This window comes from Oncorhynchus clarkii, chromosome 13 (assembly GCF_045791955.1).
Source record: "Oncorhynchus clarkii lewisi isolate Uvic-CL-2024 chromosome 13, UVic_Ocla_1.0, whole genome shotgun sequence".
NCBI lineage: Eukaryota > Metazoa > Chordata > Actinopteri > Salmoniformes > Salmonidae > Oncorhynchus > Oncorhynchus clarkii.
Genome location: NC_092159.1, coordinates 26,997,745 through 27,135,224, shown reverse-complemented (window position 1 = coordinate 27,135,224; position 137,480 = coordinate 26,997,745). Strand labels below are relative to the sequence as shown.

The window sequence follows — 137,480 nt, the reverse complement described above, 5'->3', positions numbered from 1 at the left end:
TACAAAAACAGCTTTGTCTGTTTTCCATTGCTTTCTGGGGCAAATGGTCTGCCTGGTGGCGTAAGTTTGCGGGTGTAGACTAGACGACATGGCGGATTTGCCGCATTTTTGCTGTTGAGTGTTGAACAATGACGAGCCTTTGAGCCTCGACTATCCCTGTCCTCTTTCACACATGCACTAACAGTCTTAGCAGAAACGTGAGAGAGTTTAAAAGGCCTGTACACCGCCCTAACCTGCGTGGGAACAAGCCTGTCTTTCACCTAAATAAACAGAAGGAGACACTTGCAAATGCATTTATAGAGGAATTGCTCCAAATGGAAAAAAACAAGCAATCTTTTTCCTCCCGTTTGACTTGACCCTGACTTTGAGATATTTCATTTATATTCAACTTGATTTCTCCCTACTTATTATGCTGGGTTTGAAAAAACGGGAAAGGAGCATTTGTGTGTTTTAGGCACAAAAGGGTGTGGTATATTGCCAATATACCACGGCTGAGGGCTGTTCATATGAGCAACGCGGAGTGCCTGGATACAGCCATTGGCCATATACCAAAAACCCCCGAGGTGCCTTTATTACTATTATAAAAATGTTTTGTCATACCTGTGATATACGGTTTCATATACCACGGCTGTCAGCCAATCGGCATTCAGGGCTTGAACCACCAAGTTTATTGCAATTATACAAATTACACAAACTTTGTCATTGGGAGGAGAAGGATAGCCTACTTCTCATGTAAAACGGAGTCTGATAAGTAGTGAAAGTCTTCATGATCTAGTGATTATTTGAGGTATAATCAGAGGATGTGGGAGTTTAGTCGTCTTTTTGGGATTGCGGCCTCGCCTCCCCGGTTTTATTATTTTGGGATGCAAAAATTCAGAGATCATCGTTCCCAACTCTCAAGCTATGTCCCAAATGGCACCATATTCCTTATTTAGTGCACTCAAGTTTTTATTGCCTCGGTCTACTTAAGTAGTGCGCTTTATAGGGAACAAGGTACCGTTTTGGACACACTCCACCACTGTGGTCTCTCAGCTGACTCCTAGCCAACGAATAGCCAACCAATTCCTCTCTTCTTGGTTTCTCAGCAAAATATGCTTTTATTTCGCCAGTCTTACTTTAAGGGAGATGAGGTTTGTGGGTGGTTAGGTGTGTATGTGTGTCTTTGTTTATGCATAGCACTCTGTGCACTTTCCGCGAGGCCGGAAGAAAGCGGATGTTTCCAGATTTCAAAGCTAGTATTTTCAATCTATGTGGGGACTCCGCTCAGGTGTCTCTTTATGCTTGCTACATTAGGTTACACCGGGGGAGGCGAACTCAATATACTTTTGAATGAAATCAAAAAATCAAATCGAAACTGTGTATAAATGATGGACCTATATTCATACAGTTTTTTTTTTGTCTATGTCCAGCTTGCTAAAAATCACCAAAAAGAAAGCTAGACAGTCAGGTATAATAATAAGTAAATATGGATCGATTTCGACAAGGAAATATAACCCTTCGGACCTCACTGAAGAATGCGTCCCCCGGGGCAAAATTAGACACCCTGCATTTCCCAAGTTAAAGTAGGTTTTGTATCAGCCTGTTCAAAAGTTGACAACTATTTTCATTCCTCTCTGATTACTATGAAGGATCTTTCACGGACAAATGTGTTATATATATGTAAAATGTATTGACTGGGGTCAAAGTGCAATTGCTATAAGGGCCCTTGAATCAAATCAAATTTTATTTGTTGCATGCGCCGAATACAACAGATGTAGACCTTAACGTGAAATGCTTACTTACAAGTCCTTAACCAACAATACAGTTAAGGAAAATAAGAGTTTTTTTTATTTTTTATTAAATAAGAATTTATAAAAAATAAGAGCAAAAATAACAATAATGAGGCTATATACAGGGGGTACCACTGATTCAATGTGCAGGGCCACAGGTTAATTGAGGTAATATGTACATGTAGGTTGGGGTAAAGTGATTATGCATAGATAATAGATAAACAGCGTGTAGCAGCAGCGTAAAAAAGTTTAGGGGCGTCAATGCAAATAGTCCGCTTAGCTGTTCAGCAGTCTCATGGCTTGGTGGTAGAGCTGTTCAGAAGCCTTTTGGACCTAGATTTGGCGCTCCAGTACCGCTTGCCGTGCGGTAGCAGAGAGAACAGTCTATGACTATGGTGGCTGGAGTCTTTGACAATGTTTAGGGCCTTCCTCTGACACCGCCTGGTATAGATGTCCTGGATGGCCCCAAGCTGGGCCGTGCGCACTAGCCTCTGTAGCACCTTGCAGTCGGAGGCCAAGCAGTTGCTATAACAGGCAGTGATGCAACCATGCCCTCTATGGTTCAGCTGTAGAACTTTTTGAGGATCTGAGGACCCATGCCAAATCTTTTTAGTCTCCTGAGGGGGAATAGAGGTTGTCATTCCCTCTTCAATTTTGGACCATGATAGTTTGTTGGTGATGTGGACACCAAGGAACTTAACGGTCTCAACCTGCACAACTACAGCCCGTCGATGAGAATGGAGGCATCATGCTCGTCCCTCCTTTTCCCGTAGTCCACGATCATCTCATTTGATCACGTTGAGGGAGAGGTTGTTGTCCCGGCACCACACTTACAGGTCTCTGACCTCCTCCCTACAGGTTGTCTCATCATTGTCGGTGATCAGACCTACCACCGTTGTGTCGTCTGCAAACTTAATGATGGTGTTAGAGTCGTGCTTAGCCACGCAGTCATGGGTGAACAGCGAGTACAGGAGGGGACTAAAGCACATACCCCTGGGGGCCCCCGTGTTCAGGATCAGGGTGGCAGATGTGTTGTTGCCTACCCTTACCACCTGGGGGCGGCCCGTCAGGAAGTCCAGAATCCAATTTCAGAGTGAGGTGTTTAGTCCCAAGGTCCTTAGCTTAGTGATTGGCTTTGAGGGCACTATGGTGTTGAACGCTGAGGTTTAGTTAATGAACAGCATACGCACGTAGGTGTTCCTTTTGTCCATGTGGGAATGGGCAGTGTTGAGTGCAATAGAGATTGTGTAATCTGTAGATCTGTATGGGCGGTATGCAAATTTGGGTGGGTCTAAGGTTTATGGGATTGATGGTGTTGATGTGAGCCATGACCAGCCTTTCAAAGCCCTTCATAGCTACAGACGTGACTGCTATGGGTCTGTAGTAATTTAGGCAGGTTACCTTGGTATTCTTGAGCACAGGGACTATGGTGGTCTGCTTGAAACATGTTGGTATTACAGACTCGGCCAAGGAGAGGTTGAAAATGTCAGTGGAGACACTTGCCTGTTGGTCAGCACATGCTCGGAGTACAAGTCCTGGTAATCCGTCTGGCCCTGTAGCCTTGTGAATGTTGACCTGTTTAAAGGACTTACTCACATTGACTATGGCGAGCATGATCACACAGTCGTCCTGAACAGCTGGTGCTCTCATGCATGCTTCAGTGTTGCTTTCCTCGAAGCGCGCATAGAAGTAATTTAGCTTGTCTGGTTGTCATTGGGCAGCTCTCTGCTGGGCTTCCCTTTGTCCGTAGTAGTTTGCAAGCCCTGCCACATCCGACAAGCGTCGGAGCCAGTGTAGTAGGATTCAATCTTAGGCCTGTATTTACACTTTGCCTGTTTTATGGTTTGTCCGAGGACATAGCATGATTTCTTATAAGCATCCGGGTTAGAGTCCCGCTCCTTGAAAGTGGCAGCTCTACCTTTTAGCTCAGTGAGGATGTTGTCTGTAATCCATGGTTTCTGGTTGGGGCATGTACGGTCAATGTGGGGGACAACGTCATTAATGCACCTATTGATGAGCCGGCAACTGATGTGGTATACTCCTCCATGCCATCGGATGCATCCCGGAACCTATTCCAGTCTGTGCTAGCAAAACAGTCCTTTACCTTAGCATCTGCGTCATCTGACCACTTCCGTATTGAGCAAGTCACTGGTACTTCCTGCTTTGGTTTTAGACCCCATCATAGCACTGAGACTGCACTTGTGTAGGTGGTAAATTACCTTTTAATGGCATCAGACCGAGGCTCTGCATCTGTCCTCGTGCTCCTAGATCTTAGTGATGCTTTTGATACCATCGATCACCACATTCTTTTGGAGAGATTGGAAACCCAAATTGGTCTACACGGACAAGTTCTGGCCTGGTTTAGATATTTTCTGTCAGAAAGACATCGGTTTGTCTCTGTGGATGGTTTGTCCTCTGACAAATCAACTGTACATTTTGGTGTTCCTCAAGGTTCCGTTTTAGGACCACTATTGTTTTCACTATATATTTTACCTCTTGGTGATGTCAATCGAAAACATAATGTTAACTTTCACTGCTTTGTGGATGACACACAGCTGTACATTTCAATGAAACATGGTGAAGCCCCAAAATTGGCCTCGCTGGAAGCCTGTGTTTCAGACATAAGGAAGTGGATGGCTGTAAACGTAATACTTTTAAACTCGGACAAAACAGAGATGCTTGTTCTAGGTCCCAAGAAACAAAGAGATCTTCTGTTGAATCTGACAATTCATCTTGATGGTTGTACAGTCGTCTCAAATAAAACTGTAAAGGACTTTGCCGTTACTCTGGACACTGATCTCTCTTTTGGCGAACATATCAAGACTGTTTCAAGGACAGCTTTTTTCCATCTACGTAATATTGCAAAAATCAGAAACTTTCTGTCCAAAAATGACGCAGAAAGATTAATCCATGCTTTTGACACTTCTAGGTTAGACTACTGCAATGCTCTACTTTCCAGCTACCCAGATAAGGCACTAAATACATTTCAGTTAGTGCTAAACACATCTTGACTAGAACCCCAAAATGTGATCATATTATTCCAGTGCTAGCGTCTCTACACTGGCTTCCTGTTAAGGCAAGGACTGATTAAGGTTTTACTACTAACCTACAAAGCATTACATTGACTTGCTCCTACCTATCTTTCCGATTTGGTCCTGCCGTCCATACCTACACGTCCGCTACGGTCACAAGACGCAGGCCTCCTAACTGTCCCTAGAATTTCTAAGCAAACAGCTGGAGGCAGGAATGGTCTGCCTACCCATGTGAGAGACGCAGACTTGGTCTCAACCTTTAAGTCTTTATTGAAGACTCATCTCTTCAGTAGGTCCTATGATTGAGTGTAGTCTGGCCCAGGAATGTGAAGGTGAACGGAAAGGCACTGGAGCAACGAACCGCCCTTGCTGTTTCTGCCTGGCCGGTTCCCCTCTCTCCACTGGGATTCTCTGCCTCAAACCCTATTAATCAAATCAAATCAAATTCATTTATATAGCCCTTCTTACATCAGCTGATATCTCAAAGTGCTGTACAGAAACCCAGCCTAACTGGGGTGGCCAGTCCTCTTCTGGCTGTGCCGGGTGGAGATTATAACAGAACATGGCCAAGATGTTCAAATGTTCATAAATGACCAGCATGACACCCCCGGACAGGGCCAAACAGGAAGGACATAACCCCACCCACTTTGCCAAAGCACAGCCCCCACACCACTAGAGGGATATCTTCAACCACCAACTTACCATCCTGAGACAAGGCCGAGTATAGCCCACAAAGATCTCTGCCATGGCACAACCCATGGGGGGGCTAAGTCACTGGCTTACTGGTGCTCTTCCATGCCGTCCCTAGGAGGGGTGCATCACTTGAGTTGGTTGAGTCACAGACGTGATCTTCCTGTCTGGGTTGACGTCCCCCTTTGGGTTGTGCCGTGGCGAAGATCTGTCAGCATTTATAAAATTGTACCTAAACTTCCTGTTTCCACAGCTGTCTGATTTTTTTTTATATACGTTATGACTTTACTTGCATAAAAACTGTAGATGGAAATGTGGTTAGTGATGTGGTTAATTCCATTTTATTTGTATTTTTTATTAATCTTTTAACTGCAATAACTTATTGATTGTTACAAAAACCTAAAATAAAATAAAATTGATGAACTAAAAGCCTGGCTTACTTTTACAACCTTTGATTTGTATAAAAAGTTAGTTGTTGATTTGATAGAAATAATCAAGTCCTATAAAATTACATTTAAATCTCTTATCAGCAATAACCTTTTCATGGATTGGTCAGAAACATCAAAGTAAATTTCAAATTATTCAAATTCAAACCAGACCCTCAACAGAACTGCCGCACGTAATCACTGCCTTAAGTGCCCTTATAGCGATTGCACTTTCACTTTTTTTTTAAATGCCCGGCCCCTATCAGAAAACATTGGCTCGTGAAAGATCCTTTGTAGTAATCAGAGAGGAATGGAAATTGTTGTCAACATTTAAATAGGTTAACGGCAAATTTCAGTTGAATGTCTGGTCTGTTGAATGTCTGAAACAAAACCTACTTTACCTCGGTGGGTTACCCTCTGTGAGAAGCAAATGCTGTTGTGGCTATATTACCAACCTGGTCTCAGAGCATTTCGTATTATGCTGTATGTAAATCCGGGGCTCTCCATATAGTATGATATGTTTTGTATTGTATGTAATCATTTGTTGATGTCCATTGCCCATATAATATGTAACGAATTACAATCCGTAATATATGTTACGAAATTGCAAAACGTACAATATGTTACGAATTTGCAAAACGTATGATATATTACGAATTCTAGCTAGGTGGATAACGTTAGCTAACTGATTAAGGTTAGCTAGGCGAAGGGTTAGGGTTAAGTTTAGGAGTTAGGTTTAGGTTTAGGTTAGGGGAAGGGTTAGCTAAAAGGGTTAAGGTTGGGGATGGGTTAGCGAACATGTAAATTGCAAAAAAGTAATAGGTAGTTGAGAAGTTGCTAAAATGCTAAAGTTGTCCTTGATGAGATTCAAACTCACAAACTTTGAGTTATACGCCTAACCCTCAGCCCCGACCAACCACCCTACTTTCGTTTTGTCTTATGTAACCATACCTAACAAATCATAATAATTTAAGTGTCCCGGATTTGCTTTTACTACGTTAAGTCTATGAGACCAGGCTGACATTACATTACTTTAATCCGTCACAGAAACCTGAATCTGGTATACTCAATTACATGAGAAAATATGTTAAGATGCTCGTCATGACTGGCTTGACGATAAATTAGCTCCTTACATTTTGATCAGGACATCAAATTAAGTCACTTCTTAGCAATACTTTGACTGAGAAAAGAGTGGGCTTAAAGTTGTTGAAGGAAAATGCCTACTCAGAAAGATACACACACACACAACAACAACAACCACACCCCTCATAGAGCAGTCTGTGTTATGAAAACACAGTTGTGTGCATGTGCATGGATTCATGTGTGCAAGTATGTGTGCGCGCTTGTGCATGTACATACTGTATGACTCAGTCTGGGGCAGAGTGTGTGGGAACTGCAGGAGTTGGAGAGAGGAGAGACACATGATGACAACTCTCCCTCTGGCTGGAACTCACCCAGAAAGAGAGGGAAGTAGAAAGAGAGGAGAGAGAAAGAGAGGGAGGGAGTCATAAGTAACAGACAATGACCATCCTCGGTGCCAACGACTGCTTTCAAAGCTTCTGTCTTCCACTTAGCATTTTTTTCAACAATCAGATAAACAGCTGATTTCACAGGGTTTCACAAACAAGTTCCCCATATATTTTTGTAAGTGAACATCTCTATTTTTTGTTGGATGAATGAAGCTTGGATGTTGGTGTGTTATGTTATGGTTTTGTTATGGTTATATGTTACGTTATGATGGCTTGACTGAACTACATTTCGAAGTGTGGTATTACCGGACTGTATCTCATAGTGAGGTACAAATATTTCTGAAATTGATTACTGAAATGTAATTAAAGCTCGCTAAACAAATCAGTAGTAACGATTTAGTAACCATTTAAAACATGCAAAGGTATCCAAAACAAAGGGTATTTCAGCAAAACACCTCCTGAATATTGCCCCACAGTGTTGATGAATGGTAATACATATTGTAATTAAGATAAATAATTCTAAACTGGGTGGTTTGAGCCCTGAATGCTGATTGGCTGACAGCCGTGGTATATCAGACCGTATACCATGGGTATGACACGGGTATGACATTCATTTTAAATGTTCTAATTACGTTGGTAACCAGTTTATAATAGCAATAAGGTACCTCTGGGGTTTGTGATATATGGCCAATATACCATGACTAAGGGCTGTGTCCAGGCACTCTGCGTTGTGCATAAGAACAGCCCTTAGCCATGGTATATTGGCCATATACCACACACCCTCTTGTCTTATTGCTTAAATAAACCTCTATCATGTAGAAGTCTCAAGGTATTGCTCGCCTGAGGTAGAGTACCTTATGATAAGCTGTAAACCACACTATCTACCGAGAGGGTTCTCATCTATATTATTCATAGCCGTCTATTTACCACCACAGACCGATGCTGACATTAAGAGCGCACTCAACTAACTCTATAAAGCCAAAAAGCAAACAAGAAAATGCTAACCCAGAAGTGTCCTGGTAATCCATCTGGCACTGCTTTGTGAATGTTGACCTGTTTAAAGGTCTTAATCACATTGGCTAGAGAGAGTATCACACTGTCATCCAGAACAGCTGGTGCTCTTGTGCATGTTTAAGTGTTGCTTGCCTCAAAGCAAGCATAAAAGGCATTTAGCTCGTCTGGTAGACTTGCGTCACTGGGCAGCTCGCATCTGGGTTTCCCTTTGTAGCCCGTAATAGTTTTCAAGCCCTGCCACATCCGATGAGCATCAGAGCAGGTGTAGTAGGATTCAATCTTAATCCTGTAGTTGCCGGGGACTTTAACCTCTTATGGCTGCATCCCTTGTTCTCAATTTCCGCCTGAAGACATACCCTAATCTAACTGCCTATAGCTCAGCCCCAGAGGCAAGGATATGCATATTCTTGGTATCATTTGAATGGAAACATTCTGAAGTTTGTGGAAATGTTAATTGAATGTAGGAGAATATAACACAGTAGATCTGGTGGAAGAAAAGAGAAAGGAAGAGCATACGTTTTCTGTTTTTTATTGTTGTAGCATCATCTTTCACATGTACTGGAATAGCCACACAGTCAGATAGAATGCTGGTGTGGTGTGTAAAGTTTCAGAATGATAACTTCAGGAATGGGTGAGCTACATGACATTAAGCATGAAGTCACCCAGGTGTCCCACACAAGTTGCCCAAATGTACCCAAGTGACCGAATTGGTGAAATGACCTATAACTATATACAACAGTGCCGACAGAGATGGCCGCCTCGCTTCGCGTTCCTAGGAAACTATGCAGTGTTTTGTTTTTTTACGTGTTGTTTCTTACATTAGTACCCCAGGTCATCTTAGGTTTCATTACATACAGTTGAGAAGAACTACTGAATATAAGATCAGCGTCAACTCACCATCAGTACGACCAAGAATATGTTTTTCGCGACGCGGATCCTGTGTTCTGCCTTTCACCCAGGACAACAGAATGGATCCCATGCAGCGACCCAAAAAAACGACTCCGAAAAAGAGGGAAACGAGGCGGTCTTCTGGTCAGACTCCGGAGACGGGTACATCGTGCACCACTCCCTAGCATCCTTCTCGCCAATGTCCAGTCTCTTGACAACAAGGTTGATGAAATCCGAGCAAGGGTAGCATTCCAGAGGGACATCAGAGACTGTAACGTTCTTTGCTTCACGGAAACATGGCTCACTGGAGAGACGCTATCGGGGGCGGTGCAGCCAGCGGGTTTCTCCACGCATCGCGCTGACAGAAACAAACATCTTTCTGGTAAGAAGAGGGGCGGGGGCGTATGCCTTATGGCTAACGAGACATGGTGTGATGAAAGAAACATACAGGAACTCAAATCCTTCTGTTCACCTGATTTAGAATTCCTCACAATCAAATGTAGACCGCATTATCTACAAAGAGAATTCTCTTCGATTATAATCACAGCCGTATATATCCCCCCCGAAGCAGACACATCGATGGCTCTGAACAAACTTTATTTGACTCTTTGCAAACTGGAATCCATTTATCCGGAGGCTGCATTCATTGTTGCTGGGGATTTTAACAAGGCTAATCTGAAAACAAGACTCCCTAAATTTTATCAGCATATCGATTGCGCAACCAGGGGTGGAAAAACCTTGGATCATTGTTACTCTAACTTCCGCGACGCATATAAGGCCCTGCCCCGCCCTCCTTTCGGAAAAGCTGACCACGACTCCATTTTGTTGATCCCTGCCTACAGACAGAAACTAAAACAAGAGGCTCCCACGCTGAGGTCTGTCCAACGCTGGTCCGACCAAGCTGACTCCACACTCCAAGACTGCTTCCATCGCGTGGACTGGGACATGTTTCGTATTGCGTCAGATAACAATATTGACGAATACGCTGATTCGGTGTGCGAGTTCATTAGAACGTGCGTTGAAGATGTCGTTCCCATAGCAACGATTAAAACATTCCCTAACCAGAAACCGTGGATTGATGGCAGCATTCGCGTGAAACTGAAAGCGCGAACCACTGCTTTTAATCAGGGCAAGGTGACTGGTAACATGACCGAATACAAACAGTGCAGCTATTCCCTCCGCAAGGCTATCAAACAAGCTAAGCGTCAGTACAGAGACAAAGTAGAATCTCAATTCAACGGCTCAGACACAAGAGGCATGTGGCAGGGTCTACAGTCAATCACGGACTACAAGAAGAAATGTCCGGCTCCCAGGCAGACTAAATAACTTTTTTGCCCGCTTTGAGGACAATACAGTGCCACTGACACGGCCTGCAACGAAAACATGCAGACTCTCCTTCACTGCAGCCGAGGTGAGTAAGACATTTAAACGTGTTAACCCTTAAGGCTGCAGGCCCAGACGGCATCCCCAGCCGCGCCCTCAGAGCATGCGCAGACCAGCTGGCCGGTGTGTTTACGGACATATTCAATCAATCCCTATACCAGTCTGCTGTTCCCACATGCTTCAAGAGGGCCACCATTGTTCCTGTTCCCAAGAAAGCTAAGGTAACTGAGCTAAACGACTACCGCCCCGTAGCACTCACTTCCGTCATCATGAAGTGCTTTGAGAGACTAGTCAAGGACCATATCACCTCCACCCTACCCGACACCCTAGACCCACTCCAATTTGCTTACCGCCCAAATAGGTCCACAGACGATGCAATCTCAACCACACTGCACACTGCCCTAACCCATCTGGACAAGAGGAATACCTATGTGAGAATGCTGTTCATCGACTACAGCTCGGCATTCAACACCATAGTACCCTCCAAGCTCGTCATCAAGCTCGAGACCCTGGGTCTCGACCCCGCCCTGTGCAACTGGGTACTGGACTTCCTGACGGGCCGCCCCCAGGTGGTGAGGGTAGGCAACAACATCTCCACCCCGCTGATCCTCAACACTGGGGCCCCACAAGGGTGCGTTCTGAGCCCTCTCCTGTACTCCCTGTTCACCCACGACTGCGTGGCCACGCACGCCTCCAACTCAATCATCAAGTTTGCGGACGACACAACAGTGGTAGGCTTGATTACCAACAACGACGAGACGGCCTACAGGGAGGAGGTGAGGGCCCTCGGAGTGTGGTGTCAGGAAAATAACCTCACACTCAACGTCAACAAAACTAAGGAGATGATTGTGGATTTCAGGAAACAGCAGAGGGAACACCCCCCTATCCACATCGATGGAACAGTAGTGGAGAGGGTAGCAAGTTTTAAGTTCCTCGGCATACACATCACAGACAAACTGAATTGGTCCACTCACACAGACAGCATTGTGAAGAAGGCGCAGAAGCGCCTCTTCATCCTCAGGAGGCTGAAGAAATTTGGCTTGTCACCAAAAGCACTCACAAACTTCTACAGATGCACAATCGAGAGCATCCTGGCGGGCTGTATCACCGCCTGGTACGGCAACTGCTCCGCCCTCAACCGTAAGGCTCTCCAGAGGGTAGTGAGGTCTGCACAACGCATCACCGGGGGCAAACTACCTGCCCTCCAGGACACTGACATTTTCAACCTCTCTGTCTGTTTTATTTACAGGTTTCAAGCAGACCACCATAGTCCCTGTGCCCAAGGAAGCGAAGGTAACTTGCTTCCTTGATCCTGGACTTCCTGACGGGCTGTCCCCAGGTGGTAAGGCAACAACACGTTTGCCATGCTGATCCTCAACACTGGTGCCCCTCAGGGGTGTGTACTTAGTCCCCTCCTGTACTCCCTGTTCACCCATGACTGCCTGGCCAAGTACGACTCCAACACCATCATTAAGTTTGCTGACAACACAACAGTGGTAGTACATCTGATCAACGACAACGATGCCTACAGGGCAGAGGTCAGAGAACTGGCAGTGTGGTGCCAGGACAACAACCTCTCCCTCAATGTGAGCAAGACAAAGGAGCTGATCGTGGACTACAGGAAAAGGCTGGCCGAACAGGCCCTTATTAACATCAATGGGGCTGTAGTGGAGCGGGTCGAGAGTTTCAAGTTCCTTGGTGTCCACATCACCAACAACCAGTCATGGTCCAAACACACCAAGACAGACGTGAAGAGGGCATGACAAAACATTTTCCCCCTCAAGAGACTGAAAATATTTGGCATGGGTCCCCAGATCCTCAAAAAGTTCTACAACTGCACCCAAGAGAATCCTGACCAGTTCCATCACCGCCTGGTATGGCAACTGCTTGGCATCTGAACGTAAGGCGCTACAGAGTGTAGTGTGTACGACCCAGTACATCACTTGAGCCAAGCTTCCTGCAATCCAGGACCTATATAATTGAAACTCTGGGGGCGGTATTTCATTTTTGGATAAAAAACGTTCCTGTTTTAAACGGGATATTTTGTCACGACAAGATGCTCGACTATGCATATAATTGACAGCTTTGGATAGAAAACACTCTAACGTTTCCAAAACTGCAAAGATATTGTCTGTGAGTATAACAGAACTGATGTTACAGGCAAAACCCAGATGAAAATCCAATCAGGAAGTGCCCCATATTTTGAAAGCGCTGCATGCCAATGACTCCTTATATGGCTGTGAATGGGCTACGAATGTGCTTACGCTTTCTACGTATTCCCCAAGGTGTCTCCAGCATTGTGACGTATTTTTACGCATTTATGTTGAAGAATAGCCGTAAGGGACCACAATGAGCAAGTGGTCACATGATGGCTCCCGCAGAAAATCTTGCGTAAAGTACAGAGGTAGCCATTATTCCAATCGCTTCTAATGAGAAACCAAGGGTGGATATATATATATATTATCGAATAGATATGTGAAAAACACCTTGAGGATTGATGCTAGACAATGTTTGCCATGTTTCTGTCGATATTATGGAGCTAATTTGGAAAAAAGTTTGGCATTGTAGTGACCGCATTTTCCGGTCGATTTCTCAGCCAAACGTGAAGAACAAACGGAGCTATTTTGCCTACAAAAAATAATATTTTTGGAAAAAAGGAACATTTGCTGTCTAACTGGGAGTCTTGTGAGTGAAAACATCCAAAGTTCTTCAAAGGTAAATTATTTAATTTGATTGCTTTTCTTATTTTTGTGAAAATGTTGCCTGCTGCTAGCAGGGCATAATGCTATGCTAGGCTATGATAAACTTACACAAATGCTTGTCTAGCGTTGGCTGTAAAGCATATTTAGAAAATCTGAGATGACAGTGTGATTAACAAAAGGCTAAGCTGTGTCTCAATATATTTCATTTGTGATTTTCATAAATAGGAATATTTTCTAGGGATATTTATGTCCGCTGCGTTATGCTAATTAGTTTCAGGCGATGATTACACTCCCGGATCCGGGATGGGTAGTATCAAGAGGATAATAGGCGGTGTCAGAGGAAAGCCCATACAATTGTCAGTAGTCTCCAGTCACCCAAGTCATAGACTGTTTTCTTTACTACGACACGCTAAGCGGTACCGGAGCGCCAAGTCTAGGACCAAAAGGCTCTTTAACAGCTTCTACACCCAAGCCATAAGACTGCTGAACCATTAATCAAATGGCCACCGGAGTATTACATTGACAAAAGCCCCATTTGTTTTGTACACTGCTGTTACTCGCTGTTTATTTTTTTATTTTAAAAATGTATTTTACGTTTATTTAACCAGGTAGGCTGGGTTGAGAACAAGTTCTCATTTGCAACTGCGACCTGGCCAAGATAAAGCGTAGCAATTTGACACATACAACAACACAGAGTTAGTCAATAATACAGTAGAACAAAAGAAAACAAAAAGTCTATATACAGTGAGTGCAAATGAGGTAAGTTAAGGAAATAAATAGGCCATGGTGGCGAAGTAATTACAATATAGCAATTAAACACTGGAATGGTAGATCGGCAGAAGTTGAATGTGAAGGTAGAGATACTGGTGTGCAAAGGAGCAAAATAAATAAATAAATACCAGTATGGGGATGAGGTAGGTAGATAGATGGGCTGTTTACAGATGGGCTGTTTACAGATGGGCTATATACAGGTGCAGTGATGAGGGAGATGTGAGTCTCCAGCTTCAGAGTTTTTTTGCAATTCGTTCCAGTCATGGGCAGCAGAGAACTGGAAGGAAAGACGACCAAAGGAGGAATTGGCTTTGGGGGTGACCAGTGAGATATACCTGCTGGAGCGTGTGCTACGAGTGGGTGCTGCTATGGTGACCAGTGAGCTGAGATAAGGCGGGGCTTTACCTAGCAGAGACTTGTAGATAACCTGTAGCCAGTGGGTTTGGCGACGAATATGAAGCGAGGGCCAACCAACGAGAGTGTACAGGTCGCAATGGTGGGTAGTGTATGGGGCTTTGGTGACAAAACGGATGGCACTGTGATAGACTGCATCCAGTTTGTTGAGTAGAGTGTTGGAGGCTATTTTATAGATGACATCACCGAAGTCGAGGATCGGTAGGATGGTCAGTTTTACGAGGGTATGTTTGGCAGCATGAGTGAAGGATGCTTTGTTGTGATATAGGAAGCCAAATCTAGATTTAATTTTGGATTGGAGATGCTTAATGTGAGTCTGGAAGGAGAGTTTAGTCTAACCAGACACCCAGGTATTTGTAGTTGTCCACGTATTCTAAGTCTCTGTCAATCAGCCGTCCAGAGTAGTGATGCTGGAGTTGGAGGCCACGGAAGGAGAGTTGTATGGCATTGAAGCTCGTCTGGAGGTTAGTTAACACAGTGTCCAAGGAGGGGCCAGAAGTATACAGAATGGTATCGTCTGCGTAGAGGTGGATCAGAGAATCACCTGCAGCAAGAGCAACATCATTGATGTATACAGAAAAGAGAGTCGGCCCGAGAATTGAACCCTGTGGCACACCCATAGAGACTGTCAGAGGTCCGGACAACAGGCCCTCCGATTTGACACACTGAACTCTATCAGAGAAGTAGTTGGTGAACCAGGCGAGAAACCAAGGCTGTCGAGTCTGCCAATAAGAATGTTGTGATTGACAGAGTCGAAAGCCTTGGCCAGGTCGATGAATACAGCTGCACAGTAATGTCTCTTATCGATGGCGGTTAATGATGTCGTTTAGAACCTTGAGCGTGGCTGGGGTGCACCCATGACCAGCTCTGAAACCAGATTGCATACCGGAGAAGGTATGGTGGGATTCGAAATGGTCAGTAATCTGTTTGTAACTTGGCTTTTGAAGACCTTAGAAAGACAGGGTAGGATAGATATTCTGTAGCTGTTTGGGTCTAGAGGGGGATGACCGCGGCAGCTTTCCAATCTTTGGGAATCTCAGACGATGCGAAAGAGAGGTTGAACAGGCTAGTAATAGGGGTTGCAACAATTTCGGCAGATAATTGTAGGGGTCCAGATTTTGCAGCTCTTTTAGAACATCAGCTATCTGCATTTGGGTAAAGGGGAAATGGTGGGGTTTTTGGCGGGTTGCTGTGGAGGGTGCCAGGCAGTTGACCGAGGCAGGGGTAGCCATGTAGAAAGCATGGCCAGCCGTAGACAAATGCTTATTGAAATTCTCAATTATAGTAGATTTATCGGTGGTGACAGTGTTTCCTAGCCTCAGAGCAGTGGGCAGCTGGGAGGAGGTGCTCTTATTCTCCATGGACTTTACAGTGTCCCAGAACTTTTTTGAGTTAGTACTACAGGATGCAAATTTCTGTTTGAAAAAGTTTGCCTTAGCTTTTCTAACCGCCTGTGTATATTTGTTCCTAACTTCCCTGAAAAGTTGCATATCACGGGGTCTATTCGATGCTAATGCAGAACGCACGGTCAAGTGCAGACAGGTCTGGAGTGAACCAAGGACTATATCTATTCCTAGTTCTACATTTTTTGAGAGGGGCATGCTTATTTAAGATGGTGAGGAAGGCACTTTTAAAGAATAGCCAGGCATCATCTACTGACGGGATGAGGTCAATGTCATTCCCGGATACCCCGGCCAGGTCGATTAGAAAGGCCTGCTCGCAGAAGTGTTTCAGGGAGCGTTTGACAGTGATGAGGGGTGGTCGTTTGGTCACAGACCCATTACGGATGCAGGCAATGAGGCAGTGATCGCTGAGATCTTGATTGAAAACAGCAGAGGTGTATTTGGAGGGCGAATTAGTTAGGATGACATCTATGAGGGTGCCCGTGTTTACTGATTTGGGGTTGTACCTGGTAGGTTCATTGATAATTTGTGTGAGATTGAGGGCATCGAGCTTAGTTTGTAGGATGGCCGGGGTGTTTAGCATGTCCCAGTTTAGGTCACCTAGTAGCACGAGCTCAGAAGATAGATGGGGGGCAATCAATTCACATATGGCATTGAGGGCACAGCTGGGGGCAGAGGGAAGTCTATAGCAAGCGGCAACAGTGACTTGTTTCTGTAAAGGTGAATTTTTAGAAGTAGAAGCTCAAATTGTTTGGGTACAGACTTAGATAGGAATACAGAACTCTGCAGGCTATCTTTGCAGTAGATTGCATCACCACCCCATTTGGCAATTCTATCTTGGCGGAAAACGTTATAGTTAGCAATGGAGATTTCAGGGTTTTTGATGGTTTTCCTAAGCCAGGATTCAGACACGGCTAAGACATCTGGGTTGGCAGAGTGTGCTAAAGCAGTGAGTAAAACAAACTTAGGGAGTAGGCTTCTAATGTAAACATGCATGAAACCAAGGCTTTTACATTTACAGAAGTCAACAAATGAGAGCACATGGGGGGTGGGAGTGGAGCTAGGCACTGCAGGACCTGGATTAACCTCCACATCACCAGAAGAACAGAGGAGAAGTAGGATAAGGGTACGGCTAAAGACTATATGAACTGCTCCCGGGTGGCGCAGTGGTTAAGGGCGCTGTACTCCAGCGCCAGCTGTGCCATCAGAGTCCCTGGGTTCACGCCCAGGCTCTGTCGTAACCGGCCGCAACCGGGAGGTCCGTGGGGCGACGCACAATTGGCCTAGCGTCGTCCGGGTTAGGGAGGGCTTGGTCGGTAGGGATGTCCTTGTATCATCGCGCACCAGCGACTCCTGTGGCGGGCCGGGCGCAGTGCGCGCTAGCCAAGCTTGCCGGGTGCACGGTGTAGCCTCCGACACATTGGTGCGGCTGGCTTCCGGGTTGGATGCACGCTGTGTTAAGAAGCAGTGCGGCTGGTTGGGTTGCGATGAGACAACAATTGGATACCACGAAATTGGGGAGAAAAAGGGGTAAAAATAAAAAATAAAAATAAAAAAAAGACTATACGAACTGGCCGTCTAGCACGTTCAGAACAGAGAGTAAAAGGGCACGATAGCATAGATTCAAGGCATAGTGTACAGACAAAGGTAAGGTAGGATGTGAGTACATTGGAGGTAAACCTAGACATTGAGTAATGAAGAGAGAGATATAGTCTCTAGAGATGTTTAAACCAGGTGATGTCATCGCATATGTAGGAGGTGGAACAACATGGTTGGTTAAGGCATATTGGAGCAGGGCTAGAGGCTCTACAGTGAAATAAGACAGTAATCACTAACCAGGACAAGTAATGGACAAGGCATATTGATATTAGAGAGAGGCATGCGTAGCCAGGTGAACATATGGGTCATATGACATATGAGTGGTTGGGCTGGCTGGGGACACGGCGATTCAGACAGTTAGCAGGCTAACAAGCTAACAGTTAGTAGGCCGGGGCTAAACAAGCTAGCAGCTAGTAGACCGGGGCAAGCTAGCAGTTAGCAGGCCGGGTTAGCAAGCAAGCAGTTAGCATGGGCTAGCAGTTATAGATCGCGCAGGTAAGCTAGCAGTTAGCAGGCCGGGGCCGGCAGCTAGCAGTTAATAGACCGGGGCAAGCTAGCAGTTGGCAGGCCGGGTTAGCAAGCAAGCAGTTAGCAGGGGCTGGCAGTTAGCAGACCGGGCAGGCAAGCTAGCAGTTAGCAGACCGTGTTAGCAAGCAAGCAGATTGCAGGGGCTAGAAAGTTAGCCTTTGGGGGACGTCGCGATGGGGGTAAGTCTGTTTTTGCCTCTTCGTGCGGTGACGTCGAAGAGCAGTTAGCTAGTTGTGAAGATCCAGATGAAAATGTTCAGTTTGCGGCAGGGAATCCGGGGATAAAAATAACAGGTCCGTTATCCTCTGGTTAGAGTCACGTTGTTCGAACTGACGAGAACTTTCCGAGCTGAAGGTTAGCTGATGACCGCTGGCAATGGTTTGCTGACTGATAACTGGTAGTTAGCTGGCTAGCTTCAGCATTTCACAGTAAGATCTACACTTGTTGTATTCAGTGCATGTGACAAATAAAGTTGGATTTAATTTGATTAGATTATATTGGCCATATACCACATCCCCTCGGGTCTTATTGCTTAAATAAACATATTTTCATGTAGTGAATTAGACCATTTTAATATGATTCAGTTGTATGATTCAGATTATAAAACCTGTTCTAAAAGTTACATTTTCTGCTGGATGTGAAATCAAAGGACATTTAGAAAAAAACTATAAAATAATATGTCTTCACCATAGAAAGTATTACAGCTAAATCAACAGAAAGAAGGGGAAAATACATCAGGCAGTCATGGCTCATAAGGTCTCTTTCAAGTGAAAATGGGATCTTTGGTTACGGAGATGAGAATCTACACATGACATCAAAGCTACAGACTTCCGAGAAAATCGAAAATATTTGTTTTTAAAGTATTATACAGCTAGGGGGGGGCCAGTGACAATAAGGTCTATGCTCAGATTTACAGAGTTTAGTCCTGGAGTTTCAAAGGAGAATCTCCACTGCTTTTTAGACCAGTATTTGTGTTTATCTGTGTCCAGGAAACCAGCAGATATTGCTATGAGCAAGATGCAAGACTTTGCTCCCACACGGTTACACACAGTATCTGCACATGTGCACGGGTTTCTTTACACTTTTACAATGTGGTGGCCACACGGGCAGTGGTGGAAAAAGTACTCAAGATAACTTAATAGAAAATGACTGAAGTAAAATATAAGTAAATAAAATAGTAAAATACAGATACCCTCAAAAAAACAACTTAAAGATGCACTCCCGAACTTTTGTATAATTTCAGCCAGTAGTTTTGAAAGTGGTGTTCACGAGCCAAAACTGGTCCCCGTTTTCTGTGTACTATGTCATCCAATTGTGTACTACATAATCCATTTCGTGATATGTTACGAATTTTGCAATTTGTATAATATCATATGAATTTTCCAATACGTATGACATATCATATGAATTTTGCAATTAGTGTGATATGTTACAAATCCAATGTGTGAGAATTTGTTGTGCTTAAGATCCTGGAGTGTATCTTTAAGTAGTACTTTAAAGTATTTTTACTTAAGTTATTTAGACCACAGGATAAAAACAGCAGAGAAGTTGAGCTTCGCGCTTTAACGCTCCTAGTTGTTGTGGAAATTGACCAACTATACTGTTTACCTTCTGCATCTACGTCATATACTCTACCTTTAAATGTGCTTGACACTTAAATAGTCAGGAACTAACTATCTAAATGACTTAAATGTCTTATTTGTGATTCCTATAGCTTTCTATAGCTGTGTGAGGCCTGTTGTTGTTTGTCATTAATGTATTTGTGGAGTGCAATATCAGCAACACGTGGGATAATAACCCATTATTAGTGTCTCTGGCAACTACATACCTGCCATAGGTGGATAAGTTAAGTATTGTCTTTGGTCATTGATTGAGTGTTTTTCTCTTAGATGTTAAGTCCCTTATTTGGGAGACTTTGAGAGTTTCTGGACCGGTTCCGACTGACATTTTGGCGCTCTGTGAATGTTGTAGGGTGCAGTGCCTTATAGTGCCAAAGAAGCCCCATGCCTCTGCTCTACACTCTCACTCTCTCAGCGGAAATGACTTGAAGTGTCAGGTTTCAGACAAAGATTTGCATAGGGTGTGACGTGTCAAAGGAACTATTTCCCATGCCTGTGAAACTCACAGCTGTCCTGGGTACTATGGGAGAGTCCATCAGATGCATGCAGCAATAGTAGTTTAATCTCGCTGTGATATTCTCCGCCGGATTTAGAGCTCTCAACATGAAAAAATACAAAATAATTTTATAGAATTGGAACAACAGTCCTGCAAAAAAATTGATTGCAGAGTGCATCAAATATGATTTAGACCTTGTTCATGGAAAAGTGTTTATTTCTGTATTTCAAAGTTGCAAATTGCTAAAAATTGTCCAAAGTGTTCCTATAATCTAGTTTAAGTGGTTATTTCTGCATTTCAATGTTGCAACTTCCTGAAAATTGTCCACAGTGTTCATATCATCTCAAATATGCAGAACAATTTTGTTTTTCATCCAGAGTGCATCAAACATGATTTAGAGCTTGTTCATGGAAAAGTGTTTATTTCTGTATTTCAAAGTTGCAAATTGCTAAAAATTGTCCAAAGTGTTCCTATAATCTAGTTTAAGTGGTTATTTCTGCATTTCAACGTTGCAACTTGCTGAAAATTGTCCACAGTGTTCCAATCATCTTGTTTAAACAGTACTACAAAAAAAAAATGCTTAGCGAGTGCTTCAAACGTGATTTAGACTTTGTTGATGGAAAAGTGTTTAGATCTGTATTTCAACTCTGCAACTTACTAAAAATTGTCCACAGTGTTCCTATCATCTAGTTTAAAACAGTACTTCAGAATGTTTTACTTACAGAGTGCATCAAACATGATTTAGACCATGTTTATTGAAAAGTATTTATTTTTGCATTTCACAGTAGGAAATTGCTGAAAATTGTCCACAGTGTTCTTATCAACTTGTTTAAACAGTCCTGCAAAAATATTGCTTATACAGAGTGCATCAAACATGATTTAGATATTTTTTATGGAAAACTATTTATTTCTGTATTTCAAGGTTGCAACTTGCTGAAAAAATGTCCACAGTGTTCCTATCATCTAGTTTAAACAGTACTGCAAAAATGTTTACTTACAGAGTGCATTAAACATGATTTAGACCTTGTTGGGTGTTGCATCATGTTATGGGTATGCTTGTCTTTGGCAAGGACTATGGAGTTTTTTTTAGGATACAAATAAACGGAAGAGAGCTAAGCACAGGCAAGTTGCTTACGAGAGTAGTTACAGTTTTGACTTAAATCGTCTTGAAAATACAGTTGAACTTTACACACACTTAGGTTGGAGTCATTAAAACTCGTTTTTCAACCACTCCACAAATGTCTTGTTAACAAATTATAGTTTTGGCAAGTCAGTTAGGACATCTACTTTGTAATTGTTCCAACAATTGTTTACAGACAGATTATTTCACTTATAACTCACTGTATCACAATTCCAGTGGGTCAGAAGTTTACACTAAGTTGACTGTGCCTTTAAACAGCTTGGAAAAGTCCAGAAAATTATGTCATGGCTTTAGTAGCTTCTGATAAGCTAATTTACATCATTTGAGTCAATTGGGGCGTATCTGTGGATGTATTTCAAGGCCTACCTTCAAACTCAGTGCTTTGCTTGACATCATGGGGAAATCTTAAGAAATCAGCCAAGACCTCAGACAAAAAATTGTAGTCTGGTCTGGTTCATCCTTGGGAGCAATTTCCAAACGCCTGAAGGTACCACGTTGTACAAACAATAGTACTCAAATATAAACACCATCATACCGCTCAGGAGGGAGACACGTTCTGTCTCCTAGAGATGAACATACTTTGGTGCAAAAAGTGCAAATCAATCCCAGAACAGCAGCAAAGGACCTTGTGAAGATGCCGGAGGAAACAGGTACAAAAGTATCTATATCCACAGTAAAACGAGTCCTATATCGACATAATCTGAAAGGCCGCTCAGCAAGGAAGAAGCCACTGCTCCAAAACAGCCATAAAAAAGCCTGAGTACGGTTTTCAACTGCACATGGGGACAAAGATTGTACTTTTTGGAGAAATATCTTCTGGTCTGATGAAACAAAAATAGAACTGTTTGGCCATAATGACCATTGTTATGTTTGGAGGAAAAAGGGGGATGCTTGCAAGCCGAAGAACACCATCCCAAACGTGAAGCACGTGGGTGGTAGCATCATGTTGTGGGGGTGCTTTGCTGCAGGAGGGACTGGTGCACTTCACAAAATAGACTGCAATCATGAGGGAGGAAAATTGTGGATATATTGAAGCAACATCTCAAGACATCAGTCAGGAAGTTAAAGCTTGGTCACAAATGGATCTTCCAAATGGACAATGACCCAAAGCATACTTCCAAAGTTGTGGTAAAATGGCTTAAGGACAACAAAGTCAAGGTATTGGAGTGGCCATCACAAGCCCCAACCTCATCCTATTGAAAATTTGGGGCAGAACTGAAAAAGCATGTGCGAGCAAGGAGGCCTACAAACCAGCTCAGTCAGGAGGAATGGGCCAAAATTCACCCAACTTATTGTGGGAAGCTACCCAAAACGTTTGACCCAAGTTAAACAATTTAAAGGCAATGCTACCAAATACTAATTGAGTGTACTTCTGATGAAATAAATAAAGCTGAAATAAATCACTCTACTATTATTCTGACATTTCACATTCTTAAAATAAAGTGATCCTAATTTTTACTCTGATTAAATGTCAGGAATTATGAAAAACTGAGTTAAAATGTATTTGGTTAAGGCGTATGTAAACTTCCGACTTCAACTGTACATGGCAAGACTTGAAATTGACTGTCTAGTAATGATCAACAACCAACTTGACAGAGTTTGACATTTTAAAAAGTAATAATTGGGAACTATTGTACAATCCAGGTGTGCAAAGTTCTTAGAGACTTACCCAGAAATACTCACAGCTTTAGTCTCTGCCAAAGGTGATTCTAACGTGTATTGAATCAGCGAGCTGAATACTTGCGCAACAACTATATTTCAGTTATTTAATTTGCATTAACATTTAAAAGCATTTTTGAATACTTATCTAATCAAGATATAATAGTATTTTATTTTCCATAATAAAAATAAAATGTTAGATTAACAGAGTACTTTGTGTAGACTTTGACAAAAAAATGACAATTACATCCACTTGATTCCCACTTTGTAAGACAACAAAATGTGGAAAAGGTCAAAGGGTACGAAGACTTTCTGAAGGCACTGTATGACAGAAGACAAGCTGCTTGTAGCTAATTAGACAAGTTGACGAACAAATAGCCTATCAAAATGTTGGAAATTATAAGAAACAAAGGCCTAGTGACGGTAAAAAAAAATATGCTGCACCCCGTCAAAACATTTTTCCAGCATCTCTACAGTGCATTTTCTGTGTTTGTGGGTTAGGGTGCGGTGTGGGCCTCAGATTTTCACATATAATAGGGCAGTTGCAGATGGGTTATTAGGAATTTTGGGCTGTTGTGGGTTAACAAAAATATGACCAGCACATCACAATAAGGTGCTCTGTACTGAAGTTATAGACTAGGGCATTTGAACTTTGAATGTGTATTTACAGTTACATTGATTGCACAGAGCAGACAGAGTAGACTTAAAGTACTCATTAGATTACAGCAAGGTTCAACATTTTCACGCAGACAAGCTCCACTTTTCCAAAACCATAGATAGCACACAAACTATGTTTAATAGCATTTTAATGACATCGCACATTATTATATATAAAAAAAGAGAGAGAGAGAGAGCGAAAGAGAGAGTGAGAGAGAGAGATCTACAGGTGCAGTTTCATACATCAGAAATCCGGGTCAATATTCCATATATGCCCAAAGACCCAGGCATTGCAAAGCATTTCATTCCTATTACATAATTTCTGATTGTGCAGTAAGATGTTTTTTTTCTCAATACAATAGATACAGTGACAAAGAAATGCACACTATGTATCAAATACAGTGCCTTGCGAAATTATTCGGCCCCCTTGAACTTTGCGACCTTTTGCCACATTTCAGGCTTCAAACATAAAGATATAAAACTGTATTTTTTTGTGAAGAATCAACAACAAGTGGGACACAATCATGAAGTGGAACGACATTTATTGGATATTTCAAACTTTTTTAACAAATCAAAAACTGAAAAATTGGGCGTGCAAAATTATTCAGCCCCTTTACTTTCAGTGCAGCAAACTCTCTCCAGAAGTTCAGTGAGGATCTCTGAATGATCCAATGTTGACCTAAATGACTAATGATGATAAATACAATCCACCTGTGTGTAATCAAGTCTCCGTATAAATGCACCTGCACTGTCATAGTCTCAGAGGTCCGTTAAAAGCGCAGAGAGCATCATGAAGAACAAGGAACACACCAGGCAGGTCCGAGATACTGTTGTGAAGAAGTTTAAAGCCGGATTTGGATACAAAAATATTTCCCAAGCTTTAAACATCCCAAGGAGCACTGTGCAAGCGATAATATTGAAATGGAAGGAGTATCAGACCACTGCAAATCTACCAAGACCTGGCCGTCCCTCTAAACTTTCAGCTCATACAAGGAGAAGACTGATCAGAGATGCAGCCAAGAGGCCCATGATCACTCTGGATGAACTGCAGAGATCTACAGCTGAGGTAGGAGACTCTGTCCATAGGAAAACAATCAGTCGTATATTGCACAAATCTGGCCTTTATGGAAGAGTGGCAAGAAGAAAGCCATTTCTTAAAGATATCCATAAAAAGTGTTGTTTAAAGTTTGCCACAAGCCACCTGAGAGACACACCAAACATGTGGAAGAAGGTGCTCTGGTCAGATGAAACCAAAATTGAACTTTTTGGCAACAATGCAAAACGTTATGTTTGGCGTAAAAGCAACACAGCTCATCACCCTGAACACACCATCCCCACTGTCAAACATGGTGGTGGCAGCATCATGGTTTGGGCCTGCTTTTCTTCAGCAGGGACAGGGAAGATGGTTAAAATTGATGGGAAGATGGATGGAGCCAAATACAGGACCATTCTGGAAGAAAACCTGATGGAGTCTGCAAAAGACCTGAGACTGGGACGAAGATTTGTCTTCCAACAAGACAATGATCCAAAACATAAAGCAAAATCTACAATGGAATGGTTCAAAAATAAACATATCCAGGTGTTAGAATGGCCAAGTCAAAGTCCAGACCTGAATCCAATCGAGAATCTGTGGAAAGAACTGAAAACTGCTGTTCACAAATGCTCTCCATCCAACCTCACTGAGCTCGAGCTGTTTTGCAAGGAGGAATGGGAAAGAATTTCAGTCTCTCGATGTGCAAAACTGAGAGACATACCCCAAGCGACTTACAGCTGTAATCGCAGCAAAAGGTGGCGCTACAAAGTATTAACTAAAGGGGGCTGAATAATTTTGCACGCCCAATTTTTCAGTTTTTGATTTGTTAAAAAAGTTTGAAATATCCAATAAATGTCGTTCCACTTCATGATTGTGTCCCACTTGTTGTTGATTCTTCACAAAAAAATACAGTTTTATATCTTTATGTTTGAAGCCTGAAATGTGGCAAAAGGTCGCAAAGTTCAAGGGGGCCGAATACTTTCGCAAGGCACTGTAACAGGATAACATAGCAAAAATTATAATGTGCAGTGCTAGAGCCAACAAGCAAGCAACCTTTTTTTGCAGTAAATGCTGAATTTCCACATTTCCATTTAACATCATTGCTTTAAAGTGTTTGTTATACATACTGATTTTATAATCTGTAGCCAACTATTATTATTTGGAAACATATATTATGATGCAACTCAAGAGGGACAAAAGTAAACAAAGTAAAAAAATTACTGGTCCATGATATATATAAAACATTACTCCATGAGGGAATAATTTAAAGGTAATCATCTTGTTTCAATTAAAGGTGTATTATTAGGCTTATCTTGACCAAAAAAGAAATGCGCTTATTCATAATGCTGGTTAGCTATGCCCTTGTGGAGCCTGATATTTTCTCGAGGTTGTTTGTTTTCAAGTAAGAATCATAGTAAATTATGTTGAAAAGTTTCATTAAATTCTTTATTCAATGTGTGTATGTCCAGTCACAAAAATGAATTATTTTGAAGTAATGTCGTCTCCCTTTTCAACAGAGAAAAAATGTAGACCTGCGTCTTGAAGACACCCTCACAAAATTGAGGAAATGTTTAAATACTCAAGACCCATTTTAACAAAACACAATGACAAAAAGCACAAAAACACACAAAACACATTTTTTACAAGTAAATAATGAAGGTAAAAAAAATTAAATGGTCCTCATGATATTACCAAATCTATTTCATGATGGAACCTGCCAGATACACCTTGACACTAACAAAGTTCAAATGTTTCATTTACATTTGTATTTCAAGTCTCATCAACAGTTTTACCCAATTCCAGGAACATTAAACACAGCATGTGGTGTAGTTGAGCAGGAATATCATTGTGGCTGGACAGACAAAAATTAAAAAGAAGTAAAGAAAAAACAAAGCTGCACTAATAAAAAAGAGAATGTCTTCATTGCTGAGAAACTTTATAGTTTTTTCTTGCCAAAGAGGCTGAATCGCTTCTCCTTGTCCTTTTCCTTGTCTTTCTCCCGCTTGCCCGGGCTGGATTCGGTGGTGAGGGTGACAGTGGCGGGCAGGGTCTGGGCTCGGCTCGACGCCGGAGTGCTCTGGTTGCTGGGCGTAATCGATACCTTGTCAGGTGTCCCCGCGTTCAGAATGGCCTGGATCCATGTGCTCATCTCCTCCTGTAAGGGGTCATTGAAAGGTCAGTTTCCTAAGCACTTTTTTAGCTAATGTTGTGCTTTCTCTGTCTCAAAAAGAGAATGGCAATTGTAAAGATATATGTTTATAAGTGAATGAAATTTGCCAAAGAAGTACTTTGGCAAAGAAGTACTGAGTCTGGGTCGTCATGACATATAAAGTGCCACATTAGCTAGGGAATTTTGGGGAAACTCACCCTAGAAGAATAGGTGCATGCAAGGTAGTGGAGGCCAGTTTAACAACTAGCCCAATAATTAGGTTGGGTAGTCAAGAACAGGGCCTCTGTACAAAAGTTGTTGTTCATTTGTTTTACAGTATACCCACTGTTTTGTTTTGGCCTACCGAAACAATATTTAGCACGATTACACAAAATGTTAAACAAAGGAAGCCGACTTACCTCTTCTTTGGCTTGGAAGAGATACTCATTTCCATCAGCAACTCTGAGAAAAAAAATACGTTTTTTGGGGGGGGTAACTTAATAAACATATATACACTGCTCAAAAAAAATAAAGGGAACAATGAAATAACACATCCTAGATCTGAATGAATGAAATATTCTTAATAAATACTTTTTTCTTTACATAGTTGAATGTGCTGACAACAAAATCACACAAAAATTATCAATGGAAATCAAATTTATCAACCCATGGAGGTCTGGATTTGGAGTCACACTCAAAATTAAAGTGGAAAACCACACTACAGGCTGATCCAACTTTGATGTAATGTCCTTACAACAAGTCAAAATGAGGCTCGGTAGTGTGTGTGGCCTCCACGTGCCTGTTTGACCTCCCTACAACGCCTGGGCATGCGCCAACTCCTGGACAGTCTGTGGTGCAACGTGGCGTTGGTGGATGGAGCGAGACATGATGTCCCAGATGTGCTCAATTGGATTCAGGTCTGAGGAACGGGCGGTCCAGAGCATCAATGCCTTCCTCTTGCAGGAAGTGCTGACACACTCCAGCCACATGAGGTCTAGCATTGTCTTGCATTAGGAGGAACCCAGGGCCAACCGCACCAGCATATGGTCTCACAAGGGGTCTGAGGCTCATATCGGTACCTAATGGCAGTCAGGCTACCTCTGGCGAGCACATGGAGGGCTGTAAGGCCCCCCAAAGAAATGCCACCCCACACCATGACTGACCCACTGCCAAACCGGTCATGCTGGAGGATGTTGCAGGCAGCAGAACGTTCTCCACGGCATCTCCAGACTCTGTCACGTCTGTCACATGTGCTCAGTGTGAACCTGCTTTTATCTGTAAAGAGCACAGGGCGCCAGTGGCGAATTTGCCAATCTTGGTGTTCTCTGGCAAACGCCAAACGTCCTGCACGGTGTTGGGCTGTAAGCACAACCCCCGCCTGTGGAAGTCGGGCCCTCATAACACCCTCATGGAGTCTGTTTCTGACCGTTTGAGCAGACACATGCACATTTGTGGCCTGCTGGAGGTCATTTTGCAGGGCTCTGGCAGTGCTCCTCCTGCTCCTCCTTGCACAAAGGTGGAGGTAGTGGTCTTGCTGCTGGGTTGTTGCCCTCCTACGGCCTCCTCCACGTCTCCTGATGTACTGGCCTGTCTCCTGGTAGCGCCTCCATGCTCTGGACACTACGCTGACAGACACAGCAAACCTTCTTGCCACAGCTCGCATTGATGTGCCATCCTGGATGAGCTGCACTACCTGAGTTACTTGTGTGGGTTGTAGACTCCGTCTCATGCTACCACTAGAGTGAAAGCACCGCCAGCATTCAAGTGACCAAAACATCAGCCAGGAAGCATAGGAACTGAGAAGTGGTCTGTGGTCACCACCTGCAGAACCACTCCTTTATTGGGGGTGTCTTGCCAATTGCCTATAATTTCCACCTGTTGTCTATTCCATTTGCACAACAGCATGTGCAATTTATTGTCAATCAGTGTTGCTTCCTAAGTGGACAGTTTGATTTCACAGAAGTGTGATTGACTTGGAGTTACATTGTGTTGTTTAAGTGTTCCCTTTTTTTTTTGAGCAGTGTATTTCAGATTCAAAAGAGATTCGGATAGCAACATTTGCAAAAAAAAAACATTCTGAAATGGCAGTCATTAAACTGAACTGGTTCTAACAAAATGAATTAGAACATTAAGAAATCTGATTTAGACCGAAGCAGATAGCGTAAAGAAGTGCAACTGAGAGGATCCACTTCTGGGGTGATTCCATGAGAAGAAACATGAACACCACTCAATATTTTTACCTGAGTTTGAAGACATGCTTCTTTTTTTTGTAGTCCATGGCCACATCACACACAGCCCCCATTAGACTGATCGGAATCGCATTATGGTAGGGGATGCCTTGACCAGCACCCTTGTTGTCTTTGTAGAAGCCCATTTCCTGATTGTTGATAACGCAGTACACGTTATGCCATGATCTGAAAAAAAGAGCTTTGTGAGCCTGGGAAAAAAGTCATTGTGAGCCTGGGATGTATTGTACAACACAAGTTACCTTCCTTAAAATAATCTATTTACATAAAAAATAAACTGTATAATTAAATGACTTCTTCCAAACAATGCTATTTGGATTCTCTCTTTTGATCCAGTTCACCATACCTGCTTGAGGCCTTCTTGTTGTGTCCCTCCCATTCATGCTTGCGATGCAGGAAGCCCTCCAGCTGAGCCACAGGCGAATCGTGGTTCTGGGTCGGCAACGTGGAGGACAGGCTGCCCTTGACCCGCCGGTCGGCTGTGGGTGAGGGAATGGGGCTCGGGTCCTTTGAGTTCTGTTCCGCCACTCCATTCATGATCTCAACTCTATCCAAGCCGTTCTGTGTGTGAGAGAGAGAGAGAGAGAGCCCAATCATTTCCCCAATCATGCCTTAAAACTAGAGTATGCAACGCTAATAGCGCTTTTGGTTTCTGAATTGTATTTGGACAAAGAATGTTGTGATTGAGTAGGCCTCTTGTTGCCTCGGGCTGTGATTGAGCCCTAGACCTGTTGGAGTGTTGGAACACTGAACGCTGAGCCAGGAGCTTCTGTCTACATCCAAGGAGCCTGTGCGCATGGACTACTCGTCGGCTGTGAACGGAGAAGCGTAATAAGCCATGTAAGTCATTAGAGCAGCCTCGAATGATGCCGACTTCTAAACTATAATTTCACCTTCCAGAAATGAGCCCTATATGACATATTGGTCCATATTAATAGCAAAAGGCATTATCACCTGATGTAGTCCACCTGATCATTGGTGTAAAGTACTTAAGTAAAAATACTTTATAGTACTAAACTCTGCAAAAAAGAAATGTCCTCTCACTGTCAACTGCGTTTATTTTCAGCAAACTTAACATGTGTAAATATTTGTATGACCATAACAAGATTCAACAACTGAGACAAACTGAACAAGTTCCACAGACATGTGACTAACAGAAATGGAATAATGTGTCCCTGAACAAAGGTGGGGGGGGGGTCAAAATCAAAAGTAACAGTCAGTATCTGGTGTGGCCACCAGCTGCATTAAGTACTGCAGTGCATCTCCTCCTCGTGGACTGCACCAGATTTGCTGTGAGATGTTACCCCACTCTTCCACCAAGGCACCTGCAAGTTCTCTGACATTTCTGGGGGGAAAGGCCCTAGCCCTCACTCTCCGATCCAACACGTCCCAGATGTGCTCAATGGGATTGAGATCCGGGCTCTTCGCTGGCCATTGCAGAACACTGACATTCCTGTCTTGTAAGAAATCACGCACAGAATGAGCAGTACGGCTGGTGGCATTGTCATGCAGGAGGGTCATGTTAGGATGAGCCTGCAGCGGAAGGGTAGTCTCTGACCACACTCATTGGGTTGCCGGCCAGCCTGTCCTCTCACAGCCCTTTGTCTCTTGTTTCTAGGCCCACCCCTCTGTCCCGTCTTATTGATGGCCAACCGGCGTACACGGGGAGGTGCTTCCCGAAGGTTCGACAGCGGGGCAGGGGATTCCAGTCCTTGGTTGACTGGGAGGGTTATGGCCTGGAGGAGAGGTGCTGGTCCCCGCTAGGGGCATCCTGGCCTCATAGCTGAGTTCCAACGCTGGCACCCCAGTCAACCAGGTATGCACCCAGGTAGGACGCCAGGTAGCGCCCCTGGAGGGGGTGGGGTACTGTTACACCTTGGTCTGTTTCACATGTCTCTGTTCTTGTCTCCACCCCCCCTCCAGGTGTCGCCCATCTTCCCCATGATCCCCAGTGTACTTATACCTGTTGTTTTTGTATGTTGCCAGTTTGTTTTGTTTGTCAAGCCTACCAGTGTTTTTCCTCTTGCTCCTGTCTTTTTCTAGTTCCTGTTTGCTAGTTTCCCCGGTTTTGACCATTCTGCCTGCCCTGACCCTGACTGCCATTCTGTACCTTGTCACACCACCCTGGATTATTGACCTCTGCCTGCCCTGACCTCGAGACTGCCTGCCCGTTCTGTACTTTATGGACTCTGATCTGGATTACTGACCTCTGCCTGCCCTTGACCTGTCGTTTTGCTTGCCCCATGTACTAGTAATAAACATTTGTTACTTTGACACTGTCTGCATCTGGGTCTTCTCCTGAAATGTAATAAAATGCCTGGGTTACATGCATGGAAGTGTATTTGAGTTTTAAAATACATACCAAGTCTATTTCCTAATACATTCCAATAATCAACGACTTGTCTTAAAAATAACATTTAAAATTATAAATATTTACTTTGGAATGTCTTTAAAAGTAATTAAATTACCCTAAATAGTATTTGAACCCTGGTCTGTACTGGTATCACCATACCAATGATGTCTATTTGTATTTATTATGGATCCCCATTATCTCTTCCTGGGGTCCAGCAAAATGAAGGCAGTTATACAATTTTAAAAACATTACAATACATTCACAGATTTCACAACACACCGTCTGCCCTCAGGCCCCTACTCCACCACTACCACATATCTACAATACAAAATTGATGTGTACGTGTGTGTATAGTGTGTATGTTATCATGTGTATGCATGCGTCTCTGTACATGTTTGTGTTGCTTCACAGTTCCATAAGGTGTATTTTTATCTGTTTCTTTAAATCAAATTTTACTGCTTGCATCAGTTACTTGATGTGGAATAGAGTTCCATGTAGTCATGGCTCTATTTAGTACTGTGCACCTCCCATAGTCTGTTCTGGACTTGGGGACTGTGAAGAGACCTCTTGTGGCATGCCTTGTGGGGTATGCATAGGTGTCCGAGCTGTGCGCCAGTAGTTCAAAAACAGACAGCTCGGTGCATTCAACATGTCACCTCTTATAAATACAAGTAATGATGAAGTCAATCCCTCCTCCGCTTTGAGCCAGGAGAGATTGACAAGCAATCTCTGCTGCCCTGTTTTGAGCTAATTGCTAAGTCCCGGTTTATGGCACCTGACCACACGACTTAACAGTAGTCCAGGTGCGACAAAACTAGGGCCAGTAGGATCTGCCTTGTTGACAGTGCTGTTAAGAAGGTTGAGCAGCAGCGCTTTACTATGGACAGACTTCTCCCCATCTTAGCTACTGTTGTATCAATATGTTTTGACAATGACAGTTTACAATCCAAGGTTACTCCAAGCAGTTTAGTCAACTCAACTTGCTAAATTTCCACATCATTTATTACAAGATTTGGTTGAGGTTTAGGGTTTAGTGAATGATTTGTCCCAAATACAATTCTTTTAGTTTTAGAAATATGTGACAGGCATGCACAAGCAGGAATTGCTGCTTCATTGTTCTACATATGCTTGGGTCTTAGTTTGTTGTTAGTAGTGATTGAAAAAGTACTGGAATGACAGGGTAGCGCAGGACAAAATGCAGATTAACCTACATAAGAGGTGGCCTTGACACCAGTGGGGTCATGCACCAACATTAATTATTATTATAATTTGAAGAGGCATTTCATTTAATTTAATTTATATTTCATACATAAAATATTTCAATATATTAATATTCATTCTTCAGCTTTAATGCAATTATGTTTTCTGGGAAACGCCTCAGATGCAAACAATGCACCTTAGGTGAGATTTAACAATGTAATGCTCTGAGAAGTAAGGCCCTAGTCAGTCTATTGACCCTAAAAGCTGGCATATTTTTGGTGGTAAACTTTGGAGCAGTGACTTACCTGTGGAGAATCCTGGTCTGAAGCCAGTCCGTTCTGCAGTCCGTTCTCTACTCCACTGTGGAGAATATAAAGTAGAAAGGGATAATCAGGAAGCGAGTCAATGAAGATGAGTAAGTGTCCATGAGCTACCTAACAACTTGCCTGTGGCGATTTTCATCGCTAACTTAATTTACTTGAAAGAGTCACAATTGTTTGATGAGTGCACATGTTGGTTCTTTGCCCTAGCACTACAAAGATTATTCAAATAATCTAATCTTAATGATGAGTTGATTATTTCAATCAACTGTGTGGTGCTAGGGCAAAAACCTAAACGTTAACCCCCTGGGGTCCCCATGACAGAGTTTGGGAAACACTGAAATACGTAAAAGGAAGCACTTTGTTATTCTACGATTGGAATAAGTGTGGGAGTGGAATGAGTCTGGGTCTTTGAGATAAGTAACATACTACATTAGCTATGATGGCTTTGGGAAACAGACCCTTGTTTCTTTACCAACACCGCTACTAGGGCGGTGGCAGTTACAACATTTTGTCAGCCAGTGATTGTCAAGGAAATAACTGGTCTCACGGTAATTGACCATTCATCTCCTGGGTTTCACACATAGCCTACAAGCTAACAATGCAGACCTTCAGAACATCTACATTTTAAAAAGTCTAATAAATCCATGTAATATAGCCTACACCTTCACAATAAATCCATTATTTATTGTAGACAGGTCTAAAGAAGCTTGATACGAAGAAAGTGTAGTCTATTTCAGAAGAACATAATAACATACTCTGATATGTCCTTATGTTAGGTCCTGATCTGGCTATGCCAAATGGCTGTGGGCTACACTAGTTCATTTAACAGACAAGATTTGTTTAGAATTCTGTGACATTATTGTATTTTATTTTATAGTATGAAGAACACAATTGAACAAAGCTGAATAAAATCTAAATATCATTTCCAAAACGATTTGAGGGAGTGCGCACATTTGGCTATTCTGTATTGAGCGATTAGCAAAGAAATAGGTACTCCTATATGCTTCATTTAGAGTTATTAATGTAACTTTAGTTGTTCTAGAAACGTTGGGCTATATGTTTTGATGTTTAATACATTGTAAGGCTGCATGATGCGACTCCAATGATGATTTGAAAACAGTAGCATGAGCTCTGCTTAGTTTTTTTGCACAGGCTGTAAACACTTCATTAGTCTTTCATTCACAATTTGACAAGCACCTGATAATGCCTCGATTTCACTGTGGCATCCCATTTGTGGCCGTAATGCACTCTAAAAAAATCCATGCCTTTTGGGGCCAGTGGCCAGAGTGCTGTGTTGTGCCCTTCTCCCTGAGTGCTGCATTGTGCCCTTCTCCCTGAGTGCTGCGTTGCGCCCATCTCCCTGAGTGCCACCCATCTCCCTGAGTGCTGTGTTGTGCCCATCTCCCGGAGTGCTGCGCGCTCCTAAACACCTATCACTCACATGGCTCTCCATCACATGATCAGGTCTTTCTCACAGGCTACAAGTGAAGACAGACACATCGGGGACGCATCCTAATCCAATTCTGAGGTGCATAATTGAAGATATTGGAAGAACTGTCCACATTTACTTTTCATTAGCCAACAAGATGAGTAGGCCTAACGAGCAGCAAAAGCACTAGCCTTTGTCAATCTACTATCCGCATAGTACAAAAGTCGACATATTCTATTCTGTGCGAGAAATAAATATTCCAAACATAGTCTGGGACAGTTGTGGGATGCAATAGATTGCAAATTAATACAACCACTAGCATCAAAACATTATTTTACGCAATTTGGCAAACGCAACAGATCAGAACATTTAGCTTAAAATGTTAATAAACTATTAGGTGATTTCTTCACATTATAAGCACAGCAATGTACACATGGCAGTAGGCTATAAGCGCGAATGTTCCATTAGCGGGAAAACACCATTATAAAAAAAACATTATTAAAAAGGTGCATTTTTTAGGTGAAATGATCTACCCCAAACTTGAAACTCACGTGCTGTTTATGCATGCCAGTTAGGCTCTTAACGCCTTGTAAAGCGGATTAACGTGTTTAATTTTAAGAAGTTATTTGGCCACTTTAATTGTGATACTAACCTTATCAAAACATATAGGCATATGGGCTAGGCTACATAAGGTGTGTGACTACGATTAGAAAAAAAATGCAGTTTCTTATGCTGGGCATGATTCACAAGTGATAATATATCATTCACAAGTGACAGGCTAATATTGTCACCCATCAGACTATTCTTAATTGAATCTTATCTTTACATATACAGTTGAAGTCAGAAGTTTACATACACTTAGGTTGGAGTCATTTAAACTTGTTTTTCAATCACTCCACAAATTTCGTGTTAAGTATAGTTTTGGAAAGTCGGTTAGGACATCTACTTTGCGCAGGACACAAGTAATTTTTCCAACAATTGTTTACAGACAGATTATTTCACTTATAATTCACTGTATCACAGAAGTTTACATACACTAAGTTGACTGTGCCTTTAAACAACTCGGAAAATTCCAGAAAATTATGTCATGGCTTTAGAAGCTTCCGTTAGGCTAATTGACATCATTTGAGTCAATTGTCAATTCAAATCTTGGGCCGACTCTCTTCTCTGTATACATCAATGATGTCGCTCTTGCTGCTGGTGATTCTCTGATCCACCTCTACGCAGCTGACACCATTCTGTATACCTCTGGCCCTTCTTTGGACACTGTGCTAACTAACCTCCAGACGAGCTTCAACACCATACAACACTCCTTCCGTGGCCTCCAACTGCTCTTAAATGCTAGTAAAACTAAATGCATGCTCTTCAACCGATCGCTGCCAGCACCTGCCCGCCCATCCAGCATCACTACTCTGGACGGTTCTGACCTAGAATATGTGGACAACAACAAATACCTAAGTGTCTGATTAGACTGTAAACTCTCTTTCCAGAGCCACATTAAGCATCTCCAATCCAAAATGAAATCTAGAATCGGCTTCCTATTTCGAAACAAAGGATCCTTCACTCATGCTGCCAAACATACCCTCGTAAAACTGACTATGCTACCGATCCTCGACTTCGGCGATGTCATTTTTAAAATAGCCTCCAACACTCTACTCAACAAATTGGATGCAGTCTATCACAGTGCCATCCGTTTTGTCACCAAAGCCCCATATACTACCCACCACTGCGACCTGTGTGCTCTCGTTGGCTGGTCCTCACTTCATACTCGTCGCCAAACCCACTGGCTCCAGGTCATCTACAAGTCTTTGCTAGGTAAAGCTCCGCCTTATCTCAATTCACTGGTCACCATAGCAGCACCCACCCGCAGCACATGCTCCAGCAGGTATATTTCACTGGTCACCCCCAAAGCCAATTCGTCCTTTGGCCGCCTTTCCTTTCAGTTCTGCTGCCAATGACTGGAACGAATTGCAAAAATCGCTGAAGCTGGAGACTCATATCTCCCTCACTAACTTCAAGCACCAGCTGTCAGAGCAGCTCACAGATCATTTCACCTGTACATAGCCCATCTGTAAATAGCCCATCCAACTACCTCATCCCCATACTGTATTTATTTATTTAGCTCCTTTGCACCCCAGTATCTCTACTTGCACATTCATCTTCTGCACATCTACCACTCCAGTGTTTTAATTGCTATATTGTAATTACCTCGCCACTATAGCCTATTTTATTATCTTACCTCATTTGCACACACTTCTTAATTGTCCCTACTGTATTATTGACTGTATGTTTGTTTATTCCATGTGCAACTCTGTGTTGTTGTATATGTCGAACTGCTTTGCTTTATCTTGGCCATGTCGCAGTTGTAAATAAGAACTTTTTCTCAACTAGCCTACCTGGTTAAATAAAGGTGAAATAAAAATATAACAAATTGGAGGTGTACCTGTGGATGTATTTCCAGGCATACCTTCAAACTCAGTGCCTCTTTGCTTTACATCACGTGAAAATCAAAATAAATCAGCCAAGACCTCAGATAAAAAAATTGTAGACCTCTACAAGTCTGGTTCATCCTTAGGAGCAATTTCCAAATGCCTGAAGGTACCACGTTCATCTGTACAAACAATAGTATGCAAGTATAAACACCATGGGACCATGCAGCCGTCATACCGCTCAGGAGGAGACGCGTTCTGCCTCCTAGAGATGAACGTACTTGGGTGCGAAATGTACAAATCAACAGCAAAGGACCTTGTGAAGATGCTGGAGGAAACAGGTACAAAAGTAGCTATATCCACAGTAAAACAAGTCCTATATCGACATATCCAAAACCACCATAAAAACGCCAGAGTATGGTTTGCAACTGCACATGGGGACAAAGATTGTACTTTTTGGAGAAATGTCCTCTGGTCTGATGAAACAAAAATAGAACTGTTTGATCATAATGACCATTGTTATGTTTGAAGGGAAACGAGGGAGGCTTGCAATCCGAAGAACACCATCCTAACCGTGAAGCACGGGGGTGGCAGCATCATGTTGTGGGGGTGCTTTGCTGCAGGAGGAACTGGTGCACTTCACAAAATAGATGGCATCATGACGGAGGAAAATTATGTGGATATATTGAAGCAACAATCAGTCAGGAAATTAAAGCTTGGTCGCAAATGTGTCTTCCAAATGGACAATGACCCCAAGCATACTTCCAAAGTTGTGGCAAAATAGGGCTGTCCCGCTACCGGGACACCTGTCGACAACTTCCGGTGAAATTGGAGGGCGCGCAATTCAATTAAATAATCATAAGAATTATGGATATTAAACATTTAGGTACATACCAGTGTCTTATATCGGTTAAAAGCTTAAGTTCTTGTAATCTAACTGTACTGTCAGATTTACAATAGGCTTTACAGCGAAAGCATGCCATGTGATTGTTTGAGGATGGCGCCCCACATCAACATATTGTTCCACTGGCACAGGCTTCATAAAATCACAAATAGCGATTAAATATTAAATCTTCCTCTGATTTGCAATCCAAATGGTCCCAGCTATAAAATGTAGTGTCGTTTTGTTAGATAAAATCCTTCTTTATATCCCAAAAAGTCTGTTTAGTTGGCGCCATCGATTTGAGTAATCCACTCGTTCAACAAGCAGAGAAAGGAATCCAAAAATCTACCGCTAAACTTTGTTAAAACAAGTCAAAATACATTCTCAGGTACCCTAAAATGTAATCAAACTATAATATTTCATACGGAAAGAACTATGTTCAATAGGAAAACGATATTAGCAGATGCGCGTCCTCTTCGTCGCACACGCACAGACTGATTTCCAACTCTGAGTCCCAGTACTAAAACTCGTACTTCTTCCTTGTTTGGGAAGAAACAAGCCTGAAACCTTGAACAAAGACTGTTGACATCTAGTGGAAGCCATAGTAATTGCAATCTGGGAGCTGAATTTGGATATGCCCATATTCTTTCCATTGTAAGAGCATGAGCTCTAAAAAAATAAATAATAATAATCTGGTTGGTTTTTCTTTGGATTTTCTCCTCCCATACTTATTGTGCTATAGTCTCATACATTATTATAACATTTCTACAAAATTCAAAGTGTTTTATATCCACTGGTACCAATTATACGCATATCCTGGATTCTGGGCCTGAGTAACAGGCAGTTTACTTTGTGCAAGTCAGTCAGACAGGAAGTGGAGAAAAATAGACCCTAGCCTGAAATAGTGTTAAGGACAACAAAATCAGGGTATTGGAGTGGCCATCACAAAGCCCTGACCTCAATCCTTTCGAGAATTTGTGGGCAGAACTGAAAAAGCGTGTGAGAGCAAATTAGGCCTACAAACCTCAGTAACACCAGCTCTGTCAGGGGGAATGGGCCAAAATTCACCCAACTTATTGTGGGAAGCTTGTGGAAGGCTACCCAAAGTGTTTGACCCAAATTAAACAATTTAAAGGCAATGCTACCAAATACTAATTGAGTGTATGTAAACTTCTAACCCACAGGGAATGTGATAAAATAACTAAAAGCTGAATTCTCTCTTCTATTATTCTGACATTTCACATTCTTAAAATAAAGTGGTGATCCTAACTGACCTAAGACAGGGAATTTCTACTAGGATTAAATGTCAGTAATTGTGAAAAACTGAGTTTAAATGTATTTGGCTAAGGTGTATGTAAACTTCCGACTTCAACTGTACTAAATAATATATGTGTGATTTTTATTAAATATAGAAATTACCATTATCATGCACCTGTCTCAAAACAGGTAGCGGGAAAAAATACAAGTCATCTATGCACTTAAATAACGAATGGAGGACGGGAAAAAATACAAGTTATCTATGCACTTAAATAACGAATGGAGGACGCTTTTCCCTTTGTTCATTTTCATGCCAGCCAGGTAAGCTATACTCCTGTTGTAAAGATAAACAATAAACAAGATAAGCAACAGCCCTAACCGCTACACTTACCTCTGCCGTGGTGAGTCCTGCGCCGGTAAAGGCTCCGGCGAAGGGGGTTTTCGCATTCTCTCTTCCTCTTGCTGTCTTCTCACTTCCAATAACTCCAACTGGAAGAACAAGACACAACGGAACCTCAGTCTCATTTTACCACCTTTATCTGAGTAAATTTGGCAATGCCACCTTCAAAGAGTGATGGGTCACACTTCAATTTTAAAGTTTGTTATTTACCTGGGACTTAAAGACGTGAAAAATGGTAGCTAATTTAATTACCTAATGATTACATTGTAGTTTCTTTGGGATTCATTGGAACATGCAAAACATTGTACCAATTATTACCAATTATGTTGAATTCTTTGAACTTACATTTTCATGAAATATTGGGTAAATACTGTAATGACATGCAGTTAACACTAGGTGTCAATGTTAGTATGTGAACTTAAATAACTGACTAGCACAAGATAGCTCACTAAACAATGTTTTATGAACATTACAAATACCCACTTGAATAGAACTGAAAAAGTAACTGTCTATGAGTAAGACTAATGTCTAAGAATAATTTTATCATAAACATTCATGACACGTCACAGAAAAATTGCAAACTGTCAAAACACTCACCGTAGTCAACCTCTCCAGTGCTGAGAAGCGCTCCTCCCAAGTAGCGGCCGACTTCTCAAAAGCCTCGTGCCTCTTGATCAGTTTCTCCACTTCGTCCACGCTCTGCCCCAACTCCGGGCCAAACAGGTATGGTTCCTGTCCCAGCAGCCACGCCTCTGCCACCCCTGCATCCCTCCCAAACTGGTGAACTTCCAAAACTAGACCATGCAGAGCAAAGAGAAGAAAGTCAACAGGGAAAACATCTGCTTCATCTGACCACTTTTTTATAGACCTAGTCACTGGTGCTTTCTGCTTTAATTTTTGCTTGTAAGCAGGAATCAGGAGGACAGCATTATGGGCGAGGGAGGGCGAGGGAGAGCTTTGTAAACGTGTGTGGAGTAAAGGTGGTCTAGAATTTTTTTTCCCTCTGGTTGCACATTTAACATGCTGATAGAAATGAGGTAAAACTGATTTAAGTTTCCCCGCATTAAATTCCCCGGCCACTAGGTATTTTATACATAGATTCCATGCAATGATGTGTATAAACCCTGGATTGGTTTTGCTACGTAATGGCCAATGTGAGGCTTTGAAGCCAATTCTAGGACAAAATTACATGTATTTAAGTATGTCTTTGTTATGGGGACAGTAACATTAGTACTCTACCCCAAAAATGTTTTTAAGTCATATTTATATATATATATATATATATATATTTATTTCTTTCATGTTCAGTTCAGATAATATATTTTTTTAAGTAAGCATAAGGTGTCTGTAATAGAATAGACTTCCAAAATATTTTTTTAAATGGAGGGAGGAAGAGTACCAAAATGGCTGCTCGGTGGCTTCAAAACAGTGCCCTGTCAGTCATCTAGGGTTAATACATGTAATTAATTGCATGTCATAATACATTGACAAATTACGTTGAAACAACGTTCATTGAATCAGCTTGGTGCCCAATAGGGCGGGATATGCCCAACTAGTGACAAGATTCCATCCAATAGCATGTGGGAAAGTATGAACAAAAATCCTTACTCAGTCTTAACCACTCCCGTCGGTCCTCCCACTTGTCAATCATGTCTTTCCTCTTGTCCATCAGCTGTAGTAATTTATCTTTGATCTAAACAGAGGACAGAGCAGCAAATTATTATATTTTAACATTGGGTATCATCACATACAAACAATGCAATACACTAAAACCTGAAGAGGCTACGATGCAGTATGGTCATTCCACAAAATGAGTGCCTTTGATATTTTAAGAAATGGTGCCCTTTAATAAATCCGATTTTTATATCAATAAAGACATGCTAAAGTGCGAAGATTCAAAAACTTTGACGTCCCTCATTGCACCCTCTGTGACTTCCAGGAACCCACTTCACCCCAACATTTCTCTAGGTTTTCACCATCATTGTAAATCCCCAGTTATTTGTTTTATTCACAAAGCCATTTCTGAAGATGATTATTTATTTAATATGATTAGTGATTCCTTTTAAAGGTAAAAAAACAACAACCTGTCTCTCATTTGAAGGTCAACCCTGTTATGTGAACTGAACTCTCGTTTTAATATGGCGAAACTATTCCTTAAAAAAAATACAAATCAAAAGAAACATTGAACATCTGAACAGTCAAATCATACTGTAAAAAGCAGGTGAGATGGATCTACTCTTTTTGGGCATTTTCTGGTGTTTTGTGGTGGGAATCTGAGTGGGTCGACCATAACATGTCAACCATGTTAAATATTTTTTATGAAACTTGCATTCAATTGCACATAACAAGCTTCAATTTCCCCCGTCACAAGGGATTTATGGCTGATTTAAGACGAAATAGTCAACCCTGTTCTGGTCAACACTGTTACTTTATTTGGCAGTTAATATACACTGTTGTAGTTTTTTTCATTTAACCTGTTGAGATGTATAAATATGTTTTTTATTAAGTTGAACATGTACTCTTTATGACAGAATGTTAAAATTAGGTGAAATCAAAAGTTTATTTTCACCAAGTTACACATCTCAAAAGGCACCAAAGTGGTGAAACGACCCAGTAACATAGGGCTGTCAAATTAATTTACCCAAATGGACCATTTCATTGAGAAAGAGCAGTGGTCCTCAAATGGCTCATGGGCTGCCCTGCAGTAGCATAGCATTGGTTTGGCAATGGAACGTACCTCCTCTGATGCATAGTGCTTTCTGGCTAGCAGAGACTTGCCCAACTCAATGCAGGCGGTGAAGCTGTCATTGCGGGCATCGATCTCAGCCTTGATACCCTGGTGGTTGTTCATCAACAACTCCACAGAGGACACGTCCCTGTGCAGAGAAAGAAAAATATGCATGCACGCAGACAGGTGCGCGCACACACACACACACACACACACACACACACACACACACACACACACACACACACACACACACACACACACACAGGCGCACACACACACACACAGGCGCACACACACACACACAGGCACGCACACACACACAGGCACGCACACAGGCGCACACACACACACACACACACACACACACACACACACCAGGATATCAGTATACAAACCTAAGATTGGAATAGGAATTTCAGTTTACCTCCTGAATTGATTGAATTGAAATGGAACTGACCCCCACCTAGCTAAGTACAATAATAATTTACCTTGGATTCTCCTGGGCTTCGATGAGACGGATGACGGCCTCCATCCACAGCATGAGATCGCGCACCATGCTGAAGAAGTTAAATTTGTCACCCGTGTCCAGGAGGTGGCCTCTGCGGACATCGCAGGACTCCAGCAGGGTATTCCAGGCCTCCAGCACCTCGCTCTCCCTCCGCTGGATGTCGTCTGCCTTGTCGCCGGCGTAGGCTGACTGGAGGCGGACGGCATCCTCCTGCAGCTGCCTCACCTGAAGGTCCAAGCACAAGTCGCTTCAATGCATTTTATTCTACAATTACACTACCTTTTGCTGCCTGGTATTTACATGAAATGACAGGCTATATGTAATTAACAGGTTAATAATTACTAGTGATGTGCACCGATATGGAAAATCTATATTGATATTGGTAAAAAAATTCAATAACCGATACCATAGCGGTTTTATGAACAACATTGTGTGATTGTTTAATTTTCTGTTCATTTCCATGGCTTTGTGAAGCTCAGACAACTGCTTTCTTATTGCCTTTTGGGATTGCCATCTGGGGGCCAGTTTGAATACAATGGGAAGCCAGTTGGTGACCCATCAGCAGGCAGTTAAGTACAGCGCATTCTGAAAGTATTCAGACTAGAGGTCGACCGATTATGATTTTTCAACGCTGATACCGATACCGATTATTGGAGGACCAAAAAAGCCGATACCGATTAATTGTCCGATTAAATTTTTTAAAATTTGTAATAATGACAATTACAACAATACTGAATGAACACTTATTTTAACTTAATATAATACATCAATAAAATCTATTTATCCTCAAGTAAATAATGAAACATGTTCAATTTGGTTTAAATAATGCAAAAACAAAGTGTTGGAGAAGAAAGTAAAAGTGCAATATGTGCTATGTAAGAAAGCTAACATTTCAGTTCCTTGCTCAGAACATGAGAACATATGAAAGCTGGTGGTTCCTTTTATTAACATGAGTCTTCAATATTCCCAGGTAAGAAGTTTTAGGTTGTAGTTATTGTAGGAACTATAGAACTATTTCCCTTTATACCATTTGTATTTCATTAACCTTTGACTATTGGATGTTCTTATAGGCACTTTAGTATTGCCAGTGTAACAGTATAGCTTCCATCCCTCTCCTCGCTCCTCCCTGGGCTGGTATATATAAATATATACCAGCAACACAACGACAACAGCCACCATCGAAGCAGCGTTACCCATGCAGAGCAAGGGAAACAACCACCCCAAGGCTCAGAGCGAGTGACGTTTGAAACGCTATTAGCGTGTGCTAACTAGCTAGCCATTTCACTTCGGTTACACAAGCCTCATCTCGGGAGTTGATAGGCTTGAAGTCATAAACAGCGCAATGCTTGACGCACAACGAAGAGCTGCTGACAAAACGCACGAAAGTGCTGTTTGAATGAATGTTTACGCGCCTGCTTCTGCCTACCAATGCTCAGTCAGATACTTAGATACTTGTATGCTCAGTCAGATTATATGCAATATCTAGTATCTAGTAATATCATCAACCATGTGTAGTTAACTAGTGATTATTGTTTTTTATAAGATAAGTTTAATGCTAGCTAGCAACTTACCTTGGCCTTACTGCATTCGCGTAACAGGCAGTCTCCTTGTGGAGTGCAACGAGAGAGAGGCAGGTCGTTATTGCGACCTAGTTACTAGTTAACTGTAGGGTTGCAAGATTGGATCCCCCGAGCTGACAATGTGAAAATATGTCATTCTGCCACTGAACGAAGCAGTTAACCCACTGACTAACTGACTTGCCTAGTTAAAAAAAGGTATAAAAAAATATAGATCTATTTTTTATTTTAAAAATCTGCAAATCGGCGGCGCCCAAAAATACCGATTTTCGATTGTAATGAAAACTTGAAATCGGCCCTAATTTATCGGCCATTCCGATTAATCGGTCGACCTCTAATTCAGACCCCTTGACTTTTTCCAAATTTCGTTACAGCCTTATTCTAAAATGGATTCAATACATTTACCTCATCAATCTACACACAATACCTGATAATGACAAAGCAGAAACACTTTATTTACATAAGTATTCAGACCCTTTAATATGAGACTCAAAATTTCCATTGATCATCCTTGAAATGTTTCTATAACTTGATTGGAATCGACCTGTGGTAAATTCAATTGATGGGACATGATTTGGAAAGGCACACAACTGTCTTTATAAGGTCCCACAGTTGACAGTGCATGTCAGAGCAAAAACCAAGCCATGAGATCCCCAAAAAATTCTTAGAGCTCCAAGACAGGATTGTGTCGAGGCACAGATCTGGGGAAGGGTACCAAAAAATGTCTGTAGCATTGAACACAGTGGCCTCCATCATTCTTAAATGGAAGAAGTTTATAACCACCAAGACTCTTCCTAGAGCTGGCCGCCCGGCCAAACTGAGCAATCGGGGGAGAAGAGCCTTGGTCAGGGAGGTGACCAAGAACTCGATGGTCACTCTGACAGAGCACCAGAGTTCCTCTATGGAGATGGGAGAGCTTCCAGAAGGACAACCATCTCTGCAGCACTCCACCAATCACCAATCATCAGCCTTTATGGTAGAGTGGCCAGACGGAAGTCACTCCTCAGTAAAAGGAACATGACAGCCCGTTTGGAGTTTGCCAAAAGGCACCTAAAAACTCCCAGACCATGAGAAACAATATTCTCTGATCTGATGAAAATAAGATTGAACTCTTTTGCCTGAATGCCAAGTGTCACGTCTGGAGGAAACCTGGCACCATCCCTACAGTGAAGCATGGTATTCAGTGGCAGGGACTGGGAGACTAGTCAGGATCAAGGGAACGCTGAACGGAGCAAAGTACAGAGAGATCCTTGATGAAAACCTGTTCCAGAGAGTTCAGGACCTCAGACTGGGCGAAGGTTCACCTTCCAACAGGACAATAACCCTAAGCACACAACTAAGACAACGCAGGAGTGGCTTCGGGACAAGTCTCTGAATGTCCTTTGAGTGGTCCAGCCAGAGCCCGGACTTGAACCCGATCGAACATCTCTGGAGAGACCTGAAAATAGCTGTGCAGTAATGCTCCCCATCCAACCTGACAGCTGGAGAGGATTTGTAGAGAAGAATTGGAGAAACCCCCTAAATACAGGTGTGCCTAGCCTGCAGCGTCATACCCAAGAAGACTCGAGGCTGTAATCGCTGACAAAGATGCTTCAACAAAGGACTGAGTCAAGGGTCTGAATACTTATATAAATGTCATATTTCTATTTTCTAAAAAACTGTTTTTGCTTTGTCATTATGGGGCATTGTGTGTAGATTGATGAGGGGAAAAAACGATTTAATCCATTTTAGAATAAGGCTGAAACGTAACAAATGTGGAAAAAGTCAAGGGGGCTGAATACTTTCCGAATGCACTCTATGCTAAGTTGAGAGCCTGTGAGAGGGTTTTGTGTCTGCAAGAACAGTCATGTTTCCTCTTTTGCATAATAGTGTAGGTTATCAATATCAATATTACATTGAATGATCGATATTGGTGCCCACCACTAATAATAACATGAGAGTTCATTTTCCGCAGTGCAGTGATCTGGTGAAGTGAGCAACAGGGAGATATTAGCTATATCTACCTGTGTTCCTAGGGCCTGGATGTCGTGCTCGAAGGTGGTGTGCATCCGCTGCAGTGTCTCCACCGTGTTCTGGTCACGTCCCACCTCCTCGGGAAGCTTCTTGTGTTTGTCCATGATGCGGCCCAGGATCTCCTTGGCGTCGTGGTAGAACTTGTGTAGCTCGTAAGAGGCGGCCAGTATCTGCGTGCGCGTGTCGATGAGCTCCAGCAGGTCAGCCCAGGCCTCGTTGAGGCCGTCCTTCCACTCAGCCACCGTGGCGGCATCTGCGTGGCCCGCATTAATCAGCTCGTCGGACAGGCGGTTGACGGCATCCACACGCTCCTGGCCGATGTTGCCTGTGTCACGGGAAAACTCCCGGAAGCGCTCCTGGAGCATCTGTGGATGGATAGATGGATGAGAGGAGAAGAATGAGGACCTTTAACACAAATATACATTGTACTGCCCTGTCTTACCTACTAAAAGATAATGGCGGTATCAAATGGGCAGTACTGAAATCAGTCTATGGCCATGTTACAGACTGTTTGCAAAGCACAAAGCACACAACACCTGGATAAGTGTCAACCATATCAATATGATACCCAACTGCAATGCAGCATTCAATTATTGGTACTTTAATACAATCATACATTGTGCAATGTGCTGCTTTGCAGATGGTCTGGAATACAGACTGTGTTTTCCTCCCTGACAGCACCAGGAGTGAAAGGGTAGGGTTTGAAGTCAGGTGACGTAGCTTACAGTGACATGCTCGTAGTCTTGTCCCAGCTCGTGAGATCCGGCCACCACCTCCCGCTCGGCAATCCACTGCTCCAAGTCGTCAACCTCGCGGTTGAGCTGGAACAGGCGGAACCTCTCATCCAGTTTGCCCCGCCTCTCCTCAGACAGGTCCTTCATGCCGGCATAGAGCTTGTCCACCTGAGACTGACGCATGCCTATCCTCTCACTGCCCACACAAACAGAAATCAAGACTTCAATGATCAGTGGATGGGTTTAACAAGAGTAATCTTTTTTTGTTTTTGCAAAAAAACATATTCTTGTTCCAGCCCAATACTAACACCCCTGATCAAACTAATAAAAGGGTCATGGTCTGCAATCAAGGCTTTCGTTAGTGAAATCAGGTCTGTTAGGGTTCAGATGAAACAAAAATATGCATACACACCACACTCTGGTCTACTGAATGCTCCACTCATAGAAATACTTTTTCTAGATCGGACATTCATATTCAAGTCAACGTTCCTTGACGGGTGGCAATAATAAGTGACATTCTACTTCAATGGCTTCACTCTGGGCTCTCTCACTGACCTCTCTGTATGTCCTGCAGCTGTCAGGCCTCTGCTGGTCTTGGAGAGCTGATGGACTGTCTCAGCGTAGTCCTCCACCGATTGTTCCACAATCTGGTGCTTCTTTAGCATGGCTACAGAACTCTGCTCATCCTAAGAGGGAAATACACTTGTTTTTAGCGCTTTGGGAATTCTTAGTAGCAACATTATCAATACACACACACACACACACACACACACACACACACACACACACACACACACAATATTCCTCACAATAGGGCACACCCATGGCAAAAATATTATTTGTACAGCACCAAAACACTGTCAATAACACCCTAGTACCTTGGCTTTCTCCTCAGACATCATGTACAACTCCTGCTCGCTCATCCAGGCCTCTGCCTCGGCGGCATCAAAGTAGTACTTCTGGGCGTTGTGGGACTGCTCCAGTCGGGTGTGACGCTTCTCTGTCTCCTCAATCATCAGACCCCACAGCTGTTGCAGGTCAGCCAGGTGCTGGCGGATGGCCTCCACGGCAAGGCTGTCCTCTATCAGCAGGCTCTCGCTCCGCTCGAAAATGTCGTCGAAGCGGGGCTGGTGTCCCTGGATCTCCTTCTGCAAGGTCTGAGAAGGGGATACAATAGTTTTATTGCACATTTCCATGGAAATTCATTTTGTAATGTCAGCAATACATTCAAATACTAGATACACAAAACCAAGAGCACAATACAGTAGATACACTTCAAGTAAGTAAGTAAGCTATGCCTGAACGGCTCAAAGGGCAGGAGCCCTATTTCTGTACGGTACACCCCCTGGAGAAGACACCAATCTATCTACCCTATATCTCAATTAAAACTCAATAAGACAGTGATAGTCTTTGCTATGTATGATATCATTCAATATATTTGTTTAAATATCTTGGTAGGAATAGGATAACAGATCTAGGCAGGCACTATCCAGCCACCTTATCACCAAAACGATCAGCCTCATTGCGTTTAAAAGTTTTGTTGATGCGAGTGGCTGTATTAGGTGGGGATCTATCGCATCCCACAACTCTCCCAGAGTATGTTTGGAATATTTCTTTATTGCACAGAAGGACAAGTTGACCAATAGAATAGGTCAACTTTTGTACTATGGGGGACAGTAGATTGACATAGGATAGTGCTTTTGCTATTCGTTAAGCCTACTCATCTTGTTGGCTGACAAAAAGCAGGCTAAATGTGGACATATTCAATATGCGCCTCGGAATTCACAGTTGTGTCACCGATGTGTCTGTCTTCATTCACTTGTAGCCTACTTCTTGCCTGAGAAAGACCCAATCACGTGATGGGCATTGGCTACATCTGAGAGACACATGTGAGTGAGAGGTGCTACAGAGCACGGATGCTAAACGTGTTTATGCTAATTACCAGGCAATTACCAGTGAGAACAGCAGTTATTTGCTTGACAATCACTGACTGACAAAATTTCATGAACAACACAGCCCTAAACACTGACAATTATAATTTTGCTTATAAATAAGTGCATAAACGTATTCACAACAATAGAATGGTGCTTATTTTGGTCCTAAGTGTGACTTCCTTGTAAAGTGACAGTCACGATCGTCGTAATAACATTCAGACCAAAGCGCAGCGTGATATGGGTTCCACATATTTATTGAAGTGAAACGCGCAAAACAATAAAGAACAATGTGGGGTCAATAAATGTGGGGTCAATGAAGTGCTCACAGGCAACTACACATAAAAAAGATCCCACCAAAACAGAGTGGGGAAATGGCTACCTAAATATTATCCCCAATCAGAGACAACAATAAACAGCTGCCTCTGATTGCGAACCATACCAGGCCAAAATAGAAATGAACAACCTAGATTACCCACCCTAGTGACACCCCAACCTAAACAAAATAGAGAATTAAAAAAAAGCTATGGTCAGGGCGTGACAGACATGTTCAGTACATGAGAAAAATACACATACCTGATTTTTCTTGATAAGCAGTTGAACGGTCTGCAGGTTGTGACCATGCTCTGTGGAGGTTGCAATTGGCATCCTCTCTTCGACCCAAAGCTAAAATGGACAAGCCAAATAGATTATTAAGTTCATTGAATGAAAATACCAGAACAAATAAAGCCTCAGTAGAACATGTGCATGCATGCGCACACACAAGCGTTTGTTTTACTATCCTTGTGGAGACCAAACAATTGATTCCCATTCAAAATCCTATTTTCCCTAACCTAACCTTAACCTAAAATAAATGCCTTAAACTAGATGCCCTACATACTGGTCTTGACGAGAACAAAGACAAATGTTGAGGGAGATTCCCTTCTGTACCGTTCAACCAATCCAGTAAATGTGGAGGAGTTAAGATGGAGTGTCGCTTTGTTAACGTCCCAAAGTTGCGTCACAGGCTCTCTTTACATTTCCCCTGAAAATCAAAAGGTCTCCACTTGTCTGAATTTTCCTTGTTTTACTAAATCGGGAAACCAAAAACACACAAACAAACAAACAAACACACACAGTACACCCCCAGGAGGCAGCTCAATCAACTATCAACTCACTATCTCATCCTCCACGTCGCGGTTGAACTGGTGGATCTCACGGGAGGCCACCAGGAAGTTCTTTCTCTTCCTCAGCGGGTCGAGCAGCTCTTTGAACTTGTGCTCCACCATCTGTCTCTGGCAATCCACCTCCTCTGTGACATTCCCTTCCTGGCTGAGGACCAGTGCCTGGCTCTGCAGCTCCACCACCTCCCTCTGACGGACCTCCACCTGATTCTCCAATATCTAGGGGCCACCAGGGAGAGGGAGGAGAACATTTTGAACACTATGTTTCCCCTAGATGATGTTCCTGGCGGGGCCCAGGCCACTAAGTCAACATCCATGGTTTCTTATCCAAGATTTTCAGATCAGACCAATTGATGCCATACATTTTTTTATTGCTAAAAACCAATTAAAGCCAACTTATTTAAATTATTATTAGTATTAATATCTTGCATTATTATTGTATTAATGCCAACATGATTTATCAATTTTATTACAACGACGCATGCTCCACCATGTACAGTACCTGCTGCTTTTTGAGCAGGATATTGACGCTGGTCAGGTCTTTGCCATAGTCATCAGATTGAATCTGTCCCTCCAGGCCACCCAGCCACTTGTCCAAGTCAGCACAGCTCTGTGTGAACAGCTCGGTCTTGTTGGCGTCAAACAGGCACTGGGCTTTGGTCTGGGTGGTAGACTCCAACACTTCCCACATCTTCTGGAGGGCTGAGAGCTTCTCCTTGACCACCGACTCTGTCTCAGGCTTCTCTAACACCAGCTGCATCCCATCCTGGAGAGGAAAGACTTACAATCACCTTTATTTCCCAAGTACTTTTTACAAGTACCAGGAATTTGACCTAGGGATGTGGTGCTGCCATGCCTTACAGTAACAAAATATACAGTATAAAATAGAAAAAGGTCAAGTTTATGGATAATCTTTGCGTTTCTGCAGTTGTTGAAACACATTTTATGGTCGTGAAACACATTTAGTGCGGTGGGCAGGTACAGTCAGTTAGTTATGGTGGGGTAACCCCATGAGTTTTGGAGTGGGTATAATATGGCAGTTAGTGAGTATAGGGTAGTCATAATCAGCTGGGGAGCTATAGTGGGTACATACACTCAATAGACAGTTTATTAGGTACACCCGTCTAGTACCGGGTTGGACCCCCCTTTGCCTCCTGAACAGCCTGAATTCTTCAGGGCATTCAATAAGGTGTCGGAAACATTCCACAGGGATGTTGGTCCATGCTGACATCACGCAGTTGCTGCAGATTGGACGGCGGTACATTCATGCTGCGAACAGCCCGTTCCGTCTCATCCCAAAGGTACTCTATTGGGTTGGGGTCTGGGGACTGCGCAGGCCACTTAAGCGAACTGAACTCGCTGTCATATTCCAAGCGATGTTCTTCCACTCCTCAATTGTACAGTGTTGGTCATCTCGTGCCCACTGGAGCCACTTCGTCTTGTTTTTAGCTGATAGGAGTGGAACCCGGTGTGGTCGTCTGCTGCAATAGCCCATCCGTGACAAGGATCAACGAGTTCCGAGATGCCGTTCTGCACACCACTGTTGTACTGCGCCGTTATTTGTCTGTTTGTGCCCCAACTGTTAGCTTGCACGATTCTGGCCATTCTCCTTTGACCTCTCTCATTAACAAGCTATTTTCGCTATACAAGTTATCCATTTTCGTGAATGGGGTGGTGTACCTAATAAGAAGTGAGTTGAATATTTTACATAAAGTAATGCTAAATGAAATTGTGACAGTAAGTGTGGGGTTCTTGATGTGGCATCTAGGGTTCTTCAGAATTCTTAAAGGTTCTTGAAACGTAATGAAGCCTGCAGAAAATTGGCCTGTGTTTATTTTTCAGTGTAACATTTTTAGTGTTGACACTGTAAAGAGTTAAATTAACACTCAGTGGTGTAAAATAACCCCACTGTTGGTGTTAATAACCAGAGTTGAAAAAACCCACAGTTATCATTTTCATATTTCCCAGCATGCTCTACTGCAGGTCGATTTTTTAAATTGTTTGTTTCAATATCATTTTTTTTGCATGTACATGGATTAATTAATCGTATGCTACTCCGAAATAAATAACATACATTTTCTAAACTATTCAAATCTGTTACTTGGACTTATTGTACCCGTTACTGAAATTTTTGTTCAATTCTAGATGTTTAAGATTGACTTCCAGGGTTGGGAAGACTTTCTGAATGCAGGTTGCAGGTGAATAAAAATTCTAAATGTTGGATATCCCCACTCCAATAGGAGTTACACATCACTTTGCAAGCCAGCATAATGTGGCTTGCAGGTCTGATGTGGCCTGTAAACTATGAGTTTCAGGCCGCTGTATAAGGCTAAAACTAGGCCCTCAAAAGAAGGACTTATGAAATATGTATTTTATTCTTAAAATAATGTCATTGTAATGACAGCATACACTTAAGACTACTTAAAAGTCTAGATAACTGATCACGCTAATGTCATGTAATTGGAGGCACTTGCTATTAACTTGTGTTCATTCATCTAATACCCAATGCAAAATCATCAAGACAGAGTGAATCTTATTTTGGTTTTGCTAACCTTCTCAATTTTGTCCAGCCACTCCTTGTTGGACTGCAGCTCGGCCATGAAGGCCTGATGCTTGAGCCATTTGCTGTGGAGGTTCCTGGCCTCGTCGTACGACATGTCCTGGGCCGTGAGCATCTTCTCATTGATCCACAGGGACAGCTGCGCGCGCGCGCACACACACACACACACACACACACACACACACACACACACACACACACACACACACACACACACACACACACACACACACACACACACACACACACACACACACACACACACACACACACACACACACACACACACACACACACACACACACACACACACACACACACAGAGGTAGGTAGGTCATTGTATTTGACTGCCTTAGACTGTGAAAGCAGTCTGTCACTATATTTACATGCACTGTTTTATATTTAATACATAGCGTGGCAATGTATGCATTCATAGTATCGGGACTTATACCAATGTTAGACTGTATGAACGATTTCTCACGTCCAGATTAAGCATATTCCTGGAATAATAAGCACTTTCAATGGAGAATCTCTATTGAAAGTGCTTTTTAGTTCAGGAGTAGGCTTAATCTGGGACCGGGAAAGACATGTTGGGCAGCAGACCTCCTGGGAATCCTGTAGGAACTTCTGAAGGTCCCGGTTATCCTTCAGCCTCATCAGTAGCTCCAGAGCAGCCTTGCGGTTCTTCTTATGTCTGTGCAAATGTTGGGTAAACAGATTTGATCAAGGATAATAGATCCCATGTTTATTGTGACTACCACAAACAAGCTCCCAGTTGTGTGTACCATATCACAGGTTGCCATATCACAGGTTCACCCCTAAGTAAAAATGTCCAAATTGGGCCCAAAGTGTCAATATTTTGTGTGGCCACCATCATTTTCCAGCACTGCCTTAACCCTCTTGGGCATGGAGTTCACCTTCACTTAGGGGTGTACTCACTTTTGTTGCCAGCGGTTTAGACATTAATGGCTGTGTTATTTTGAGGGGACAGCAAATTTACACTGTTATACAAGCTGTACACTCACTACTTTACATTGTAGCAACGTGTCATTTCTTCAGTGTTGTCACATGAAAAGGTATACTCAAATATTTACAAAAATGTGAGGGGTGTACTCACTTTTGTGATATACTGTATACAGTTGAAGTCGTAAGTTTACATACACCTTAGTCAAATACATTTAAACTCAGTTTTTCACAATTCCTGACATTTAATCCTAGTAAAAATTCCCGGTTTTAGTTCAGTTAGGATCACCACTTTATTTTAAGAATATGAAATGTCAGAATAATAGTAGAGAGTGATTTACTTAAGGTTTTATTTATTTCATCACATTCCCAGTGGGTCATAAGTTTACTGTGGAAGGACCACCAGAGGGCAGGCTGGGCTCACGGATAGTAGCCCAACAAGGCATGGGAGACAAGGTAACCAGAGGCAATTCAGCACAGCTGACGGTACTAATGACATACTCTCCTTCCTCTATAAGAGAGAGAATGGAACCAGCAGAGAGGGAAGGGGAAAACTATCTCTGGAAGATGGCCACCGAGAGAGAGGAGCTATCAGGAAGAACCACTAAGACGGTGACAATCCCGTGACTTTTGTTGTAGTTTAAAGATAATCCTATTGTGTTCCTGGTTCATCTGGAGAAGAAGATGTATGTTTTTCCTTGGAAGATTTTCATTGATTATGTTGGAGTGTTTGTGTTGACCAAATGCCCTCAATAGAGAACTGAGTTCAATCAAGAAAACCTACTCCTGACTCGTTTATTCCACCTTCCCGCTTTAGAGTGACGCCCAATTACTTGGTCCGCTCACATTACATACACCATATTAATATTTGGTAGCATTGCCTTTAAATTGTTTAACTTGGGTAAAACATTCTGGGTAGCCTTCCACAAGCTTCCCACAATAAGTTAGGTGAATTTTAGCCCATTCCTCCTGACAGAGATGGTTTAACTGAGTCAGGTTTGTAGGCCTCCTTGCTCGCACACGCTTTTTCAGTTCCGCCCACACATTTTCTATAGGATTGAGGTCAGGGCTTTGTGATGGACACTCCAATACATTGCCTTTGATGTCCTTAAGCCATTTTGCCACAACTTTGGAAGTATGCTTGGGGTCATTGTCTATTTGGAAGACCCATTTGCGATGAAGCTTTAACTTCCTGTCTGATGTCTTGAGATGCTGCTTCAATATATCAAGATAATGTTCCTTCCTATTTTGTGAAGTGCACCAGTCCCTCCTGCAGCAAAGCACCCACACAACCTATCCCTCAACGTAACCAAGACTAAGGAGATGATTGTGGACTACAGGGAAAGGAGGACCGAGCATGCCCCCATTCTCATCGACAGGGCTGTAGAGGAGCAGGTTGAGAGCTTCAAGTTCCTTGGTGTCCACATCAACAACAAACTAGAAAGGTCCAAACACACCAAGACAGTCGTGAAGAGGGCACGACAAAGCCTATTCCCCCTCAGGAAACTAAAAAGATTTGGCATGGGTCCTGAGATCCTCAAAAGGTTCTACAGCTGCAACATCAAGAGCATCACTGGTTGCATCACTGCCCGGTATGACAATTGCTCGGCCTCTGACCTCAAGGAACTACAGAGGGTAGTGCGTACGGCCCAGTACATCACTGGGGCTAAACTGCCTGCCATCCAGGACCTCTACACCAGGCAGTGTCAGAGGAAGGCCCTAAAAATTGTCAAAGACCCCAGCCACCCCAGTCATAGACTGTTCTCTCTACTACCACATGGCAAGCGGTACCGGAGTGCCAAGTCTAGGTCCTAAATGCTTCTCAACAGTTTTTACCCCCAAGCCATAAGACTCCTGAACAGGTAATCAAAAGGCTACCCGGACTATTTGCATTGTGTGTGTGTCCAAACCCTCTCTTTATGCTGCTGCTACACTCTGTTTATCATATATGCATAGTCACTTTAACCATATCTACATGTACATACTACCTCAATCAGCCTGACTAACCGGTGTCTGCATGTAGCCTCGCTACTTTTATAGCCTCGCTACTGTATATAGCCTGTCTTTTAACTGTTGTTTTATTTATTTACCTACCCATTGTTCACCTAATACCTTTTTTGCACTATTGGTTAGAGCCTGTAAGTAAGCATTTCACTGTAAGGTCTACTACACCTGTTGTATTCGGCGCACATGACAAATAAACTTTGATTTGATGCTGCCACCCACGTGCTTCACGGTTGGGATGGTGTTCTTCGGCTTGCAAGCATCCCCCTTTTTCCTCCAAACATAACGATGGTCATTATGGCCAAATAGTTCTATTTTTGTTTCTTCAGACCAGAGAATATTTCTCCAAAATGTACGATCTTTGTCCCCATGTGCAGTTGCAAACCATAGTCTGTTTTTTTTATGCGGTTTTGGAGCAGTGGCTTCTTCCTTGCTGAGCGGCCTTTCAGGTTATGTCGATATAGGACTCGTTTTACTGTGGATATAGATACTTTTGTACCTGTTTCCTCTAGCATCTTCACAAGGTTCTTTGCTGTTGTTCTGGGATTGATTTGCACTTTTCGCACCACAGTACACTCATCTCTAGGAGACAGAACGCGTCTCCTTTCTGAGCGGTATGATGGCTGTGTGGTCCCATGGTGTTTGTACTTGTGTACTATTGTTTGTACAGATGAACGTGGTACCTTCAGGCATTTGGAAATTGCTCCCAAGGATGAACCAGACTTGTGGAGGTATACAATTCTTTGTCTAAGGTCTCTGATTTCTTTGATGATGTCAAGCAAAGAGACACTGAGTTTGAAGGTAGGGCTTGAAATACATCCACAGGTACCACTCAAATTATGCCAATTAGCCTATCAGAAGCTTCTGAAGCCATGACATCATTTTTTTTTTAAATTTCCAAGCTGTTTAAAGCCACAGTCAACTTAGTGTATGTAAACTTCTGACCCACTGGAATTATGATACAGTGAATTATAAGTGAAATAATCTGTCTGTAAACAGTTGTTGGAAAAATTACTAGTGTCATGCACAAAGTAGATGTCCTAACCAACTTTCCAAAACTATAGTTTGTTAACACGAAATTTGTGGAGTGGTTGAGATGATTGTAGTCCACAATCATCTCCTTAGTCTTGGATAGGTTGTGTGGGTGCTTTGCTGCAGGAGGGACTGGTGCACTTCACAAAATAGATGGCTTCATGAGGAAGGAACATTATCTTGATATATTGAAGCAGCATCTCAAGACATCAGACAGGAAGTTAAAGCTTTGTCGTAAATATTTTTTTTACATCACGATACACAATACCAAGTAAATGCAAAGATCAATATCAAGCGTTGTACTGGCATTTGTGGTAGCTGTAAACCTAATAACTGGGTGGTCATATATCTAACCATTGGTTGTATTCTGGGTAGTCTTTTTCGCAGTAAAGCTGTGCAGGTAGCCTACTGGTTAAGCGTTTTGAGCCAGTAACTGAAAGGTTGCTGGTTTGAATCCCCAAGGTGGAAAAATCTGCTGCTCTGCCCTTGAGCAAGACAATTAACCCAGGCGCTGATGATGTCGATTAAGGCAGCCCCCCGCACCTCTCTGATTCAGAGTGGTTGGGTTAAATACGGAAAACACATTTTAGATGAATGCATTCAGTTGTGCAACTGACTAGGTATCCCATTTCCAGAAGATTGCTTTATCATATTAATGTGGTTCTCCTGGGGCATTAAATACTCCAACAGGTGTGAGATCTAATCTGCGCAGCAGAGTAACCGCAAAAATGACGACCTGTCCACCAGCGTCATTTGTAACTATATAGCAGAAGAGGCTTCTAACCTGTCGTCAATAGACGCTGCTCTCTCCTGGATGCGGTCGGCGTTGATGTTGCCATCACTCGCCAGCCGCCTGCCAGCCTCCACCACACTGTTGATCTTCTCTTCGTTGGCGTCCATTGTGGTCATGAAGTCCTCCTGCTTCTTGATGGCTCCTTCGGCCCCCTCAAGCGTTGTGGCCATCTCTGTATGGGCCAGCATGTATTCCTAAGGATAGGGTTATAAAAAGAGAGAGTCAGTCACAGGGTTTTCTAACAATCCCCACTGAGACTGGATATCCAGGTCGGGGTCAATTCCATTTCAAATCAGTTAGGGAGTACACTGAAATTCTTGAATTGACTGAACTGAAACAGAATATAGAACCCAACCCCGCTGGAATTCAATCTAAAGTACATTGGACACTTTCTGAAATGTACTTTTTGGATTTGCAAAGCAGCATGTCCTAGGTAGAGGGAGTGGATTATAGTTGGGCACAAAAAAATGACACATTGTTACCACATCCCTGCCTAGTAAAATGAGGTAATAACAGCTAAAAGAGGACTTTAAAATAAACTGTTACCAAAAATCAAATTTTGAATGAGTGTAATCAGTGAAATGAAAAAATAGTGAAACGGAACCATTCACTTTGGATTCCTAGGCTAATATTTTTCCACTCTTGGAATAGAATTGAAACTCAATTGAATCGAACAATCAAGTACCCTGGTTTAAGGGGTATTGACCAATCAACGTACCTGGTTGTTGAGGAAGGCCTCGGCCTGCGTGGTGTCCCTGAGAAACAGTTGGTAGGCGTGGGACTGGGACAGCAGGTTCTGCCGGTTTTCCCACATCTTGTGCAGCTCATTCCAGCCCGTGTCCAGGGCCTGTAACCGCTGCCTCAGGAACATGTACTGGGCATCGGTCTGGCCCTGGGTCACCATCACGCCCATGTCGCGCATCTTCTGGTAGTCCTCCTCGTAGTTGCGGATCTCGTTCTTGATGCCCTCGTGCTGCGCTAGCAGCTTCTCTGCCTCGGCCAGCGTGTTGGGCGTCTCCTCAGAGGCGACGGCTGTCTGTGTGCGCGACAGCCACGACTGGAAGTCATCCAGCTCGCGCAGGAACTGCTGCAGCTTGCTGGCCTCTCCAAGGGACTCCTCGCGATTACGCAGTGTGGCCTTCATCTCCTCCCACACGGCAGTGATCTCGGCCAGGCGGCCCTTGATGGCCTTGGCCTGGTCCGGGTGCTCGCCGGGCAGCCGCTCTGCCTCGCCGCGCAGGTCGCCCAGCTTGTCCTCGATGGCAGCCAGGTCACGCTCCATGCCAGTGAGTTTACGCTGCAGCGCCATGACACCTGTCAGGTCGTTGCCCAGCTCCTGGGTGGACTCGATGACCTTCGTCTTCTCGCGGATCCATGACTTAGTTTCGTTGCAGTCCAGGTGGTAGTTCTGCACACCCAGCGCCGAGATTAGAGACTCCTTCTTCTGGTCTGCCAGATCCCGGAACTGGCTCCATCTGAGGAACAAATTAATAAATAGAAATATGGTAATTTAGCAGACACTTTGATCCAGTTGACGGACAGTGGCACATATTTCAATATTTGTGGCCCGTACAGGAATCAAACCAACCATAACCCTGTTGTTGCCAGACCAAGGCTCAAATTGACTGAACTGGCCAATTAATTTGATGATAACCAATAATAAATGTCCAGCTCAATTCAAAGGATAAAGTCATATCCAACACACAATAACACCATTTTGAGTCAATAGGTATTATTAATTCACCATGAGAAAAGTAAAGGTCAGGCATAGTTAAAATCACATAACTGCTTAACTACATTATAATAACCTAATCATCTTTTGGTTTCTTCATTTGGCATCAGGTACAGTGCCTTGTAAAAGTGTTTTCCTATTTTGTAGCATTACAACCTGTAATTGAAATGTATAAAAATACAATTTGGATTTAATGCAATGGACAAAATAGTCCAAATTGGTGAAGTGAAATGAAAAAAATGACTTGTTTCAAAAAATTCAAAAAAAAAAAGAAAACATATGTATTCACACCCTTTGCTATGAAGCCCCTAAATAAGATCTGGTGCAACCAATTACCTTCAGAAGTCACATAATTAGATAAAGTCCACCTGTGTGCAATCTAAGTGTCACATGATCTGTCACATGATCTCAATGTACATGCACACCTGTTCTGAAAGGCCACAGAGTCTGCAACACCACTAAGAAAGGGGCACCACCAAGCAAGTGGCACCATGAAGACCAAGGAGCTCTCCGATCGTTGGAAGCACACTCGGACCAACGTGCAGCGTGATCTGGGTTCCACATCTTTTATTAGAAATAAGTGAACCACACAACAAAACAATAAAGACTAAACGAAACGTGACGACAATGGAGTGCTAACATGCAACTACACAAACAATATCCCACAAAATACAGGTGGAAAAAAGCTACCTAAGTATGATCCCCAATTAGAGACAACAATTACCAGCTGCCTCTATTTGGGAATCATACAAAATCACCAACATAGAAAAACAAAACTAGAACCCCACATAGAAATAATAAACTAGACTAACCCCCCTGACCTACTCTACCATAGAAAATAAGGTCTCTCTTCGGTCAGGGCGTGACAGGGACAAAGTTGTGGGTAAGTACAGATCAGGGTTGGGTTGTAAAAAAATATCTGAAACTTTGAACATCCCATGGAGCACCATTAAATCTATTATTACAAAATTTAAAGAATATGGCACCACAACAAACCTGCCAAGAGCGTGCCGCCCACCAAAACTCACAGACCAGGCAAGGAGGGCATTAATCAGAGAGGCAACAGAGACCAAAGATAACCCAGAAAGAACTGCAAAGCTCTACAGCGGAGATTGGAGTATCTGTCCATAGGACCGTACATTCCACAGAGCTGGGCTTTACGGAAGAGTAGCCAGAAAAAAAGTCATTGCTTAAAGAAAAAAAAAAATAGGCAAACACATGTCTTTTGGTGTTTGCCATAAGGCATGTGGGAGACTCCCTAAATATATGGAAGAAGGAACTCTGGCAGATGAGACTAAAATGTAGGTTTTTGGCCATCAAGGAAAACTCAACACCTCTCATCCCGAGAACACCATCCCCATGGTGGTGGCAGCATCATGCTGTGGGGATGTTTTTCATCAGCAGGGACTGGGAAACTGGTCAGAATTGAAGGAATGATGGATGGCTCTAAATACAGGGAAATTCTTGAGGGAAACATGTTTTAGTCTTTCAGAGATTTGAGACTGGGACGGAAGTTCACCTTACAGAAGGACAATGGCCCTAAGCATACTGCTAAAGCAACACTCGAGTGGTTTAAGGGGAAAAATGGAAATGTCAAAGCCCAGACCTCAATCCAATTGAGAATCTGTGGTATGACTTAAAATTGCTGTACATCAGCGGAACCCATCCAATTTGAATGTGCCGAAGCAGTTTTTCTTTGAAGGATGGGCAAAAATGCCAGTATATAATATTCCATTTTATAGCACTGATTCTCTACTTTTATCCAATGTATTAAAAAAAACTATTTCAAGTTTTGCTACATAAGACCGATTTGAGCCATTCAGTCACAAATATGCACCCAAGCCAAATTGAAATGTTATCAGAAAGATGTTGGGTTGTTTTCATAGATTTATATTTCCTTACAACCGGTCAAACTGACGTCATTTGAACATTTTGCACAGAAAATCTTTTACGTTATTTTATAGTTATTGTATTTTCTCCCCGGTCCCTAAACGTCTTTGCATCGTGATAGAAGCAGAGATCACTCAGAAAAGTTTTCACAACTACATTGAAGCATTCATTCCATTGATTTATGACATTCTGGTGAGCAAGGGTTTATTTAGTCTTCTAGGGCAACATATAATGTCAGAAGAGAAGCTGCATGTATCTAATTCTAGACAAGTTGACAAACAAATAGCCTACCAAAATGTTTGAAATTATAAGTAGAAACATATCTAAATGTTCTATATTAGTGGGTTAGGGTCAGGTGTGGGACTCAGAGTTTCACTTTATCACATATAGTCGGGCAACTGCGGAAGGGTTATTAGCAATTGCGGCAGGGTGAGGGTGAACAAACAGCTGATCCGCGTTCCACTGAGGGACATATCAGCTACAGATGTAGGATCTTAATTTGAGCCAGTTTGCTACAGCAAGAAAAATTCCTACAGCAACAGGAAATGTGGATTATAATTACTGGACATTTTTTGTAGGGGTTGATACATTTTTAATTAGGGCAAATCAAGCCTGAACATTTTAAGTGGAAGTTAAACTTTAGAAGCCTTGATTTTTGATGAGCCCAATGGGCCGGCACGATGAGCCAAGGAATTCCCACCAGCCAAGTCCCCTAACCCGGACGACGTTGGGCCAATTGGTGCCAGCCCATTGGGCTCCTGTTCACGGCCGGCTGTGAAACAGCCTGGGATCGAACCTGAGGCTGTAGTGGCGCAGTGCCTTAGACCGCTGCACCACTCGGGAGGCCCCCTTGAAGCTATGTTAAACCTCAAATACACTACAAGTTTGCATTTCCTGCAACAACAGGATGATCAAATTAAGCTACGGCATCTGTATGACAGGAGATAGTGTGACGTCTGTCTGTGAATGGCTCAACTTGCCTGTTGTTGAGCTTATCTTGCTGGGCTTTGATGTTCTTCTCACTGGGGTGTCCATTGTGCATCAGCTGCCTGGCGATCTGGTTCACAACAGCGACGCGTGATGCCTGGTTGTTCATCTCAGGCTCCAGGCTCTCGAACCTGGGAAAGAGAGAGCATGCCATGTCCAATCAGTTCCACTTCAAAACAAACCATTTTCTCTTCAAAACTAATGTTAAGATAGCATACGGACATTGATGTCTGGGCCACATTCAGGCAAATGTTGTGGAAAGCTGCAGATAGAACTGTCATGAATAGAGCTGACATGATTCCTTATACTACCTACAGCACCCAATGTCACAGGAAGGCAAAAAAGATCATCAAGGACAACAACCAACCGAGCCACTGCCTGTTCACCTCACTACCATCCAGAAGGCGAGGTCAGTACAGTTGCATCAAAACTGGAACAAAGAAACTGAAAAACAGCTTCTATCGCAAGGCCATCAGACTGTTAAATAGCCATCACTAGCACAGAGAGGCTGCTGCCTACATACACAGACTTGAAATCATTGGCCACTTTAATAAATGGAACACGAGTCACTTTTAATAATGTCACTTTGATAATGTTTACATATCTTGCATTACTCATCTCATACCTATATACTGTATTCTATACTATCTACTGTATCTTAGTCTATGCTGCTCTGGCATTGCTCGTCCATATTTTTATATATTCTTAATTCCATTCCTTTACTTAGATGTATGTGTATTAGGTATTTGTTGTGACATTTTTAGATATTATTTGTTAGATATTGCTGCACTGTCGGAAGTAGAAGCACAAGCATTTCGCTATACCTGCAATAACATCTGCTAAACACGTGTATGTGACCAATAAAATTGGATTTGATTAGATACATATCAGAGGCATGTTTGTTCCACATAACCATATTTTTATCTGAACGTTCCACAACGTTTTACCCTGATGAATCCACCTCAGACGTATTCCCCTGTTTGGGGATTCATCTAATTATCTGCCTTGTTCTGTCTGTTTCAAATATCTATTTCTTAATTTTCTATTTAAAGGTGAACTTCAGTTTCTAGAAAGGAACCTAAGAAATAGGGCACCTAACGCCCAGTAGGAGGAGCTGTTGCATTATAACTCATTTATCATTTGTATATTTATAGTTTTTCCTCAATCACGTGAAACAGTGTTTTGGAACTGTGGTCAAACGTACCTACAGCAGAACATCAGTGATCAAATGCTCAAATACAGTTACAGATCTTCTGATCATTTCCTTTTCTTTCTACTTGGATTGCATCTCTTAAGACACCCTTTTGCTAAACCTGAAATACAACTGCCATCAATGAACGCAAAATTCCGTGAAGTGTTTTGTTCACATAAGAGAATTTTGCAAATCTGCCCATCGTTTCCAGAAATCAGTAAATACTAGTGCACAAAATTGTAAAATGGCTCTATCAGTGTAAATTCACGTAAAATATAGCAGAGGTTGGGGAACCCAGGGCACGTGCCCTGTATACCCATTTGGTAATCCAGCACTGATTGTATACTTCCATTACAGAGTGACCCTTTGGTGTAAATTGAAGCCTATCCATTCGTATCAGCAGTTCCTCCACTGTATTCCCCTGTCCTTTTTTTCTCTTTGGGATTGTTTTTCTGCTTGGTGATGGAAAGTCTACAAACCTATCAGTAGAACAGACTATGTATAGAATACATGGAATTGGACTATGATGATGCAGATGAATGAATCCTGCATACAATGAAATTTTTTGTTGAAATATACATAAAAGTAGAGTAATTTTCCATAACTTTGCACCTTTTGATAGTTTGTATTCCAATTTTGATCGTCATGATTTAGTGACTGCACATTTTTTTTAAACAGACTAACTTTCTTTCGTGTCCGCTTCACTCAAGAGGCATCGATGGTTGTGAAAATCTTTTTTCAGGCAGTCTTTCGACTACTGTATTTGCAGTTTTGATGAATCCAAATGATTTTATGAGAAGTAAACTACATTTTAAAGGTTTAAATGCATTTTGGGCACGATTCCGACATAGGAAATGACATCTTTCCTAAGCACTTCTCAGTAGTTGATATTCAGACTTGCCTTGTAAAGGTGTGTAACAGGCTTTGCAGGCGCGGTTCCCTTGTTTGCACTTAATACATTGAAATCAACCTCTGAAAACCCTCCCACTTTCTCGTGGAATTTTCATTTAATAGGGTTTTCAGTACATTTATCTTAAGCAATCCCTTTAAATATGGCATACCTTTGATTTTTAATTTGGTTGACAGACTCAATAGAATACATTGAATGTACAAAACATTAGGAATGCCTTCCTAATATTGAGTTGCACCCCTTTTGTCCTCAGAACAGCCTCAATTCGTCCAGGCATGGAATCTACAAGGTGTTGAAAGCGTTCCATGTTGACTCCAATGCTTCCTAGAGTTGTGTCAAGTTGGATGGATGTCCTATGGGTGGTGGACCATTCTTGATACACCTGGGAAACTGTTGAGTGTGAAACACCTAGCAGCGTTGAAGTTCATGACACACTCAAACCGGTGCTCCCGTCACCTACTACCATACCCCGTTCAAAGGCACTTCACTCTTTTGTCTTGCCCATTCACCCTCTGAATGGCACACATACACAATCCATGTCTCAATTGTCTCAAGGCTTAAAAATCATTCTTTAAACTGTCTCCTTCCCTTCATCTACATTGACTGAAGTGGATTCAACAAGGGATCAAAGCCTTCACCTGGTCAGTCGATGTCATGGAAAGAGTTTTGGAAATCGCGAAAAGGGGTTCAGAATATTAGGGATCAATGAAGGGATCTCCATTTCTGCACCAATTGATAGATTAAAAACTACTCTGATTTTGTAGATTGTTTAGGGTTAGAATATTTTAAAAAACGGTGTTGAGTCATTCTGAAAATTGCCACATTCAGTTATTTAACCCATGGTAATGATGGAAGATTAGTGAACATAGAATTGTAATATGGAGAATAGTGTACAATAATAGGCTCTTCCCTCGTCTATTGCCTGCACTAACCGTGGAACTGTGTGATGACACAGCCAAGTATTGCGCCATGTGTCGAATTCAAACTGTTACGGCTTGGTCTGTGTTCTGCTCCATAATGATTTCATTAGCCTGTCTTTTTTTATATTATCAACGGTTACTAATGATCTTCAGCAACAACCACAAGGCAGAGACTGCGTTTACAGAGGAAGCAAAGCAAATTAATGTAAACGAAACAATGTCATTAAATGGAATGATAATCTAAGCTCAAGGGAACTAAGAGTAAATTGGCAGTTGTTATGAGGCCTACTGACATTTGATACTGTTAGTGGCTAATATTTAACATGATAGAAATATGAAACAGAGAAAGTCAGGGTATGCCTACAATTAAGACATTCGAAAGTGCCCGTCACTGTAAGTTAAAATGCTGTACAATTTAAATTCTGTGTAATGGCACAGCATTTCATAAACTTTACTGTGGGAAAGTTGATATGTTGATATACATCAGTTTGCATCCATATGACTGGTTTTTATTGTATTTCACCTTTATTTAACCAGGTAGGCTAGTTGTGAACAAGTTCTCATTTACAACTGCGACCTGGCCAAGATAAAGCAAAGCAGTTCGACACATACAATCAATAATACAGTAGAAAAAGTCTATATACAGTGTATGCAAATGAGGTAGGATAAGGGAGGTAAGGCAAACAATAGGCCATGGTGGCGAAGTAATTACAATATAGCAATTAAACATGGAATGGTAGATGTGCAGAAGATGAATGAGCAAGTAGAGATACCGGGGTGCAAAGGAGCAAAATAAATAAATAAATAAAGACAGTATGGGGATGAGGTAGTTGGATGGGCTATTTACAGATGTGCTATGTACAGGTGCAGTGATCTGTGAGCTGCCCTGACAGCTGGTGCTTAAAGCTAGTGAGGGAGATATGAGTCTCCAGCTTCAGTGATTTTTGCAGTTCGTTCCAGACATTGGCAGCAGAGAACTGGAAGGAAAGGCAGCCAAAGGAAGAATTGGCTTTGGGGGTGACTAGTGAGATGCTACGGGTGGGTGCTGCTATGGCGACCAGGGCGCAGAGATAAGGCGGGGCTTTACCTAGCAACGACTTGTAGATGACCTGGAGCCAGTGGGTTTGGCGACGAGTATGAAGTGAGGACCAGCTAACGAGAGCGTACAGGTTGCAGTGGTGGGTAGTATATGGGGCTTTGGTGACAAAACGGATGGCACTGTGATAGTCTGCATCCAATTTGTTGAGTAGAGTGTTGGAGGCTATTTTGTAAATTACATCGAAGTTGAGGATTGGTAGGATGGTCAGTTTTACGAGGGTATGTTTGGCAGCATGAGTGAAGGATGCTTTGTTGCGAAATAGGAAGCCGATTCTAGATTTCATTTTGGATTGGAGATGTTTAATGTGGGTCTGAAAGGAGAGTTAACAGTCTAACCAGACACCCAGGTATTTGTAGTTGTCCACATATTCTAGGTCAGAACCGTCCAGAGTAGTGATGCTAGTCGGGGGGGAAGGTACGGTTAGCAATCGATTGAAGAGCATGCACTTAGTTTTACTAGCATTTAAGAGCAGTTGGAGGCCACGGAAGGAGAGTTGTATGGCATTGAAGCTCGTCTGGAGGTTAATTAACACAGTGTCCAAAGAAGGGCCAGAGGTATACAGAATGGTGTCATCTCAGTAGAGGTGGATCAGAGAATCACCCGCAGCAAGGGCGACATCATTGATGTATACAGAGAAGAGAGTCGGCCCAAGAATTGAACCCTGTGGCACCCCCATAGAGACTGGCAGAGGTCCGGACAACAGGCCCTCCGATTTGACACACTGAACTCTATCAGATAAGTAGTTGGTGAACCAGGCGATGCAATCTTTTGAGAAACCGAGGCTGTTGAGTCTGCCGATAAGAATGTGGTGATTGACAGAGTGGAAAGCCTTGGGCAGGTCGATGAATACAGCTGCACAGTAATGTCTCTTATCGATGGTGGTTATGATATCCTTTAGGACCTTGAGTGTGGCTGAGGTGCACCCATGACCAGCTCTGAAACCAGATTGCATAGCGGAGAAGGTACGGTGGGGATTCGAAATGGTCAGTAATCTGTTTGTTAACTTGGCTTTCGAAGACCTTAGAAAGGCAGGGTAGGATAGATATATGTCTGTAGCAGTTTGGGTCTAGAGTGTCTCCCCCAGCATTCCAATCTTTGGGAATCTCAGACGATACGAAAGAGAGGTTGAAGTGTTATTTATATTTACAATTACCTTCTTCAAATGGATGACTCATTTACTTAGCTGTTATCAATAGCTCTTATCAAGTTGTAAATTACATTGCATGGAGAATGGTGTTATTTTTATAGGAAAAAAATTCAGTAGATGCTTTTTCCACTTGGAACAAATAGGTTCGCTAGACCTTATTAGGAAATGAAGTCAAGGTCAGAATATGACACATGTGTAGACTCACCTCTGCCACACTAACTTATCCAAAATAAATAGCAGATGAATAGCATGCTATTCTCATTCTTAAGTTCAAGGTCAGAATACACATTTAGAGAAAAGTGCATTAAAAAAGGAATTACGTTCCATGTTCACACACTTAACTTGGGTCGGGAATCGGACCTTTAATGTTTTGCAAATGGCCAGAGTTACGTTTCTTCTGTTACAGTGTTTTGAAAATCGACAACATTGTTCCCAAAAAATTGCTTGCATGTGTGTTATTTCACGTCTTCAAATAGTAAAAATAAAGAAAAATGACATTTGACTGGAACTGTATGTCAAGTATTTGAGTGGCACACTAAGATAAATCAGGCCTAAAAGGTGGAGGCGCTAGGGGTCAACTATGACTTCAGCATGCATTTATATATGTATGGATTCTCTCACCTGTGCTGTATGACCTCTAGGTCTTCCAGCTTCTCTGGGATCTCCATACTGTTGAGCCACTGCTCCTTCTCATCGATCCACATCTCGCAGGCGTCCGCCTCGCTGAACATCTTGTAGAGGGCCAGGGCGTCCTGCAGTGCCTGCTTTCTAAACCGGGTCAGCTCGGCCACCTCCTTGTAACGCTCCTCTATGCCTGCCAAACGGCCCTTGACCTGTTCCGACTGGACCTGCGCCTCAGGCAAGGCGCCCGCCTGCTCATGGAGCGCATCTATCACCGGCCGATAGCTGGCCACCTCGGCGGCGGCGTCCTTGTGTTTGCGCACCAGGGCCTGTGTGGAGAACTCGTCATGGCCCACCTCGCCACTGGACACGATGCGTAGGGCATCCAGGGTCCAGGCGTCGGCGTCATCTGCATCCACCTGGAACTGGTGCTGGGCATACGCTTCCTCCAGATGGGCCTTCCTCACGGCCGCCAGCTCCTCCAACGCTGCCCACTGCGCCCGCAGGTTGGTGATGCGTTCACGGATCTTGGCAGCGCCGAAGTGGCCGCCGTCGGCCATGGCCTGGCCCTCAGTAATGGTGTGCTGCAGGTGACCTGCACGGCCACTCATCTCGTCCTCCAGGGTGCGGTGCTGGCTTAGCAGGCGCACAGTGCCCGTCAGGTCCTTGCCGCTCTCGTCCGACGACAGGATCTGCTCCTTCTCATGGATCCAGCCCTCCTCCTCGGCCATCTCCCAGAAGAACTTCCAGAGGCGGTGAGACTCCTCCAGGCGGGCCCGTCGCTCGGCAGCCAGCTGGGTCAGTTCCTGATAGCAGAACTCCATGTGTGCCACGCGGTCGCGTATTACCTGAGGGTCACAGGGCTTGTAAGCTGTAGAGGAGACAGAACAGAGGCCTAGTTAGCATCTTGCAGGACCCACAGATTTACATTGTACTGTATATGTTATGACCATTCCGTTGCCTATTCCTTTAATGTTTATTTTTCCATTTGCTTGTATAGATCTTGCAAAATGTATGCTATACAACTGAACCGAAAAATTGTGTGTTGACATATATTATCATCATCAGTTAATAATACAAACAATATGATTCACAATTAGAATAATAGCAGTCGGAATGTTTAGGTCATTCTCACCATCGCCATCGATGGCAAACTTCTGAGCATTGTTGTTGACAGCTTTGACTCGGTCGGCCTGGATGCCGATGTCAGCCTCCACCAGGGCATGTTTCTGCAAGAGATCCTCCACTCCGAGCAGATGCTTCCCATAGTCCTGGGACAGTAGCATCATCTGTGTGGTAGAGACAAAGGCATGACATACAGGCATGTGTGTTAGCAACATACAGGCACCTTCAATTACACTGGCCTTAGTTCGTCAGTTGCCAATATGAATCGTTTACTTTTTGTGCACTTTGAAACGCAATATGGAGTATTTATTTCAAGGTGAGGAGAGGAAACTTTTTGAAACTTTTATAAATTAGATGAAATGTAAAAATCAATCCAAATCAACCACTACTGTAAGGTTTTGTATTTTTTTTCTTAGTCAACCTTGTGTTCTGTTTCGTTGTTTTCTTGAACGTAGCCCTGTCTTTCATTTTTGTTAATGATTTCACCTGGTCTCATCAGCTCCTTATTTAGATCAGTTCATTCTGTTTGTGCCTTTGTGAGGTATTGTTCGTTTTGACTCTACTAAGCCTTTTCCTAGCTCGTTTGTGAGAACCAGTTATAGCCTTCAGTCCTAGTTTTGATTCACCTGCCTGTTTGCCTACCTGTGTATGACCATTGCCTACCTGTGTATGACCATTGCCTGCCTGTGTATGACCATTGCCTGCCTGTGTATGACCATTGCCTGCCTGTGTATGACCATTGCCTGCCTGTGTATGACCATTGCCTGCCTGTGACCACGTTTACTGCTTTCTGTGAAGGTGAAATAAACACCTGTCGCGCTCTGCGTGTGAATCTACACCTTTTTCTCCCTGAGTATTCATTACAACTGCCATCAACTCCCTTGTGACTCCTGTAAACCTAAGAGGATTCGATAGGTGGAAGCGATATGCGAGAATTCCACCCAGCCAATCAGAAAGGCAAGATGATGCAGTGCTTACAGTGCCAACCCAATCCTCTTGTATCTACAGGAGTGCCTAGGACGAGGTTCAGGTGTGCAGATTTGGAATTATTCAGCATTGGACTGACATACGCCAATTAGTTTCACCATTGATACTGGTTAAAATGATTATTTAGAAGAGGGATGGGACATTAGGGTAATATTATTTGACACCCCCTACCCGAAATTTCACGCAAGATTAATACATTGTTTGACTTGAAATGACCCGTTTCCAATACATTGTTCACGTGTTAGTGAATTTTTATTTATTTAACCTTTATTTAACTAGGCAAGTCAGTTAAGAACAAAATCTTATTTACAATGACGGCCTACGAAAATACCTCCTGCGGGGGCGGGGTCTAGGATTAAAAATAAAAAAATTACAAATATAGGACAAAACACACATCACGACAAGAGACAACATGACAACAACATAGCAGCACATAGCATAACACATAGCAGCACAGCAGCAACATTTTATACCTTTATTTAACTAGGCAAGTCAGTTAAGAACAAATTCTTATTTTCAATGACAGCCTAGGAACTGCCTGTTCAGGGGCTGAACGACAGATTTGTACCTTGTCAGCTCGGGGGTTTGAACTTGCAACCTTCCGGTTGACTAGTCCAACGCTCTAACCACTAGGCTACCCTGCCGCCCATGACAACAACATGGTAGCAGCACAAAACATAGTTTCAAACATTATTGGGCACAGACAATAGCAGAAAGGGCAAGAAGGTAGAGACAACAATACATCACGCAAACAAGCCACAACTATCAGTAGTGTCCATGATTTAGTCTTTGAATGAAGAGGTTGAAGAGTAAGAGTGAAAGCAGGGTAGATGAGGTAGAATGCATTTTGAACAATTCAATTTGTGTTACAATAAAAAATTAAATGTGCAATTATACATTTGGTCTTTCCAACACAGTTTTAACAGATACATTTTCAGAAGCGTCCTCTCTCCCTCTCTTACCTTCATCTCGTCCATCCAGTCCATGATGTAAAGCATCTCCTGGAAGACCCTCTGCAGACCCAAGTTCATCTCCAGGCGCTGGCGCCTCGACTTCAGAAGCTCCAGCAGGTACTCCCACAGCCGGATCACATTGTCCTTGCGTGCTGCGATTCGTTTGATGTCGTGGTATTTCTCTGCCTCCAGCTCCTTAGCGACGGACACCACGGCCTGCACACGCTCCTCGTAAGCTGTAATATCAGTCTCGATGGCCTCATGCTTCTTGGTGGCCGCGTCCACCGCTGGAAGGTCAAAGCCAAAGTTGTCCTGCGAGATAGAAGTGATGGGAATGGATAGATAGATTAAAGATTATTACATTAAAATACAATAAAATACAGTATATCCTAACAGTATTATATTGTATGGTTGGCAACATACTGGCATACAAGGAATAAATACTCTCTATTTCTGCAAAGTTATCGTCTTTACAATTTGACAATGACATATAAAATACTATGCTTCCTTTAAAGGGGAAATCCGCAGTTGCTTTTTTTGGATTTATACATTGATGTACCCATTGATTCTTGAGGAATATAACTTAGAAATGCCTCATGAGGGGCCTCTCGAGTGGTGCAGTGGTCTGCGTCACTACAGATCTGGGTTCGATACCGGGCTGTGTCGCAGCCGGCCGCGACTGGGAGACTCATGAGGTGTCGCACAATTGGCCCACTCCTGTGGCGGCCCAGGCGCATGCACAATGTTTCCTCCGACACATTGGTGCAGCTGGCTTCCGGGTTAAGCAAGCATTGTGTCAAGAAGCAGTGCGGCTTGGCGGGGACTTGTTTCGGGGAGGACACACATCTCTCAACCTTCACCTCTTCCGAGTCCGTACGGGAGACAAGAGTGTAACTACCAATTGGATATCACAAAAAGGGGGAGAGAAAAAAACTATAAACAAAACAATTTTATGCCTCGTGACATTATTTCAACTGTCACACCCCATCTGAACCCCAAATATAAGCTTGTTTTGCTCCAATGTTTGTAAACATTGTAAATGTAAACAAACACTGTATAGCCTCACTAGGGGGCAGTATTTTCATTTTGGGAAAAATAACGTTCCCAAAGTAAATGGGATATTTTGTCAGGACAAGATGCTAGAATATGCATATAATTGACAGCTTAGGATAGAAAACACTAAAGTTTCCAAAACTGTAAAAATATTGTCTGTGAGTATAACAGAACTGATATTGCAGGCGAAAGCCTGAGAAAAATCCAATCCGGAAGTGACTCATGTTTTGAATGCTCTGCGTTCCGATGCGTCTCTATTGAGCAGTGAATGGGCTATCAACCAGATTACTTTTTCTACTATTCCCCAAGGTGTCTACAGCATTGTGACGTAGTTTCATGCCTTTATGTTGAAGATTAAGCGTAAGCGGCTACATTGCGCAAGTGGTCACCTGATGGCTCTCAGAGTGATTCTTGCGTAAAATAGGAGGTAGCCATTTTTCCTCTCGCCCCTACTGAAAAACCAATTGTCCCGGTGGATATATTATCGAATAGATATTTGAAAAACACCTTGAGGATTGAATATAAACAACGTTTGCGATGTTTCTGTCAATATTATGGAGCTAATTTGGAATCTTTTTCGGCGTTGTCATGACCGCAATTTCCGGTCGATTTCTCAGCCAAATGTGAAGAACAAATGGAGCTATTTCGCCTACAAAAATAATATTTTTGGAAAAAAGGAACATTTGCTATCTAACTGGGAGTCTCGTGAGTGAAAACATCCGAAGCTCATCAAAGCTAAACGATTTAATTTGATTGCTTTTCTGATTTTGGTGACCAATTTACCTGCTGCTAGCTGGACATAATGCTATGCTATCGATAAACTTACACAAATGCTTGTCTTGCTTTGGCTGTAAAGCATATTTCAAAAATCTGAGATGACAGGGTGATTAACAAAAGGCTAAGCTGTGTTTCAATATATTTCACTTGTGATTTTCATGAATAGGAATATTTTCTAGTAATATTTATGTCCGTTGCGTTATGCTAATTAGTGTCAGATGATGACTACGATCCCGTTCACGGGATGAGAGTTACAAGTAGTTAAGGATCCACCCCTTTTTAAAAATGTTCCCCTAAAATGACATACCCAAATCTAACTGCCTGTAGCTCAGTCCCTAAAGCAAGGATATGCATATTCTTGGTACCATTTGAAAGGAAACACACAAGTTTGTGGAAATGTGAAAGGAATGTAGGAGAATTTAACACAATAGATCTGGTTAAAGATAAAAACCAACCGTTCTTTTGTTCTTTTTTTGTACCATCATCTTTGAAATGTAAGAGAAAGGCCATAATGTATTATTCCAGCCCAGGTGCAATTTCGATGTTGACCAGTAGATGGCAGCAGTGTATTTGCAAAGTTTTAGACTGATCCAATGAACCATTGCATTTCTGTTCAAAATTTTGTATCAAGACTGCCCAAATGTGCCTAATTTATTTATTAATAACGTTTCATGTTCAGAATTGTGCACTCTCCTCAAATAATAGCATGGTATTATTTTACTGTAATAGCTACTGTAAATTGGACAGTGGAGTTAGATTAACAAGAATGTAAGCTTTCTGCCAATATCAGATATGTCTATGTCCTGAGAAATGTTCTTGTTACTTACAACCTCATGCTAATCGCATTAGCCTACGTTAGCTCAAGCGTCCCGTGGAAGGGACACCACCAATCCCGAAGAAGATTTATTAACGATCATTTGTGATAACATGGATGGTCAAGCCTCGCATCCAATAGCTCTGTCTATGAATTTGAGAGTGGTAAAATTTTCCCGGCCCATCCCTCAGGTTATTGCCAAAACAGAGGCGGGGTGTCCGCTTTGTTATTGTTTCAACTGCAGATTGGCCCTGATTTCAGTTTGACAAAAGTAGGAAAGCAAATGAGATGTACCGTTTACATCTGCAGCACTTAATCTTAATGTGCACAGAGATGCTGCCATACCAGTGTATTACACTGAATCTGTGTGTCCACCAAGTGGTGCAAAACTGTGAGAAAACAATGGCTGAGACATTTGTATTGACAATGATGTGGTAAAGTACTGTATTTTGTGTAAATAGGAGGTAGTGTGTCACAATAGTTTTTTATAATTATTCTTTGTACGAGTGTGTGTGTGTCTATGGCTGTGCGACAAGCCATTGGATTTCACTTAGCCAGTTGTCCCTCATGGCTACTTTGGGTGTTTGTGTGAGTATGTGCAAACATATGCATGCGTTTTCTTCTATTTGTGCGCACGCGTTTGTTTTTACCTGTGAGACGAGGCGCTGGTTCTCACTCAACCAGGTCTCCCTCATGGCAGCCTTGCGGTCAAAGCGGCGAGCCAGCTGCTCCAGTTTCTCCTGTCGAATCAGCTCTGTCCTCAGAGACAGCTCCCGCTCATGCTCCGCCTTCTCCAGTCTCTCCCAGGTCTACCATAGACAAAAGTCAAACACGCAATATTAACTCCGGTATGTCATATGGACAAGACAGACCAACATGAACATCGGACGTTATTTTTCTGTTCATTTCTAGACTATTCCACATGTTGAATTGCCACCATTTCCCACCAGTCTGTCTTGTACCTTACACATACACACTATGCCAATGGTGGATTAAACTCTTTCATAATCTCACAGTTTTATGTCCGGATGCAAAATGTATGAGTTGGCTGAATAACTCCCATTGTAATAATTATACCATAGTAAAACGCCTACTTACTAATAATAATACTACCACACACCAAAGAAAGACTACCAAACACTCTGACACAGACAAACAGGAGAGAGAGATAATGAAACATCAAGTCTTTCACTAAGACAAAACATTGGTCAAGGCTTAGGGTAACTTTGACCCTAGACCCTGATCTTGAGTCAGTTTAGCATTTTCTCCACTAATGGTAAAAGTTAGGATTGGGGGAAGGGAAACTGATCCTTAATCTGTACCTAGGGAAACGTCACCCTAAAGCGTTCGTCAGAGACTACAGGCATCACCTTGTTAATGTCAGAGATGAGTTTGCCCTCCCTGGGCATGTAGACTTTCTGATTGTTAGCCCTCATCTTGCTCTGGATGGTAAACAGAAGCACCTCCAGGTTGCCCTTCTCAGTAAACCTGATCGATAAAAAGGTAAGTGGTTTTGGGGGAGTGATATTTTGACAGCGCATAAAAGGGCTAATGTCTAAACACATCATATTACTTCCAAGTTTGCAGGGTCGCACTTATTTCAAAGCGTTTTTGGAATGCAACTTATTTCTGCATCGTTACATACTAAACATGCATACCTTATCGCTTCAATTCATGGACATAGCAGAACTAAAATTTTGAAGGAAATTCCACTACAAGCAGGAGAGAGCCGTGCACCCAGAATGTTGTGCCATTCATTAACATTAGGACTTGACATTTTTTGCTTTAGGTAGTGACATGAGTTTTTCATAAAAACATTGGTTCAGAAGTTTGGAACAAAGAATTTGTGATGTTCTGGGAATGTCACAGAAACAGTAACCAAAAAAGGGGTCAAGGAATGGCAAGGTAACTGGACAATGTTATACATTGAGTAAATATTGTAGACATTTACAAATATTCTTAAGATGGTCTTAAAGCTGAAGATTGCCCATCTTGTCGGATCTCCATAAGTGCATAGGGGTTGCATTGGGGTATAGGGGATCATTTGGGATTGGGTGCTGGCGGGGGTTACTCACTTAGGGGGTTTCTCAACCGTGCGATATGTGTTGAAGGCTTGAAGCTGCTGCTGCACCCCGTTTAAAGAGTTGGCAAACTTGCGATTGTTGAGGATGATGATGGTCTGCTCGATCCACTCCAGCAGGTCTGAGGCCAGAGACTCGTACTTCTCAATCATCTTCTCTGTCTCAATGGCATTGTCCAGTACCTAGCGGAACAAAGAGTATTTGTTTTCTTTCTTTTAGTTTGGCCTTGCTGAAGTGCCAGATTGACAGTTTTTATACTATTTGAATCCAAATCTGAAAAGCTCTTACTCTTCCCCGAACTACTGAGGCAACTTGTTGACAACAACCCAACAAACAAACATGAAATTTGAGACAATAAATTGAGAATAAACGCCGAGTCACCTTCCCAATACGTTTCCCCTCGACTTTCAGGGCCTTCATTTTGGAGAAGTAGTGGTAGTATGTCACCACGTATGTGATGACAGACTTCTCATCGGGGTGGTCCACACTGATATCTGTGAAGCAAAAATGACATTTCTGATTGGTTAATACAATTTGTAGGTTATAGTGACAATGATTTGGAACATGGCAAAAGTATTAAAAGAAGATCTCCTTTTGTATTTCATTATTTTGTATGACAGGGCAGTGGGAAGGTAAAGCAGGTGGAAAGTGGCAGACATGGCTCAAATCCCCATCGCCAGGGGGGTATATGTAGTCTGGAGTATGCAGCACTATCACTGGACCAGAATCTGTCCCCTGGAGTATTTTAAACATTCCAGTTAAGTTTTTTCCTATTTTATTACGTTTATTTGGATAACAAAAACATAAGTAACAGTACAGTCGTAGCCAAATGTTTTGCGAACGACACAAATATTAATTTCCACAAAATTTGCTGCCTCAGTGTCTTTAGATATTTTTGTCAGATGTTACTATGGAATACTGAAGTATAATTACAAGCATTTCATAAGTGGCAAAGGCTTTGATTAACAATTACATTTAGTTGATGCAAAAAGTCAATATTTGGTCTTTTTCAAGACCTCTGCAATCCACCCTGGCATGCTGTCAATTAACTTCTGGGCCACATCCTGACCGATGGCAGCAGATTCTTGCATAATCAATGCTTGGAGTTTGTCAGAATTTGTGGGGTTTTGTTTGTCCACCCGCCTCTTGAGGATTGACCACAAGTTCTCAATGGGATTAAGATCTGGGGAGTTTCCTGGCCATGGACCCTTATCAATTTTGCCTTATGGCAAGGTACTCCATCATACTGGAAAAGGCATTGTTCGTCACCAAACTGTTCCTGGATGTTTGGGAGAAGTTGCTCTCAGAGGATGTGTTGGTACTAATATTTATTCATGTCTGTGTTCTTAGGCAAAATTGTGAGTGAGCCCACTCCCTTGGCTGAGAAGCAACCCCACAAATGAATGGTCTCAAGATGCTTTACTGTTGGCATGACACAGGACTGATGGTAGCGCTCACCTTGTCTTCTTCGGACAAGCCTTTTTCCGGATGCCCCAAACAATCGGAAATGGGATTCATCAGAGAAAATTACTTTACCCCAGTCCTCAGCAGTCCAATCCCTGTACCTTTTGCAGAATATCAGTCTGTCCATGATGTTTTTCCTGGAGAGAAGTGGCTTCTTTGCTGCTCTTCTTGACACCAGGCCATCCTCCAAAAGTCTTCGCCTCACTGTGCGTGCAGATGCACTCACACCTGCCTGCAGCCATACCTGGGCAAGCTCTGTACTGGTGGTGCCCCGACCCCTCAACTGAATCAACATTAGGAGACGTCCTGGCGCTTGCTGGACTTTCTTGGGCGCCCTGAAGCCTTCTTCACAACAATTGAACCGCTCTCCTTGAAGTTCTTGATGATCCGATAAGTGGTTGATTTAGGTGCAATCTTACTGGCAGCAATATCCTTGCATGTGAAGCCCTTTTTGTGCAAAGCAATGATGATGGCACGTGTTTCCTTGAAGATAACCATGGTTGACAGAGGAAGAACAATGATTCCAAGCACCACCCTCCTTTTGAAGCTTCCAGTCTGTTATTCGAACTCAATCAGCATGACAGAGTGATCTCCAGCCTTGTCCTCGTCAACACTCACACCTGTGTTAACGAGAGAATCACTGACATGTTGTCAGCTGGTCCTTTTGTGGCATGGCTGAAATGCAGTGGAAATGTTTTTGGGGGGATTCAGTTCATTTGCATGGCAAAGAGGGACTTTGCAATTCATCTGATCAGTCTTCATAACATTCTGGAGTATATGCAAATTGCCATCATACAAACTGAGGCAGCAGACTTTGTGAAAATTCATATTTGTGTCATTCTCAAAACTTTTGACCACGACTGTACACTGAGAAATTATGCGTTGCACCAGATTTAGCTATTTTCTATATGCACTCCTCTACTACATAGAAGAGCATAGTTCAGAACTCACCCTCTGGGTCCAGGAGCTTGGTAAGCCCCAGATGCTGCTCAGCCAAATTGAAGGCATTCTGCAGGTTGTGGTTGGCATTAGACTTTTTCAGCTTGTCAAAGTCAATCAGGTCTGGCCTTTACACGAGACAAAGCATCATACAACAGCACCAGTCACACAGTATACCACCAAATAATCACAAGGTAAATACCCAGATGTAATTTACCTGTTGAAATGTTAGTTATGTTCCAATATCTCAAAGATTCAACACAATTATACCAACTGACGTACAGTAATGCATCAATAAATCCCAAAGACACCAAAAAGTAGTTATTTGAACATTACTCTATTGTAAATAAGAAAATAAATCATCAGAAATGAGGGGGGCTGGAGGTGGGATAAAAAATATATATATATATATATTTGGTCATTACAGACTGTGACATAAATCACAAAGGATAATTGGTCTGAATTACATGAGAAAAATTATCTGAAATATGTTAGTAGCGTTGTAAAATGTGACCCACAAGGACATGAAGGATAGTTGATCCAAACAGACTCTTGTTACCTGTGCTTATGGATGAGGGCATTGAATGCCATGCCGTCTCGCCAACTGGTGCTGAAGTTGTGAATGTTCACGTTTGGATAGCTATAAAGAACAAAACAGAGAACAACAGATATGACTATGTGTTCAATGTTCAAATTCATTCCCTAAGCAATTTCTATATAATTCAAGATGTGGATCTTCTTCTGGAATTTCTTTACTGACTTGTTCTGAAAGTAAATGAAAAAGTCACAATGGTGTTGCTGTCTAAATAAATGTATATCTTAAGGAGCATTGTTTAAGTCAAGTGGTGGAACTGAGAGCGGTAATGTAGATGACCCAAGTCGAAGTATTTCAAATCTCGAAGAAACGTGTCTGAAAGCAAGGTGACAGTCAATCACTCACCCAGCAGTCTTCATCTGGCACCAGAGGAGCAGGGCATCCTTGGCTGATCTCTTCTCCTTGTTGTCTCCATCAGTCTCAACGCTAATGTCCTGGATCTGTCACACAGACAATGATACAACAGCACCTGTGAACAGTCTCAAATCAAAAAATTTATTTGGCACATGCGCTGACTATAAGAGCTGTAGACTTTACTGTAAAATGCCTATTTACGAGCCCTTTTCCAACAATGCAGTTAAAAAGGTAAGAAAATGTGATTAAAAAAAGTAAATAATAGTAATACATTAAAATAACAATTACACGGCTATATACAAGGAGTACTGGCACCGAGTCAATGTGCTGGGGATACAAGGTAGTTGAGGGGATTGAGTTAATATGTAAATGTGGGTAGGGGTAAAAGTGACGAGGCGATCAGGGTAGATAATAAACAGAGCAGTGGTAGCGTGTGGGAAGAGTGGGAAACAGTGTGAATGTGTGTGAGTGTATGTAGTGTGTGTATGTGTATGTTGAGAGTGTCAGTGTAGTATGTGTGAGTGTGTGTGTGGGTAGAGTCCAGTGAATGTGCAAGAGAGTCAGTGCAAGAGAGTCAGTGCAACAAACAAAAAAAGGGAGTCAATGCAAATAGTCCGGGTAGCCATTTCAGCAGTCTGATGGCTTGGGGATAGAAGCTGTTCAGGAGCCTTTTTGGTCCCAGACTTGGCACTCCGGTAGCACTTTCCGGAGAGAACAGTCTATGACTTGGATGACTGGAGTCTTTGACTTCCTCTGACACTGCCTGGTATATTGGTCCTGGGCTTTACGCACTACCCGCTGTAGCGCCTTGCGGTCTGATGCCAAGCAGTTGCCATGCCAAGTGGTGTGCTCTCATACATTGCCTACATATCTTATTCGTGGCATAACATAATCTTTATGTAAATAATTGACTGTGTAATATGCGTGCTGAGGACAAGTTAGTATTAGATCACTGTTATAAAGGATGAGGCCTTACAGTAAATAAGCTTTCGACACTCTGTTGGAATGAAATCAGCATACTGGCCAACTCTCCTCATGGAGAGCAACTGGGTTTGTTGCTCACATACCAATAATAACATACCTGATTCAGATAATCGAGACCCTGCTGTACACAGGGGGTCTCCAGGATAATAATAGAACACTGGCTAAGTGAGAGTTCAGACAAATTGATGCATAAAAAACACAGCAATTCAATGGTTTTCAACAGGAGCAGTGCTTTGGGGGAGGCCCTCGGGTTTAGTTGCGCTGTCCGTTATATATGTTGCAAAGACTTATCCATCACCCAATTGAAAACCTAGAACAGCATTTCTAGCAAATAATTTCTCCCCACCAGACATACGTTTCATGCGTTTTGGATTGAAGACTCTCTTACCTGGAACCTGAGAATGATGGTCCAGATGAGGCCCAGGGTGAGGCGGTGGTTGCCGTCAACGATGTCATGCGAGCCCATGTTTTCCAGGTGGACCCTCTGCTCCTTGAGGAACTGCAGGGCCTTGTCCACATTCTCCAGGCAGTGGATACGCATCCGTCCCCTGGTGGGCTTAGGCTGGGGAGACAGGACAGGACACCTGAACACGTCAGCTACAAGAGATTTATACGTTATTATTTACATTTTTAGTCATTTATCAGACACTCTTATCCAGAGCAACTTACAATCAGTTGAGAGTGGCTGTAGGTTAAAAAAATAAGTTGGTGACACTTTATTTCTTGTTATAAGCATGTACAGTATGAGCCCTTACACTGTCTAACTATAAGGCTTCCCCAAAAAATTATAGGATTATACATGCCCATGGCATCATAATGCATTATACTTGTTGGCCTAAAGTTAAAGGGATAGTTCACCCATATTACAGAAAATTACACATTGCTTTCCAGTCTATGGACAAGGTATGACAGCCAGCCATGCTTTGGTTTAGTTTTCCTGTCACCGTTTTAGCATTTGTGGCATAAATTCCATACAAGTCATGGTACCGATATTAGCATTTTTCGCACATCAAGTCCAAATCATCCAAAAGTATCTGAAATTGATTGTGAGGATAATATCAGTCCCATGACTTGAATGGGATTTGTGCCACAAATTCTAACACGTTAGCATGTGGAAACAGTGCCAGTGAAACTAAACCAAAGCATGGACTGCTGTCATACACTTTTTTTACATTTTACAGATGCTCTTATCCAGAGCGACTTCATACTTTTAAATATTTTTTTTCATACTGGTCCCTCATAGGAATCTAACCCACCACCCTGGTGCTGCAAGCAGCATGCTCTATCAACCAGCTCTACCAACATAGTTACACAGAACTTGTCCATACCTTTTCTATAGACTGCTTACAGGGTAAGGAAACCAATATGTCATTTAGTAATTTGGGTGAACTATCCTTTTAAGTTTGAAATGATATTGCCATGCCATTAGAAAGCGTGTTCATACTGACATGTAGTTCTGTTTTTGTTTGTACATTACATGACCAAACGTATGTGGACACTTGCTCGTCGAACATCTCATTCCAAAATCATTGGCATTAATATGGAGTTGGTCCCCACTTTGCTGCTATAACAGCCTCCACTCTTTTGGGAAGGCTTTCCACTAGATGTTGGAACATTGCTCCGGGGACTTGCTTCCATTCAGCCACAAGAGTATTAGTGAGGTCGGGGCACTGATGTTGGGCGATTAGGCCTGGCTCATTGAAGTCATGACTCTGTGCAGACCAGTCAAGTTCTTCCACACTGATCTCAACAAACCATTTCTGTATGGATCTCGCTTTGTGCACGGGTGCATTGTCATGCTGAAACATGAAAGGGCCTTCCCCAAACTGTTGCCACAAAGTTGGAAGCACAGAATCATAGAGAATGTCATTGTATGCTGTAGCGTTAAGATTTCCCTTCAGTGGAACTAAGGGGCCTTGCCTGAACCATGAAAAACAGCCCCTGACCACTCCTCCACAAAACTTTACATTTGGCACTATGCATTGGAGCAGATAGCGTTCTCCTGGCATCCACCAAATCCAGATTAGTCCGTCGGGCTGCCAGATGGTGAAGAGTGATTCATCACTCCAGAGAACGCATTTCCACTGCTCCAGAGTCCAATGTCGGTGAGCTTTACACCACTTCAACCGATGCTTGGCATTGCGCATGGTGATCTTAGGCTTGTGTGCGGCTGCTCGGCCATGGAAACCCATTTCTATAAGCTTCCGACAAACAGTTAGTGTGCTGACATTGCTTTCAGAGGCAGTTTGGTACTCGTTAGTGAGTTTTGCAATGGAAAACATACGATTTTTACACCCTATGCACTCGCCAGTCCCATTCTATGAGCTTGTGTAGCCTATCACTTCTCGGCTGAGCCGTTGTTGCTCCTAGACATTTCCACTTCACAATAACAGCACTTACAGTTGACCGGGGCAGCTGTAGCAGGGCAGAAATTTGATAAACTGACTTGTTGGAAAGGTGGCATCCTATGACGGTGCCACGTTGAAAGTCACTGAGCTCTTCAGTAAGGCCATTTTACTACCAATGTTGTCTATGGAGACAACATATTTATATTTTATACACCTGTCAGCAACGGGTGTGGCTGAAATAGCCAAATCGTCTCATTTGAAGGGGTGTACACTATAGAGTATATCCAAAAGTATCACACTTTTACAATTGCCTGGTAGTCTACATGAAATCAAAAGTGCAATCATGGTTGCAAATTCAACCTGACCAACAAAAAAAAGTCCTAAAAGTGCAAACTTAAAGCTATTTTCAAGCTCACCTCAAATACATTCAAGTTTAAGTATATGACATGGGTTTTATATACACAACATGCCACTTCTTCACCCTCCTAAAAGCAGAGGATGCAGCTGACCATTTTAATCTGATGAAAGTGAATGAGTAACCAGGCAATAAAGCAGCCCTCTGCCCTCTGATGTGCGTGGAGACTTTACTCTGAGGTGTGGTTTTGGAGGAGCAGAAGAGGGGGGGGGGGGGGGGGGGGAACTAGGCCTTTGTGCAGGCAGGGGGAAGTCAACCCTATTCAATCAAAACCGCTATCTGGGTATGACATTTAAATTGGAAGCAGGCACGTTTGGATTGAAGTACTCAGCAAAACGGACTCAATAGTGTAAAACAAAAACATAACTGCTTATTTCATTTAAAATACAGCACTGTACATGCCTAGTTTTTCCACTGTGTTGAAAGAAGAAAATGTATCCCCGAAAACGGATGATGGTTTGGATTGAAGAATTTAAAAAATGTACTTACTGTATCTTAACACCATTTGATTGACACCCAAGTGAGAGTGAATAACAATACAATGAACAATACACTGCTGACCTCTAAGGCATGTGTGTGTGTGTGTGTCTCTGTGTGTGTGTCTCTGTGTGTGTGTGTACATGTTCGCCTGAGTGTGCTGTGTGGTGGCGCAGCTCTTTGAGATGCAGATGTATACTCTGTAGGAGCCAGGAGTGCAGCGCCAGCTGAGTAACAATGACATAAGCACTTTTCTACCAGACCATGAGATCATGTGGCGGCAGGGTAGCCTAGTGGTTAGAGCGTTGGACTAGTAACCGAAAGGTTGCAAGTTCGAATCCCTGAGCTGACAAGGTACAAATCTGTCGTTCTGCCCCTGAACAGGTTCCTAGACCGTCATCGAAAATAAGAATTTGTTCTTAACTGACTTGCCTAGTGAAATATTTTTTTTAATAAAATGTAAAGGAAGCCTCATTCCTACAGTCTCTACAGGCTCACTTTCCTTAATCATTGCTGAAAGATGACGTACAAAATGTGGGGAGACCATGGCTTGCATTTTATATGCAAATCATGTACGTACACACACAGCCGGGTATTCTACATTTTAGCAGACGTTCTTATCCAGAGCAACTAGGGATAAGTGTCGTGCTCAAGGGCACATGAACAGATTGTTCACCGAGTTGGCTCAGGGATTCGAACCAGTGACCTTTCATTTACAGGTCCAATGCTCTTAACCGCTGGTAAGCACATTCTGTATGTATAGATTCTTGAATTATGTCATAAAAAAAAGTGCTAGGTAGTGACAAAAAATATTCAGGGCTGATGAGAGGTGACGTACTGGTAAAAACATAGGTGGGTAAACTCCGATAGCTGTAAATAAAGTAGTAGTCCCTATATTTTTAATACATTTTCCCGCAGTAAGTGGGTAAATGCTCGCACAAAATAAAAAAAGGTCTGTAAATGACATTTAGGTGTATTTATCCTCCACTACACCACTACTTCTCAGTGCTTATTAATACATGACTTGAGTACGATCTATTTACTGGTTTCCATGATACCTGAAGAGACACATAATAGGGTCAGAAGAACACTGGTATGGGGCCTATGCAAGTCGAATCATCCTCCTATGTGTTGCACAATATCCTGGTAACCTAATCTGTTACCAGACCTGGGTTCAAATAGTATTTACAATATTTCAAATACCTGGAGTTTTTTTACTTGAGCCTGCCTGCAGTGCCAGATGGGCAGGGTTTGCAGTTTTGGGACTATCCCATTGTTAACATTGCGCCAGGAAAGGTCAGTCAAGCGCAGCTTAAGTATTTGAACAATTCCAAATACTATTTGGTCCCATGCCTCTACCTGGCAAATAGCTGTTACCTGCTGTGCCTAAACTCAAATCGAGTTACACATTGACCAGGAAAGTGACAAATTAAACCCGACACAAGGCATGCCCAGAGGAAGTAATCCATGTCTTGTAGTCCTTTATCACAATAGGAAATGCAAAAATAGGAGTTGGGGATTACAATAGCCAAGTACCGTAATACAATACAAAAGGGAAAGCCCTTTGAGTTTTGAGCATCAACTGCTGTTCGTAATTGCACACATGTATTACCCCAAAAGCCACATGGCATAAAGCCCACAAAGTCAACTCTGGACCTCAAAGCCAGTTTCACTGTCACACCCTGATCTGTTTTACATGTCCTTGTTATCGTCTCCACCTCCTCCAGGTGTCGCTTGTTATCCCCAGTGTATTTATCCCCGTGTTTCCTGTCTCTCGGTGCCAGTTTGTCTTGTATGTTCCAAGTCAACCAGCCTTTCTCCCGTACTCCTGCCTTTGCTATTCTCATTTTTCTCATCCTCCCTGTTTTGACCCTTGCCTGTTCTGGACTCTGTACCCGCCTGCCTGACCATTATGCCTGCCTTGACCTTGAGCCTGTCTGCCACTCTGTACCTCCTGGACTCTGGTTTTGACCTTTTGCCTGTCCACGACCATTCTCTTGCCTACTCCCTTTTTGGATTATTAAATATCGTAAACTCCAACCATCCGCATCTGGGTCTCGTGTCATGATATCCACTACATTTTTTTCATTGTTCAGGGCCTGGGACTGATTTAGACCAGGGACTGATTTAGACCAGGGACACAAGGTGTGTACAATAAATTCAGGTAGAACAGAAAACCAGCAGGCTCCGGACCTCATAGGGTAAGAGTTGCGTGCCCCTGCAATAGAGTATCCTTGGTAGATTACATTATGGGTTGTGCCTTGTTGGGTATTTTCTAATAGAGTGAGATATCTTATCGGGCGCCTTGTACACGATAACAAGTCTGGACAGCGGACTCTTTAATGATATATGGCTCTGACCGTGTGGAAATCTTTTCCCGACATCAGCAACAACAAACAATCCCAGACAGCCCACCTGCTTCAATATCTGCACTTTATTAATATGCACTGAATCTTCAAAACAGACTGACCAGGTGAATTCAGATGAAAGCTATGATCCCTTATTGATGTCACTTGTTAAATCCAACTTAATTCAGTGTAGGTGAAGGGGAGGAGACGGGTAAAATAAAGATTTTTAAGTACTGAGACATGAATTGCGTATGTGAGCCATTCAGACGTTGAATGGGAAAGACAAAATATTTAAGTGCCTTTGAACGGTCTATGGTAGTAGGTGCATCAGTTTGAGTGTGATAAGAACTGCAACACTGCTTGTTTTTTTTTTCACAATGAACTGTTTAGTGTGTATCAAGAATGGTCCACCACCCATGGGACATCCAGCCCCCCACCAGGATGCCCAGCACCAGAACATTACAGGCATTTCCGGCAGATAGCGGGTTGACTGGCATGTCGGACCCCATGAACACTGGGTACTGCGGGTCGCTACAGTACTGTATGCATCATGGGTCTTTCCACCAATGTAACTTAGTTCCAAAAAACATTGGATTTCACCAAATGTTAACATTCTATCATAAAGAGCACGTTCAACTTCATAAACACGTTTTCCCATGTCAAGAGGTTAAATGAAAAAAAATCACTATAGTAGGTGCCAAAAATGTAACAGGGTTGGCGATTTCATCTTAAATCAGTCAGAAATCCCATTGTGACAGGGGGAATGGAAGCTTGTGGTGTGCAACAGGGAGTGGTAATTGAATGCAAACTTCACAAAAAAAATGGAATTGTTAAAACCTTTCCAGCCTGTCTATCTATGGGAAACAGGGTTGACGTGTTAGGGTCAACCCGCTCAGTTTTCCACCACAAAACACCAGAAAATTGCAAAAGAGTAGAACCCAACTGACAAGCTTTTACACTGATTTGGCTATTAGATGTTCAATGTTTCTTTAGGAGAAAAAAAAAATGTCACCTCATTAAAATGAGTGTTCAGTTCACGTAGCAGGGCTGACCTTAAAACGAGGGACAGATGTAAATGAATCAGTAATCACAAGAAATAAATCATCTTCAGAAATGACAAACTTAGGCATTACAATGATGGTGAAACTTGGAGAAATCTTCCTAGAATTACACAGGGTTGACGGAGGGACATGTCAAAATGCTGAATTTTGGCACTTTAGTATGTCTTTATTCATATTAATTGAAGTATTCAGTTCTCCGTGTGGTCTATATTAAAAGGGCACTTCATTTAATATAACACGCTTTTAAAATATAGATGCAATATAGATGCAAAACTGCTACTTAAAATATCAAATGGATGCAAAAGGCACTCTTTTCATGGAACGCCCCTCAAGTATCTCAGAGTAGAAGTTCTGATCTAGGATCCTCCCTGCCCATGTAATCTTATTCATTGTGATCTAAAAGGCTAAACTGATCCATATAAGCCCAGGTAGCACGGTACTCACCAGTCTCTCCCCAGACAGCACCTCCAGCAGTTTGATGAGCATGCGTCCATCACTCAGGTCCCTGTACAGGTCCGTGATGCGGCAGGACACCCGGGAGAGGTGAGAGTTCACCCATTTGGTGAAGGTCTTCTTCTGCACCGCTTCGCGCTCATCTGGAGAGAAAAGAAGACAGGGAATAAAATTAAGAAGGAAGAAATAAAGAGAAGCTATGTCAAAGTGATATGTCATTAAATTAACTGGGATATGAAACAAGTGAATTCCTGATAACGGATAAGCAGAGTTGGGGTAAAAAAACAACATTTTAGCAGACATGCTTATCAAGAGAGACTTACAGGAGCAGTTAGGGTTAAGTGCGTTGCTCAAGGGCACATCGGCAGATTTTTTACATAGTCGGCTCAGGGTTTTGAACCAGTGACCTTGTGGTTACTGGCCCAACACTCTTAACTGCTAGGCTACCTGCTGCCCTATGTTTGCCAAATTAGCAGTGTTGGGGAGTAGTGAACTACGTGTAGTTCAACTAGTAATTAAACTACATTTTGCCGTAGCTAACTACTGGAACAACACACTACTTTTTGGCAAAAAGAGAAGAAAATATGGATGGAATACACAGTATTTTATCATTTGTGGGGCATCAGACGTTCCTAAATCTCACTCGAAATATTGTTTTTGTCTTTAAGAGTGATCTGTTTTGCAATTTGTAATCTATGACATTTAAGATATAGATATTACAATTTTCCCAATGTAGCTTTGATGTAGTGAACTACTTTGTCAAAGTAGCTTTAGTTAAGGCTATGGAAGATAATAATGCTGGAACAAGACACTAGTTAACAGCTCACACTGTCCCTATACAGCCTGGTCTTTTAATTTCAAGTCTGAAATACTAATACTTGAAATACTTAAAGTCTGAAGTAATAATAGAGTAGTGATCTAACTAATCAACTACTGTAATCATCCCCTGATGAACTGAATAAGGTGTTTTAGTGCTGGGCTAAAGCATATTTAAAATGTGTACTCCCTGGGTCCCCAAGGCTAGATTGAAAATGTCAATAAGATTGTAAGACTGCCATTCAGATGTAACACTTTTTACATAAACAAAATAAATACTGCGTTGCTAAGTATTGCGGCAAATGATGGAACCCATGTGTTGTTATATACAGTAACAGTAATGATACTCATTGTATAATATGAGAGGTTTTGGTCATTGTGTGGTGATTGGCCCGCTTTGCCACATACAACTCATCATCCTTTCATGATCCGGATATTAAAACAACTAGACTGGATTGGGACTGGTGGCCTTGCCTCTTCAGACCTATTGCAGAATGTCTTACGGCTTCCTCTCCTGGTCTCTCCATCTCCACTGAGATGAAGGAAATGGACAGGTGAACGCAAACGCTTGATAGGCGGTCGGCCATATTGTTTGCCATCTGTTCTGGGTTCTCAGGACAGTGTGCATGAAAGTGAGGAGACAAGGGGAGAAAGCCACTGCAGACTAATGAGGTATATCCATAGCATTAAAATGTTGTTGTTTTTTTTAAAGTGAAAGTGGGAATCCTGTTTATGTTCGGGGCCCTTGACAGGGACAACGCCCCACCCTCTGGCTCAGAGTTCATATCCATGGACACAAGGCGGGTTTATTTATAATCCTCCCCAATTCTCCTGTTATTGCATTCCTTATCCCTGCAAAGACGTAAGCATGCGATTTGATTGTTTGTTTGCCACATGACGGAATGAGAGCGATGACCTTGCCGCACGCAGGGCTGGCTGCACCTTGCAATGAACTCCAAGGCCCTCTTGACTTTTTTTGTTATGAGTGATTTGACGTTTGACGATCTTGCCGAAAGAATAACAATTGTAGAAGGTCGAACCTATTCCTCACATCCCCCCCATTCCTGCAACACAAAACATTATATCAATTTATGAAATAAAAGGTATCATTTCACTATAAACACTATTGATTTGGAATCGACCGCTCAGTTAATACTGAACCCTGACCACAATTGTACTGTGTATGACTTCACTAACTAGACTCAGAGCCTGCTGCCCTACCCCTCGGGGGTACAACCAGCTATCATCACAGTCAATGCTGAGGAGAGGACGGCTCATAATAACGGCTGGAAAGGAGTGAATGGAATGGCATAAACACATGGAAACCATGTGTTTGATCTATTTCATAAAATTCCACTTATTCTGCTCCAGCCATTACCACAAGCCCATCCTTCCCAATTAAGGTGCCACCAACCTCCTATGCATCCAAACCCATTTCTGTGGCATTAGTGCAACATGGTAACATCACCACAAGTGTTACATAGAGGTACATGCTAGTGGGGATTTTTTAAAGGAGTCTTCTGTGAGACAGGAGGACAAGACAGAGCTGGACAGAACAACAGTGTTCCTCTCCTCCACCACTGCCCTAGCTCAACTCCGGGGAGGGCTAGCTAGAGGAATGTTGCACTAGCATCTGGTCTTATCGTTAGGTAAACACACAGCTCCCTGTACTATTAACACAGGTTGAAGAGTAAAGTTTTAGCTGTTTAACAACAAAAAAACTGATGCCAGTAAAGACGATTTCAGGTCGTTCATTAAAACAAGGCTACGTCAGGACGTTTGTCATTTTTCAAAGACCTTGGGCTGATGGGAAAATGATAGCAGTATCTCGAAGGGCCAAGTAGGGGGATATGGTTAAGAGAAATACATCATTTATTATGTGAAATGACAACCATGTTTTTTTAAATGATTCCAATGCCATCTCAATGCCATTTTTAGCAGATGATCTCTTTAGGACCTTGATGCAATAGAGGAAGTTCAATTCAATCAATACTACTAATATTTTTTTGGGGGGGGAGTTAAGTGCCACCAATTGAGATTCTTAGTTTGTGCTACAAAATGTCTCTGTTGGTACAGAGAGGTTTTAGTATCAATCGTTATAGTAAATAGCTAGGTTTCCATCCAAATGGTGACAGATTTGAATGTGACAAAACTGTTGGTAGAGTTGGAATCTGCAGATTTTCTTTATGTACATTTTCTCACCAGTGTGTGTGTCCAGAAAACATACTTTTTTTCGGTTAAAAATCAGTGCGTGATTCCAACTCTACCAATAGTTTTATCACAAAATAGCAGTGATGTAAAGTACTTAAGTAAATATGCTTTAAAGTACTATTTAAGTAGTTTTTTGGTATCTATATTTTTGATAACTTTTACTTCACTACATTCCTAAAGAAAATTATGTATTTTTTACTCCATACATTTCCCCTGACAACCAAAAGTACTCGTTACATTTAGAATGGCTAGCAGAACAGGAAAATTGTCAAATTCAGGCACTTACTGCATCAAGAGAACATCCCTGGTCATCCCTATCGCCTCTTAAAGACAGGTCTGTTAGAGCCAGAAATATTGCTTGTTTGTAGGTGACCAAATACTTATTTTCCACCAGAATTTGCAAATAAATTCATTTAAAAAAATCAGACAATGTGATTTTCTGGATTTTTTTTCTAATTTTGTCTGTCACTGTTGAAGTGTACCTATGATGAAAATTACAGGCCTCTCTCATCTTTTTAAGTGGGAGAACTTTGGTGGCTGACTAAATACTTTTTTGCCCCACTGTATAATCTGCATACATTTGAACTTCAGACCCAGTACAGACAGAAGGCAGATCATTAATGTACAGGCTGAACAGGAGGGGCCCCAGTATTGACCCTTGGGGCACGCCCACATCATAGCTAAGAGTGGGCGACAGCTCATTGCACTGAGTTCTGCCTTCAAGGTATGATTTCCTCTATCTCAAGGCATCAGTGGAAAAGTTGAACTTGGACAATTTTATGATGAGAATCTCATGGTTAACGGTATCAAAAGCCTTTCTTAGGTCCAGAAACACAGCCCCAACAACGCCCCCTTTGTCCATCTTGGACTTCACATTTTCCAGAAGAAAGCAGTTGGCCGTTTTTGTGGAGTGTTTCGCTCTGAAGCCAAACTGCATGGAGTGTAATGTGAATGTTGAGGTGGGCAATCAGTTGTTCTGCTACACACTTTTCAATAACCTTTAGTATACAGGTAGTATACTAATGGGCCTGTAGTTACTCACGTCAGCAGGGTCGCCTGATTTAAAGATGGCCGTTATTATGGCCGACTTCCATATCCTTGGAAACACCCCGAGACCAATAGATGTGTTGGTGACCTTAGTAATGGGGCCAATGAGTGACTCTTTGTAGTTTTTAAGAAAGGTAGAGTCCAGCCCAAACACATCTTTGGCTTTAGAGTTCTTTAGTGAGCTAATCACCTTGTTCACCTTTGACTCAGAAACCTCCCTTATGATGAAGACAGGTTGAGCATCATTTACTAGCACTGAGCCCAAGAAACCAGTGGAGGGGTTCTGTGTCAGTACAATGACAGAGTCAATAAAGTAGGAATTGAAGGCTATTGCTATTTCGACTGCATCCTGGGTTAGATTGTTATTCACCATGATTTCTAGTCTTTTTGCAGTGTTTCTATGGTCTTTCCCTGTTAACGTTTTTAGATTCTCCCAGATCAGTTTAGAATTTCCCTTTGTTTCAGCAATTATATTAATAAAAAAAGTTTGCCTTGGCCTGTCTGATTTCTTTCATCACCTTATTTCTCAACATGGTAAACCTACGTCTGTCATGCTCTAATTTGGATTTTAGGGCTATTTTTTTAGAGCATAATCTCGTTCTTTCATCAATTTCCAGATTTCTCCATTTAGCCAAGGAAGAGTGCTCTTTTTGCCAGGTTTGGATTTGATTTTCTTTAGGAAACCATTTATTGTAGTCTGGATTGTGGATAGAAAAACTTGACTATCAGCTTCCACATCTGTATAGGACAAGAGATCATTCCAGTTAATTCCTTTAATTGCGTTTTCAAAATAGCTTAATTCACTCTTAGGTATTCTTAGTTGATCCGGCTTTCTAACAGTAGAGAGGTTAAACCTGCTCTTAGACAGCTTTCTGGCTATAAGTGTCAGATTATGATCAGATAGCCCAGTAACCATATTGAATGATTTAGTCACTCTCTCTGGTTTATTACTGAACACCAAATCAATCTGTGTTTTAGAGCAACAAGTCACCCTGATTGGCCCTTTAACTAGCTGTGTAAGGTCAAAGGTATTAGTGATTGTTTGAGGGTTTTCCTACAAAACTTGTCTTCATAATTAATGTTAAAATCTCCCATTAAGATTACCTCTTTCCCAAAGTCACATTCCCTAAGCATGTTATTAAACTGATCAAAAAACACACTTTTGGTGGAAGGTGGCCTATGCATTCCAATAAGGGTAAAAGACATTTGGGGAGACAGTGACAGGCCAATACATTCTAGTTCATTATCACATGACCACTCAATTTGTTTACATCAGATGTGTTCTTTAATGTAAATCATCACACACCCTCTCTTGCTTCAATCCTGTCTCTCCTGAAGACATTGTAGCCAATCACAATCAAAGCAGCATATGGAGAGTTTTTATGGAGCCATGTCTCTGAGAGGCAGAGGAAGTCAAGGTTGGAGTCTGTGAGTCGATGTTGAATTTGATCACTTTTTGGAATTGCACTACGAATGTTCAAGTGCCCCCCCTAGTAGTCCCTTGGGCTTAACTCGTGGGTCCCAGATGACACATTGAAAAAAAGTTACATTTTCTGTGTTTTCTGACGGGTGGGTTTAGGCCATTTTGTTTTGATTATGGGCAGTTCGGTAGCGCAATTAACAATCCCTCCCGCCTGCACTGGATGCGGGGAACTAATTAAAACAGCTTGCGTACCAGAAGCAGAGTCAGGGATCGCATATTGCAACTTGGGTATGTTTGAAGAGTCAAAATCTATCCTGGAGCTGGGTGAGCCGAGAGAAACCATGGGACCATAGCACTCACCCACTTCCACAGAGGCAACGATCAGCTCCATAAAAACTCTCCATATGCTGCTTTGATTGTGCCTGGCTACAATGTTTTCACGAGGCCATCCACCGCTTTCCACTCCGGTGAGTATCGCTGGCTCGGTGATGTTGGGCCCAGGATTGACTTGCACATCCCCGGAGAGCAGGTGGGTAGTGAACAGGTAGTTTAACAGTTTCCGATAAATGTTGGACTTGTGTTTGTTACGCCTAAGCGGTTCAGTAGAATAAGGAGCGAGGTAGACTTGGCCATTATTCAGAACATTATGATATGCTGTGTACTGTCCGCTCCAGTGGAACGGTGAACCAATGTGTTTGGTGTTGGTATTCTCCAGCAGTAGACTTGTGTCATCCCAGCAAGGACGCACTGAGATTATCAGTAGAGCAGCTACATAACTGACAATCATGGCAGAGTACTGGAGATAAAACACACAATTGCGCTTTAACTCTTTGCACGAGTTGCTTAGCTGGGGTCGGCGTACACCTGATGGTTTAGATAAAATTACAGCATTCGAATGAGAAGCCTCACCACCCTGTCTTCCATCCGCCATCTCGTTACATGTACTTTACTAGCATAACAAGGTTGGATACAGGCCTGTCGTGACATGTACTTTACTAGCATAAAAAGGTTGGATGGCAAACTTTTTAGTGTCACTAAAAAACATGCAAACGGTAATTGCATTGGAAGGTACATTTATTGGAGGGTACATATTTTGTACATCGTACTTAATGCTATTTGACCCTGTTCTAATCCAAATTTCATCTATATGAGCGCATGGAATACACTTTGTTTCACTTTGCATCGGTGCCGTGTCAATTTCTGTGTCTTAAGTAGAAATTGTCCACAAATAATGAATTGTAAAAGTCTGTTAAAATAATTGAAGTGCCCTTTAATATGGACCACATGGAAAATTCCATAAATCTGATTTTTATATGAATAAAGACTTGCTATTAGTGATTCATTTTATGCAGGAAAAAAACCTGGCCCTCTTTTAAGGTCAACTGAGGGAAATGTTTATCATTTTATACAGGAGTAATAAAGGCCTAGTGCACTAATTTGGTGGGAATTTATTTTACATTCATTATCTCTTTGTGATTTATCAGGGGATGCCAGCACCCTCAGCACCCCTACTTCCCGCGGCTATGGAAATGGAACCTAATTTGTGGAATAACCCATATATTCAAGTATATCCACTTATTTATCGGAGGCTATTCATGAATTTCTTACTATTGCACTGATTAATAGGGTCCTTTAGTCCTAATCGTGTTGGATATCACTCTCTTCCAGAGAAAATCATCCCAAATTGTGACCTTGACTTGACCCACAGCTCTATTGTCTTTGGAGTTCAGGAACAAAGAAGCAAATCTAACCAGCTGGGATATGAGCAGTCTGGTCATCATGACTGACACAGAATAGAAACTATTGATTTATTGACGCATCTTGTATCTCTATCCTGGGGGCTAACTCTCCGGTTCCCAAAAGCTAATCTCTCATCTTATCTCAACAGGGATGCACATTCATTCAAATTCCAGTTTGGTTTCTTTTCTCTCTATTTTTTCCTCTTTCCAGGTTTCGGGAGGAAAAGGAGATCTTGATTAGGGAACTACTCAGGAATTGCAGAGTTCAAGGCACTTTGGATCACTACCCCACCCTTAGCTGGAAGGAAATACTGAACGTGTTGAAAGATTCAAATGATTGGCAGAGACTGAAAACAATCATTCAGAGGGACAACAATAACAGCCATTTTGTTTAGGCCTAGATATACATATTATATGATATAGCATTCATTGGCAAACTAACAAATGAACAGACTAGAAATCAGTATCCAAGGATGAAAAACAAAGGTGAAAGACTGGACATTTTAGTGAAGCAGTTCAAAGGTTGCATCCCTCACTGTTGAATCAACATCCTGTGGTGTGTGGCGGGCCAGAAGATTGAAATTCTTCCTGTGTGTAAGGGCTGGATTAATGGATGAGGTCACACTGCCATGTTTAGGGGTGACTAACCACAGGACAAATGCGTTGTCAAATCCACATCCAACTTTGGTTGATATTTGATTGAGTTGTCATACAGGAAGTCAACTTCATGTAAAACCTGAAATGCTATTGTTGATTGTTGTTTGAAAACTAGATCGAAATTATACAAAAACTGTGTGTGTTAATGATGTTTTGCCCACCAGCAATGTTGATGTAATAATATAATGCTGACAAAACACATGGTAAAACATGGAAACATAAATACCAGGTACAGTACTTGACAACATGTCTCCATGTCATAAAGTGGATAAAGTCCCTCCATTGATAGAAGGGTAAAACAGATCATCGGTCAGATAAGTCATGGTGTTATGGCAGATGGACTGTTTGTTCTTTAATAAGGCCTCAGATTATCACACAGGCAACTACCAACAGCTATATAATTCAAATCAATGACTCAACATCAACATTTCCCCGGCAGTCAATGCCTGGCAAAAGGGAAAACAAAGCACTAAACAGAACATGGCTTTGTGTCCATTTACACACAGTTAAAACATTCACTACATTTCGGTATCACTCACTCTTATTTACGTCTTTGAATTATCTGACATGTTTTATCATTACTTTACTTTACAGTAAAGATGTGGTTGAAAACCTCAAGATCATTCTTACTATTCTCAAAAGTCATGATAGCACTATATTTTACAGTACAGTTTCCACTGGTATTTACCTGGTATTAACTAGGACGATGGCCGGAATTCAATCCAATCACGCTTTGTCGACAATGCGCCTTTAAAGGTAATTTCCGATTTAGCCGACATATGCAGCGTTTACTGTGAATGCCATCGCAAAAGCAGGGAACATTGCCTTTAAAAGCTGCATTATTGACCAAACACAATTAGATTTAATCCCAGCCTATGCAAATATTATTCTATGGTACTTACTTATCAGAATTCAACAACTGAGGGCATAACAGAAGTTGACATTCAGTGCTATATTTCGGGGGTATCCTGCAAATGGGGAGTCAAGGTCAAATAGTCGGTCAGTGTAGCTAAATTGAGTAAATCAAACTTGTTAAGGCCATAACTGCATTCTTTTTCAACACGCTCTCTCAAGTTTGCCTCCTTCCCCAACCAACCCATTCAAAGACTTCTTCAGTTCCACAACTTTCTGTTGCATTCTTTTTTTGTCTCTCCATAAAATATTTTCTTGCCAGCAGAACAGACGTTCATTTAGAGACTGACTGTGGTGGAAACCGGGTTGGCAGGGGCCTGTTTGCCGACAAAAGTATTACTTCAGCACTCAAGTCTGTGTGGTGGTAGTCCAGGTCATTGGTGTGGAGAAATAGCTACAGTCTGGTACAAAAGCGACTGGAGTGCATCTAATAACTATTTTTACACTATTGTGACGACCCAAACAATATAAATGTTAGATCGGATATTGTCTTTTCACACTGTTCTTTCCAGCATGGCTTTAGCAATGGTGGATATGTAACCAAGCCAGCGCAAGCTTGTCAAAGCAAATGATTGACCTAAAAAGCCCACTTCAAGGACTCAGATTAAGCCTACTCTTAGACAAAAAGGAGCAATCAATCTCCATTGAAAGTACTTTTAAGTACAGGAGTACAACCAGCCTTAAATGTATTAGATAAAACAGAAGAACTCATGAGACCTGACAATGCACTTTCAATTTCCTTTCGTTTGATACAGCCACGGGAACACAAAATGATTTGCTAAATGTTTTTCACAGTTCATGTCTGTTTGTAAAAGGTCACTGGCACAATGACACCACGTAGCTATGCTGAAAATATAACACATTTATGAACTATGAACCAGAGAGCTCTGCCTAATATCAGGTCATGCGATAGACTAGAGTCCTGTCTTGGGGACGTACTTGTACATCAAGCTGTCTCTGGGTGGAACAAGACTACTACTTTGGCTAAAATCAAGGGTCACAGGGATTCAACCAATGGTAATCTTACTCCCCCTTACAGTATGTCTGAAATCTTCAGTTGAACGTTACTGTTCCTAGATCCTTGGAGACCCTATCAACATTTGTTATTTATTGAACCTTTATTTACCTAGGCAAGTCAGTTAAGAACAAATTCTTATTTACAATGACAAGCTACCCCGGTCAAACTCTCCCCTAACCCGGTCAACTCTGTGCCAATTGTGTGCCGTCCTATGGGACACTCGACCACGGCTGGTTGTGATACAGCCCAGGATTGAACCAGGGTCTGTAGTGATGCCTCTAGCACTGCGATGCAGTGCCTTACGCCACTCTGTTACAGTTCTACAATTTCCATTATCAGCACACCAGGTCAATCCATACATTTTGCCATATCTTCACTCAAAATATGATGAAACATAACAATTTCAAGCTAGCAGTACATGACACAAGAATAGCAATCAATAACGTTGACTCTGATGTTTTATCAATTCAGTCATCCCGTGACTTAGTAAAGCCAATAGACCAGAGGATGAAAGTTCAAGTCTATCTCTCGGTCTTCCTTTTCATTCTGGCTGCTTTACAACATTGGACAAGGTTTCAGCAGTCAGTAAAATCTACACAAAGCTACATATTAACAAACGGCACACATTCATCCAGTCATATCCACGTAGTTGTTGTGGCCAGTTTATACCATTCAAGGGAGCAAAACTGGACAAATTCTGACCATTGCTGTAGATTTGATGTTCTATTAATGAAAAGGGGACATTATATATATATATATATATATATATATATATATATATAGAGGCTGAGTTAATGAATGATATTTTCATGTGGCAAAGACCACATTCTCTTTGGGATGAGAGAAACCCCGACAAAGATGTCAACAAAGACAGCAGGACTATTAAAAAAAAGTTTGTATGATAATGGTTACATTGGCATGTTAATTTCTCATTTTTTTCTATTGCAGTCTAACCTGGGGTTCATCGTAATGAAAATATGAAAATGAATGTAAAAAAATGTATTTAGAAAACAAGTAATTTTTATAGTAAATATACTAAACAAGAGTAAACAATATCACACAATGACACTGTATAACTAATAGTAATATGCCATTTTTGTAAAAAAAATACTTATTCTAACTGTGTAAAAACATATTGTTAAGCGCTATCATTTCCTAGAATTTGGCTCCTTGAAAGTGTATTTTCATGGGAGGGCTGGACAAAAACAACCACTCCCACCTTCCCTGTCCCCTCGCATGCTATTGTTGTCCTGACTACCCGCTAGGAACTAGCATGCATGCCGTTTAGATAGCATTGTGGATTGTGTGTTTGTAGACAGAGGGCCTTTTTCGAAAAAACAGCTATTTAGTATTTTATTGTCAACACTAAATTAATATCCCCCCAAAAAAGACAGCCTTATAATCCAGTCTGAAATTCATCCTTTTGCCAGATCACAGTGCTGCCATACTAAACGTGACATATCCACCACTAACAGTTACCGTTTCCTTTAGGATTAAGACACCCAATTTGTTTTATTTTCTAAGAAGTCAAATAACAACAATGAAATATAATGCTCTTCATCCACATAACATTACCCTGATAAAGAACTGCCAAATTCAACACAGACGATCCAGAATTCTCTCTCTAGATTCCACCATCTATATGCTGACAGAGAATATAGCATAGCAACACCTATAAACAAAAAGGCGCCTGCAGCCTCCAGCATTCACTTACCTTGAAGCTGTTTAAAGCGCCCTTCTAACATGTTGTAGTTGAAAGCCACCTGAGCAGGGAAACCAGAGTCCGGCTCTGTGAATTGTACATCTTTCCCACCCAACTCCCAGTCCGCTTCCATAGTTCCAAACTAAAACTGGGACCCGCTGAAAGAAAATTTCCCCTCTGAAAAAACAAGCACAGCAAGGCGAAAAACGTAGGGAAGTTAAGAAGGGATCCAGTGGGCTCTTTTAGCCTCCTACCACCACCACCCTTGCTACACCACAAGCCCCAAAAAAAGAATCCAGTAAAAGTAACAAAAGGAAGGAATATTCTCAAGGACACTACTCTTCCCAGAGCAGCCACTGAAGGAACCGGAGTGGAGAAGCTGGATCTGTGTCAGATAGGGGGCACAACATGCTTCTTCTTCTCTCTTGATTAGTTCCGTCTTCCCTCTCAACCCATTCAAAAGCAGCCTCCACCCCACCCCCTCTCACGCCCCTCTCCCTCTAGGTTGTGAAGCTGCTCACCCATTCAGGAGTGCACACTTTTGAGTGGTATTGCCCCCCCCAAAAAAAATCACTGTACCTCATCCTCAACTGGCAGACAGTTAAGAAAGGTGTCAAATAAAAAAAGAGAATGAAGGGGTTTTCCTCCCACACAGCACACCTTTCATAAGTCTGGAGGGAAAAGTGGAGGAGGGGATAAGTTTAGAGAGGGAAGAGGAACAGGAGTTTGTAATTCCGTCACTGGCTAGCCACAGCCTGGGAGCTCAGTGATGATGTCACCGCCTCATGTCCATGCAGTGGGGAGAAAGAGGGAGGACGTTGGGCCGTACTAAGCCCTGAAGAGAGGAGGGGGTAGAGGGAAGCTAGCCAGGATACAAGCCTGCCAATTCCCAGCATTGTTGTTCAGACAGTGACAGAGGAAAAATCTGGCCATTCCTGAAATGTATAAATGCTGGTTTGAAATAATGTGAGCGACCAATGTCAAAAAGTGACCATACAAACATCCTGTTTCAGAGGTGAACTGAAAGCCTCCCCCACTTTCTTCCTAATGGATGAATAGTCCACATATTGGCCCATGAATGGTTGCTTCCCAAACAAAGGAGGAGCACAATCAACCAGTTTCCACTAGGCAGAACATCACAAAGCAAAAAAGGATTCTGATTACAAATCAAACATAAATAGCCAAGGTACCTCAGCGAACACTGCCAGGGAAAGGACAGACATAGATTTCTCTCTAAGAAGAGACACTTTCTATAACAGTTATTATTTCATATTCTGAGCTAGTCGTTAAAAAAGTATGGTCACACAAACAAACAAATTGTAAAGTCCAGATAATCCTAGTAAATACAACCAAATTTAATCCATACCATACAAGACTCTGACAAAATGTTTTCCTTAATGATTCCCCTTTGGATTTAGCCACTGACTCAACCATGTTGCCTTATATTCATGGCAGTCTCAGGAGTTCTCTGCCGCAGAGTATTTTTGATACATACAGTAGCAGCACCATCTATAATATCCCATTTGTCCCCCTGTTCATGAGAAAGCCTTGTGGCGAAGGAGGAGGCCACAGATATGCTACCTTATATCTACTCCTCATGGTGTTATGAATTCATGCTCATCTCAATACCACGAGTCTTGCAGTCATTTGTTTTCCAGAAACTGTGCGAAAAGACAAATCAAAAATCATTACGACAATGGACACAGGGAATGAGAAAAGGCCAGAAGGGACACCGTCTGTCTGTCTTTCTGCTGTCTGCCTCTCTGACTGACTGTCTGTCCAACCTTAGGGATCTACATCTAGGGATCTGCATCTATGTACAGTAGTTCATGTGCTTGGGCTGTTTGATTGAGGAACACTAGAATGACACTCAAATTCCCGTAATATAAATTATATTATTATGTGTTAAATAATATTACATTTGTTGTATCACAATAAAGCATAAGGGAGGGGTAAAAAATTATATGAACAAATATACACTGGGTAAAAACACATGACGAATATACTTTCCTAGTTGTACAGAGCAAAAAAAAGTTATGAACTGTAAATGGCACAAACACACGACACATTAAAACTTCTTATGGGCAGGTGGGACGGTAGCGTCCCACCTGGCCAACATCCGGTGAACTTGCAGAGCTCCAAAGTCTCAAGTCTTAGCACTCAAGTCCCAAGTCAAAACAGGTAAGTCCGAGTCAAGTCTCAAGTCAAGATCGACAAGTCTCAAGTCCTAAACTTTGAGTTGAGTCCTAAACAAGTCAAAATGTTCACCAAATGTAATACCATTTCATATTTTTACACAATCGCCTAACCTTAACACACACCCTCTCTGTGTGTGGTTACAGTAGGCTAACGTATGTCAATGGTTTTAGGAATAGTAGTAACATCAGGCAGGATTTAGACAACCAACTGCCTAGCCAGTTGTAGCTCAATCTTCGGTGCAATGATCACTTTCCCGCACTGACTGACTGTATGGAGGCTCATTGATTTAACGTTACGTTAGCCTACATGCTACACTAGCAAAGTTAGAAACTATATAGCTGTCGGCTATATTAGCCACGACTTACCGTTCTTTGTGCAACTTCAAATGTCGAACAAAGATGGAAGTTATTGAGCCTCCGTCTGTAATTTTCTTCCCGCATGTTTTGCAAGTTGCAATCCATTTTTTGTTGATATACAGCGTAGTCTTTATATCCGAAAATAATAATTTGGGGTATCATCTTTCCAAGGGCTCCGTCTGAATTCACCCGCCGACATTCCTCTGCGCTGCCATGCACAACTTTTTCTCGTCTGGTACAATTTGATTGGCTGCTGTCTGATTCAAACTGTAATCAGTTAAATGAAGAGTTGATGCGCTGCACACTTTTTTTAATAGCATCATTTTTTATATTTGGGCTTGGGGAGGGTACCAAGTCAGTTCGAGTTAAAAGGCACATGTCCAAGTTAAGTCACGAGTCATTGGTGTTAAAGTCAAAGTCGAGATGCAAGTCACCTCTGCTCCCTACTTTACATAACCTCTTTATACAAGCCTCTTCATCTAAACCTGTAAATGCTCGGTTTTAAGTCAGATTCTTAGACAAGAAAAATACATACATCCTTCCACATGACTCACCTCATAGGAATTCCTATGAAACAGAGAAAGGAAATAGGGTGGTGACATAGGGGTGTGGGTTTCTGGGTGGGTTTCTGTGATGGTCAACCTCTACGATAAATCAGACAAATTGAAAAATACCAAAATATTGGAGAGTGAAACCTCTTTAAAATGTCAAATGGAGTTGTTCATAACAATTACACAGTCTTCCATTCCATTTCCTTGTGGCAAGGTTAATGTACATATGCTTTTTTATTTTAGTTGGATGTGAAACAAATCGCCTTTGCTGAGCTTATGAAGTAGCTTCTTCTCAAACGTTTCACATGATGCTACAAAGAATTGAATGAGGTCAGAACAATCCATGGAGAATGGCCAAGCCCACAGATTTGCAGTAAGTTGAAAACATATGCACCAAAATGAACCTTGCTTTTCTGACTTACCTTGAAATAGGACACCTGCATACAGATCTCCAATCTTAATTTGATCACTCTGTGGTCGCAGAGAAGCAGGGACAAGTGAAGATAGCGTTTGTGTGTGAAGAGTTCAGTAGTGGCCAAAAGTTTTGAATGACATATATATTAATTTCCACAAAGTTTGCTGCTTCAGTGTCTTTAGATATTTTTGTCAGATGTTACTATGGAATACTGAAGTATAATTACAAGCATTTTATAAGTGTCAAAGGCTTTTATTGACAATTACATGAAGTTGATGCAAAGAGTCAATATTTGCAGTGTTGACAATCCGCCCTGGCATGCTGTCAATTAACTTCTGGGCCACATCCTGACTGATGGCAGTCCATTCTTGCATAATCAATGCTTGGAGCTTGTCAGAATTTGCAACAGCTAATGGGGATCTTACAATTTTTTTCTGAATGCTTAAACACTAACAGTGGTTCTTGAAGTACTATCTCTGAAACCATTAACACTTGGAGCCAATGCATATACCAAGGGTGCCAAACTGAATGCACATTCTCTGCTTTACACTCAGTTTGTAATTTAATAACACACATCTAGCAAAACTGTAAACATTGGTCTCTACATTGCTACACTATTTTGCCAATTGCCTTTCCACATTGACACGTGGAAACACTTTCAGATAATTAGCTCACTTACAAATCAGAGCTTGAGCACTATAAATAGTCCACAGGTAAACATTTGGTTTGGACAACAATGGAGACCAATATTGGACAAAGAGTAAGAGGGGTGAGAACTAGAGGAGGACGAGGAGGCGAAGAAGTAAGAGGAGGAGGAGAAGGAAGAGTTGAAGTAGGATGGGGGAGAAAGAGAGGACGGGGAAGAGGAGTCAGGAACATAATAACTGATGAAATCAGAGCGACTGTTGTTGACCATGTTGTCAACCATGGGATGAGCATGAGGGATGCCATGGGATGAGCATGAGGGAGGCTGGGCAATGGGTTAAACCAAATATGAGCCACTATACTGTTGCAGGTATCATCTGGATATTTCAAAATGAGAACCGGTAAATAACAAAGTGCTGTGGTCTTACTGCTACAGTAATATGTACTGTACTTTCATAATGAGAAGGATCTATCACTAAAACCATTCAAAATGTTTTTACAGAACTGCAAGAAAACCAGTATCTGGTTGAAGAGCAGGAGCCCCACATTGTAAATATGGTCATTTCAAATAACTGTATCAGACTCAGAGAACTGCAGGGTCACATAATGGCAGATAACACCATATTCCAAAACGTCAGCGTGAGTCTCTTTACACCATCTTATCATTGGTACTAGATCTGGAAGTGTATAGTGCTACATCATATTGACTGATCCCTGCCTTTTCGTACTGTGCTACATTGTTTTGTCTTCTTTCAGAGAGTCATGGAGCTAGAAGCAGATGCAGTGCATCATGAGCTAATATATGTGGACGAAGCAGGTTTCAGCCTTGCAAAAACAAGGGGCCGTGGCAGAAATATCATCAGACACCGTGCCATCATCAACGTCTTGGGACAACGTGGTGGCAACATAACAATGTGTGCGGCTATTAAATTACAATAAATTATGTATATGAACAGCATGACATGAAATGGAACTGTTGAATGACATGCAATGCCTAAACGTATTTTCTGTGCGGCCTTCTCTGCATGATCAATCATCAACGTTCAGTGTGTGTGTGTGTTTGTGTGTGAGCTGTTGTAGCGTACCGTAGGCCTATTTACTTACAAAGTCGCCATAAATTTGCTGCGAGCGACGCGTTCTCCAACCATTCCATTGCAAACAGCAAGTAGGTCTACATGCTATACAGATCAGCCTTAAAAAAGATGGCCATAGTCTATCCTCCCCAAGAACGTATGACAACTGAAGAGAGGATATGCCGAGAAAGAATGGTAAATTAGCCGAAATGCAAAAATACAAAATATGCAGGTGAGACATATCAACTCTGGATCCATTCATACATTAGACCAGTCATCACAACACCATCACCCTACCATATTTAGGCCTACTCAAGTCCCCAATAGAAAACATCTCTTAAACTACATGGTTTCTATAAATTGAATTGCCTACTATATGCGCAGCCTACAAGCCCACCTCTCGACGTAGTTACGATAGACAACGTCCAATCTCAATCTCCCTCTCACATTCAAATCTCCACTAATATGTGGCACTGGCAGAGGCTCAAATATAAACTGTTCCTAATCACAAAACGGCAGATACACTATGACCACAAAAGCACTTGAGGAAATAAACATTTGCACAAAAAAAAATCAATGTTACGTTAATAAAAGCGGGCGCACGGTTGGCTACTGGTCAGATTCGCAGACAATTTACCCACTGCGCTATTCATTGTGCTGAATCTCCACTAGCCTAGGCCTGTTTGTTTAGCTGAGAATCTGATGTTCCCTGTGACAGTCACCACAATAAGGGTCTTATCATGAAGTATAAACAGCCACAGCCTTCCCAAATTCCCCCGATAGCAGGTGTAAGGGGAGAGAAAAGAGTCAACAAGCTGTCTGACAACTTTCAGTCAAAAGGTAGGCTAAAAACGAATGTAATTTTCACTAGACCTCATAATATTTTACCAGTCGGCCAGTGCTTCATAGACCTAGGCTACCTTAAAACTAAGATACAACAAAACAGTGTTGTGACTGACAGGATTTTAAATTGATTAAATTGCAACATATACAAAAACAAAACTTTAGATGAATGTGTATATTTCTCCATTTACAGTGCCAGATACTCCTATGCTTTTAAGCACTTCTGGTTGAAACATAAATTTCTCGGGATAGAAAATTGGTAGAATCTATGGAAAATATGAAACCTTACTTACTACTACATATTTGTAAGATGAGCATTGTACTGTATTTCTCTCTCATGGCCATGCAGCTGGGTTGTGAAGAAATAAAAAACTGCCACCCCACGTCAGTACATGAAGGAAAAGGTGATGTCTTTGCAATTCAGCTACACCTGTGAGAGGTCATAGCCAGCATTCTTTAATCTGGTGATCCACCTGAAGGAATTAAAATAATACTCAATAATACTCTAACTCAATCTGGCAACCCTGAAACGAATGAGATGACCTGCCATTCATTGTCAGGGGGCCTGATCCTGAACCAGATGGTACACATTAAAGTGGCAATATGTAACGTTTTGGGGGACCTGACCAAATTGACATAGAAATGTGAATTATAGATTGATCATTCTACTTGAAAACAAGTATAAGAAGCGGTAGATCTGTTATATGTCCACTATTTCTATGCTTTCTGTTCTTAAGTTTTGTTTTTGCATCTTTTACTTTCGGGTTTTGTACACCAGCTTCAAACAGCTGAAACAACAATATTTTTGGTTATGGAAAATATCATTTACAGTGGTTTAGAAGGCATAATGACTCTCTACACTATACTAGCTTATTTTGTCACATAAACTGAAATCAGGTGAATTAGAGTTTTAGCAACCAGGAAACGTTGCAGCGATTTCTGCATTCTGCATATTGCAACTTTACAGAGTATGTTGGCTGCTCGTGTGGGCATGTGGGGGGGGGGTTACAGAGTTACCAAGCCACTGGGAATGTAATGATGTAATGATGTTACTGTTTGAGTCATATGGGGCGAGATGATTTTCAGATGCAATAGTAACACCATTACTGTAAACATCAAGCGGGCCCTCTTCAATCAAATGTTTTGAATTCATTTTCCGTTGACTTCATTCTCATTTTCATTTTACAAAGCAGAACAAAGTTTAATAGCAGAATGATCCGTTTTCGATTCAACCCAAGGCGCCTGGTTAATAGTAGGTAGGTGTTCATGTAGCCATTGAAGACACTCTTGACTGCAGCAAGTGGAGGTGGGGGAGAGGCGTATGCTCGGCTGGGCAGGAATGCAGGAAAACACAGTCATGTGAGAAGCAGGATGCTCATCGGAATGCAGAGGGCTTTGTGGTCTCCGGCCAGAAAGAAGAGAAACCAAGGAACACTTTCTCATTTCTATTTTTTATCATTTCTTCTCTCTTGTCAAAACACTTTGCTTAATTGCTGGGTTGGCTTCTGGTTCTGTGCAGGCATTTACCTATTGAAACTCTCTCTGTTCCAGTAAGCATCGGTGACTTTGCCATGGGGATTTTGTACATAATCTCTCATTTAAAAACAGCTCAGTGGTAGAAAGTCACAACTTTTCTTCTATTACCGCCAACAATAATTGCTTACAAATGTGCACCAAATGATCACTTCTTATTTTCTGAGTTGAATTTCTCAACACACATTGAGCTATATACAAATTAATGATGTGGTCGCCGAGCAGTTTTAAAGAGGCTTCTTCCATATCTTCCTGTATCTGTCTGCAAACATCTACTTTGAGCGTTTGCTTTGCCTGCCTGGAGTGCCAGGTGGGTGGAGTTTGCACTTTTGGGATAATATTTATTGCTTTCATTGCATCAGGCAAGCACAGCTACAGTATTTTGAATAGTATTTGAACCAAAGTCCAGGTGTACATCATCATACAACCATTGCTATTCTATGAGATTAAGTAAATGCAATGCCAGCAACAGGGGTTATCCTGACACTCTCTCTCCTCTCCGCCTCACTCACCTGCCAGGGCCTTGATGCGCGAGCGCTCGAACAGGCGAGCCGAGCCGTTCTCATTATCCCACTCGTCATCCCAGCGGCTGTTGACCGTGTCGCTGCTACTGTACTGCTGCGTGATCTCCATGTGTTCATATTCCGCGGCTACTGTCGTCATCCTGACCTTTCACCTCTGACCTTTTCACCGATTACACTTCTTCATCAGTGGCTTCTGATGAAGCCCTGCAATCACAGAAACAGAGAGAGACATGTTCACATACACGCCACACTCAGTTAGGACACCAGGGCTGTATTAGGTGTAGGATGAAGTTGCCCCGAGATGCTGATCTTCGGTCAGTTTAGCATATTCCCCTCTAATGGTTTGTGGTTAGGGTTGTGGGAGGGGAAGCTGATTCTAGTTCTGTACCTGGGGTGAACTTCTCCCAGCAGTGGAATTACATATTGTAGATGGCGTTCCATCGTCTATATGCTGTGCATCTCAAAATATTGCTGTATCATATTAATGTGGTTGTGAGATCTGATCATCTGTGCAGCACGACTACAGAAAAGATGACCTGGAACGCAACCATTGTATAAGGGCAGAACTATGGGGATATTTTGAGTAAGATTTCAGCCTGATTTTTCACGCTATACTCTCGGTTAGTTTCCTAAACATGGTTCATAGGTAAACAAATGGAGCAATAGGACACAATGTCTATCTCTTGGTTTAATCACATTTTCCAAATATGTCAAGGATTTAAACACAATTACAGATTTGTGAAAAGTGAGAAAAATTGTGAAAAGTGAGAAATTGAATGACAATGACACATTTTGTCATAATAGAAATGACATTATAGTGAAATGAAGACAACAGTGTTACAAATGTAAGTTGTGTTGCCCCCCTCAAAGTGAATTAGCCAGCAATGTGTTGCTGATGCCTAAGGACAAAACTTATCAAGACACACAGTGCCATCTTCTGGTAAAACCTGAGACTCACTTCTACCACAATGTGTTATATCAAATATACCACATTCAATCAGGGTAGCCCTTTCCTGCAGTCAATGAGCAAAAGCACCCTCTTTGGCATCATGGGTGGAAAGTTATTCATATTTTTTCACATTTTCATCATTAAGAAAGATAATACAAATTAAACAACGAAAATTCTGTGTTTCTATGTCAAAACATTTTGTTATATTTCAGTCTCTATGATATATATAAAGTTGATGGCAGCATTAGATTCAAAATATTATATTTCCATTTTTAAATATAGCTACCCTGAAAGTCCTGAGCTCTTTATTTAAAATAAATGTATTGACACCAGATGGTATCATGTTAGTCATCATTAATAGTGACAAGGAGAGGAACTGCTGTTTGACAAAGCGAGATATTGGTATATCAAACTCCCCAAAAACGTTACTCTTCCACAGGTATTTTCCCTCTCCTAGATTTGCAGTCCTCTATTGTTGAGAGTGTGCTTCCCTTGGAATTCTCTCAACCAGCTTCACCTGGAACGCTTTTCCATCAGTCTTGAAGGAGTTCCCACATATTCTGAGCACTTGCTGGTTTTTCTTCACTCAACGGTCTAACTCATCCCAAACCATCTCAATTGGGTTGAGGTCGGGTGATTGTGGAGGCCAGGTCATCTGACGCAGCACCCCATCACTCTCCTTCTTGGTCAAGTAGCCCTTACTCAGCCTGGATGTGTGTTGGGTCATTGTCCTGTTGAAAAACAAATGATAGTCCCACTAAGCGCAAACCAGATGGGATGGAGTATCACTGCAGAATGCTGTGGTAGCCATGCTGGTTAAGTGTGCCTTGAATTCTAAATAAATCACTGACAGTATCACCAGAAAAGCACCCCTACACCATCATACCTCCTCCAACATGCTTCACAGTGGGAACTACACATGTGGAGATCATCCGTTTACCTAATCTGCGTCTCACGAAGACACGGCGGTTGGAACCAAAAATCTCATGTTTGGACTCAGACCAAAGGACAGATTTCCACCATTCAAATGTTCATTGCTCGTGTTTCTTGGCCCAAGCAAGTCTCTTCTTTTTATTGGTGTCCTTTAGTAGTGGCTTTATTTGCAGCAATTCGACCATGAAGGCCTGATTCATGCAGTCTCCTCTGAACAGTTGATGTTGAGATGTGTCTGTTATTTGACCTCTGTGAAGCATTTATATGGGCTACAATCGGAGGTGCAGTTAACTCAAATTAACTTATCCTCTGCAGCAAAGCTAACTCTGGGTCTTCCTTTCCTATGACGGTCCTCATGGGAACCAGTTTCATCATAGCGCTTGATGGTTTTTGCGACTGCACTTGAAGAAACTTTAAAAGTTCTTGACATTTTCCGGATTGACTGACCTTCATGTTTTAAAGTAATGATGGACTGTCGTTTCTCTTTGCTTATTTGAGCTGTTCTTGCCTTAATATGGACTTGGTCTTTTACCAAATAGGACTATCTTCTGAATACCACCCCTACCTTGTCACAACACAACGGATTGGCTCAAACGCATTAAGGAAAGAAATTGCACAAATTAACTTTTAACAAGGCACACCTGTTAATTGAAATGCATTCCAGGTGACTACCTCATGAAGCTGGTTGAGAGAATGCCAAGAGCGTGCAAAGCTGTCATCAAGGCAAGGGTGGCTACTTTGAAGAATTAAAAAATATTTAGATTTGTTTAACACTTTTTTGGTTACTACATGATTCCATTTGTGTTATTTCATGGTTGTGATGTCTTCACTATTATTCTACAATGTAGAAAATAGTAAAAATAAAGAAACTCTCGAATGAGTAGGTGTATCCAAACTTTTGACTGCTAGTGTATATAATAAATAAACTAATAATACTCCCATCCGAAGCTTTTGAAAATAGGCCTCATACCCTAGAATAAAGAATGATAAAGAATAAAAGAAAGGAAGAGAGACGGAGGGCATCATTATTATCATCACCATCATTACAGCTCCGACAGTTGATGGAAGCAGCAGTGTACATACCAGTATGTACTTTGTTTCCCTAACCAGAGGCCTCCACAGTGACTACGGCTGCCTTTTACCCACTTCGCCACTTTGCCACTTAGCAGATAGGGCTAAGTGCTTACATTCAGCAGAAACTGCAATCCTCTTCCTGTAAACATTAGTAGTTGTCTATAGATAGCCTCAGCCGTTTCCTCCTCGTCTGATACGTTGTGTATCCCCTGTATCCCTGCCCTGGCTAGGGACGAGCACCCTTTTGCATATTTAGTGCCCTATGGGCCCTGGTCAAAAGTAATGCACAATAAAGGGAATAGAGGGCTGTTTGTGACGCACCTAGGACGCAGGTTGACATTTATTGTCATGAGTCTTGTCCTGGAGGCAGAACTGAGTTATTTCCGCTAGAAAGGCCAGCTGCAAAGTCAAAATTGGCTATATTTTAACTATTCATGAAAACTAAAATGAGCTTTTTGGTCTTCATTTAAGGTTAGGCATTAGCAGTGTGGCTAAGGTTAGGTTTAAAATCAGATTTTATGACTTTGTGGATGTACCAGCTAGTGATGACTCTGCAGAGCTGCCTCCAGAACAAGTTTCATGACAAAAAATGATAACCTGCACCTAGGACTGCCAAAGACTATTCAACTCAGCCAATTTCATTAGCTGGATAACAACACAGCTCATGTCTATATTTGACCAGTTATCTAAACATTACAATTCTCAAGTTCTCAGTCTTAGTTTTGTAAAAAATTATTCAAATAATTTAAAAGATGTAGTCCATCCCGGACTACAATTATGCAAATCACTTTAAGGCAATCATTGATAATACTTCTGCTCAACTGCACTGTATTGATCTTTTAGGTCTTCTTTAATAAAACATTTCCATCCATATTCTTTAATTGTTTTTGTGCTTTTACCCCATTTTCTCCAATTGGTAGTTACTGTCTTGTCCCGTCGCTGCAACTATTTTACGGACTCCGGAGAAGAGAAGGTCGAGAGCCATGTGCCCTCCGAAACATGACCCTGCCAAGCCACACTGCTTCTTGACACATTGCTCACTTAACCCGGTAGCCAGCCACACCAATGTGTCAGAGGAAACACCGTGCAACTGGTGACTGAAGTCAGCTTGCAGGCGCCTGGCCTGCCACAAGGAGTCACTAGAGCACGATGAGACAAGGACATCCTGTGCCAATTGTGCACCGCCTCATGGGTTTCCCAGTCATGGCCGGCTGTAACACAGCCGGGGATCTAACCCGGGTCTGTAGTGCGCCCCTCGGGTGGCCCCATCCATATTCTTAATACAAAATAAATGTTCTGTTTTAATGGAATGATTTAAGGGGAGATACATTTTGTTCATCATAAGAAGTCCTAGGATTCAGCGAAAGGATCATTAGCAATTACGTATTAGTGGTCTTAACATTTACTGGATGTAAGAGGAGATATCAGCCCTCAAGGAAATAGAGGAGATATGGGTTGGTATGGAGCACTACAAATGGCATTTGTTTATTGTCCTGAAAGGAAAGAAGAGCTAATAAGGGTCCTCTAATGGAACTTGTAACATGAGCCCTCCTAAACCTGTGTAAAAATTAAGATATAAAAACAGACTTCCGTCAAACCTAAAGTATGGCAAATATCAAATGCAGAACTGATGCATTGTTCATTTTAAGATACAGGTATACTTTTTGCTGGGTGAGTTTAGGTCAAAGGTCATTCTTCAGGTCAGGTCAGGCCAGACTGTATGGGGTCAGCTAGTAGATTAATCTGTTAATTCCTTGTAAGAAATCCCTTAAGAATTCAAATTATGTGGTTAAAATTGTATTATTTGTAGTGTGGTCTTATGCCAAATACTGAATGGGTTTCTTAAATTCCTTGGTGTGTGTACAGATGTTTCCTGCAAGTCAACATGTACTCCTTGCCCTCAATATAGTGTAAAATTAGCTATAAACCTTTCCATCTGCTAATTTCAGAAACTACCCATTTGGGGTTTTTCCCACCCAACTTTAAATCCAATGACATGGTGACATGTTTTGTTGATTTCACGTTAAATTCACATTAGTTGACAACTCAACCAAATGTAAATCAAAAAGATCCACAAGCCAACTAAGTGAAAGTATTTCAAAGTATTTCTGCCGCTTTGTTAATCGCACAAAGTCAAAGAACTACAAATCCCATATAGCCTATTCCACCTCGTGCTGCAACACTGCCTGGCTGTGGGCTGTGCACACGTGAAGAACTGAGTGAAAGATTCATTTTCAAGATTCATTTTTTTACCACGGTTAGTAAGGAACTAAACCATAATTGCTCCTGTTAGTCACACTGGATAAGAGCATTTGCTAAATGACTAAACTATAAATGTAAGGATATTTCACTCACAGCCATAATTTCACCAACTAGGGAACTGAGATCCACATTAAATCAGATGGTGCAATCATAGAATATCAACCAAAAAATGTTTTTTTTTTCTATTTATTTTTACAGATAGTAAGGCTAACGTTCATTCATTTTCATAATGTTTACTTCACAGAATGGGAGCAGGCTACACAAGATACATGGCACCTCCATTGATGGGATACATCCTATTTACATAAATTCCAAATACTGTGGATATGGGGTATATTCAAAATCTGAAGGTCCCACCTGCCTCCTCCCCTAAGAAAAAGTATCATGATATTCACACACTATTCAGATGGTATGTAAACCCAGTAAATAAAAAATCCGGAATACTCCAATGATATGTTACGTTTCATATGGTATGTATTAATTTGTGGATGTCCATCATCCATTCCATATGATATGTTATGAATGGCAATTCGTACAATATGTTATGAATGGCAATTCGTACAATATGTTATGAATGGCAATTCGTACAATATGTTATGAATGGCAAGTCGTACAATATGTTATGAATGGCAAGTCGTACAATATGTTATGAATGGCAAGTCGTACAATATGTTATGAATGGCAAGTCATACAATATGTTACTAATTGCAATTTTTACAATATGTTATAGGTTCACGAATTCCAATTTGTTGCGGCTAACGTTAGCTAGGCTAGGAGTTAGGGGTTACGGTTAGGGTTAATCCTATCCTTTTTTGCTCATGCAAAAAATCAGATATCTCTACCTTAAACAAAATGATTTTGGTGGCGATTTTTAAAATTATGCTAATTAGATTTCTGCAGGGGCACGGACATTGACTGTAGGGGATTAAAGGGTTTTAAGGTTAGGGTAAGCTAACATGCTAAGTAGTTGCAAAGTAGCTAAAAAAAGTAGTTGAAAAGTTGCTAATTAGCTAACATGCTAAAGTTGTCCTTGATTAGATTTGAACATGCAACCTTTGGGTTGCTAGACGTTCACGTTATATACGCCTACTCATCCATCTCGACCAACCACCCTACCTTTGGTTTTGCCTTAAGTAACCTTCTGTGTTATGTAAACATTCCAAACTATGAGTGTCCCGGATTTACATTTACTATGTTACGTCTAGTCTATGAAACTAGACTGCATCCACCCCCTCACTCTGTGCAATAGCAGAATTGCAACAGCTTGGATACTAGCTTGGCAAATCACCATGGAGTGCTATACACCCAGCAACCTTTGTGCCATCTAACAGTTTGCTGTTGTGTGGCCCCGGTTCAGTCTGAAGCTATCGTTTACCATCTACTCTTCACAATGTCCGTCATGTAAAGCTGTCTGGACAAGAGGGGAATGAAGGCCATACTTTCCTGATAAAGCAACCATCTGGCATCACTCACCATGACAGTGCTGCGTGTTTCTAAACTAGTGTTCAGCTGAGGGTATGCATGTGTAATGATGGGGCGGTCGGAAGCAGGTGAAACGCTTTAATAAAACAACGACACTAACATAAGGCAGTACGCCAATACACAAGAACAATACCAGCTGGTGAGCGAACATGGGAGAGTGACATATAAAGGGGAGGAAATGATGAAGTGATGGAGTCCAGGTGTGAATCCTAATGATGACAATGATTCACATGTGCACGTAATGATGAATCCCAGGACCGGTGGTTAGTACTCTGGCGACCTCGTATGCCGGAGGGGAGGAGCAGGAGCAGATGTGACAGCATGTTTAAAATCCACATGGCAATCACAAAACAAATGATTTACTTTGCAAGCAGGACATTCTACTAGAGCATACAATATGTACACATTTTTCAATGTATTAAGCTACCAGACAATCCTTGTTACATCACACCTCCCCTTCCCAAACACACACGCACAACAAATCTGATTGTGTGTCTCCACACACCCACACAGACGCTGCTCTACACCTTACATCGCATATTGGTGCTAGATTGCATCTATTGTTAAGCCCCCCTTCACTACCTCCGTTTAATGCGACAGTAGAGACATCATGCCACTCAAGTCTTTGTGCATTCAAACATGTATGCTATCCATGGCATGTAGTTTGCAGCTGACCATATTACTGTATGACTTGCTTTTTTGTAACGCAGCACTAGCATATCAGGCAATTATATTTTGGGAGGGTCTCCTACTAACTGGACACACATGCATGGAATGCGTGTTAGCGCAAGTGCTTGCTTCAGTAGTGATACAGCTTTTTAGCATGACGCACATAGAACAAGGCCCTACAGAAGGCACTCATTTATATTCTACTGCATATGTGCTGCAAGAGATAAAATTGCTCAGAGTAGGATTTGAAACTAGATTGTTTATAAATGGTGTAGATTTGTGCCAAAACAAGGCACAATTAAAAAAGAATTTCAATCAAATTGATTGACGTCTAAGTACACAAACCAATTCATGTGCAGAGTGAGACTAGTAGTCACAGTTTTACTATTGTCATTCTTTGTGCATCATATGTATCCTAGTGTAGGTCTAGATCAAGGCAACAACACTTAACTAATGGAAATACTGTATACTGTTAAAAGTCTCTTACACCAAGACAATGTGAGACTACAGTATGTACATTAAAACTGGGACTGAAACATCATGATGACATACAGTAACAGCAATGTCTGCATCGCCCTCCATGTACTGTATCTCTGCCACTGGAGGGCGATGCTAGAGGACGGCTTTATGGACCTTGCAGGGTGTAGTTGAAGTGACCTTCTAAAAGATCAAGGCCGACACTGGACTTTTGGAAGCCCTCTCAATCGCAGGGTCAGGGAAGAGCCACAGCAGAGTCCAGAGGTGGGACCAAGTCAATGTTTTACAAGTCACAAGTAAGTCTCAAGTCTTAGCACTCAAGTCAAGTTCCAGGTCAAAACAGGCAAGTCCGAGTCAAGTCTCAAGTCAAGACCGACAAGTCTCAAATCAAGTCAAGTCTTTTTTTTTAACAAGAGTAAGAGTTAGTATATTACATTTATGCAAATCATGAATGCTTTTAAAAATATATGTATTACTTTCCAAATCAACTTTATATTTCCATGGAAATACATGGGTAGCCATGAGGAAGACCCCCCCCCCCCCCCCAATAGCAATCGACTATCGAGGATCGCAATCGGGCGATGTAGGCTTGTACACAATCGCCCAACCTTAACACACACCCTCTCTGCGTGTGGTTACAGTAGGCTAACGTGTGTCAATGGTTTTAGGAACAGCAGTAACATCATGCAGGATTTAGGCTACCGACTGCCTAGCCAGTTGTACCTCAATCTTGGGTGCAATGATCACGTTCCCACACTGACTGACTGTGTGGAGGCTCATTGATTTAACGTTACGTTAGCCTACATGCTACACTAGCAAAGTTATAAACTATATAGCTGTCGGCTATATTAGCCACGACTTACCGTTCTTTGTGCAACTTCAAATGTCGAACAAAGTTGGCAGTTGTTGCGCCTCCGTCTGTAATTTTCTTCCCGCATGTTTTGCAAGGTGCAATCCGTTTTTTGTTGATGCAGCGAAGTCTTTATATCCGAAAATAATAATTTTTCGCGTATCATCTTTCCAAGGGCTCCATCTGAATTCATCCGCCGACGTTCCTCTGCACTGCCACGCACAACTTTTTCTCAGCTGGCACAATTTGATTGGCTGATGTCTGATTCAAACTGTAATCAGTTAAATGAAGAGTTGATGCGGGCACACTTTTTTTAATAGCATATTTTTTTTTATTTTGGCTCGGCTTATCAAGTCAGTTCGAGTTAAAAGGCTCAAGTCCAAGTTAAGTCACAAGTCATTGGTGTTAAAGTCAAAGTCGAGTTACAAGTCATCATATTTGTGACTCGAGTCCAAGTCATGTGACTCGAGTCCACACCTCTGCAGCAGACATCCCATGATGCTCTTTCGGTACCTTTCTGGTTTGTACACAAACACTGCTATTTTGTGAATTCCAGATGATGATATTGGGCTTTGGTTTACAGGAGGCTTTGGGAGTCCCCATAATACAATGTCTCACTCAGCCCTGAATCCTAATTTACTTTGACATCCACCTGTGTAACTCAAGTTTTTGAGTGCAAATCTTCTATTGACATTAATGTATGAAAGCATGTGCACCACAAGCTAGGATTATCAAGGAAGAGATCCAAGCCTTCCAAATCAGATCTTGTCAACTGCTTCCTTCAGCCCCATTAGCTGACCGTATCTCTTCAAATATGATTATATTTACAGTCAATGGCATACTATGCTAATCACTTTCTCAATTTAGCTTGTTGACGTATCCAGAAAACACATATTTGAAAAATGGTACAAATTGCAGAAATGTTTTATTTTCATGAGCTACATGAATGTTAGTAAAGTACGATCCATTCTTAAAAGGGTGATTTTTAAAAAATAAATGGAACTCATCTGCAGAGTTTCTGCACAGTTACTACTGGCACATGCACCACTAAATAATACACCAACATTAATCATATCTAGTAATTTCACCAATTGATAGCCATATATACAAGGAAAGGATCAGGACACAGTCTATACCAGGGGTGGGCAAACTTTTTGGCTCGAGGGCCACATTGGTAAAGGGTAAAGAAATTCAATTTGCGGGACAGAAAAAGGGCAGTTATTTGAAAATATTAAGGTCCATTATAATTTCTACATACTCTATCTAGTTTTAGAAGTTCAAGTGTGGCCTGGAGTCCCAAAATAATAATTCCCCCACCTCCAAAAACCTCACTCAAATCTCCCATGGGCCAGACTGAATGGGTTTGCGGGCCTGTGGGCCATATTTGCTACAACTTGATTAGAGTCCACCTGTGGTAAATTCAATTGATTGGACATGATTTAGAAAGACACACAATTGTCTATATAAGGTCCCACCATTGACAGGGCATGTCAGAGCAAATATCAAGCCATGAGGTCGAAGGAATTGTCCGTAAAGCTCCTAGACAGGATTGTGTCGGGGCACAGATCTGGGGAAGGGTACCAAAACGTTTCTGCAGCATTGAAGGACCCCAAGAACACAGTGGCCTCCATCATTCTTAAATGGAAAAAGTTTGGAATCACAAAGACTCTACCTAGAGCTGGCCACCTGGCCAAACAGAGCAACCGGGGGAGAAGGGACTTGCTCAGGGAGGTTACCAAGAACCCGATGGTCACTCGGACAGAGCTCCAGAGTGCCTTTGTGGAGATGGCAGAAGGACAAACATCTATACAGCACTCCACCAATCAGGCCATTATGGTAGATTGGCCCGACGGAAGCCACTCCTCAGTAAAAGGCACATAACAGCCTGCTTGGAGTTCGTCAAAAGGCACCTAAAGGACTCGCAGACCATGAGAAACAAGATTCTCTGGTCTGATGAAACCAAGATTGAACTCTTTGGCCTGAATGCCAAGCGTCACGTCTGGAGAAAACCAGGCACCGCTCATCCCCTGGCCAATACCATCCCTACGGTGAAGCATGGTGGTTTTTTAGCGGCAGGGACTGGGAGACAAATCAGGATCCAGGGGAAAGATGAACGGAGCAAAGTACAAAGATATCCTTGATGAAAACCTGCTCCAGAGTGCTCAGGAGCTCAGACTGGGGCAAAGGTTCACCTTTCAACAGGACAACAACCCTAAGCACACAAGCCAAGACAATGCAGGGGTGGCTTTTGGACAAGTTTCTGAATGTCCTTGAGTGGCTCAGCCAGGGCCCAGACTTGAACTTGATCAAACATCTCTGGAGAGACCTGAAAAATAGCTGTGCAGTAATGCTCCACGTCCAACCTTACAGAGCTTGAGAGGATCTGCAGAGAAGAATGTGAGAAACTCCCCAAATACAGGTGTAGCTTTATACCCAAGAAGACTTGAAGATGTAATCGCTGCCAAAGGTGCTTCTTGGCTATAACTTAACAAAATGTGGAAAAAGTGAAGGTGTCTGAATAATTTTTGAATGCACTGTATCTCACTAACGAAAACATTTAATGGGTTGTGCTTTATTGTATTGTTGACTTGTTATTAATATTTACATACAAATGAACTGTTAAAATGGTAATTATCTAATAATGGCCAAATTATTACTTTTCAGTTTATGTGATGTAAATACTAGCTGAAATTCAACTGCCAAATAAAGTATTAGCCACAAAAGCAAATTTCCCATTAAATGAAAAGAAAAACAAAGATAAAATATTTACTTAAAAAAGAAAACACTCCTGGGTGTTACCAATGATATCTTTATCAGCCACTGGAAAGAAACAAGATTTTCCATGCCTATAAGAGTAGAGAACCACTGGGATCAGATAGTGGTGTGGGAAGAGACCAGGGGGGAGCATCATCACCTCCTTCCTCTGGGTTGTATTATTGGCCCGGAGGAGGTAATAGCCACATTCCAGAGAGAGGTCTAAGGCCGGGGCCAGAAACAAATGGCTGATAACGTTGGTTTGTTATCAATACATTGATTAGGTGATAAGGATACATTGTCACAAATTACACACAAATTATATAAATCTGGTCCCAGACTGGATTGTTGCTCCAAACTACAGTCGTGGCCAAAAGTTTTGAGAATGACAAATATTAATTTTCACAAAGTCTGCTGCCTCAGTTTGTATGATGGCAATTTGCAGAATGTTATGAAGAGTGATCAGATGAATTGCAATTAATTGCAAAGTCCGTCTTTGCCATGCAAATTAACTGAATCCCCCAAAACACATTTCCACTGCATTTCAGCCCTGCCACAAAAGGACCAGCTGACATCATGTCAGTGATTCTCTCGTTAACACAGGTGTGAGTGTTGACGACGACAAGGATGGAGATCACTCTGTCATGCTGATTGAGGTCGAATAACAGACTGGAAGCTTCAAAAGTAATCATTGTTCTTCCTCTGTCAACCATGGTTACCTGCAAGGAAATACGTGCTGTCATCATTGCTTTGCACAAAAAGGGCTTCACAGGCAAGGATATTGCTGCCAGTAAGATTGCACCTAAATCAACCATTTATCGGATCATCAAGAACTTCAAGGAGAGCGGTTCAATTGTTGTGAAGGCGGCTTCAGGGCGCCCAAGAAAGTCCAGCAAGTGCCAGGACCGTCTCCTAAAGTTGATTCAGCTGCGGGATCGGGGGGCACCACCAGAACAGAGCTTGCTCAGGAATGGCAGCAGGCAGGTGTGAGTGCATCTGCACGCACAGTGAGGCAAAGACTTTTGGAGGATGGCCTGGCGTCAAGAAGGGCAGCAAAGAAGCCATCTCTCCAGGAAAAATATCAAGAACAGACAGATATTCTGCAAAAGGTACAGGGATTGGACTGCTGAGGACTGGGGTAAAGTCATTTTCTCTGATGAATCCTCTTGCTTGTCCGGAGAAGACAAGGTGAGCACTACCATCAGTCCTGTGTCATGCCAACAGTAAAGCATCCTGAGACCATTCATGTGTGGGTTTGCTTCTCAGCCAAGGGAGTGGGCTCACTCACAATTTTACCTAAGAACACAGCCATGAATAAAGAATGGTACCAACACATCCTCCGAGAGCAACTTCTCCCAACCATCCAGAACAATGCCTTTTCCAGCATGATGGAGCACCTTGCCATAAGGCAAAAGTGATAAGTAAGTGGCTCGGGGAACAAAACATCGATATTTTGGGTCCATGGCCAGAAAAATCCCCAGACCTTAATCCCATTGAGAACTTGCGGTCAATCCTCAAGAGGCGGGTGGACAAACAAAAACCGACAAATTCTGACAAACTCCAAGCATTGATTATGCAAGAATGGGCTTCCATCTGATGTGGCCCAGAAGTTAATTGACAGAGGTTAATTGCAGAGGTCTTGAAAAAGAAAGGTCAACACTGCAAATATTGACTCTTTGCATCAACTTCATGTAATTGTCAATAAAAGCCTTTGACACTTATGAAATGCTTGTAATTATACTTCAGTATTCCATAGTAACATCTGACAAAAAATATCTAAAGACACTGAAGTAGCTAACTTTGTGGAAATTAATATTTGTGTCATTCTCAAAACTTTTGGCCACGACTGTAGATTTGATCAACTCTGTGGCCTTGTGGTTAGAGCAGCATTTCCCAAACTCGGTCCTCGTGACCCAAAGTGGTGCACGTTTTGTTTTTTTGCCCTAACACTACACAGCTGATACAAATGATCAAAGCTTGATGATTAGTTGATTATTTGAATCAACTGTGTAGTGCTAGGGGGGAAGGGAAAAAAGTGCACCCTTTTTTGGGGTCCTGAGGACTGAATTTGGGAAACCCTGGGTTAGATGGTCCGCATCAACATTGTTTGGGGGTTCAATCCCTGGTCGAGTCATACCAAAGACTAAACATGGGACCTAATGCCTTTCTGCTTGGCACTCGGCATTAGAGGGATAGTTTGTGATTTTGGCAATGAGGTGTATGTATCTGCGTGCAGTTGGATGGAAGTTGCTAACTAGCATTTGCTCAATTGCTAACTAGCATTAGTACAATGACTCAAAGTCTACAGGAACAGCTAGCAAACTATCTCTAACTTCTTTCATACTGAACGCAGATACATAAAAACGGTATCCACAAGTTCATCCGACTCTGGGGAAGAAGATAAGATTTTATGTGTGTGAACTATCCCTTTAAGGAGATGGATTGGGGCTAAGGCCCTGCGACAGACTAGCATCCTGTCCAGCATTTGTACTTGTACATCAAGCTGCCTCATGCTGCAGAAACAGGAGGTAGGCTGCTGCCCCTATGGGCCATCCTGGCTCAGACAAGGCTTACTTACTTAATGAGCTGGAAAGTGAGGATACCATGCATTTCATTAAACTTTTGTGTGTCTTCCTCCAAATATTCTTGTTTGCATGTCTTCATGAAAATCTTCCAACAAATATCTAAGGGACTTGAACAAATACATGAAAAACGAGTTAAGTATCTATCTGTTAGAACAACCTCATTTAAAGTTCTGACCTACATTAAAAAAAATCTAACTAGCCGGCAGTCGTTTCAATTGTCCGTCAACCCCCATAGAAAAACAATATGGTAAATATGTATTTGGAGGGTAGACCATTTCAATCTGAACCAGGCCAATGACAACTTTATGCAACAGGTGGAATTAAGCGTCTAAGTTCTATAAGTGACTACCTGTTTGTAGGGCAATATATGTTTATGTAACCAGCCCCAGATCCTCACGAGCATGCCTGTTTGTCTGACGTCTTCCCAAGAAAAACAGATTAATAACTTGCGATCCAAACATTCCTGCTAACAAGGCTGTGTGTATGTATCATGTTTTTAAACAACTGAAAAGCGGTTTGACCTGGGGCAGATACCTCACTACGGGGATAGAAGACACGCTTGAGTCAAGCCTGAAAAAAAGTGGCAATCCTCAATCCCACTGGTTTCTCCTGTAGACATAAATACATACACTACCGTTCAAAAGTTTGGGGTCACTTAGAAATGTCCTTGTTTTTGAAAGAAATGCAAATGTTTTTGTCCATTAAAATAACCCCAAATTGATCAGAAATACAGTGTAAACATTGTTAATGTTGTAAATGACTATTTTAGCTGGAAACGGCTGATTTTTTTTATGGAATATCTACATAGGCGTACAGAGGCCCATTATCAGCAACCATCACTCCTGTGTTCCAATTGCACATTGTGTTAGCTAATCCACGTTTATCATTTTAAAAGGCTAATTGATCATTAAAAAAAACTTTTGCAATTATGTTAGCACAGCTGAAAACTGTTGTCTGCTTCAAGAAGCAATAAACCTGGTCTTCTTTAGACTAGTTGAGTTTCTGGAGAATCAGCATTTGTGGATTCGATTACAGGCTCAAAATGGCCAGAAACAAAAGACCTTTCTTCTGAAACTCGTCAGTCTATTCTTGTTCTGAGAAATGAAGGCTATTCCATGCGAGAAATTGCCAAGAAACTGAAGATCTCATACAACGCTATGTACTACTCCCTTCACAGAACAGTGCGAACTGGCTCTAACCAGAATAGAAAGAGGAGAGTGAGGCCCCGGTGCACAACTGAGCAAGAGGACTAGTACATAAGTGTCTAGTTTGAGAAACAGACGCCTCACAAGTCCTCAACTGTCCTCCTCTGTGTTCTTTTGCCCATCTTATTATTTTATTTTTATTGGCCAGTCTGAGATATGTATTTTTCTTTGCAACTCTGCCTAGAAGGTCAATTAAACTGTAATTATAAAATTGGATTAGCTAACACAATGTGCCATTGGAGCACAGGAGTGATGGTTGCTGATAATGGGCCTCTGTATACCTATGTAGATATTCCATAAAAAAATCTACCAACTGTTTCCAGCTACAATAGTAATTTACAACATTAACAATGTCTACAATGTATTTCTGATCAATTTGATGTTATTTTGATTGTCACGACTTCCGGCAGAAGTCGGTTCCTCTCCTTGTTCGGGCGGCGTTCGGCGGTCGATGTCACCAGTCTTCTAGCCATCGCCGATCCACCTTTCATTTTGTCTTGTTTTCCCACACACCTGGTTTACATTTCCCTCATTACTTGTCATGTATTTAACCCTCTGTTCCCCCCATAACTGTGTGTGTAACTGTTTATTGTCAGGTTGGCACGCTTCCGGCTGGTTTGCGCCGGGTTTTGTTTTATGCCCGTGCTTTGTGGCAGCCGGTACTTTTGTATGTGGTTGTGGTACTTTGTGCTGCCTCACTTGTTCTTTGGGCATTTGTTTTTGTGACCCAATTGCGTTCTTGTCCTAGCTACACACACCGTTGACATTAATGGACAAAATAATAGCTTTCCTTTCAAAAACAAGGACATTTCTAAGTGACCCCAAACTTTTGAACGGTAATGTACATCAATTCACTTTCTAAAAACCGGTTTTCGCTTTGTCATTATGAGCTATTGTGTGTTGATAACAAAATAATGTGGTCTGAATACTTTCCGAATGCACTGCATCTCCTCTGAATTTCACTAGCATACTTTCAAAAACACTGCTCTGAAGGTCTGGTTGTCATTATACTCTCTCTCTTATCAGATACTTACGAATCTAGGCCTCATACCCCATTTCTGCCAACTTAAAGCCCCTATGACTACTACTTACACATTGCTCTTTTGCCATAGTACAATTGTGTGTGTGTGAGGCACTTCAAGGAATCAGGGATTATCTATTCAGCACATTAATCATATGCTAAATGGGGCACACCATTTCAACAAGTAGATAAAATTAATATCTGCAGTGGCTGGTATTGAAATTGTTTGAGAGAGTAAAGGAAGCCAAGATGGATGCTGTCCTTCAGCTGTGTTAGCAGCTACAAGCCACATGACATGGAAACTGTACCAGTGGAACTCCAGGTCACGATTTCCTGCTTTCGTGGACCAAGAGACATGGAAAATGGGGGAACACAAATTATATGAGGTTCATGACATGGGAAATGCATCCTCTTAGAATTAGGTCATCTTTTCCAGAGACTCTTCAACAACGTTCCCCTCCAGGCAAGAGTGATCGACCATGGGTAGCTCTGGTCCAGGGCACTAGTGCTTTAAGGATGTGCACTAACACCATTGGACAAGAGCTAGACCACAGACAACAAACAAAGGATGGCATAATGTCATTACATCTGTAGCACAAATGAAAGCACAAAAAGACACCATTTCCAAGAGACTAGCCCAGCTGCAAAACTCAATTTTGAATAGCATGACAATCCATTGCAAATGAGCTAAAGTTGAACGAGAGTTAGACACATCATTAACTAATTGGTTCTGTACGAGCACTGCTACCAAATGACATTGATTGATTATATTATAACCTTATGTATATTAATCATACAGCCAACATTTAAGACACCTTCTTACTGCAGGGTCAGTCAGTGAAATCTTGGTGTGCAGCCCAGCTGTGCACCCTTGGGCAGGACACTGGTTCTAAACCAGCTGTGCAAACGGCTAATGTGTCAAAACAGTAAGTGATCTGAATAAAATACAACTGGGAGCCTGTATCAAAAATGCAAGAAAAGCTTGTCGCTGTGTAACTCATCACCAAAAACAATACGTAGTACTAATGCTTTTAAGGTGCTATAGGCCCCAACCGAGGTTAGGAAGGACAAAACATCAACCCAACACAGTCTTTGCTGTGCTTCTACCTCACAGGACAGATATTGAATTAGGGCACTTAGGGGGAAATCATGGAAACAAATGTGTATCAAGTATCCAGGGGAGGAGAATTGGGAAAGAGTAAAACTATTATAGGCTACTGCTGCTGCGCATGGTTCTCGCCCACTCCCAAGGGGTCTTTGTCATTTCCGCTAGTTCTGTTTGGGCTTAGATAACAGAGAGTACAGTATGCTATCAGCTATTTTGCTTCAGTTATGCCAAACATACCCCAGTCCAAACCTTGGCGTATGTAATGTTCTATTTTCCTTGATCTACTGTTGTTTCCTAAATAATCATAGTATCACTAAATGGATGAAAAGGTGGAACTGAATAACACAATGAAAATGACTAAACTATTACTACCAATTTCAAAGGGGGTGACACTCTAGACCCAAACTGTTACAGACCTATATCCATCCTGCCCTGCCTTTCTAAAGTCTTCGAAAGCCAAGTTAACAAAGATCACTGACCATTTAGAATCCCACCGTACCTTCTCCACTATACAATCCAGTTTCCGAGCTGGTCACGAGTGCACCTCAGCCAAGGTACTAAACCATATCATAACCGCCATCAACAAAATACAATACTGTGCAGCCGTCTTCATCGACCTGGCCAAGGCTTTCGACTCTGTCAATCACCACATTCTTATCGGCAGACTCAACAGCCTTGGTTTCTCAAATGACTGCCTCACCTGGTTCACCAACTACTTCTCAGACAGAGTTCAGTGTGTAAAATCGGAGGGCCTGTTGTCCGGACCTCTGGCAGTCTATGGAGGTACCACAGGTTTAAATTCTCGGGCCGTCTATTTTCTCTGTATATATCAACGATGTTGCTCTTGCTGCGGGTGATTCCCTGATCCACCTCTACGCATTCTGTATACATCTGGCCCTTATTTGGACACTGTTAACTAACCTCCAAACGAGCTTCAGTGCCATATAACACTCCTTCTGTGGCCTCCAACTGCTCTTAAACGCTAGTAAAACCAAATGCATGCTTTTCAACCGTTCGCTGCCCGCACCCGCCCACCTGACTAGCATCACTACTCTGGACGGTTCTGACCTAGAATATGTGGACAACTACAAATACCTAGGTGTCTGGTTAGACTAAACTCTCCTTCCAGACTCACAAACATCTCCAATCCAAATGTAAATCTAGAATCGGCTTCCTATTTCGCAACAAAGCATCCTTCACTCATGTTGCCAAACATACCCTCGTAAAACTGACCATCCTACCAATCCTCAACTTCGGCGATGTCATTTACAAAATAGCCTCCAACACTCTACTCAACAAATTGGATGCAGGCTATCACAGTGCCATCCGTTTTGTCACCAAAGCCCCTTATCGGCTGGCCCTCGCTACATATTCGTAGCCAGACCCACTGGCTCCAGGTCATCTATAAGTCTATGCTAGGTAAAGCTCCACCTTATCTCAGCTCACTGGTCATGATAACAACACCCACCCATTGCACAGGTTCCAGCAGGTATATCTCACTGGTCTTCCCCATAGTCAACACCTCTTTGGCCGCCTTTCCTTCCAGTTCTCTGCTGCAAATGACTGGAACTAATTGCAAAAATCGCTCAAGCTGGAGACTCATATTTCCCTCACTAACTTTAAACATCAGATCACTGCAGCTGTACATCTGTAAATAGCCCACCCAATCTACCTACCTCATCCCCATATTGTTTTATTTACTTTTCTGCTCTTTTGCACCCCAGTATTTCTACTTGCACATCATCATCTGCTCATCTATCACTCCAGCGTTAATTTGCCAAACTGTAATTACTTCGCTACTATGGCCTATTTATTGCCTTACCTCCTCACGCCATTTGCACACACTGTATATAGACTCTTTTTTTCTATTGTGTTATTGACTGTGCGCTTGTTTATTCCATGTGTGTTGTTTGTGTCGCACTGCTTTGTTTTATCTTGGCCAGGTCGCAGTTGTAAATGAGAACTTGTTCTCAACTATCTTACCTGATTAAATTAAGGTGAAATAAAAATAAAAAATAAATTACATCAGCTTTAATTGCCTAGTATTTTAGACACAAAAAGGGCACTGGGGAGGCTTCAAGACTAATGGCTCAGTCTCTAGGCATTCTCAGACTTTGGTCCCTATAACAAGAGTGTAAATTCCTTTTAGCCTAAAAGACACAGCTGTGGAAACTTGCTTGCAATGGTGGTCCTACTGAAGGGGAGATGGCCCAAGCATGTCCAACTTGGCTGACCACTCCCAAAACAATGTACATACCATCACCCAAACCATTTTTTAAACATTTTAGTCAACACTCATATCCAGAGCGACTTACAGGAGCAATTATGCTCAAGGGCACTTCAGCCGATTTTTCACCTAGTCGGCACAGAGATTCATACCAGCGATCTTTCGGTTACTGGCCCAATGCTCTTAACTGCTAGGCTACCAGCCACATGCGCACACACGCATGATAACATGCACACACACGCATGATAACATGCACATACACACACACACACAGCGAGGCTGTGTGGTCCTCACCTGTAACCCCAGTGGTTGCAGCTGTTCCCCACCCTTTCCACCCCCCACTCCCCTCCTGTTTTACTGACCATTACCTGCCCTGATCGAAAACAGGATGCCACCCTCTCCACCACCTTTTTCACTATAACACATGCCGTTGTGTCAATTTCAAATACCAGCCCCAAAACACACCAGGTATCAGTTTATGTGATGACATTCATTGTCTTTTTAATAATTGATTCTTAAGATGCCTCTCAGACCGGACTTATGAAATGTGAGATATCTATGTCAAACAATTAGAATATTTTAAAAGCAGTTCGGAGTTAAAAGGTCCAGTGGATAAAATGGCTGGTTGTTTACAGTGGAAGGGGCATACAGTATCTGTGCAGTTTGAGCATGACTGTCTTATCAGTCATTTCACTGGATGAGCAGATAATGTAAGAAGAGTTTAGGGGAAATGGAGCTTGAAGGTGAGAGAAATTCAATTCAAGACAGAATTCTGAAAATAATCTCTCCTTAACACAACTGATTTATTTATTGTGAAACCATCAGGCCACATATAAATAACTGTTCCACTGCTCCCTGAACAGATGATACTCATTGAAAGGGCTACCTTGATTTTAGCCCGGCACTTGCGGGGGCGCAGGCACAGGACGCACTGGGCTGTGCAGACCCACGGGAGACACCGTGCGTAGGGCTGGTGCCATATAACACGGACCGAGGAGACGCACTGGAGACCAGATGCGCTGATCCGGCTTCATCCCTCCTGGCTTGATGCCCACTCTAGCCCGGCCAATACGAGGAGCTGCGATGTAGCGCACCGGGCTATGTATGCGCACTGGGGGACCCCGGTCACTCTCTCTCTCCACGGTAAGCACGGGAAGTTGGCTCAGGTCTCCTACCTGACTTTTCCAATCTCCCCGTGTGCCCCCCCCCCAATACATTTTTGGGGCTGCCTCTCGGGCTTCCTTGCTAGCCGTGTTCCCTTGTACCACTGGTTCACCTCTCCTGCTGCCGTCGCTCTCCTGGCTGCCTCCACCTGTTCCCATGGGAGGCGATCCCTTCCAGCCAGGACGTGGTATGTGTTCGGCATATTATTAAATATAACTGAACACTAAATACAAAGTAACAAAAGGCACAACCGAAACAGCTCCGTCAGGTGCAAAACACACTAAACAGAAAATAACTACCCACAACTCAAGGGCGAAAACAGGCTGCCTAAGTATGGTTCTCAATCAGAGACAACGATTGACAGCTGCCTCTGATTGGGAACCATACCAGGCCAAACACCTAGAAATACAAAAATAGAATGCCCACCCCAACTCACACCCTGACCAACCTAAAATAGAGACATACAAAGAGGAACTAAGGTCAGGACGTGACATGGTGTAACTGCACAGAGACTGAAATTGAGAAAAACAAAGACAAAAACAACAACCTAAAGATAATGGAAAATACATGTATATCGGTTGTGGATATGCCAGGATATCATCATTTTGTAACTTTCAGTTCTTGAACACATAATTTGGAAACCAAATATGATGTAATATTTTGTCTGTGCATTTGTGCATATGTGTGATATTAGACAGATGGATAGGTTGTATGTGTGTGTGTGCTTGTGTCTTTCTGCATTCACACACGGTGAAGTTTTTCCCCATTGCAAAGGGACCCCGCCCTTTCAGACAAGGCTGAGAGGGGATGGCAGACACTAGGTCTGCATACTGCAAATGGTCTTAAGAAAAGAGCCTGATCCATCAAGCAAAACCTAAATAGCAAAATGCACCAGAGTGCCAAACTTTAGTGCCACTATGCCATAGAAAGCCTGATCAAAAACACTTCCGTAGAACCATTAAAACCCCAAATAACTTGAAACGAACATGTCACTCAAGCCTTGTGGTTTAGAAAAAGTATTGATTCAGTAATATCAAGTCCCATAGAATACCCACAGTGTAACTAAATTGCAGGTCTTATAGTTATTAAAAATCCTTTAAATCCTATAACACCTTTAGCCGTGCATGTGTTCCTTTGTTTTTCGCAATGGATATTTCGCAACTTCAGTTCCCACTGTGGCTGACATAACTTTTGGTAGGTAGGATAGATAGGCCTACCAGGTAAGCTAACCACTGGAACGAGGAAGTTATTGACTTCATTCATTGGACTGGTTGCTTGAAAAATAGATGCTTGCAGTAACTTCGGCCTACAGCTTCACTACCATAGAACCGAGTATTTGGCTCAGCAGAATCACTTTGTTTAACTGACTCATCTCCCTCATTGCTCGCATTTTAAAATGTTGTTTGAGTACTTCTGTGACTAGGACATTGAGGACTCGACTCGACCAGGTCGCATTAGTGCTGCAACGCTGGACTGGTTTTATGCTGAAGAAGGCCGCATGTAGCATCAACTGCAAAGATTTAGTCCACCAAATAAAAACTATATTGGAGACAAACAACATGTTGATGAGATACTTTATATATGTATTTGGTCATTAGCACATACTAAAGAAAACCATGTAGGTGATGCTTCATGTCCTCCAAGTTATGTTTTGAGGAGGAGCCGAACACTTGCGTATTGCTAGTTACTATATCATCCTCGCATCAAGCAATGACAGATTTTAGCTGCCAATGTAACATTAGCCAACAGCGGCCATTTCAACTACCGATACACTTCACCTAAAATGAGTAATGTTGTCTATATCAATAACCCAACATCATCAATCGTTAACAACTACGCACCACGTAAAACAAGGACCATCAAATAGTGGATTTTTGTTATTGTGCACAACCTAACTCACACATCCTGTTAATGCCACAGTTAGCCTGTCTATTGAACTGTACAGAATAAACAAACCAGCTAATCCTTGCCCTCGCAGCATCACCATGGGCTACCTTTCGCGCAGCGCCACAGATCCGCACGACCACGCCTGTTTGCGTCCATTCTACTGTACCACCCATAATGAAAGTCACAGAACACCATGCAAATTGATATCAGACAATATACAAATTAAATATTATCCAAATTGCGCATAATGTATAAGATAGGCCTTTAAATAAAGGCATTTCTGATTTGAGCAGTAGGCCTACAACATCAACATGTCTAATGATTTTAATAGCATAGGCCTATAAAAAAATAAAGACCGACAAAACATAGTTTCAATCGTATGTCTATATACGTGATTCACGATTTCATGTTTGCTTAATTTCACAATTTTCCATCACCTCACAGTAAATTTAGGTAACCTATTTGCTTTGTAGCCAATCCGTGGTACGGAGATTGTCTAACCTCGGCCCTAATTACATTATAACTGGCAATGTGATGAGAAACTCGTCTGTTTGAAACAACACATTTTGTTGACTTACCAATAAAATAAAAAGGAACGAACTTCACCGCCTTCAGAGTCCGCAACGGGCAAATGAGAGGCTGGGCAACAAGAGCTGGGAATGACTGGGAGAATCCGCACTGCCGCCTCCAGTCCACCAAAAACTGTAATGCTGCACTGAATTTCGAAGGGGCGGGGATTATAGAGATTGAAGTAAACCTATCAGAGGCTACACTAAATAAAACAATTGGAATATTTGTTATAGATTATATTAAAAACATTAATTAAATATTACATAGTCTAGCCTAGATCAACATACAGTTTAAATCGGAAGTTTACTTACTTTTATTTATTTATTTTTATTTCACCTTTATTTAACCCGGTAGGCAAGTTGAGAACAAGTTCTCATTTACAATTGCGACCTGGCCAAGATAAAGCAAAGCAGTTCGACACATACAACGACACAGAGTTACACATGGAGTAAAACAAACATACAGTCAAAAATACAGTATAAACAAGTCTATATACGATGTGAGCAAATGAGGTGAGATAAGGGAGGTAAAGGCAAAAAAAAGGCCATGGTGGCAAAGTAAATACAATAGAGCAAAGGAGCAAAATAAATAAATAAATCAAATAACTACAGTAGGGAAAGAGGTAGTTGTTTGGTTAAATTATAGGTGGGCTATGTACAGGTGCAGTAATCTGTGAGCTGCTCTGACAGTTGGTGCTTAAAGCTAGTGAGGGAGATAAGAGTTTCCAGTTTCAGAGATTTTTGTAGTTCGTTCCAGTCATTGGCAGCAGAGAACTGGAAGGAGAGGCGGCCAAAGAAATAATTGGTTTTGGGGGTGACCAGAGAGATATACCTGCTGGAGCGCGTGCCACAGGTAGGTGATGCTATGGTGACCAGCGCGCTGAGATAAGGGGGGGACTTTACCTAGCAGGGTCTTGTATATGACATGGAGCCAGTGGGTTTGGCGACGAGTATGAAGCGAGGGCCAGCCAACGAGAGCGTACAGGTCGCAATGGTGGGTAGTATATGGGGCTTTGGTGACAAAACGGATTGCACTGTGATAGACTGCATCCAATTTGTTGAGTAGGGTATTGGAGGCTATTTTGTAAATGACATCGCCGAAGTCGAGGATTGGTAGGATGGTCAGTTTTACAAGGGTATGTTTGGCAGCATGAGTGAAGGATGCTTTGTTGCGAAATAGGAAGCCAATTCTAGATTTAACTTTGGATTGGAGATGTTTGATGTGGGTCTGGAAGGAGCGTTTACAGTCTAACCAGACACCTAGGTATTTGTAGTTGTCCACGTATTCTAAGCCAGAGCCGTCCAGAGTAGTGATGTTGGACAGGCGGGCAGGTGCAGGCAGCGATCGGTTGAAGAGCATGCATTTAGTTTTACTTGTATTTAAGAGCAATTGGAGGCCACGGAAGGAGAGTTGTATGGCATTGAAGCTTGCCTGGAGGGTTGTTAACACAGTGTCCAAAGAAGGGTCAGAAGTATACAGAATGGTGTCGTCTGCGTAGAGGTGGATCAGAGACTCACCAGCAGCAAGAGCGACATCATTGATGTATACAGAGAAGAGAGTCGGTCCAAGAATTGAATCCTGTGGCACTCCCATAGAGACTGCCAGAGGTCCGGACAGCAGACCCTCCGATTTGACACACTGAACTATATCAGAGAAGTAGTTGGTGAACCAGGCGAGGCAATCATTTGAGAAACCAAGGCTGTCGAGTCTGCCGATGTGGTGATTGAGAGAGTGGAAAGCCTTGGCCAGATCAATGAATACGGCTGCACAGTAATGTTTCTTATCGATGGCGGTTAAGATATCGTTTAGGACCTTGAGCGTGGCTGAGGTGCACCCATGACCAAATCAAAATCAAATCAAATTTATTTATATAGCCCTTCGTACATCAGCTGATATCTCAAAGTGCTGTACAGAAACCCAGCCTAAAACCCCAAACAGCAAGCAATGCAGGTGTAGAAGCACGGTGTCTAGGAAAAACTCCCTAGAAAGGCCAAAACCTAGGAAGAAACCTAGAGAGGAACCAGGCTATGTGGGGTGGCCAGCCCTCTTCTGGCTGTGCCGGGTGGAGATTATAACAGAACATGGCCAAGATGTTCAAATGTTCATAAATGACCAGCATGGTCCAATAATAATAAGGCAGAACAGTTGAAACTGGAGCAGCAGCACGGCTAGGTGGACTGGGGACAGCAAGGAGTCATCATGTCAGGTAGTCCTGGGTCTTGGTCCTAGGGCTCAGGTCCTCCGAGAGAGAGAAAGAAAGGAGAGAATTAGAGAGAGCACACTTAAATTCACACAGGACACCGAATAGGACAGGAGAAGTACTCCAGATATAACAAACTGACCCCAGCCCCCCAACACATAAACTACTGCAGCATAAATACTGGAGGCTGAGACAGGAGGGGTCAGGAGACACTGTGGCCCCATCCGAGGACACCCCCGGACAGGGCCAAACAGGAAGGATATAACCCCACCCACTTTGCCAAAGCACAGCCCCCACACCACTAGAGGGATATCTTCAACCACCAACTTACCATCCTGAGACAAGGCTGAGTATAGCCCACAAAGATCTCCGCCATGGCACAACCCAAGGGGGGGGCGCCAACCCAGACAGGATGACCACATCAGTGAATCAACCCACTCAGGTGACGCACCCCTTACTTGGACGGCATGAGAGAGCCCCAGTAAGCCAGTGACTCAGCCCCTGTAATAGGGTTAGAGGCAGATAATCCCAGTGGAAAAAGGGGAACCGGCCAGGCAGAGACAGCAAGGGCAGTTTGTTTGCTCCAGAGCCTTTCCGTTCACCTTCCCACTCCTGGGCCAGACTACACTCAATCCTATGACCCACTGAAGAGATGAGTCTTCAGTAAAGACTTAAAGGTTGAGACCGAGTTTGCGTCTCTGACATGGGTAGGCAGACCGTTCCATAAAAATGGAGCTCTATAGGAGAAAGCCCTGCCTCCAGCTGTTTGCTTAGAAATTCTAGGGACAATTAGAGGCCTGCGTCTTGTGACCGTAGCGTACGTGTAGGTATGTACGTCAGGACCAAATCAGAGAGATAGGTAGGAGCAAGCCCATGTAATGCTTTGTAGGTTAGCAGTAAAACCTTGAAATCAGCCCTTGCCTTGACAGGAAGCCAGTGTAGGGAGGCTAGCACTGGAGTAATATGATCACATTTTTTGGTTCTAGTCAGGATTCTAGCAGCCGTATTTAGCACTAACTGAAGTTTATTTAGTGCTTTATCCAGGTAGCCGGAAAGTAGAGCATTGCAGTAGTCTAACCTAGAAGTGACAAAGGCATGGATACATTTTTCTGCATCATTTTTGGACAGAAAGTTTCTGATTTTTGCAATGTTACGTAGATGGAAAAAAGCTGTCCTTGAAATAGTCTTGATATGTTCTTCAAAAGAGAGATCAGGGTCCAGAGTAACGCCGAGGTCCTTCACAGTTTTATTTGAAACGACGGTACAACCATTAAGATTAATTGTCAGATTCAACAGAAGATCTTTTTGTTTCTTGGGACCTAGAACAAGCATCTCTGTTTTGTCCGAGTTTAAAAGTAGAAAGTTGACCAGCTCTGAAACCAGATTGCATAGCAGAGAAGGTATGGTGAGATTCGAAATGGTCGGTAATCTGTTTGTTGACTTGGCTTTCGAAGACCTTAGAAAGGCAGGGTAGGATAGATACAGGTCTGTAGCAGTTTGGGTCAAGAGTGTCACCCCCTTTGAAGAGGGGGATGACCGCAGCTGCTTTCCAATCTTTGGGAATCTCAGACTACACGAAAGAGAGGTTGAACAGGCTAGTAATAGGGGTGGCAACAATTTCGGCAGATCATTTTAGAAAGAAAGGGTCCAGATTGTCTAGCCCGGCTGATTTGTAGGGGTCCAGATTTTGCAGCTCTTTCAGAACATCAGCTGACTGGATTTGGGAGAAGGAAAAATGGGGAAGGCTTGGGCGAGTTGCTGTGGCGGGTGCAGTGCTGTTGACCGGGGTAGGAGTAGCCAGGTGGAAAACATGACCAGCCGTAGAAAAATGCTTATTGAAATTCTCAATTATGGTGGATTTGTCAGTGGTGACAGTGTTTCCTATCTTCAGTGCAGTGGGCAGCTGGGAGGAGGTGTTCTTATTCTCCATGGACTTTACAGTGTCCCAGAACTTTTTTGAGTTAGTGTTGCAGGAAGCAAATTTCTGCTTGAAAAAGCTAGCCTTTGCTTTTCTAACTGCCTGTGTATAATGGTTTCTATCTTCCCTGAACAGCTGCATATCACGGGGGCTGTTCGATGCTAATGCAGAACGCCATAGGATGCTTTTGTGTTGGTTAAGGGCAGTCAGGTCTGGGGAGAACCAAGGGCTATATCTGTTCCTGGTTCTACATTTCTTGAAATGGGGCATGCTTATTTAAGATGGTTAGGAAGGCTTTTTTTTTTTAATAACCTGACATCCTCTACTGATGGGATGAGATCAATATCCTTCCAGGATACCCCGGCCAGGTTGATTAGAAAGGCCTGCTCGCTGAAGTGTTTTAGGGAGCGTTTGACAGTGATGAGTGGAGGTTGTTTGACCGCTGACCCATTACAGATGCAGGCAATGAGGCAGTGATCGCTGAGATTTTGGTTGAAGACAGCAGAGGTGTATTTAGAGGGCAAGTTGGTTAGGATGATATCTATGAGGGTGCCCGTGTTTAAGGCTTTGGGGAGGTACCTGGTAGGTTCATTGATAATTTGTGTGAGATTGAGGGCATCAAGCTTAGATTGTAGGATGGCTGGGGTGTTAAGCATGTTCCAGTTTAGGTCGCCTAGCAGCACAAGCTCTGAAGATAGATGGGGGGCAATCAGTTCACATATGGTGTCCAGAGCACAGCTGGGGGAAGAGGGTGGTCTATAACAGGCGGCAACGGTGAGAGACTTGTTTTTAGAGAGGTGGATTTATAAAAGTAGAAGTTCAAATTGTTTGGGTACAGACCTGGATAGTAGGACAGAACTCTGCAGGCTAACACCGCCCCCTTTGGCAGTTCTATCTTGTCTGAAAATGTTGTAGTTTGGGATGAACATTTCAGAATTTTTGGTGGTCTTCCTAAGCCAGGATTCAGACACAGCTAGAACATCCGGGTTGGCAGAGTGTGCTAAAGCAGTGAATAGAACAAACTTAGGGAGGAGGCTTCTAATGTTAACATGCATGAAACCAAGGCTATTACGGTTACAGAAGTCATCAAAAGAGAGCGCCTGGGGAATAGGAGTGGAGCTAGGCATTGCAGGGCCTGGATTCACCTCTACATCGCCAGAGCAACAGAGGAGGAGTAGGATAAGGGTACGGCTAAAAGCAATAAGAATTGGTCATCTAGAACGTCTGGAACAGAGAGTAAAAGGAGGTTTCTGGGGGCGATAAAATAGCTTCAAGGTATAATGTACAGACAAAGGTATGGTAGGATGTGAATACAGTGGAGGTAAACCTAGGTATTGAGTGATGATGAGAGAGATAGTCTTTAGAAACATCATTGAAACCAAGAGATGTCATTGCATGTGTGGGTGGTGGAACTAATAGGTTGGATAAGGTATAGTGAGCAGGACTAGAGGCTCTACAGTGAAATAAGCCAATAAACACTAACCAGAACAGCAATGGACAAGGCATATTGACATTAAGGAGAGGCATGCTTAGTCGAGTGATCAAAAGGATCCAGTGAGTAGTGAGGTTGGTTGGGGTGACGGCGATTTAGACAGCTAGCCGGACCATCGGTAGCAAGCTAGCATAGGATGGAGGTCTGTTATTAGCCACCTCATGCGTTTCCGTCGGTAGGATTAGTGGGGTTCCGTGTGGTAGAGGGGATGAATACAATTCACACACAAAAAAAAAAATAAATAGATATAGTTATAGAGGCCCAAGAAAAAAAGAAAAGAAAAAATTTATTGTCCGATAGGTCTATTCAGATAGCAGCCGATAAGACAGCTAACGGTTAGCGGACCGCAGATGGGCGTTCAGGTAACGTCGCGACGGAGGAGCCAGCCAGATAACTCTCTCGGGTAGATAACATCGGTAGTCCAGTTGTGAAGGCCCGGTGGGGCTCCGTGTTGGCAGTAAAACAGGTCCGGATAGGCGATTGTAGCCCAGGAGTGATTGATGGAACTCTTCAGCTGGCTAGCTCCGGAATAATTGATGACGTTTGCTCCGGAATCGACGAAAGCCGGATAGTAGCTAGCTAGCTGCGAGATCCAGGTATAAAATGTCCAGAGTTAGCGGTTGAAATCCAGGGACATGGAGAGAAATAGGCCCGGTATGTTCCGGTCCGAGCCACGCCGTACAAAACTGCCGATAGATTTGAGCTAAACCGTGGTCCAGATGAGAAAAGGGTGTTTCTCCCCCTCAAGTCAATGTCTCCACGCCTTCAGAGCCTTGACGACAGCCAACAGCTCCTGGTCCCCCACGTCATAGTTTCGCTCCGCCGGACTAAGCTTCCTCGAGAAAAAGGCACATTGAAAAGGAGCTTTGGTGGCGTACCCGAGCACAGAGAGCACGGCTCCTATCCCAGCCTCGGACGCGTCCACCTCCGGATGGGCCAGCACGGGAGCAGAGGTAAACAGAGCCCTCAGGTGACCAAAAGCCCTGTCCGCCACTGCAAACGCACCGGTCCCCCCTTCAGCAGTGAGGTAATGGGAGCCGCTACCTGACCAAAACCACAGATAAACCTCCGGTTGTAATTGGCAAACCCTAGAAACCACTGCACCTCCTTTACCGTGGTGGGAGTCGGCCAATTAGGCACAGCTGAAATGCGGTCACTCTCCATCTCCACCCCTGAAGTGGAAATGCGGTACCCTAGGAAGGAGACGGACTGTTGGAAGAACAGGCATTTCTCAGCCTTGACGTACAGGTCATGCTCCAACAGACGACCAAGCACCCTGCGCACCTGGGACACATGCTTGGTGCTTGTAGCGGAGTATATCAGAATGTCATCAATATACACCCTGCCCGTGCAGGTCCCTGAAAATCTCATCTATAAAGGCTTGGAAGACTGATGGAGCATTCATCAACCCGTACGGCATGACGAGGTACTCATAATGCCCTAAGTTAGTACTGAAAGCCGTCTTCCACTCGTCTCCCTCCCAAACACGCACCAGGTTGTACGTGCTCCTGAGATCTAGTTTGGTGAAGAAGCGCGCCCCGAAAGTTCAGGAAAAGTGACATACACGAACATGTGTGGAACAGAGGGCTCTGAGTGAGAATGGTGCCGGCTCACCTGGGGTGACACCAGAGTGCCCTGCCTACTGCCTCGATCCCCAGAGGAACCAACCCGGCACCGACCAGCAGTGTGACCTCTGCGGCCACAGATGGTGCACGAGACAGAAACTCCTCCGGTCTCCCTGCGCACAGCACCTCCCAGCTCCATGGGCATCGGAGCGGTGGTGCTGGGGGATGGAACCGACAGACCCCGCTCTGGACGTCCGCGGGTAGTCAGCAGGTTATCCAAACGAATAGACAGGTCCACCAGCTGGTCGAAGGTGAGGGTGTTGTCCCT

General features: G+C 42.4%; 1 protein-coding gene across 1 annotated transcript; it reads right to left on the bottom strand.

Annotated features, from left to right (window-relative positions):
• Positions 1-23,097: 23,097 nt before the first annotated feature.
• Positions 23,098-106,957, bottom strand: LOC139424732 (spectrin beta chain, non-erythrocytic 1-like). The gene is made up of 37 exons (XM_071176840.1): positions 106,749-106,957; positions 98,634-98,723; positions 87,088-87,239; positions 80,383-80,556; positions 79,002-79,096; positions 78,621-78,701; positions 78,074-78,189; positions 76,040-76,152; positions 75,653-75,840; positions 74,948-75,065; positions 74,228-74,386; positions 70,943-71,245; positions 69,004-69,157; positions 67,869-68,739; positions 61,973-62,110; positions 58,089-58,845; positions 57,362-57,564; positions 53,182-53,272; positions 52,571-52,717; positions 50,521-50,784; positions 50,013-50,237; positions 49,432-49,521; positions 47,803-48,081; positions 47,480-47,610; positions 46,916-47,120; positions 46,181-46,555; positions 42,581-42,825; positions 42,099-42,237; positions 40,970-41,054; positions 39,959-40,155; positions 39,353-39,450; positions 32,946-33,000; positions 29,434-29,648; positions 29,082-29,255; positions 27,261-27,303; positions 25,691-26,847; positions 23,098-24,064 (listed from the first exon to the last, which is right to left on the bottom strand). The coding sequence occupies exons 1-36, from the start codon at positions 106,897-106,899 to the stop codon at positions 26,629-26,631; spliced, it is 7,140 nt and encodes a 2,379-aa protein (XP_071032941.1). The 5' UTR covers positions 106,900-106,957; the 3' UTR covers positions 23,098-24,064; positions 25,691-26,628.
• Between the last annotated feature and the right edge of the window lie 30,523 nt (positions 106,958-137,480).

Excerpts from the sequence above, each read along its gene's own strand:
- LOC139424732 (XM_071176840.1), bottom strand. The coding sequence starts at position 106,899 with ATGACGACAGTAGCCGCGGAATATGAACACATGGAGATCACGCAGCAG. Across the intron at positions 80,557-87,087 it reads TGCTGTCTGGGGAGAGACTG|CCTAAGCCCACCAGGGGACG; the intron begins GTGAGTACCGTG and ends CTGTCTCCCCAG. Across the intron at positions 75,066-75,652 it reads ACGGTTGAGAAACCCCCTAA|GTTTACTGAGAAGGGCAACC; the intron begins GTGAGTAACCCC and ends TTTATCGATCAG.